This window comes from Rattus norvegicus, chromosome 7, assembly GCF_021556685.1.
Source record: "Rattus norvegicus strain SHRSP/BbbUtx chromosome 7, alternate assembly SHRSP_T2T, whole genome shotgun sequence".
NCBI classification, from domain to species: Eukaryota; Metazoa; Chordata; class Mammalia; order Rodentia; family Muridae; genus Rattus; species Rattus norvegicus.
Genome location: NC_141540.1, coordinates 60,041,517 through 60,185,695, shown reverse-complemented (window position 1 = coordinate 60,185,695; position 144,179 = coordinate 60,041,517). Strand labels below are relative to the sequence as shown.

The 144,179-nt window shown below is 39.9% G+C and overlaps 1 protein-coding gene, 3 long non-coding RNA genes and 1 other non-coding gene across 6 annotated transcripts in view; 2 read left to right on the top strand and 3 right to left on the bottom strand.

The window, feature by feature from the left end:
• Window positions 1-35,996: 35,996 nt before the first annotated feature.
• Window positions 35,997-76,739, bottom strand: LOC120093590 (uncharacterized). The gene is made up of 5 exons (XR_015624658.1): window positions 76,481-76,739; window positions 40,437-40,561; window positions 37,540-37,709; window positions 36,848-37,034; window positions 35,997-36,186 (listed from the first exon to the last, which is right to left on the bottom strand). It is a non-coding gene; the product is annotated as an uncharacterized LOC120093590 (long non-coding RNA).
• On the top strand, window positions 53,672-58,967 carry LOC102549403 (uncharacterized). Its single transcript, XR_015624659.1, has 4 exons — window positions 53,672-54,099; window positions 55,464-55,623; window positions 57,438-57,594; window positions 58,747-58,967. It is a non-coding gene; the product is annotated as an uncharacterized LOC102549403 (long non-coding RNA).
• A 31,956-nt stretch (window positions 76,740-108,695) lies between the features above and the next one.
• Window positions 108,696-127,279, bottom strand: LOC120093589 (uncharacterized). 2 transcript variants are annotated; one of them, XR_015624655.1, is made up of 3 exons: window positions 126,514-127,279; window positions 109,350-109,768; window positions 108,696-109,129 (listed from the first exon to the last, which is right to left on the bottom strand). It is a non-coding gene; the product is annotated as an uncharacterized LOC120093589 (long non-coding RNA). The 2 variants fall into 2 exon arrangements; XR_015624656.1 differs by having other exon boundaries at window positions 109,525-109,768; window positions 126,524-127,277.
• Window positions 113,745-113,823, bottom strand: Trnat-agu25 (transfer RNA threonine (anticodon AGU) 25). The gene has a single exon. It is a non-coding gene; the product is annotated as a tRNA-Thr (tRNA).
• Trhde (thyrotropin-releasing hormone degrading enzyme) overlaps window positions 126,524-144,179 on the top strand; it is a 404,767-nt gene continuing 387,111 nt past the window's right edge. The window contains 2 exon segments of the mRNA NM_001108991.2: window positions 126,524-128,256; window positions 140,669-140,942. Coding sequence (NP_001102461.1) covers window positions 127,352-128,256; window positions 140,669-140,942 — 1,179 coding nt within the window. The 5' untranslated portion in view covers window positions 126,524-127,351.

Sequence of the window (144,179 nt, the reverse complement as noted above, 5' to 3'; positions counted from 1 at the left end):
TACGTTATACCTTGAAAACTGATATCACAAAGTCTAATCAATTCAGGCCACTCAGTGGGATTTATCTAGAAAGGCATTCTGAACACACCCTGAAGGTGAAATGAATAGCCACACTAAAAACACCCCGAAGCACAGACTTGGAAACTATGGTCAATAATCACAAATTACAAACTTTTATGAAGAGCATCATGTGCTTTTACAAATCCTGTTCGTGTGGTACAGATTAAATGACATTCTTTTCCCCTTGTAAACATACGATTGCCTGATATCATGAAATGTTAACTTGCTTAGGCAATAGGTTTTGTGTGTGTGTGTGTGTGTGTGTGTGTGTGTGTGTGTGTGTGTGTGTGCTTAAAAAGTTATCATTCTAAATTGCATGGCTTCCTGAAACTTTAGGTTGTGACTGTGTTGTCCCAAAATGTGCAAAACGAGAAGCTGTCATTAGAGTCTGGGTATTTATGTCGTTTAACAATATTACTTGTAAGAGTAATGATCAAGCTTATGTAAAACAACAAAGTCATTTGGAATCATTTTCTAACCTAACTTCATATCATATTTGGCCATAGGGAATTAATAACCATGATCTTACTTGGTCCAGGGGAGAGAGGTCCCATAGCCTTGTTTGTAAAGACACCCCAAAGGTGCAGCTGAGAGACAAACCAGGTGCCACAATCAGGGAATTTCACATAAGAGAAAGGGCTTTAAAGTATTTTTTGCAGATCACTTTTAGAAAATGAGCAATTTGTATGATGTCAAGCACCATTAATTGAAACGTTTGTGCCTCTGTTTTGATAAATTCCCCTCACTGGCTTAATCCACCAAGTTTTCTGATTAAACAATCTTTGTTTCTAAGGTGCAAAGCACAGGGGGGGCATGTCTGTCTTGACTTAGTTTATCAGCATGGTGCTGAAAGTCACATATCGTGCGGCAGATTAGGAAATTTTGGTCCAAGCTATTGAATTACCAGACGTTACACTACAACCATAAATAATAATATTCATAATAACAATGATGATAACAGCATCAATAATAGCAAGACTAAAACTTAAAGATCTTAAAGAAATAACGACAACAAATATAATGGTTTAGAACTATAAAATCAGATCTAAAAAATTCTTGCCTCGTAGACCAGACATTTTATTCCCAAACTAATAAGATAAAGGGGCATAAACTGGTAAGTGTCCCACTAAATAGAAATATCTCAATAACAGAGGGGAGCAAAATTAGTGTAGCTTGTGGGCTTGATATAAACTTGATGAGAGACGGATGTGGAGGGATATCAGAGCTGAAGCAGTTCCACATCTGAATAAAGCAGCTTCAGAATGGCTAATGGGAATCTTACAGAATTAGAGAGTCCATCAGACTTGACATCAGTTAGGAAGTTATGCCTTCTGCTGCTTGCCATACATCAGGGCATTTCTAACTCTGATGAAAGCTATAATGTATCTGGCCAGTGCTGTTAAATTGACTCAAGAACAAATTTATCTGAATTGTGAAAGCACATAAAACTCTCTGTTCTGGGCAAGAGCTATCAAAATATCTATGTAAAATAAACAAAGAAATAATTGTGAGGCCACTTCTAAGAAATTGGCTACGGAGATAAATTCTACGGTGGAAGGTCTGTAGGAGCAAGCATGCCAAAGACTCTCAAATGCCACCAAAACAATATGGTCTTAAGAGACAAACCGGACAGATGGCACCAGGCAAATGTCACCTAGTGGAGGTCTGAGCAGGAGGTGGGTGATGTAATAAAAACAGCCTGCTCTCGGGAAACTTAGGCTCTGACTTACTGCAGACCCAGTGGCTGCAGGACAGATTGTGATAAATCAGAAGGCCACCCAACCTAATAAGACTTGAAAGCCAGTTGCATCCCTAAATAACAATAGTTTAGAAGTCACTAAATTTTGTATCAGTAATGTCTTGCCCGCTTTCTATAAGCTGTTGGCAACAGTTTTAGAAGATTTGTGTTATGAAATACATCTACAAAAGGGGCTTCAAGGATTTTTCAAATTACTGAAAGAAACAAATTTTTATTTTTACCTTCATATGTCACCTCCATTCTCAAAGAAGCCATTTCTAACTGTGTTCTGGACAGTGTTCCCTTGCTGTGGTCACAATTCACTGTGACTCTTTTGCTCTGACCCATGCCCTCAAATAATTATGTCCTTATATTGTTTTTGTAATAAAATAATTATTTCAAGGAAAGTATTTAGTCTAAGCCATTCTTATTTTCCATGCAGCAGTTAACACAATCTTGTACATATGTTAAGTATTTGTTAAATGAGTAAATGAATTGCTGCTTAATTTTCAAATAGTTAATAAATTAAGAAATATGATTGAGAACATTACAAGATTCCTCTAGTTATTTATAGGATGTAAAAAATATAATCTCTCCCTAACCTTTGTAGCTTTATCACACTTGTGAATTCCATGTATCACATGGTAGCCAATTAGTATAAATGTTATTAATTGCTATTATGTTTAATTAGGCAATATTAATTAAAGATGCTTAACTAATATTCATGCATATAGTCTGAAGTTTATCTGTTTATTAGTTCATTCTTCGTACACATGTATATGGACATTAAGTCATGTCCTTTAAAATATAAACTAATTGTGTTTTTAGTGCCTAGTTAAGGTTTTAAAACATTTCATGCTTTAAACACTTTAAGCCAAATGAAGCCTAAAGAAATGTTGGTCTGGCTTGCATGCTGTTTTCTTAGAATATTAAACAATTAGCAAAACTTTAATAGAAAGAGTATTCATAGTAAAAGGAAATGATTTTCTTTTGTTCTCTTAAAAATCACACTTGACAATAGTCCCCCCCAACCCCCCTTAGAATGACTCTGTTGGGTTGGAATAGCATAGGCTCCTAAAGACATAACTGGCTCCGGTTTTGAGTGGTCCTATAGGCCCTTTCCATTCCTCTATGTTCTTTATCTGGTCATTTTAAGCTGTTAAAATTATCCTTATTTTAAGGCTCTTTCCGAAACGGGATGTGACATCAGCTCCACCCATTCATTAAGTTCATTTACTTTGTTCTGAGTATCGGATGGATGAGACTCTTATTTCTTGGCTTTCCAAGAAGCTGAATGCAGCTGATCCTGAGTTACAGTCAGTAAGTGGGCTGGAAGTAATGCACACCCCTAATGTCTCCTCTGCCCACACTCCACACAGCCTTCTCCATTGTTTTTCTCCTCTTAGGGGCGGGCATGTGAGCCTGAGAACCACAAGGTAGATGGAGCCTGGGTCCTTAAAGGATCCTGATTTTATGAGAACTGCTCTACAGACTGTTATGTCTCATGAGTTTTATGCGAACAAGAAATACACAGCTCTGGTACAGCTATTTATTTGAGTTTGCTAATTGTGGCAGTTATCTGATCCTTAATAAAGAGGAGTGATAACAACCTGGTAATTGCTAGGGACAGTCCCATATGAAGGTATATGAGGTCCTTAACAAAAGTCAAATAGACAGGAAAGGCAATAGCTTCTCTTCCGGTGGTCCTATGCCTTGTGTTACCATTCAAAATCTGAATTCAGTCCAGTGCACAATTACAGTGCACAGTATTCAGGCCCTTCTTACAAAAAAAGAAAGGGGGTGGAGAAGAGCAATGTTAGGCCATTGACCTGAAAATGACTTCTACATTCAGACAGGAAGAATTATGGGTCAGACCTTTGAGGGATAACAACCCTATCCCTCACTTGATGCCCTATCTTTCTGCTGGAGGTGGGCTCTACAAGTTCCCTCTCCTCACTGTAGGGCATTTCATCTAGGGTACCTCCCCCTTTGAGTCCTGAGGGGCTCTCATTTCCCAGGTCTCTGTTACATTATAGAGCATCATTAAGAAATGCAGAAATGGAAATGGAGAAGAGCCTGAGGAAAAGAAGGTGCAGTGAAAGGCCTAAAGTGGGATCTAGCTCAAGGGGAGGCCCCAAGACCTGACACCATTACTAAAGCTATGGGGCATTCACAAAAAAGGGCCTATCACGACTGCCCTCCAAAAGACCCAACAAACAGCTTAAAGAGTGAGATGCAGATATGCACACCCAACCAGTGAACAGAAGCTGCTGACCCTTCTGGTTGAATTAGGGAAAAGCTGGAGGAAGTTAAGGAGGAGGGCAACCCTGTAGGAGGACCAGCAGTCTCAAATAACCTGGACCCTGAGATCTCTCAGACACTGGATCACCAACCAGGCAGCATACACCAGCTGAGATGAGGCCTCCAACACACATGTACAGCAGAGGACTTTCAGGTCTGGATTCAGTCAGAGAAGATGCACCTAACCCTCAAGAGACTGAAGGCCTCAGGAAGTTTAGAGGTCTGGTGGGGTGGGTGGGATGAGGACATCCTTGTGGACATGGGGGTGGGTGAGGAGGAGGTATGGGATATGGAATAGTTGAGGGTTGGACCAGGAGGGGAATAAAATCTGGAGTGTAAAAATAAATAAATTAATTAAAAAATGTCTTCTACTTAAAGAAGCCCCGTTGTTGGCACTAAAATTGCTTTCATCCCCAGGTGAATGGAATTATTTTTTAATCCCTAATTGCTAATTTTGTTGAAATTTTTTGAGAGAAAAATAAAACCCAATCTATATGTGAAGAAACATGAACTTAGAGGCATCTGATGCTGTATATATTTATCAGAAATAATAGTAGGTTGAGTCCCAGGGATCTATTTGGACCCTAACTATGGGTTCTTGGCCAGATTTACAGTACCAGGTACGCATTTCCTCTTGTAGAATGTGTCTTTTTTTTTTTTTTTATTAACGTGAGTATTTCTTATATACATTTCAAGTGTTATTCCCTTTCCCGATTTCCGGGCAAACATCCCCCTCCCCCCTACCCTTCCTTATGGGTGTTCCCCTCCCAACCCTCCCCCCATTGCCGCCCTCCCCCCATAGTCTAGTTCACTGGGGGTTCAGTCTTAGCAGGACCCAGGGCTTCCCCTTCCACTGGTGCTCTTACTAGGATATTCATTGCTACCTATGAGGTCAGAGTCCAGGGTCAGTCCATATATAGTCTTTAGGTAGTGGCTTAGTCCCTGGAAGCTCTGGTTGCTTGACATTGTTGTACTTTTGGGGTCTCGAGCCCCTTCAAGCTCTTCCAGTTCTTTCTCTGATTCCTTCAACGGGGGACCTATTCTCAGCTCAGTGGTTTGCTGCTGGCATTCGCCTCTGTATTTGCTGTATTCTGGCTGTGTCTCTCAGGAGCGATCTACATCCGGCTCCTGTCGGTCTGCACTTCTTTGCTTCATCCATCTTGTCCAATTGGGTGGCTGTATATGTATGGGCCACCTGTGGGGCAGGCTCTGAATGGGTGTTCCTTCAGTCTCTGTTTTAATCTTTGCCTCTCCCTTCCCAGCCAAGGGTATTCTTTTTCCTCATTTAAAGAAGGAGTGAAGCATTCACATTTTGATCATCCGTCTTGAGTTTCGTTTGTTCTAGGGATCTAGGGTAATTCAAGCATTTGGGCTAATAGCCACTTATCAATGAGTGCATACCATGTATGTCTTTCTGTGATTGGGTTAGCTCACTCAGGATGATATTTTCCAGTTCCAACCATTTGCCTACGAATTTCATAGACTCGTTGTTTTTGATAGCTGAGTAATATTCCATTGTGTAGATGTACCACATTTTCTGTATCCATTCCTCTGTTGAAGGGCATCTCGGTTCTTTCCATTTTCTGGCTATTATAAATAAGGCTGCGATGAACATAGTGGAGCACGTGTCTCTTTTATATGTTGAGGCATCTTTTGGGTATATGCCCAAGAGAGGTATAGCTGGATCCTCAGGCAGTTCAATGTCCAATTTTCTGAGGAACCTCCAGACTGATTTCCAGAATGGTTTTACCAGTCTGCAATCCCACCAACAATGGAGGAGTGTTCCTCTTTCTCCACATCCTCGCCAGCATCTGCTGTCACCTGAGTTTTTGATCTTAGCCATTCTCACTGGTGTGAGGTGAAATCTCAGGGTTGTTTTGATTTGCATTTCCCTTATGACTAAAGATGTTGAACATTTCTTTAGGTGTTTCTCAGCCATTCGGCATTCCTCAGCTGTGAATTCTTTGTTTAGCTCTGAACCCCATTTTTTAATAGGGTTATTTGTTTCCCTGCGGTCTAACTTCTTGAGTTCTTTGTATATTTTGGATATAAGGCCTCTATCTGTTGTAGGATTGGTAAAGATCTTTTCCCAATCTGTTGGTTGCCGTTTTGTCCTAACCACCGTGTCCTTTGCCTTACAGAAGCTTTGCAGTTTTATGAGATCCCATTTGTCGATTCTTGATCTTAGAGCATAAGCCATTGGTGTTTTGTTCAGGAAATTTTTTCCAGTGCCCATGTGTTCCAGATGCTTCCCTAGTTTTTCTTCTATTAGTTTGAGTGTGTCTGGTTTGATGTGGAGGTCCTTGATCCACTTGGACTTAAGCTTTGTACAGGGTGATAAGCATGGATCGATCTGCATTCTTCTACATGCTGCCCTCCAGTTGAACCAGCACCATTTGCTGAAAATGCTATCTTTTTTCCATTGGATGGTTTTGGCTCCTTTGTCAAAAATCAAGTGACCATAGGTGTGTGGGTTCATTTCTGGGTCTTCAATTCTATTCCATTGGTCTATCTGTCTGTCTCTGTACCAATACCATGCAGTTTTTATCACTATTGCTCTGTAATACTGCTTGAGTTCAGGGATAGTGATTCCCCCTGAAGTCCTTTTATTGTTGAGGATAGCTTTAGCTATCCTGGGTTTTTTGTTATTCCAGATGAATTTGCAAATTGTTCTGTCTAACTCTTTGAAGAATTGGATTGGTATTTTGATGGGGATTGCATTGAATCTGTAGATTGCTTTTGGTAAAATGGCCATTTTTACCATATTAATCCTGCCAATCCATGAGCATGGGAGATCTTTCCATCTTCTGAGGTCTTCTTCAATTTCTTTCCTCAGTGTCTTGAAGTTCTTATTGTACAGATCTTTTACTTGCTTGGTTAAAGTCACACCGAGGTACTTTATATTATTTGGGTCTATTATGAAGGGTGTCGTTTCCCTAATTTCTTTCTCGGCTTGTTTCTCTTTTGTATAGAGGAAGGCAACTGATTTATTTGAGTTAATTTTATACCCAGCCACTTTGCTGAAGTTGTTTATCAGCTTTAGTAGTTCTCTGGTGGAACTTTTGGGATCACTTAAATATACTATCATGTCATCTGCAAATAGTGATATTTTGACTTCTTCTTTTCCGATCTGTATCCCCTTGATCTCCTTTTGTTGTCTGATTGCTCTGGCTAGAACTTCAAGAACTATATTGAATAAGTAGGGAGAGAGTGGGCAGCCTTGTCTAGTCCCTGATTTTAGTGGGATTGCTTCGAGTTTCTCTCCATTTAGTTTAATGTTAGCAACTGGTTTGCTGTATATGGCTTTTACTATGTTTAGGTATGGGCCTTGAATTCCTATTCTTTCCAGGACTTTTATCATGAAGGGGTGTTGAATTTTGTCAAATGCTTTCTCAGCATCTAATGAAATGATTATGTGGTTTTGTTCTTTTAGTTTGTTTATATGATGGATCACGTTGATGGTTTTCCGTATATTAAACCATCCCTGCATGCCTGGGATGAAGCCTAGTTGATCATGGTGGATGATTGTTTTGATGTGCTCTTGAATTCGGTTTGCCAGAATTTTATTGAGTATTTTTGCGTCGATATTCATAAGGGAAATTGGTCTGAGGTTCTCTTTCTTTGTTGGGTCTTTGTGTGGTTTAGGTATAAGAGTAATTGTGGCTTCGTAGAAGGAATTCGGTAGTGCTCCATCTGTTTCTATTTTGTGGAATAGTTTGGATAATATTGGTATGAGTTCTTCTATGAAGGTTTGATAGAATTCTGCACTAAACCCGTCTGGACCTGGGCTCTTTTTGGTTGGGAGACCTTTAATGACTGCTTCTATTTCCTTAGGAGTTATGGGGTTTTTTAACTGGTTTATCTGTTCCTGATTTAACTTCTATACCTGGTATCTGTCTAGGAAATTGTCCATTTCCTGAAGATTTTCAAGTTTTGTTGAATATAGGTTTTTATAGTAAGGTCTGATGATTTTTTGAATTTCCTCTGAATCTGTAGTTATGTCTCCCTTTTCATTTCTGATTTTGTTAATTTGGACGCACTCTCTGTGTCCTCTCGTTAGTCTGGCTAAGGGTTTATCTATCTTGTTGATTTTCTCAAAGAACCAACTTTTGGTTCTGTTGATTCTTTCTATGGTCCTTTTTGTTTCTACTTGGTTGATTTCAGCTCTGAGTTTGATTATTTCCTGCCTTCTACTCCTCCTGGGTGTATTTGCTTCTTTTTGTTCTAGAGCTTTTAGGTGTGCTGTCAAGCTGCTGACATATGCTCTTTCCTGTTTCTTTCTGCAGGCACTCAGCGCTATAAGTTTTCCTCTTAGCACAGCTTTCATTGTGTCCCATAAGTTTGGGTTTGTTGTATCTTCGTTTTCATTAAATTCTAAAAAGTTTTTAATTTCTTTCTTTATTTCTTCCTTGACCAGGTTATCATTGAGTAGAGCATTGTTCAATTTCCACGTATATGTGGGCATTCTTCCCTTATTGTTATTGAAGACCAGTTTTAGGCCGTGGTGGTCCGATAGCACGCATGGGATTATTTCTATCTTTCTGTACCTGTTGAGGCCCGTTTTTTGACCAATTATATGGTCAATTTTCGAGAAAGTACCATGAGGAGCTGAGAAGAAGGTATATCCTTTTGCTTTAGGATAGAATGATCTATAAATATCCGTTAAGTCCATTTGGCTCATGGCTTCTCTTAGTCTGTCGACATCACTGTTTAATTTCTGTTTCCATGATCTGTCCATTGATGAGAGTGGGGTGTTGAAATCTCCCACTATTATTGTGTGAGGTGCAATGTGTGTTTTGAGCTTTAGTAAGGTTTCTTTACGAATGTAGGTGCCCTTGTATTTGGGGCATAGATATTTAGGATTGAGAGTTTATCTTGGTGGATTTTTCCTTTGATGAATATGAAGGGTCCTTCTTTATCTTTTTTGATGACTTTTAGTTGGAAATTGATTTTATTTGATATTAGAATGGCTGCTCCAGCTTGCTTCTTCTGACCATTTGCTTGGAAAGTTGTTTTCCAGCCTTTCACTCTGAGGTAGTGTCTGTCTTTGTGTCTGAGGTGTGTTTCCTGTAGGCAGCAGAATGCAGGGTCCTCGTTGCGTATCCAGTTTGTTAATCTATGTCTTTTTATTGGGGAGTTGAGGCCATTGATATTGAGAGATATTAAGGAATAGTGATTATTGCTTCCCGTTATATTCATATTTGGATGTGAGGTTATGTTTGTGTGCTTTCATTCTCTTTGTTTTGTTGCCAAGACGATTAGTTTCTTGCTTCTTCTAGGGTATAGCTTGCCTCCTTATGTTGGGCTTTACCATTTATTATCCTTTGTAGTGCTGGATTTGTAGAAAGATATTGTGTAAATTTGGTTTTGTCATGGAATATCTTGGTTTCTCCATCAATGTTAATTGAGAGTTTTGCTGGATACAGTATCATGGGCTGGCATTTGTGTTCTCTTAGGGTCTGTATGACATCAGTCCAGGATCTTCTGGCCTTCATAGTTGCTGGCGAGAAGTCTGGTGTGATTCTGATAGGTCTCCCTTTATATGTTACTTGACCTTTTTCCCTTACTGCTTTTAATATTCTTTCTTTATTTTGTGCGTTTGGTGTTTTGACAATTATGTGACAGGAGGTGTTTCTTTTCTGGTCCAATCTATTTGGAGTTCTGTAGGCTTCTTGTATGTCTATGGGTATCTCTTTTTTTAGGTTAGGGAAGTTTTCTTCTATGATTTTGTTGAAGATATTTACTGGTCCTTTGAGCTGGGAGTCTTCACTCTCTTCTATACCTATTATCCTTAGGTTTGATCTTCTCATTGAGTCCTGGATTTCCTGTATGTTTTGGACCAGTAGCTTTTTCCGCTTTACATTATCTTTGACAGTTGAGTCAATGATTTCTATGGAATCTTCTGCTCCTGAGATTCTCTCTTCCATCTCTTGTATTCTGTTGGTGAAGCTTGTATCTACAGCTCCTTGTCTCTTCTTTTGGTTTTCTATATCCAGGGTTGTTTCCATGTGTTCTTTCTTGATTGCTTCTATTTCCATTTTTAATTCCTTCAACTGTTTGATTGTGTTTTCCTGTAATTCTTTCAGGGATTTTTGTGTCTCCTCTCTATGGGCTTCTACTTGTTTATTTATGTTTTCCTGGAATTCTTTCAGGGATTTTTGTGTCTCCTCTCTATGGGCTTCTACTTGTTTATTTATGTTTTCCTGGAATTCTTTCAGGGATTTTTGTGTCTCCTCTCTATGGGCTTCTACTTGTTTATTTATGTTTTCCTCGAATTCTTTCAGGGATTTTTGCGATTCTTTCAGGCATTTTTGCGATTCCTGTCTGTAGGCTTCTACTTGTTCTCTAAGGGAGTTCTTCACGTCTTTCTTGAAGTCCTCCAGCATCATGATCAAAAATGATTTTGAAACTAGATCTTGCTTTTCTGGTGTGTTTGGATATTCCATGTTTGTTTTGATGGGAGAATTGGGCTCCGATGATGCCATGTAGTCTTGGTTTCTGTTGCTTGGGTTCCTGCGCTTGCCTCTCGCCATCAGATTATCTCTAGTGTTACTTTGTTCTGCTATTTCTGACAGTGGCTAGACTGTCCTATAAGCCTGTGTGTCAGGAGTGCTGTAGACCTGTTTTCCTCTCTTTCAGTCAGTTATGGGGACAGAGTGTTCTGCTTTCGGGCGTGTAGTTTTTCTTCTCTACAGGTCTTCAGCTGTTCCTGTGGGCCTGTGTCTTGAGTTCACCAGGCAGCTTTCTTGCAGCAGAAAATTTGGTCTTACCTGTGGTCCCGAGGCTCAAGTTCGCTCGTGGGGTGCTGCCCACGGGCTCTCTGCAGCGGCAGCAACCAGGAAGACCTGTGCCGCCGTTTCCGGGAGCTTCAGTGCACCAGGGTTCCAGATGGTCTTTGGCTTTTTCCTCTGGCGTCCGAGACGTGTGTGCAGAGAGCAGTCTCTTCTGGTTTCCCAGGCTTGTCTGCCTCTCTGAAGGTTCAGCTCTCCCTCCCATGGGATTTGGGTGCAGAGAACTGTTTATCTGGTCTGTTTCCCTCAGGTTCCAGAGGTGTCTCAGGCAGGGGTCCTGCCGCTCCTGGGCCCTCCCCCACGGGAGCCCAGAGGCCTTATACAGTTTCCTCTTGGGCCAGGGATGTGGGCAGGGGTGAGCAGTGTTGGTGGTCTCTTCCACTCTGCAGCCTCAGGAGTGCCCACCTGACCAGGCGGTTGGGTCTCTCTTTCACAGGGTCTGGGGGCAGAGAGCTGCTGCGGGCCGGGATCCGCGGGTGTGGGACTTCCGGTAAACACAGAACGTGCCCGGTCCTAGAGGAATTCTGCTTCCGTGTGTCCCAAGCTCACCAGGCAGCTTTCTTGCAGCAGAAAAGTTGGTCTTACCTGTGGTCCGCGGGCTCAAGTTCGCTCGTGGGGTGCTGCCCACGGGCTCTCTGCAGCGGCAGCAACCAGGAAGACCTGTGCCGCCGTTTCCGGGAGCTTTAGTGCACCAGGGTTCCAGATGGTCTTTGGCTTTTTCCTCTGGCGTCCGAGATGTGTGTGCAGAGAGCAGTCTCTTCTGGTTTCCCAGGCTTGTCTGCCTCTCTGAAGGTTCAGCTCTCCCTCCCACGGGATTTGGGTGCAGAGAACTGTTAGAATGTGTCTTAATCAGAAACTGTAACACTTGTGATACTATTGCCCACATGGACACATCTTGCCATATCAGTTACTATTGTAGTTCACAGGGTTCACAGCTGGGTATAAAACTATTGATGTTGCACCACCTTTCAGTACTATGAATGCTAACCAGCAGGGAGGAAGTTTTCTGATCATCTTGATTTCTCCGTGTCCTGTAATAAAGTGTTTGGTGTCTGTAGTGAAAGCATCTTATTCTGAAGTTTGGGTGGGTGACCAGGAGTACTGGTAATTGTACAAGTGACCTCTTTAAAGTCCCTTCCCCAGTCCCTTTCATGTAGGATTTTCTACTCTCAAATCGTTGGTGTGTTTTGAGCATCTCAGATTTAGGTTTAATCTTATCAGGAGCTACACAGGGTTGATAGTTTACTCTGTACACAGAGGAAAAAGTAAAATTCACCAGTTCTCACCCAGTAGTTATGGTAGTTGGTTCACTTAGTAATTTTATCTAAGAAACAAAGTATGAATGAAGATTTCACAAACGTTGAAGTATTCATCTCAAATGAATAAGGAATCCCACTTGACCTTGCTCATTGTAACTACAACAGAATTGGGGAGTAGAATTATTTGACTAATAATCTTTTGGCTGTTTTATAGCTTCTATAAATATATACATTACTACTGAAGTGACAAGTGTCTCTTCTTCCATGCAGAATCAGCTCTAATTAGATTGCACTAGATTTTAAATCTCATGGCAGGTAGAGGCAGGCTAGAGAGGGTGGTTGCCAGCTTATCTTACCAGTAAGTGACAGAAACAATTGTAGGCTTCGGCGGTCAAGACAGAAACAAGGCACAGGATCAACTCTGAAAAGGCTCACTGCCTCGGTGGAATAAGCCCTTTACAGATGCACGTGCCATCTGTCGTAAGTAGTCCACTAGCTGGAAACCAGAATTCCTCTACTCAGTGTAAGAAGTTCTCTATACTGAAGTAATTTTTTAAAAGTCACATAAGGACTAATTCTTAATGCTTTGAAAAGTGTTTGACTTTTATTATCTCACTTGACTTTTGTTCTCCTGATATGAGGCAGACACTGTTACTCCAGTGTAGAGACAACTAGAGCTTAGAATAAGCTGAAATCACTTGGTCAAGGTCATGCAGAATTAGTGAGGCTTCTTCAGGGGAACAATAGAACTCAGAGGATGGAATCCCTTTTGTCTGCCTCTCCCATTTTCCCTCTCCCCTTTATTATGCTTTTTAAAAATAATTTAAAACAGTTTAAATATATTTTGACCATATTATTACACTCCTCCAAGTCCTTCAAGATCCCCTTCTACTCAGCCAAATTTAAATATTTTGTTTTGTAGAAAACCTAACAAAAATCCAGTAAAACAACAAAACCCTCCAAACCCAAGAAAACAAAATAAAACAACACCCATACAGAACAAACAAAACAGGTCACCAAAAACTATAACCAAACAAAAAGCACACAAAAATCTGTAGAGTTCTTTATGAGTTGGTCAACAACTCCTGAACATGAGTCTTATTTTTCTTGATATACTCACTGTCATTAGATTGGGGAAAACTGGTTTTCCCTCTCCCATCAGGCATAAATTACAGTTTAGTTGCTAACCTTTACTCTAGTGGCTAGGAATTCATTCATTCACTCACTCATTCATTCATTCATTTATCATTCACTCTTTACTTTTGTTGAAATTAGATTCTTTTTTCAGATACTATATCTTGATTATGTTTCCCCCTTTATACCTCCCAGCTTCTCCCCACTTTCCTCCCATTCTTATCTACCCATTTTCTGTCTTCATTAGAAAAAGATAGGCTTCTGAGAGAGAGAGAGAACACCAAATATGGCAAAATAAATTATAATAAGATAAAATCCAAAACCATTACATCAAACTGGGCAAGACTACCCAACAGAAGGAGAAGAGTCTCAACAGCAGGCACAACAAACAGAGCCACACTCACGAGTCCTACAGACACACTGAGCTCAAAGCTATAATATATATGCAGAAGACTTGGTGCAGAACCATGTAGTCTCTGTGGTTGCTTCTTCAGTCTCTGTGAGTTCACATGAGTTTTGATTAGTGGATTCAGTGGGAATTGTTGTCAGCTATCTTTCATATCCTCTGACTCTAAGACTCTCTCTCTTCTTCTGTAGAGTTCCCTGGGATCTGAGGGGAAGAATTTAATGGAAATGTCCAATTTAGACTGTCTCTCTCTCTCTCTCTCTCTCTCTCTCTCTCTCTCTCTCTCTCTCCCTCTCTCTCTCTCTCTCTTTGCATTTCTGGCTATGGATTTCTGTATCTGTTTCCATCTGCTTCCTGAGGAAGCATTTCTGTTGGTGCCTGAATAAGGCACTAATCTACGACTATAGCACAATATCCTGAGGAGTCCTTATTTTTATCTTTCCATATGTTATAGGAATTGGCTTATGAAGACTGAGAAAAGTCGGCATCTGCTATTGGTAAACTGGAGACTCAGGAAAGCCAATGGTATGAGTTGGTCTAATGGAAGCTTGATAAGATGGCCGGTATGCATGAAAATGTGAACAACTGCCCATGTTTGAAGACAATCAGGAAAGCGGATATGAAAGAGGAGGAAAATATGGATGAATACTAGTAAATAGGTAGAGCCAGGGAGAGGAGGGAAGGAGAGAAACAGTAAAAATGAACAAATGAGTAAGATTCCCCTTTCTCTGTCCATTTCTTTGTAGGTTACTGAATTAAACAGTAATGGCTTCTGATAGCACTGTACATACAAACAGAAATTATGTTTCCCCAGCTATCTCTTAGTTAAGACGCTGGGACCACACAGTCGCCATCACAGGCCTCTTATGAAACACAGAACTAGCATTTATATCATAATTAAAATATGTAAAAAATGCTCTCACCTGCTATGGACTTTTTTGGTAGAAGAAATGTAACTAGTATTGTTTCTAAGAACTTAACTTCAAATGTAAATAGTAAAATTTAAAATAGTAAAAGGTAAAAATAGTTTAGGGACACATTATGCATAGAAAATCAAGGTTGTAATAGAAAGTAAATAATACAAAAAGAGGGATAATGAAGACAAACAGAATGAAATTGTGGCCAAGGAACAGATGTGCTAATGTTTGACGAACTTGATTAACAGTGATGGGTCCTGATACGGCCCTTCCAGAAAGCGAGGATATGCAGAAATTAGGCAGCAATGACTTACGTTGTTTATATGTGAGTCAGAAGAACTGGTAAGACAAACATGAAGATTGTGCAAATTAGAACTATTATGATTTGGAAGAAAAAGGTTCAGTAGTTGGTAGTTCAGCGTCTTGAGCAAATGTAGTTCATTATAGTCACATACAAATTCATTCTGCTGCACTGATGTTTGAATAAAACAGACTGCTTTTCAGTTCTTTTAAGAAGCCAAAACCATCATGAAAATAGATTCTTAAAACAACTGGCATCATAACAGAAGAGGAATTTCTTCTTCTCAGCCAGAGAGATGTTTTAGATTAAACCTTTTATCACTTATTTTCTCCATTTTTCCGTTGTAAACTAAGGCAAACCAGGGTAATAATAGTAAGCTTATGTGATTTCAAGAACAACTTAAACTATGCCGTTGGGGGAAGATGGGCCAGAAATAAAGACTGTTGGACATCATGTTGAGTTAGTGAGAATTCATGGGATCTGGCAGCTGGTGGTGTCTTAGTTCCTGAAAAGCTGTCCCGTGAAAGCAGCCCAACATGACAATATCATTTAATAAAACAAGAATTAGAATAACAAATCTTTACTTTTTAAACTGGAAAGACTAAAGCATATTGGGAAAGACTTTAGGAGGAGAGAACCAGGCCCACAGTTTACTTTGGTGTTCAAGTTGACAGTTGGCCCCACAGAACTTTAGACTCTTTCTTCATGGCCTTGGTATCTGCCCACTCAGCTCACACAAACTCAGCTTCCTTTGGCTGCATCACTGGCTGTGGTGGGTGTTCTTTCCTATTTAGATGCTCATCTCATGAAGGCCAAGAAAAAGACATCTTACAAACCAACCTATTTGTATCCCTACTCATTTCTCCTTTTCGGTAAAATGAGGGTTATGTAACCTTAGCTTTGTTAAACCTGGAATGCAAGGATAAAGGAATGAATAAATAATATAATATCTGTTTGTGTCTGGAATATCAGTGAGTCTTCTTTAGTGCAATGATTTCCAATGATTACTATAAAGAGATACAACCAGCTGCTTCTTACTTAGGGATAAATACCAGCTTAATACTACAACTTATTGTAGGGAATCCAAAACTCACATTCAAGAATGCACTTGGAGTTTTAATAGTATTTTAGATCTTAAAAGTAGGTGGTCCATCTTGAAAGAAGAATGGTGGACACTGAATTTTTCCTATTCTAAGACAGCATCCTCAGTGTGATATAGGGTCCCCAGCGTGGCACTCCATACCTGCAGTTCTGTTACTCACCACTCCAAAGGAAAGCACGGTCATTTATTTCAGTACTGACAGAGTAAAAAATGGCAAGATTTGGTAAACAGGTAGTGCAGATGCCCGAGAAACTCTACTAAAAATGTTGATTTAAAAACAGAAGAAAAATCTAATAAAAACCCAGGGTTAGTGACTCTGCTGAAGTTTCTGGAAACCAATAATTAATTTATAAAATGGAAGAGTAGTCTCTTCAAAGTTGTTCATTCAGAGGCATGAGTGGGCTTTTTTGGACCTTCTGGGATCTTCTTTGATCCATTTAATAAAGGAGTCATGGAGTTCCTAGGATTTAGTGGGGTCTAGTACAAAGGAAGTCACTGTAACTCTTCCACAATATTGTGGAAGGTTTTACAATTTAGATCCAGTCATGCTAGATGTATCCATTTCAGTTGGGGATTCTGTAAGTACTTTCTAGAAGATAACAAAAATCACACCACACAACAGACCTTATGCGCCAAATTTATTGGTGAAGGGGAAGGGCATTCAAAACAGCTGTCTTTGGTTAAAGATAGAAACAGCAGTAGACCAGGTGATGACTGGCTTAATACAGGAAATTTGCACACAGGGAAAATATGGTGACAGTGGCAATGGCAAAAACATGTCACATTGGCCAATAGGGATGACTGGGCTGTAGACACTGAATCATTGAAGGCAGAGGAAGAACTTGGTTCTGGAATGTGGACAGTTCTTAGTCGACTGACATCAATAATTTATTTTATGGTATTAAAAAGCCTGTGGTTGGGATTTCTTAGAGCACATGATTAATCCAAGACAGACAATTGATTACAGAATGTTTACTGAGATATGTTGGAGACTAGTTTATGTGGACCATTGCAGGAATACAATCAAGAGTCAACAACAGCTGTTGTAGTAGGGCTTCTGAGTCAAAAGCATCTTCCTCCAAGAGTTCCTGACCTGCACATGTCTATCTTGTATATAACTTCCGGGATATGGCAGTGGGAGACATTCCATGCATTTAAGTCCTCCTAAAGATATTATTTAATGTCTAATAACAATTTCCATGCTGGTTCAGTTAGCTAGAGGCTGGAAAGTCTATGTTAAGTTTCTAAAAGTGTGTGTGTGTGTGTGTGTGTGTGCGCGTGTGTGTGCGTGTGTCTTTGTTTATGCACATGAGTTCAAGTGTTCCAAAAGTTCAGAGAGGGCATTGATTCTTATTTCGTAGTTTGCTATAGTATCTTCAGGACAACATTCCCCCTCTTCCTCCTTTTCAACACTCATATAAAGCATGGTAGATAATCTAACTGATGTGACAGTCTGTCAAGTAATTACATATATGTTGGGTTTTTGGTCCACATACAGAAAGGAGAGAGCAGAGTACACGAACTATCTTATAGCTGTGTGTGGTCCTGTAACAGCTTGTGGTTATAAACCCCGTGAATTGAGTTCTGGAAACTGAACTGAGTTCCTTTGCAAGAATATTCTGTGGCCTTAACTATGGAGTTGTCTTTCCATCACTGATTCTGTGCCTTCTAATATGTGGACATTTAAAATGCTTGGACACCCTCTGGTTACATCCTGAAATATTTCATTGTTGTGTTAATATTGAGAAAAATTAAGAAATGTAGAAAGAGACCTGTAAAAATATTTGTTGATTATATAGCCATGCAGATAAGCCATTGAATAGTTTGTGGACTTAGGATAAGAATCTGTTCTCTAAAACGTGTTCATAAAAGTATTGGAAATGTCTTTGTAGTACTTTGTGAATCAAAGTGTGTGCTGCTGTAGTATAAATGTGCCTTTTTTTCTTTTTTTTCCAGAGCTGAGGACTGAACCCAGGGCCTTGCGCTTGTTAGGCAAGCACTCTACCACTGAGCTAAATCCCCAACCCCTAAATGTGCCTTAATAAAGCACATGACTCATAGCTGTTCATTATCTTTTTCTAATCAGTGACTGATATGCTCTCTAAGAACAGTATCCTCTCACTGAAGTTGAACGCCAGTGTAAACAGTGGTAAAGCTCTTGGCTGCAAAGTTGCTAAATGAAAGCTTTTCTGGGTTAGTCTTTTAAATAATGTTTTTCATTGAAAAGGAATTACATCACTTTTACCCTCCCTTTCTTCCCTCCAGCTCCTTCCCATACCCCTCTCAAATTGATAGCTTTTCTCTTTGAATATTTATAAACAAACTTTCTCTCTCTCTCTCTCTCTCTCTCTCTCTCTCTCTCTCTCTCTCTCCATTGAGTTTATTTATGTTGTTTGCGTGTATATTTTTTTCAAGGCTGATCACTCTGCATTGGACAACCAATAAGGGGCTCATCTTTTTTACAGCAGTCACTAGTTACCTGTAGTTCTTTGTGTAGCAGTGAGATCCCATACAATTGTCCCTCTTACACATAAATGTAGATTAAGCATTTGGGGTAAACAAAATCAGTAGTTTCTGGATCTCATCTTTTCCTCTTTCAAATGTCAGATTTGGTTGCTGTGAGATTAAAAGGGGACAATAGAGACCAAGTGCTTGATAAAAGCCTCATACATAGTAAGACCTCTTACTATCCTTGGGATGAGTCATCACGCTCAACAAGAAAACAGGTACAGATCCATTTGATTGTGACTCTTAGTGCTACCCATAAGTATTTAACAAGGTGGTCTTCTGAAAATGAGTCTGACATGAACATTATTATACAATTGTCAAGTAAGAAACTAATAATTGAATATTCAAGGTACTTTGCCTGGAAAAATTTGTGAATATCAAAATTGAGTAAATTTTGTTTTCCAGTGCTTAAAATTGAAAGCCACCCCATTTAAAACTTGTTTAGTAACAGTATACTTATTTTGGCATTTTTATGAATATATAGGAAATACAGGGCATGTTTTGTCTTTGTGGATATTTTGTGGCACCAAAAGCCTTGCAATAAATTCCATGTCCATTCGGATTAATATTCAGTGCATCAGAGTTCTGTATTTATCCAGCATGTTAGACACTTTCATTTCAACCACAGATTTTTTTCCAATTGAGGAAGCATTTGTTCACATCTGTAAATCCCTAACACTGTATTTATGTAAAATTACACTTCAGCATAATTGCCTATGTAATTAACATTCAGGAAGAAATTATTTATTCAGGAGCACATTTTACAATTCAATTTCAGTCTCTGACAAAGAGGCTTTTAAATGTTAATCTTATAACAGAAAATGGAGCAAACAGGGAAGGCTGTAGATTAATAAAGGAGGCAGCTCTTTACAGCATAGCATTTCCCCTCAGTGGGAACTACCTATTCTCCACCAGAGAGCCTAGACACGTTTCAAATCTCAACGGGGAGTGTGGGGTTGAATCCTGTATTATGTGTATGTTAGATTTTCACATCTGGTGGCCAAACACAAAAACAAAATGCTACCAATACATGTATTGTTGAAGTTATGAGTCAGTAAGAATAAATGCATCCTATGGTCAAGTGAAGAAAAAAAAAAAAACAACAAACGTTCGACACATGTGAGGTATATTTTCCAATCCTCAACTCTATGGAAAATTTTCTATTTTATATATTTAATTATTTTAAGTCTTATAAATAGGTTCCATAATTCTCCTACCAATTAGTTAGCAATCCTAGCAAAATATAGTCAAGGGTCTTGAGAAACACAAGGACTATTTATACCACATTCCAATTATTGTGGAGTTGATGAACAAATCAGGGAAGGAAAATGAGAAGTAGGATATCTCATAGGCTGCATGCGTTTTTTATAATCACAGAATATTGTTTTGAAATCTATTGAATATATTGATAATATATACTATGTACTATAGTATATACTTTTGAAATATATTGAATATATTGATAATAAATACTTGATAAACCACAAAGAGAAGCATAAGTTTTTAGGGGGAAGGTGTTTTCTTGTCAAATATACAATAGAAACAAAGTTTACTTTATAATTATTCTAGGGTATACACTAAAAATCCATGAGGATAATTCATGGATATTGTTGTGCATTGTGTCATTACCATATATGCATTAATAATATATGTATTAATGGGCAGTACTGCCACCTTGATCAGAGTCACCAGGACTGCACACCTGCACCATTCGAACGAGGGGAATATTTTCATTTGTTGCAGTTGCTGATGGACCAATAAACTGTCAGGAATAACCCTTCATTCTGTTCAAGGCCAGCTCTTCTTTAGAGGGTGAGGTGCCACTTCCTCCCACTCACCAATGAGTGCCACACTCCAGACAGTCCCTCTCTTTCTGGAGCCATCATTTTGCCTTCCTCTTCTTTAAATTATGTGCCCAAAACCTTCCTCCTGATATCACCTTATTCCTTTGTTATCTCTGACAGAGATTTGATAGAAGTAGCATGTTTAATAGTGTTACTTGGGTCTTCCATTATCTCTGGACCAATCTCAATCAAGTCAAGAGCCATTTCCTATTTTGACTGAAGCTACCTTTATCCAAGTTTACCAGTGACTTCTGTATTGTAAAATTCAGTAATCAGTCCTCATCCCTCCTTTTCTTAGAGCTTTGTCCAGCATTGGCACAAGCAATGAGCCTTTATTTCTAGAATTCTGTGTTTAGGAGGTTTCTGGATCTTAGCAGCTTCCCAGGATTCCCCACTGGCAGCTCTGTCAGGAGTTCCTTGCTGTCATTCATGGCTTGCCTTCTCACTTCTTCCCAGTCCTTGCTTGAATCACAGCTCCTTGAAGTTTTCTATTTTACCATGTTTAAGCTGGCCGTGCACCATGGTACGTTCCTCACTTAGTTATATGTCTACAGGAGCCAAAGCCACCCTGCCTGTTGGAATAATAACCAGAGATAATTGTGGCTATGTCCTCTATCCCAGAGCAGTGACTGGGGACTGTGGCACATGAACAAATTCCTAAAATGAGTCACCGGATATCACTTTTTTGGAAACATTTTAGTGACTCTCCACTGTACTTGTAACAGAATCAAAGATGCTCACCATGGCCTATGCCTCCCGTGCCAAATAACCCCTTCTTTTCTTTCTGATGTCTTGTTTTCCTGTCCTTTGTATTCTTATTGGAGATCCCAAAACATACAAGGTCTTCTCTGCCTCAGGGACATGGTTTTTCCCTTGTCCAGGAACATTGTTTCCACTCTTGCATATTGAGACGCTGCATATATCTTAGGCATAGGATTAACTATTTCTCAGAGACATATCTTTCTGACAATCATGTTTTCCTTTTATTCTCCACCACTATGGCCTATGATCATTTATGTCTATGAGTTTTTATTATATTTTGTTTTTTTAAATTAATTTGGCTCACGACATCTATAAATTCATAGTTTTAAAGAAAATAATCTTGGCCTATATATACATATGTTCAGTGATTATTAATGTCCATGAAGTTGTGTGACCTTCATCCCTAGTTCTGAAATATTTTAAGCCCCACAAAGAATCCCTTTAGTGACTAGCATTTAATATACATGGAATCCAACTCACAACATTTTCCATCTAACCTATTTTAAATGCTAAGGGTATGGTACTGGAACGTTATAGATCACCAAGTATACTGTTGGTTATCTATTCCTGGGGATTTCCTTGATATCTCAGGTGATAGGAGAGGGATTAGGAAAGAATGGAAACCCGGATACTGTTGGAACCTGGATAGGAAGCACACCATAAGACTGTAGTAAAGTACACTAAAGGTTATTTTCATTTTGTCACTGAAATGGAAATAACTGAAGAGAAAGAAGGAATGATACATCCCAATACAGCAACACAAAATAGCTGAAGATACAAGTCAGTTATACTGCTTGTACTCAATAGTGTCTTTAGTTCTATGGGGTGAGCAGGCAGTTGGTGTATCAGATAAAAATGCTTGCTACAAAGCCCGATGACTTGATCTCTATAACAGGGTCTCCATGAGAGAAAGAATTGACTCCTTACATCAACTTCTACATGTGTGTTGGGACATGTTTTCACACACGTAAAAACAGAGAGGGGGAGAGAGAGACAGAGACAGAGACAGAGAGATGAAGAGACAGAGAGGCAGAGAGAGACCGAGAGAGGCAGAGACAGAGGGACAGAGAGAGAGACACAGAGATTTTTAAAAGAAAATATTTCTAAGGAAAGGGAGAAGAAACAAAAGAATAGTCCATAATACCTTGGCTCAGATTTTGAAGCTAAATTTCCTGCTAATTAGCCAGCCTCTGTTAGACTCATCTAATTCCATGCACTAGTTCTAGTGTTAGAGGACTTGGAGACAGAAGGAAAGCTCGAGGATTCCCAAAGGCTGGCAAGCCCTTTTACGAGGTGGTTTACAGCACCAGTCACTTCCAGTGCTTGTAAATGGAGGAAAATAACGGATGCAGTGGAGCTTGTTGGGGTGGGAGTGAAGCATTCTGGGAAGGCAATGGTACACGCTGTGAGGAGGTGTGGCCCATTGATGCTCTCTTAGGGGAAGCAGCAAGTGCTTGCACTGTCTAGTCTTTGCCGTGCAACCTTACCATCTTCTGAAATGATTCCTAATGATATTCTGTTATACTCATATTGGTGCGTATCCCAACTGGTGTTAGAGAGGCTTCATCCACTAACCGATGGAAACAGATGCAGCAACTCACAGGCAAACACTAAGTGGTGCACAGGGGATCCCCCCAGGAAGAGGAGAAGGAAGGTTTGTAGAGCCAGAGGGCAGATCATGGTCCACAGAACCAACAAAGCAGGGTTTATTTTAAATTGCCTCCAACTTCATGGTAAATGTGGATCTTGAATATAATTACACTCTTCTTGGTCACTGGATACAATGACTCTCCTTGCTCTTTTTCTGTGATCCCTGGTTTTCTGATTCCCATGTAGGGAGTCCTGAGACTAGGGAAGGGGTTATGATGGCATTTACTCAATGGGTTTCTTAGAGAGTCTAATCACGCCATTGTTAGAATTATATAAAGCTATATAAATTTAGCATAGCCCTGGCATATGTAAGCTTTCAACAAATCTTCTTTTGATTATTTTTGCTTTTTTAGAAGAATAATTCACATAGTTTATGAGGTTAAACAGTTATTTCCCCATCTCTACCATAAAAAACTGTTTTTGCCATGCTTAATAAGCTTGGTTTTTGTGGGATGATGTCATTACACAGGTGAAGGCAGGTACAAGATAGTGGCTATTAGATATATTTTATGCTTTTAATTACAAAATGATAATAGTTGTACTCAGTTTATATTTGAGAGAAAAGTATTTTTTTAAAAATTAGATAAAAAGGGTGAAATGTGGGATGATGTCATTATGCAGGTGAAGGCAGGTACAAGATAGAACGAGGCCTGTCATTGGATGAGAAGGAAGGATGGGCGGGAGAAAAGTTTGAAGGAGATGGAGGAGACCGGGAGAGGAAGTCACGGAGAGAACATGGAGGCTGATGTAAAGATTCCACTCTGTATTTACAGGCTGTTATGAATATTCTTAAGGGATGGATGTGTATAGGGCTTTGTATGTTTAGGTGGGTAATTATATCTATCAATTTGATCAGAGGTTATTGTGTTGTGTGTTCTTTCTTGTGGCGATTTGAGTTTGGGAGAGTATGTGGCGGCTGGGACACTAAGCCGACACGGAATTGAGATGCCTATTCTGACATGGTGGCAGCCTGCTTTGGGAACTGGATGGGTAGAGAGATTGTTGCCAGGCTCAGAGAGAGGCCATCAGCAGTGTGATATGGGATGGAGCAAAGCGGGTGAGAGGGTTTGCTGACTGAGATTAAGATATCTATCAGATATCTTGGGGCACTGCGGTGCCGGACCTAGTGGGGGCTAAAAGACAGTTTTATTATTTATAATTTTATAGCAACAGGTTTTTAGCTTTCCTGCTTTTTAGTTAGAAATTTCTGCATCTTCTTCTACTCATCTCCAAGTCACTGTGTCTACTGTAGTTGTTAATAAGAATCCATCTATGCAAAGTCCTGGAACTGTTCTGCTGTGGGCATATTCTAGGCTTCCTTGAAGCCCTTTGATGCTTGAAGCCGCTCTCACCTCTGTTTTGGACTATTGTATCCAGTTCAACAATACTTACACGCAATTCTTGGAAAAATTAATTTGTGTGTTGCATTCATCCCCACACATGAATCAAGAGGCCCCTGACACTGAATGAAGGCGCTAGTTCCATATGATCCTAGGTAACAGGTAGTTTGGGGTCATCCAACCTGAGTGTTGGGACTTGAATTTGGGTCTTTGGCAAGGGCAGTCAGCGCTCTTAACTGCCGAGCCATCTCTCCAGCTCTCTGTTTGGTTGACTTATAACTAGTTTGTGAGAGTGAATTCAGCTGGATTTGTCAGTTTTATCTTTTAGAAATTTTTATTCTAGTAGAATAATTGTAATTATGAATTATGTATGTAACTGAATTTCTGAATTGGTACGCTATTTGCTTCTTTTCCACATTTCTTTTCTTTTTCTTTTTTCTTTTTTTGTCTTTAGCCTTTTGAGTTTCCTTATGTGATAACTTAAAGGAGGTGGTCTGATTTTCAAATTTAACGGCTATAGTAAAATTTTTAAGTTCTAACAATTTGGCTTAAATTTCTACTATTTCCTGTACTTTTTTTTAAAAACTATTTTTATTATAAATCCTGTTCTGTTATGAGTTTGTCTTTGTGTGTGAGGGAAAGAGGGAGAGAGAGAAGAGAGAGATACCTTATGAAAACAGTAAGGGAGTCTCTGTAAGTCATTTATTTTAGAAGTATAGAAAAGGCTGATTAGACCATGATTTTATACTAACAGGACATTGGAAGCTTTATGTACTCTGTTTTACTATTTCTAAAGGACGTCTTGGTGTTTTACTTATAGCTCAGCTGCAGTCAAATAAGCAAATCACCTCTTATGTCTGTGTTGCTGGGTGAAGGTTTAGTCCACCCTGTGTGTAGTGAATTGGGTCCAAAGCTACCAGAGGGCTGTAGCTTGGCGGAGGGCCAGAGATAAAATTGTTGTGTGTATCAAGCTAGGCTCGCCCCTCTTCCCTTCCCTTCCCCTCCCCAACTCTCCCCTTCTCTCATTTTTTTCTTCTTCCTCTTCCTCTCATCTAAAATTAGTTTAAAAAATATTACCTGCTCTCATTCCCACCCCTCCTTCTCAATCAAAGCACACACTGCCATCAATTCGTTTAGATTTGGAACAGGCATGTTTGGCACCTGAGTGTTTCACTTAAAATTTTTGTGTTTCATAATTCATTTGAAGAAAGTTAAATCACAGCCAGATATTTATTTATTTATTTATTTATTTATTTATTTATTTATTTTACAATTTATGATGGGAGGATTTCAGGTTATGGCTATGTGTGTATATATAATGTATAATATGTGTATATATATATAGTGTATATATAATGTATAATAGTGTGTATATATATATAGTGGTTATGCATATCATTGTAAGCTTAGAGCCATGGATTTGCTCTAGCATCTACTCTTCCTCTTGCTCAGACTTGATCAGTAGATTAAACGTGCCATCAGTGTTCAGAATCTTCGTGTTCTAGTTTTCCTTCTACCTAGTTTCCTTTTGGATCTCTACTCCAGTTTTATTTTTTGGCCGCTCATATCCTAACCTTTTGCTTCAGCTCTCACTCTGGATTCAGTGTAGCCTCATGTTTCCTCTGTATCGTCGATCTAACCCCCAGTTGCTGTCTGTGCTTTCTGCCCTTTCTCCGAAGCCATTTTCTCTTTTTCTTTTACGTATTTTCCTTGACTGATTACATCACCTCATGATGCCTCCCAGCTCTCTACTTCGGTCATCTTTCCTGAGTTCAACTTACCTTAATTGATTATTCAATGCTTCCGGGTGACATCTCAGAGGCGCCTCAAGCATATCCAAATCTAAACTCATTACTTGGCTCTCAGCTCTTCCTCATTCTGAAAGCTTTATTCTCAAGGCTGTCAAGTTCGACAGGAATAAGATTTGGCCTTTAATGTTGGAAGCTGTCTTAGAAAAAAGACTTTGACAACACCAGAATGTACTCTTTTAGGCATCAGAATTTGAAAGAGAATGAGAGTCAGTCTCTCTCTCTCTCTCTCTCTCTCTCTCTCTCTCTCTCTCTCTCTCTCTCTTTCTCCCCCTCCCTCCCTGCCCCACCCCTTCACCAGTGTTTTCACCACCAAGTTTAGTTTAGTTGAGTTGCTTGAATCTCCATCAGATCATGAAAAAGGCTTCTTTAAAATTTAAAGGCAAACTAGTCAGGACTAATTGGCACCACAAGCTTCATTCACATTGTACTTTTTTAAGTTGGAAGCTACCTAAGCTATGATGGACAGGAGTTTACAATGAAGACAAAAAATAATGTTCTATCCCAGTGAAATAGCTGTAAACTGTTACTAGTAATAGATGGGGTGTTATTGACCCTTAAAGGGATCTGTTTGATAAATGATCTGAGGATACAGCTCTGTGGTCTATGTTCCAGCCTCCCAGGTTGGTTGTCCTCCAGCCCCACAAACTTTTGACTCCTTTGGCTTTTTCTTCATGCTTCCTCATATCCTGTTTTACACTAAAACTTTATTTGCCATCCAAAACTCAGGTCAAATGCTGTCATCTCTCTGAAGCTATAATTCTCTGAATTATAATTAGTTATCTATTTTATGTTATCAAAGCACTCTCTTTTCATTTAAAGTTATTTTCTGCTGTAGCAATATATAATATACATAATTTTATATGTATATTATAATTTTATGTATGTATATATATATATATACATATATATAATCTACCCCTTTCAATGTTCTCCACTACACATTACAGTGTTAAGTATAGTCACACAAAGAGATGCCACGGTTATCGTGCATGACTGAAGCTGTATATCCACGAGAGAGCAACTCTCCATTCCTTTTTCTTCTCAGGTCCTGACAAATGCTATTCTACTGTCTGATTTTATTAGTGTCATTGTCTTTGCTACCATACAAAAAGTGAAATCGAACAGTGTTTGTCATTGCGTGGCTGGCTTATTTTACTTAGAATGACGTCTCCAGTTCCCTATGTTTTATAGGAATGCTGTGCTGACCTCCTCAAAAGATTGGGTGTTTCACTCAATTATACATCGTAATGCCATCCACTCACCCACAGTAGCATGGTTGCGGCTTTCACCATTTAACTTTTGAGAATAGTACTGCAGCCAACATGGTGTGTAAATATCTCTTTGAGGCTGTTTTCAAGGATTTGGAGCTATATTTAGTAAAGAGGTTGCTAAACCAGTCATGTAGTAATTTTAATTTTTGGAGTGAATCCCTCTTTTGTTTGTTTTCCAGAGTGGCTGCTCCATTTATAACTCCACCAGCACTGCATGCTTTCTGATTTTTTGATATCCTTGCCAGCAGTAATAATTTGCTATTTGTTGATGATGGGTGTGACTTATATATCAGTATGCCAAAAATAATAATTTAGTCTTGCCTTTTAGCTAGTTGTTTGCCTCTCTCTCTCTCTCTCTCTCTCTCTCTCTCTCTCTCTCTCTCTCCTCCTTTTGCTAACTAACCATGTTACAGGAATTGTCTAGTATCTAGCTCATAGTAGGTGCCCTTTGGCTCTTTATTATGTTAACTCCTGTTATAAGGTAAGCACCTGTCATAGTTTGAATAGGCATGGTCTCCATAGACTCATGTGGCACTCATCAGGACTGGCACTAGTAGGAGGTGTACCCTCGTTGGAGGCAGTATGTCACTGTCAGGGTGGCCTTTGAAGTCTTCTATGCTCAATCTACACGTAGACAGAATCTCCTTCTGCTGCCTTTGGATCAAAATGTAGAACTCGCAACTCCATCTCCAATACCGTGTTTGCATGAATGCTGCCATGTTTCCCAACACAATGATAATGGATTGAAATTGAAATTGAAAGCCAGCATCAGTGAGTGTTGTCTTTAATAAGAGTTGCCCTGGTCATGGTGTCTCTTCACAGCAGTGGAAATCCTAACTAAGACAATATCCCAAACCTGGTTTATTGGTCATATCTCTGCTACCAAGTTTGAAAAATTCTGATCTTTATGCGTTAGCCGCACACCATTATTCATGCTTTCATCTCATTTGGTTGCCTTCTTGTAATTCTTTCATCACTATTTCAAAACGAAATTTAAAAAAAACACGTAACTATATTGCCTTTTACATACTCACTTTCAATTTGAAATAAAGGGATGCCAGGCCAGGGGTTGGAGCTCAGCCATACAACTATTGGTGAGCCTTCTTTAGGCCCTGGATTCAAACCTCTCAACAAACCAAATAAATAAATAAATAAATAAATAAATAAATAAATAAATAAATAAATAAATAAATAGGAAAGTTAAATGCTTACTAGTACGTTTCCAAATAGAAAACATGTCTGTAAAACACTATTTTACATGTGATAAACTGAGCTGGACAATTGACAGCAGCTCATGGAGAGTAAAGAAACTTGCTGAAGGCAGTTGGGGCTACTTGATTTATTGAACAGAGCGGGATGGAAATAAGACTTCTCCTGTCTCAGTTAGTGATATACTCTGAGGTTCTCAGCATTTTCTATTACAGCTTGCTAAAGCAGGTCAATAAATCTCTACATTTTACTTGTGGTGATATTTTATCTTTCTCTTGGACATATGCTCATATTTGATCCTTTTGAGAATTTTTAAAAGCCTGTCTCCCTCGTAAGATTGCCTATTATAGCTGAAGACCGTGTACATCTAGAAAATGGGAAAAGGACAGCCAGGCTCTTACATAAGGTCCAGTCACATTAGCTTAGATCAAAAGTGCTTATTCTATTTTTCAGTCCTGTGCCACCTGATACTTGAATATGACTTTAGGCAAACCAAGAAAACATAAGCTCTCACAGACAATCAAAAGGCCACAGTTGAATTTCTTATGACTTGAGGGGCAAACTTAGGCAACGTGCATTGTAGGAGTACTTGTTTGGTCATAGTTGACTTAAAACACCTGAGTTAGGCCCTAAATACAAAGAATTAATTATTTCATTTGTTTCAGTAGAGTGGTTTAAGATAAGCCTACCTTCCTAGTGGTGGGTCCTTGACCAGAAGACTAACCTGGCTTCATTGGAAATAGCTCTGCCCCCAGGCCAGAGATTTTATTTTTCTTGATCAGAAGGGATTTTCTCTTAACAAGCCCTCATTACTACTCTAACACTGCCTCTCTAAAGATTCTAGAATCATTTAGGAACCAGGCCAGAGGGCAGAGCTCCTAAAGCACTTTTTTTTTGTCTCAGGAAAAGATGGAGTTGTCAAGAGTCCCAAGGATATGTCTGACTTCTAGTCAAGAAAGAGATTGGTTACTTTTCTGGAGGGAGGGGGTGTCTTTACCCTAAACTGCCCAGCCAACTTTTACCTCCTCTTCTTATCTCCCCTCCCTCCGAAGAGGTAACTCAACTGTCAGAATGGGATCCAGGTGATAACTGTGATGATTTTGGGATACCCAAATTTAGCCAGTGGGTCAATCTAAGATCCCAAGAATTGACATAAGAAGGAAATAATGAAGGGCAGCCAAAAATAAGAATTCAATATTTATGAACATAATTATAAAAGTAAAACCTCAACACAAAAACGGAGTCAAAATTATTCTGGTGAAATGTTTGTGCTACCCTTGTGAACAGAAGAATTCCAAAAAGAAGCTGTGCCTGGCTGTGAGCAAAAACTTCTGGAAGGAGTTTGTGTCAGTGGAGACTGATGGCAATTTCAGTACTGTTGAGAGATTGGAATTTTGTAAGTTTTTATCAGTGCAAATGCCTGTGTTTTGCTGTTTGTGGTTCTCACCTCCACAACAATAGAGCTTCAATTTTTTCCTGCTTCCTCTTGAGATCATACCTGTTTCTTTGTAGATACCTCAGGGGAGGCTGTCCTGAGATCTTTGGAAAGCCAATAATTTTTGTCTCTTTGCTGTCTATTCCTCAGGAGGCACAGAGGAGCACAGACCCTCATCGGTCTCTGGCCATTAAAATCCCTTCTGTTGCCCTTTCCCTTGTCCCATATTTTGTCACATGGGACATAAATGATCATCTCTGCCTAGATTCTGTAGCCCTAGCCTTGTTTACAGTTGCTGCGCTTATGGTTTTCCTGAGCATCTGTGATCCGAATAATTCCTGCCTTCCTGAATCTCCAAGCCAGCAACCTCTACCTTCCGGACACCCCCAGACTGACTTCTTTGTCTGCTGCTCATAACAGACCATCCTTTACAATTGTTCTGTTGGGGAGACTCACGATCTCAGTCCCACTGAGTCAATCTTCTGCTCTTAAAGCTGTGTCTTGATGTGAAAGGACAGACTTTCTGAGGATGAGGGACAGACTGTGGTGAATTCGACACAAAGTCTTTTGCCCTCACTTATCCTGGTAACAGGTGGCTCAGTCAGTTGGGGTCTTCTTGAGGACACTCTCTCAGGCCTCCCTCTGACCATATGCACTCCAGTCCAGATGGTGACATGATTCCCCAGAGGACTGAATCAACTAACAAGAGATGGCAGGGCTATGCTAATTTTGCCCAAGGTCTAATACAGGCATGAATTTTTTTTTTATTTTACTTTCTAATTTTGGAGAAAGGAACAAAGCTTATGTGAAAATCATGTTCACAATGTGGCTTTGAATTCTCTCACAGGAAGTCTAAAGTTTTGTGATTAAATTAGCATTCATAAATGCCAAGGCAAGAGAGAAAATTAATCTGTCTTTACTGGTGAAATAAAAAAAGAGTTGACTTTGGACCATTGGATGCAATAGGTTATTCTCTTCTATCTGATTTCCCTTCGCATTGCTATATTAAGAAAGGACCAAATGTATTTATTTTGCTAAGATATATTAGGTGAAGATTCACCTTGGTGAGACGTGGAGGTAAGTTACTTTTGCCAAAGGTTAAAGCAACCACTTTCCACTGTATTCAGGAACTAACTGACTTTCAAATAATTATGGCTTACAAAGACTGCATTTTTGCTCCATAATTATCTCAGCTTGCCCATGTGCTTTGTGGAGCACCTATGCAAGTATGGATTAAATCCTTCATGAGCTTTAAATCTTCATTGACACTGAGTTGTTAGTTAAGAAAGCCAGAATAAAAGTGTTCAAGATAGCAACACTCACTTGGGTAAATCTTTTATTTTCTTCTTTTTTTCTTTTTTCTTCTGAGACAGGGTCTAACTATGTAACCCTGGCTGGCCTGAAACTCACTCTGAAAACCAGGCTCCCCTCAAATTCACAGAACTCGATGTCCTAAATGTTAGATTAGAGGTGCGTAACACCATGTCTGTCAACCTGTCTGAGTCTTTAAAAAAACAATATGACTCTTCTAAAGACATTTATAATGTGTACAAAGGAAGGTTTTTCCAGGTATTGAAAACATGTTTATTATGTAAAATTTTAACTAGTATTTTAAATATAAATTTTGTAAAGTCTTTAACAATATCAATTATAAACTCTTAGGGTATATGTATCTTTAGCCTATGCTAAAAGTTTCTAAACATTCTTCTCAGTAGGCATGGCATAACATGACATAATTCTGAGGTGTCCCCTGTTTTTCCTGTGTTTGCCATGTGCCTCAACTATGTTCAGTATGTTACTTTAGAGATTGAGGAGGTGAAAAGATAAGAAAGAGTAGGAGAGGGAATGGTAGATCAAGACAGAAACATTATTACCCAAATAGGATTTAATATTTGTTTTAAAAGGTAATGTGTAGATTTTTGAGCTATAGTTTCACATAAGCCTTGTTTATGCTTGAAATCTGTGATGCTTCCAGCTCCTACTTGCTGGGGATGGGGATATGTACCACCCATCCAGTTAGGCTAATTTTTTTTTTGTGGGTCGTTTTGGGAATTGAACCTATGCCCTTGTGCACTGCAAAAGTGACCTGAACAGAGGCCAAGGATTGTCTTTTTAAAGAGGAAAATCATCACTCTTCTGTAAATATAAAGGCAAATATATGTTAACATTTTAACTCAAGAATGGGAGTCCACTGGCTAGAAAAGATCTAAACCTTTCAGAGATTTTTCTTCACTGTACAAAAATATGTTTTTGCTCGTGTGTTTGATACCGTTTGAAGTGCTGTGGGCAATAAACTTATTACTGTATCTCTTCTATATATTACAGAAAAGGACAAAGAAAGATAGAGAATACTCTAACAGAAAGTTGGCATCAGTTTTCTTGTCTCCCCTCCATCTCTTTTCTTTCCTTCTTTTGCTATTTCAAACTCACTCATACTTTTTCTGATACATGCATAATCTGTAAATACTATTGTAGTATATATTACACATATGAATGAATATACAATATATATTAATATGCCATATATCCACATATGTGTATAAGATATATTACACCCATATACATATGTAATATATATTTTCTATATACATGTAACATAATAGATCATATATATGATTCAATATATCATATACATATATAATATATGCATATTCACATATATCTATCTAATACACATATGGCAAAAAAGTCCCCCCATTCACTTAATGGGAAGTAGTGCTTCAGGTGAATTCCATGGACAAAGGAATCTTTTCCCCCCTCCTCATTCAAGAGACAACCTTGTTTGTGAGCCCAGGGACAGTTTCTCTTATTTTCTTCCAATTTCTCCTTTACCTCACATCTTATTATCTCTTCAAAATCTCGTCCTGCCCCCGGGGATCTAAGCCAGGAGAGGCACCACTTTCTCTGTGTTCTATCACAACAGCCTCTCATCCTGACTTTTGCTCTAAGAGAAGCTAAAGGCAGTAGGCATAAGCTTGTTGAAGTCATGCAGTTCACCACCCCAGGAAGCCTGAAACTCCACTTCAGAACCAACCCTGAGATCAGCCTTCTCCCAGGAAGCCTTTAGTAACACGTCCTAAGAATCTGATAGCAGTATAATCCAAAACCTCTTCTTAACCTTACCCTTCATGTCTCTCTTGATGTCTGCCCTCAAGCCTCGGCATCCTTAGGTCTTTGCCTCCAGCACTTTGCTTCTGTTGGCACCTGCCCGAAGGCACGACCATCCATAGGCCTTTGCCTCTGGGTTCTTTCCTTGTCTTTTCAACACCTTTCTTTATAAAAAAAAGGATCCTAGACTTTTATAAGATGATGTTTTTGAGTTTATAGTAACGTCTGCCCTAAATACTTTGACTGATAGCTATTTCAGTCACACTGAAACCATACTGGGAATGGAAGAGTAGGAGATTATGGTCCTAAAACAATTTAACTGTTGAAAATTGTGACCCCTTATTATGTCCAATGCAGAGTGGTCAGCCTTTCAACTACATACATACGAACAACAGAAATAGACTAACCACGTCATATTTATATATGTTTGTGCATATACATTCATACATATAAATAATAATAAATGAAAAAGAGATTATTACATTGAAGGGGGGCACAGGAGGGGTTTGAAATAGAGTAGTTGCAAAGAACTGTAGGAGGAAAGGGTGTCGGGAAAGTGGTGCAATCCCACTTCAATTAACATGTTTAAAAAAAACTGTGAAAAACGACCAGTGTCTAAAAATTGTCTCAAATATATAATAAATGGATATTTAAGATGCTGTGTGATAGTTCGACCATGAAGAGCACCTTAATGCTTTCATCCTAGGAAATGTGGCCAAGAAAGTGGACAGCCACTTCATCGAGATCCAGAAATACTTGTTCTCAGTGCAATGCATTCTCCTGCTAAACCATTTGGATTTCGACTGAGAATTTTAATTCTTTCAAGTAGGGAACATTCTCCTGGGCTGGGCTATGACTTTGAACTCTCAACGAGCTACAGATTACTAGTTTTGAAGAAAACTATGTATACTTCTTCAACATGGCAATAATTTTGGTTACAATTTTGCAATAATTGACATTGGTTTCCACCGTTTATTTTTAAAGAGATGCAACTGAAATTCAAAGAGAGTCTAACTTTTTCAAGGATGCGTTAGTAAGCGTCTCCCTCAGATGATAAATGCCCTCTGTGCTTAACGTCTCTTTCCACTTCGCATCGCATCTTGCTACACTGCTATGCTTGCTTCATTGCCGCGCCACGTGTGGGCCCCATAAATTTATAAAAACCGAAATGAATTGCCATTATATCCACACCACGATGTAAGATATAGTTTTTTTTTTTAATTTTTTGCAAGCCACCTGAAAAGACTGCCGTAAGAGTTGAATACACTAATGTTACCATGACAGAACTTAAACTGCAAGGACTATGCCATTGAGAGTTAGGACGAATTCCTGATTCATGTTGTTCCCTGACCCTTGAGGGAATGAGGCTTCATATCAATATTCTATTTAGGGCTGAGCACCACTGTCGTCTACATTATCTCCCTGCAAGGGTCAAGGTAACATGAAAAAGAGGCCTCAGAAAGACTCTAAGAGCAGTGACTCTCAACCCGTGGCCTGCTACTATCCGGGTCAAAAGATCCTTTCACAGGGGTTGTATGTCATATATCCTGTATACCAAATATTTACATTATAATTTACAACAGTAGCATAATTCTGAAGTAGCAATGGAAATAATTTTATGGTCGGGGTCACCACAGCCTGAGGAATTGTATTAATGGCTTGCAGCATTAGGAAGGAGGAGAACCACTGCTCAAAGAGCCAGATCGCTGTGAGGAGGATAGCCATGAAACTGTCTTCTGGATAAGAGATGGAAAGACATCACACACACGATATCACAGCAACTGTAGCTTCCTATTATGACCTGTACCAGATCAAACCAAACAATAGTTTAATAGGGAGTTAATTTTCTTCGTAGTTGTGGTCCCTGGTTGGTTCTCCTTGCTTCCGTGGATAGCACTCATATGCAGCATTAATTGACGTCAGTGTATTATAAATAACAAAATAAGAGGACATGAAGTTAGGAGAAGGATATGGAGGTAGTCTGGGAGGGGCTTAAAGGGGAGAAAAGGAGTAGAGATGATATATATATCATTTTAATATATTTATAAATATAAACATATTAAACATTTTAATATATATTTTTAAGAATAATACATTAAAATGTTCAAATTCAAAGGATAACAAGGAGAAGGAAAAGAGTAACAGATCTTTTAGTTCTCTTTGCTTAGTATATAAAGCCGGAAATTTGTTTGTTTAGATTAAGAAGGAACAAACAACCTGATAGGTTTTTTGGTAGTTTACAGGACACATACATAGCAAAGTGTCAGTGCATTTATTAATCTGGCTACTGTCTTGTGGAGAGGACACAGAGGCTTCCGGTTTCAGCGTCAGCTCTTTATAGAACGCTTCATTCTGAACACCGAAACACAACATATCCTAGAATGTAAAGGAAAACCATGAGTTGTCTTTGACCCTATTCCAGGATAATTTGACTAGAAATTAATAACTGTCAAGGTGAGATATGTTGCTGGCACTGAGGCAGACAGATGCTTCCTCCTCAGGTTAGTGTATGGACACCACATTTGCATCTGAAGATTAAGTTACTGGCTGGATTGAGGAAAAGGATTTTCATTTGCAAAACAATGATTGCTTTTTTCTGAAGTCAGGAATTCGTTTTTTTCTGGATGTTTTAAAGTGCTGTCTTCCTCAATTGCTTAGTAACAAGCAAGACTAATGATACGGTACCAGTGACTTCATAATAAAGTACTCTGGGCTTTACACTGGGACTGATCCTTTACAAAGCATTTGAAATGAAAGTACCCCAACTCTGTGATATCGAACAAACTCCCCCCCTCCAAGAAAAGAAAGCTTCTGGGCAGCAGGGGCACACGCCCTTAATCTTAGCACTGAGTCAGAGGCAGACGGATGGCTGTGAGTTTGAGATTTTGAGGCCAGCCTGGTCTACAGAATAAGTTTCAGGTCATCCAGGGCTACATAAAGAAACCCTGTCTTGGGGAAATGAAAAAACAAAACAAAACAAAACAAAACAAAACAAAACCAAAAACCAACCAAAAACAAACAAAACAAAACCCAATTACATATAGCATTTGCCTAATGTCAAAGGTATCAACATTAAGTATTTTATTTTTTGAAGGGGGATGTCCAAGCACACATGTTGAATCAGAGGGCAAATCAAGAGAGTTTATTCTTTTCTTCCACCATGTGTGTCCCTGAGTTCCAAGGCAGGCTGCCAGGGTTGGCAGAAATCACCTTTGCCCACTGAGACATCTCATAGGCCCCTGGATTTCCATTTTTGAAGATAAAAAATATAGGTGTTAAATTTCATGATCGAAATTTATATTTAACGATATCATTTTCTCCTTAATTAATCCTCACCATCCTACCTATAACCAAATATACATAGAGACACATACACATAGAGAGATACCATTCACACACACTACAAACACCACAGAAACATATATCACACACATAAACCACACAAACACATACACACATCACACACACAAACCACACAAACACACACAGCACAAACACAGCACAAACACACAAACACACAAACCACACAAACACATACACATCACAGATACAAACTGCACATACATACAGACATCACATATGCAAACCACACAAACACACACACAAACCACACAAATACACTCAGCACAAACACACCTCCCTCCACCCCCACACTGACACACACACACACACACACACACACACACACACACACACACAGTATTTGCAGTCTTTTGAGAAGAATTATGTGGGCTTTTTTTTTCTAACTTTTAATCCTACTCATACTATGAATGCATGCCTTCACAGTTTTAGGTGAGTCCCAAATGTGTGTTCTGCTTGTACCCCTAACTCTTAATGCACTGTGTACTTTTTACCAAACACTTCAACAGCAACTACTGGCTCATCGTCACCTGCTCTTACCCAGTCATCACAGTAGTGTAGTATGTTATCCAGCGCTAGGTTCTCAGTACCCACGGTGTTGGGGGCAACTTTGGGCTAAGGTAGCAGTTCTGCTTCACATTGTGTCCCTGGAGAGCACAGTGATAAGATAATCCTCAAGTCAAGCTTCTTAGTATCCCACTTCTGAGTATCGCACTTGGACGGGGCCCTGGAAAATTCAGTATAGATTTCGTGGGAAAGGGGGCATTGCAGACATTGGTGAGCTTGCATCTCAGCTCTTAGTATTAAATGACATTAGGAAGTTGGTTGGCTGACTTTTCTTTTGTAAAGTGCAGCTAGTAAAATGTCCTTCTGAGAGTGATATGCAGATCATGTTAGAGATACAAGGGTTCCAATGGTGTGCATTTCAATGATGTTAGTGGGCTCCTTGCTTTCCTGTAATTCAGAGAATGGGAGTAACTTGGAACACTATCTAGGTGGATATTCCAAGAGACATGTAGGGTGGAAATCCGGAACATGCGTGTTACTGCTAAAAGATTCCCTCTTTGTAATGCTTTACAACTCACTAGAGATTTCAATATGTTGCTTTGCTTTATTCTCATGAAATCTTTGTGGTAGGGCAGGGCCAGAAGTTTCTGAATGCATTACTTAGATGGCATTTAGTCCACGTGAGGAAATTGACAGTCATAGAAGGTGCAAGAGACCAACATTACCTCAGAGACAGGTCTGGAAACCAAGATTAAAGCTAGGCCTCTGTTTTCAATCCTGTGCTTATTGGGGAATTCTCTTAAAAAGGGGACTTGCTGGTTCTCTGAGGTCCGAGACACTCGTATCTACTTGAATCTTCATTTCCATTCCTTTGAAGAGTCTGTGAGACTTGTGTCTGAAATAGAAATGGATACCCTTTAGTGTACAACTGAAAAATATATTCTGGTGATATTTTTTGTATATATGGCAATTTATGCTGAATGATTTGTTGTGTCATTAAACCAAATCTCCTTTCCACATTTTCAATTTCCATTTACATTTCCTGTTAAGATTTTTATACCAGTCTCATCATCTAATGAATTGAATTTGCATTTATTTCACTTCAGTGAGGGTGAAAGAATTTTCTACTCTAAGTAATTTAACTGAATAAGTTTACAGAAATTGAATTCTGGTGTAATTCATTTTAATGGTACTGGCCATGCAAAGTAAACAGTAAAAAACAAGAGGATTTTTTCTTTCTTTTTTTTTAAAATTTATTTAATACTTAATAATAATTCTTTGGTTTCCGGGCAAACATCCCCCTCCCCCTTCCCCTTCCTTATGGGTGTTCCCCTCCCAACCCTCCCCCCATTGCCGCCCTCCCCCCAACAGTCTAGTTCACTGGGGGTTCAGTCTTAGCAGGACCCAGGGCTTCCCCTTCCTCTGGTGCTCTTACTAGGATATTCATTGCTACCTATGAGGTCAGAGTCCAGGGTCAGTCCATGTATAGTCTTTAGGTAGTGGCTTAGTCCCTGGAAGCTCTGGTTGCTTGGCATTGTTGTACATATGGGGTCTCGAGCCCCTTCAAGCTCTTCCAGTTCTTTCTCTGATTCCTTCAACGGGGGTCCTATTCTCAATTCAGTGGTTTGCTGCTGGCATTCGCCTCTGTATTTGCTGTATTCTGGCTGTGTCTCTCAGGAGCGATCTACATCCGGCTCCTGTCGGTCTGCACTTCTTTGCTTCATCCATCTTGTCTAATTGGGTGGCTGTATATGTATGGGCCACATGTGGGGAGGATTTTTTTTCTTTAACTTGTCATTGAGACAACTTTAAAGTATTGTAAATATTTTAAAGAGTAATAGTATGTATATTAAAAGTATAATTTAGATGAGAAATTATAGATTTTGGCTATTATTATATGTACCATAAATACTTTATAAGAATCTGTTAGTGTGATGTATCTTTCTATCTATCTATGTATCTATCTATCATCTATCTATCTATCTATCTATCTATCATTTATTTATCTTTGAGTATTGTTGTGCATATATTTGTGTATACACACATTACACAAAGTTGTATATATACATATATTATACTAACAGATTTTCTAAAAGTGTTCATACATATATATATGTATGTATACATATACATATACATAAAGCTTCATAGATATAAGGATATGCTTTAAAAATGAAGGTACAGGAAGGCATTCATATACACAGCATCTCCACTATTTTCTTCTAGGGAAATAGGCCTAGCCATGAACTTTGAGGATTGTATTTAGGTCCAGCTGGAGCCATGATGTAACACATTCCCCTCTAACCTCATTGATACCCAGTATCTCTCCTTCTAGCCTTTGGTTTCCTAAATTAGCATCCATGCACATCTTGGTTAGAGACTTTTCCCAGTGTCTTTGCTAATTAAATGGAAGGCAACATTTCCCAATGGCTGCTAATGGAGCCAAAGATCATTTACTCTATTTGGAAGAAGCCAATGGATGTCTGAGAAAGCACACAATTTCTTTGCATCTGCCAAGCTTTTATTTGGTCATCAATGTGTAAGATGTCAGCTAGTGGGTTTCTGTAGGAGGAAGTAAGCCTTCCTAATCTCTATGAAACCCAGAAATCGCTGCTCCACAGTTCCAATTTAAGGGCTGATTTTTATGCTAGGAAACCAGAGTGTATACATTTAAAGTAGTAAGATCTCTGCAGATTCAACAGAATACTAAATGAGACAGAAATGCTCTCACTGCACAACATAATGAATCAGAAACATGAGAAACATAAAAATTTTAAAAAACATAAGCCTAAATGTCAGGTTGCAGAACAACAAGAAGCCAATTTTTTTTTACTATGTTTGATGGAAAATGTTAAAGCAAAATATTGGGCTTTCCTTGTAGAAACCAAGAGTTAGACACACTCATTTTTCCCCTGTATATTATTAAAATAAACTTTAAAGTAAAGTTTTAAATTTTAATTCTTTGCTCTACAACAAAGAATTTATATATGATTGTGAACCATTAGATGCTCAGCTCATGTAGCAATGTCAATAGCTCTGGATTTTAGTCTCATTCTTAGGTCATTTAAGTAAATTTATAATGTTATTACAAAGCCGCTCAAATAAGCAAACTAATGTGAATTATAGATGAAATAGGGACAGGGAAAACTGGGAGCCACTTTGTATAAGATCATGATTTTATATCAATAAGATCTGAAAAGCAAGCAATGAAAATTTTTATCACTGTGGCTTTGGGATCAGGGATAAATCTGGTTAAATGAGCTTGATTAAAAAATAGCTCATGGCTCTAGATGATCAGTGCAGCTCAGCTACAGGAAATAGAAGTTTGGAATCATAACTGATACTCTTCTAGCACAAAATACAAACTATAAGGGCTTTTCTCAGATTATCGATTAATTCAACTTTTTACATTGTGATGATTTTAGGGGCATCTGTATTGGGGTTAGTAACCCCAGCCCTTGTGTACATTTCTGACAACTACCATAAAGAAATACTATCAGCCAGACGCATCAATAGAAATGTACTCCCTATCAGCTCTACTGGTAGATAATAATGAGACGTTTGCATGGTTAGTTCCCTCTGGAAGCTGTAAGGGAAAATTGCATGCTGGCTTCTCTTCTACCTTCTGGTGGCTTCCAGCAATTGTTATTGTTCCTTGGTTTATAGCCGCGTGGCTCTCTTCTTGCTTCTGTTTTCTTGAGACCCCTCACCTGTGTAAGCAAGCTTTTCACTGCTGAGACAAAAGGCCTAGAAAAACAGTTGAGAGGAGAAAGAGTTTATGTTGGCTCATTGTTTCTCCAGTTCCAGCCCATGTTAATCTAGCTCCCTTGCTTTTAGGTTTGTGGCAAAGCAGAATCTGAGGGTAGAACGCCATGATGGAGGGAAGGAAGCTCCTCCTCACATGGCAACCAGGAAACAGGAAGCCAGAGCTAGAACCCAGGGATGGGAGATTACACATAATGGACAGATTGTATTGTGCTTCCTACAAGTAGGTCCTATCTCATCAGCTATGAGTTTATTGATGGAATAATTGAATGGATGCACCTCTTGAGGGACTATTCGCATCTAACCTCAAATGCTCCACTTCTGTCCCCTTCCCCCCACCCCCAGAGGCTCATATCTGTTCTGGAATACAAATGTATTCAGTTTATCTCCAATTTCCACAGCCTTGACAGTACCAGCCTTAATTCAAAAGTACAAGGTCAAAATTTCCCTCTGACACTCAAGGAAATCTTTCAGCTAAGCAAAACTCAAAAGACAAATCAGATTTTGAGTACACAATGATACAGGATAGACATTTCAATTTTCAGTGAAACAGCTAAGGTGGTAGAGGGAAGGCTAGGATCAAAACCCAACAGAGCAAACATGAGATCACGTGGTTCTGTTATGTGACTGGGCTTGTGGTCATGTGTTATAAGCTCCAAGGGGGCTTGGCAAGTCCTTGTCTGGTGGCTATACAAGATGCATTCCACATGGTTTCATTCCTGGGTTGAGTCTGTCTGCTGTCTTTAGCTTTTCTTGACAAATGGTCCTTGTTAATAGATGTTCTTGACTTCTTAGATCTCTACTTTGAACTTCACTCACCTGCTTCGTGAATTACCTACCTTGTCAGGATTTTATGTGGAGAATCCGACTTCATCAAACATTTTCTGATCTCTCAGATGTGGACAACACTAAGGTCTGCCAACTGCCTGAGTAACTTGGATCATGACTGTGTTGGCCTTTGCATTTGTACCTCAATGGCTGGCTAACCATCAGGAAAACACATTAGTAGGCATGCATAGGCAATCAGGGTACCCCAGTGTTCTCTTAAAATAAAGTAGCCTTTCGAATAAGTTAAAACATTTACAACCCTAAACCTGTTGTGGATGAGGTCCAGCCAATTCCTGAGAGACGCACCAGGAATCTTCCCTATTAATTTTGTGTGACATATTCTGCATTATGGCAACACCAAATATCTTTAGTAACTTCATTTTCCTTAGCCCTAAATTTAATCATAAGTTTATTTTGCAAAAAGTGCAAGTTCGTCAAATATGTTTCTTTATTCCTGCTTCTTGTAATCAATCTTATTAAAAAAACAGTTATTAATCCTGTACCACAGCTAGGATGTTATGCTGCCTTGAAATTTCTTCCCCTGTATTAATTAGATTTGCCCTTTTGAAGCCCAGCCTTATAGTCTCAGTGCACGGACGAAATCCCTGCAAAGGTAAGTTATTTGTAAGAACGTAGTATGGTTGCCTCTAGTCTGGTTCTTAGGGGATTCCTCGCTCCCATCTGTGATTCCTGGAGCTTAGTCATTAGTGTGCACATTCCTATCAGTGTTCTGTTCTACTGAGCTTGCACTGAAATGTCTGTTAAGCTCGGTTTACTGGTCTCTAGGCTCTCTCTAGCCCGCTTCTCTAAACTTTTCCAAATTCCTCCCATAAGTCACTTCCAAGGCTTCTGAACCACATGGTCAAGTAGAATAACTAACATCCAAGTCTCTCTACTCCTAGTAGCAAAATCTGTGTTGGTCGGGGTTCTGTATGTATGTGCGTATATTATGAAAGAGCTTACACCATCTAAGGCTGTATCTTCACACAGTGAATATCTATAGGCTGAAGGGCCAGATCCATCTGTAGCCCTTCCACTGCTCGGAATAAGAAGATGGAAACCTCAGAACAAGGAGGAGCGATGATTCAGCCCCAGTAGGAGGCTGGAGGCTTAGGGGTGTTCCAGAGAGTAGCTGGGGTTGGGCCACACTGTGAAGCTGAAGAATCGGAGTCTGGCACTGTTTCTGTTTTTGTTGTGTTGTGTTTGTGCCAAATTGCTAATGGTATTGCAACCCAACAAGGAAAATATTAAAAAGATTAATCTAAAAAATAATTTTTCAAATATTCAATTCTTCTGACTATACAAAGACTTTCTCCGCTATCCATGAGAAACAGAGGTTTGACCTGAAATAGTTCATGCAACCAGGACATGCAGCAATAGTCCTATCATGTGGACTCCAAAGCTGAGTGCGTGGCAGAAATCACCGGTAACAACCACAGGAAGAAATACACTCATTTGGAGAGCAGTTGAACTTTCACATGCCCAGACCTTCCTCCTTTGCTTTTGCCCACAGGTACTGGTAGACTCTTGGATAGTGTTTCTCACATTTAAGAATGTTATTTTTCAGCTGCAGGTGCTGTCCCACATGCCAATCATGTCTAGTAACACCCTCACGGACATGTAAGTGATCTTTATGAGTCTCTTTGGTATCTTTTTCAACAAGTTGACAATCAAGATTCCCACTGGTCTCCCTCTTCACTGTCTTGAATGAATATACCTAAAATACAGTGACTTCATCTTGGTATCTTTAGCCAAATCATATGCAAAAAATCCTTTCCCAAATTAGCTCATGTTCACAAATGCTGGGGCTGAAGAATGGGGCATATTGTTTTTGTGAAGCCAGTAGTCAACCCACTACACTGCTGTGTGTCCTAGTTGCATGAATTCTTGCAGACCCAACTTTTGTTTCCCATGGGTAGCAAAGAAAGTCTTCATATAGTCAGAAGAAGTAAATATTAGGAAGATGATCTGTCACTCACACAACACCCAGAGGGAGCCAGGCTCCCAGGTGCTCTGAAATACCAAGGATCACAGGAGAGGTCACAACATCTACACCAACACCCAGAGGAACTGGGTCCCCCAGGATCCAGGGATGCAGGATGCAGGATGCAGGATTCACTCTTACAACTCCCAGAGGCAGCCTGACTCCCATGTGCTCTGAAATGCCCAGGATCATAGGATCACAGAGAAAGCTCAATTCCCAGGAGATCAGATACAATCAGGAATAGTGGAGCTCTGACACTCAAGATCACAGTTAAGGTCACAGCATCTTTTCCAACACCCAGAATAACTGGGACCCCCACAGTAACCAGGCTAACACAAACCCCTCAGCCAGCCAGAGACATAGGTTCCTTCCAGTTTGCACCAGTGCCCAGAGCAAACCCAGGGCTCTGGCTGCCCACTCGGTACTTCTAAAACACCCTGAGAAAGCTTGACTCCCAGGAGCTCTGAAACACCCAGGATCTCAGGATCATAGGATCCCAGAATCACAGGATGACAGAGACAGCTGCAGTCTAAGGAGTTCTGACACAATCAAGATCTTAGGAGGGATAGGCTCCAGTCAAAGACAGCAAGGGCAGGGAGCCCTAGAAATAACCAGATGTCAAGAGGCAAGTAAAAGAACATAAACAACAGAAACCAAGGCTACTTGGCATCATCAGAACCCAGTTCTCCCACCACAGCAAGTCCTGGATACCCCATCACACCAAAAAAACAAGATTTGGATTTAAGATCACACTTCATGATGATGATAGAGGACTTTAGGAAGGACATAAATAACTCCCTTAAAGAAATACAGGAGAACACAGGTAAACAAGTAGAAGCCCTTAAAGAGGAAACACAAAAAGTCATTTGAAAATTACAGAAAAACACAAACAAACACCCAGGATCTAAAAATGGAAATAGAACCAATAAAGAAATCACAAAGGGAGACAACCCTGGAGATAGAAAACCTAGGAAAGAGGTCAGGAGTCAGAGATGCAAGCATCACCAACGATATAAGAGATAGAAGAGAGAACCTCAGGGGCAAAAGATACCATAGGAAACATTTACAGAACAGTCAAAGAAAATGCAAAATGCAAAAAGCTCCTAGCCCAAAAAATACAGGAAATCCAGGACACAATGAGAAGATCAAACCTAAGGATAATACTTATAGAAAAATTATAGAAGAAAACTTCCTTAACCTAAAGAAAGAGATGCCCATGAACATACAAGAAGCCTACAGAACTACAAATAGATTGGAGAGAAATTCCTCCCGTCACATAACAGTTAAAACACCAAATGTGCAAAACAAAGAAAGAATATTAAAAGCAGTAAGGGAAAAAGGTCAAGTAACATATAAAGACAGACATATTAGAATTACACCAGACTTCTCACCAGAGACTATGAAAGCCAGAAGATCCTGGGCAGATGTCATACAGACCCTAAGAGAACACAAATGCCAGCCCAGGCTACTGTATCCAGCAAAACTCTCAATTAACATAGATGGAGAAACCAAGATATTCCATGACAAAACCAAATTTAGACATCTTCCCACAAATCCAGCCCTACAAAAGATAATAGAAAACTCCAACACAAGGAGGGAAACTACACCCTAGAAAAAGTAAGAAAGCAATCTTTCAACAAACCTAAAATAAGATAGCCACACAAACATAATTCCACCTCTAACAGCAAAAATAACAGGAAGCAACAGTCACTTTTCCTTAATACTTCTCAACATCAATGGACTCAATCCCCGAATAAAAAGACAGACTAACAGACTGGACATGTAAACAGGACCCAGCGTTTGGCTTGGAATATTTTTTATCATCCTTTCACTCCATTCACATCCATTCACAGCCAATCATTGGACTGAGAATGGGGTCTCCAATGGAGGAGTTAGAGAAAGGACTGATGGAGCTGAAAAAGTTTGCAACCCCCAGGAAGAACAACAATATCAACCAACCAGACTCCCCAGAGCTCCCAGGGACTAAACCACCCAACCAAAGAGTACACATGGAGGGACTCATGGCTCCAGCCACAGATGTAGCAGAGGATGACCTTATTGGACATCAAAGGGAGGAGAGGCCCTTGGTCCTGGGAAGGATTGATGACCCAGTGTAGGGGAATGTCAGGGTGGGGAGGCGGGATTGGGTGGGTGGGGGAGCACCCTCATAGAAGCAGGGGGAGTAGGGATGGGATAGGGGGTTTCTAGAGGAAACAGGGAAAGGGGATAACATTTGAAAAGTTAAAAAATAAAATAGCCAGACATATCATGCCAGGCTACCATAGTCCCACAAGAAGAGGTTTATTGGGGTGAGGTGGGGAAGAGAAGAAAGAGAAAGAAGGAGAAGTAGGGGGAGGTGTCGTGACTTTGCCTTTTATCTGGTTTGTGAGGTAATCACATGCACCACTGTGCACAGGTGAGGCGCACAGGTGAGGCGCACAGGTGAGGCGCACAGGTGAGGCGGTTGCCGTGGCAACAGACACAAGTGGGTCCTTGTTGCTTAGGGATGACATCATCACTGGATTCAGAGGCTGACTGTAAACTACTTCTGATGCCAACAGACACAACAGGACTAGGTGGGACTATTGCTGTGACGAAGCCCGAGCAAAATAACAAAACGGAAACAGAAACAAAGCAAACAAAAGTGACTGCCTTGACCAGCATCTGTAGACCATGCCCGGCACTGCTAGAGGCCAGCTCAGAACTGCTGTTTTCATGCAGTCAAACTGACGGATTTCAATCTCATGGCTTCCCTGTTAGTACACCGTCCCACTTCTACCTTGACATTGAGTTGATGCATTCGGTGTGGGCCTGCTGAGATGCTCTACCTGATGTTGAAAATATCAACAGGACACAACAGGGTGGTCAGTCGATTAACTTAGGACAGGTGATGGGGACAGTGTTCCTTGAGCAGGAGGCTGCAGAGAGGAAAGGCATATCATGGGGTATATTCTTCAGCAAACCTCTTCCAAGCCTCTGGTTTCCAGACACTTCCTTTCTCAGTTTTAAATGTTGTTAGGGAGTTTTTCTTCTTGAAGATTTTGCCTGAGCATTCCCCTTCATGTAGAAAACCTCACAAAGACATCCATGACCCAAACGTAGTGTCTAATGTTATTGCTGGGACCCTTGGCGGGTATACCACAAAGGAAGTTCCTGAAGACAGAGTAGGGTACAGGGGAAGTTCTTTTCTCATGTTAATGTCTCTGACCTCTGTTCTTAGTGTGACATTATCTGCCTCATTCTGGTCTTCTTTCTACTCAGTCCAGGATATTCACTGGTTCCTCTGTCCAACTTTCCGGCCTGCACTATTTTCATATTCTGGAATCTTGCCCACGCTTCAAACTCCCGTGGAAAGGTAACTCCTCTCTCTCACTTAGAGATCATTTAATGATTTCTACTAGTGATATTTCATTTACATTTGTTTGATGCTGTTTAATCAGGAGATATAATACAATACTCTATATTATTGAAACCCTAAGTTTCTATATCAGTTTCACTGTATGTATTTTTTTTCCTGGCACTATTGTGGGGGTGGTCGTGGTGGTGGTGACCGAGGACAGAGCCTAGTAAATGCTCGGTAAGTGTGCTAGCACCAAGCTAGCGAACAAGCTGCTAGCTGTGCTCTAATCTGTTGCCCTGTTTTGGCTTTTAGCTTGACTTCTCCTTGAGTGTGGCTTGCTGCTGGATGTTCTGCTCCTTAGACATGCATGTGTCAGAGATAGCTCAGTAGAGTTTGCAAAACCCCTTATATTTTTATCTTTGGTGTTCATGACCCTTGCGTTTTTATAGAAAGTATATTGACTATCCTTGATATATCGTGAAAAAAATTCCAAGTTATTGGTAGATTTGATTTTTAGGTAAGTCAGATACTAGCAGTTGAATTTTCTAAGTAACAGATTTTAAAAAAAATATTACTGGTAGGTTTTGTAACTTGTAATTGGGCGTTTAGTTGTGACTGGATTGTTCTTGTGACAGGCTGTTATTCTTTACAGTTCTGGAGAACAGGAAGTGCAAAATCCAGGCACTGACTTCCGGCTCACTGTGGCCATTTTGTCTGCTCTGACATAGTAGCAGACAATGAAAGTCAGTTATAAAGACCCCATTAACAAGGATGGAGTGCTTCAGCCTAATCCCTTCTTACAGTTTTGGCTCTATTTTAATGCATATCAGTGCATGTTAAGTATACAAAATAATGAGTTTCACTGTGATACTTGAGACACACATATACTGTGATTTGATCAAATTAGCCACTGTTACCTACTATTGTTCCCTTTCCCACTTCCTAAACGTCTTCAGGTTTTAGATCTCCCACCTTTGGGCTAGATTCCATCTATGAGAAAAGACATGCAACATTTTTATGTCTGAAACAGGTTACTTTGCTTAACACAACAATCTGCAATTGTATCCATTCTTTTTCTTTCTGGCACATGATTCGATTTCACTGTTTTTAAGCCTGAATAACCGTTTTGTGTTTTCTCATGTTCTTCATTCATTGGCTGATGGACAACTGGGTTGGTCCCGTAACGTGGATATTTTGAGAAGTGCTATAGAAGTTTGGGTCTTCGGGGTTCTCCATTGTCAGTCATTTTTGTTTCCTTTCCAGCATTTGGTCAGGAGTGAGATAGCTGGATCTCCATGGGATATTTTTTGTATGGTTCTCCTTGAAGCTTTACTGTGAAAGTGGCTTATAGGTAAGGCCATCTCTACAAATGCTTTACCTGTATTTTATTTTTAAAATTTATGACCATTGATTATTTTGTTTCTGAAGCTTTTAGCCAATAGAACAAAACAGGCCTGTGAAATGAGGCATAAAAATGATATGATAGACAGCAAAATTATAATTATTTGCAGAAGATATGATTGTTTACTTGGAAACAAAACAATCTATCCAGTTTATTTGTGAAAATAAGTTGAAGAGCTATTACTAACCGGGAGTTCTGCAAGGTAAAGATAAATAAACAATATTTCTGCAATGTGCCTTTTGGGGAAGAAAGTGGTGTGTGTGTGTGTGTGTGTGTGTGTGTGTGTGTGTGTGTGTGTACGAGTGCATGTGCGTGTGTGTGTGAGTATACGTATGTGTGAGTGTGCGTGTGTGTACGTGTGTGCGTGTGTGTGATCTAATAGCACTAGGGACAGAAATAGAATATGCTTGAGAATAAGTTTGCCAAGGAATTCCCAGAGTTATATAAAGAAATAAAATGAAAAATTACTGAAAAAACATGGCAGAAGTTTAAATATGCACAAAAACCATGTATCAAGCTTCTGGAGACACCTTAATAGTTTAAAATAAGGTAATAATTATAAGAAAAGCTCAAATAAAAGTCCGGTGTTTATTTTTTGGCATCAACAAATCTAAAATTCATATAGGAGACAAGAGGCCCACTATTGAAGAAGGGAATTCTATAAAAATGTATCACACGGCAATATATAAAATGATGCAGTAGAGGTGTGAGGATAGGGCTTTATATAGGTATTGTGTAGGAATAGTGGATCTACGTCTATACCAAGATAGACAGAGGGAAGTGTTCAGAAATAGACCAAAGAATAGAGAATCATTAACAGGGCACTATTGTTGAATGGACAAGCAAAGGGTTGATTATTTTATAAATGGTAGTAGGATGAGATTTTTTTTAAAAAAGATGGTTACCAGAACACCATATGTTATATTTTCTACTGTTAGTGGCAAAACCCCCAGTTCCTATTTTATTATCTCTCTCTGTGAATCAGGAATTTGTGAGGGAGCCCAGATGGTTGGGTCTGGCTAACACTCTCTCAAGCAGTTGCAGTCAAATGCTGGTGGCTGTAGCTGAGACTGCAGGACACCAGAGCATCTGGCTCTGTTCTGCAGGATCCCTGAACATCTTTATTGGGTTCCTCCCATAGGTTGCTTAGGGCTTCCTCCCACCATGGGGTCCTCGGTGAGTCACATTTCTTATGTGACCACTGAAAACTTCAAAAGCCAATATTTCAGCCAGCAAAACAGAAGTTAAGATGCCTCCTATTCCTGAGCTTTCGACATAGGATCATTTCTGTCACGTGCAGAAATACATCCCCCCCAGATAGATAAGGTAAGGGGTGCCGGCCCATTTTGCATATGAGAGCACTGTCATCATCAAGAGGTGAATATGGAAGGGGAGAAACCATTTGGCTGACTCTCCTTTCTTCTGCTTAACAATAACAGAGACTAGGTAACATACAAGACACTTTGTTTTGGCTGAAGGTTATGAAAGCTGAAAAGTTCAAGGTTGGGCAACCGTGAAGGTGATGAAGGCATCATGCTGCTTAATATGCCAGAAATGAGAGGGCAAGTAGGAGTATGAATAGAGTGAAAGTACAAATGGGGTGGGCGCGGGAGTTTTCTAAGGGCTCACTCTCAGGATGCACACTAATCCTTTCCAAAGGCAGAACCCTCACAATACAACAGCTCTTTTTTTTTTTTTTTTTTTTTATTAACTTGAGTATTTCTTATATACATTTCGAGTGTTATTCCCTTTCCCGGTATCCGGGCAAACATCCCCCTCCCCCCTACCCTTCCTTATGGGTGTTCCCCTCCCAACCCTCTCCCCATTGCTGCCCTCCCCCCACCAGTCTAGTTCACTGGGGGTTCAGTCTTAGCAGGACCCAGGGCTTCCCCTTCCACTGGTGCTCTTACTAGGCTATTCATTGCTACCTATGAGGTCAGAGTCCAGGGTCAGTCCATGTATAGTCTTTAGGTAGTGGCTTAGTCCCTGGAAGCTCTGGTTGCTTGGCATTGTTGTACATATGGGGTCTCGAGCCCCTTCAAGCTCTTCCAGTTCTTTCTCTGATTCCTTCAACGGGGGTCCTATTCTCAGTTCAGTGGTTTGCTGCTGGCATTCGCCTCTATATTTGCTGTATTCTGGCTGTGTCTCTCAGGAGCGATCTACATCCGGCTCCTGTCGGTCTGCACTTCTTTGCTTCATCCATCTTGTCTAATTGGGTGGCTGTATATGTATGGGCCACATGTGGGGCAGGCTCTGAATGGGTGTTCCTTCAGTCTCTGTTTTAATCTTTGCCTCTCCCTTCCCTGCCAAGGGTATTCTTGTTCCCCTTTTAAAGAAGGAGTGAAGCATTCACATTTTGATCATCCGTCTTGAGTTTCGTTTGTTCTAGGGATCTAGGGTAATTCAAGCATTTGGGCTAATAGCCACTCATCAATGAGTGCATACCATGTATGTCTTTCTGTGATTGGGTTAGCTCACTCAGGATGATATTTTCCAGTTCCAACCATTTGCCTACGAATTTCATAAACTCGTTGTTTTTGATAGCTGAGTAATATTCCATTGTGTAGATGTACCACATTTTCTGTATCCATTCCTCTGTTGAAGGGCATCTGGGTTCTTTCCAGTTTCTGGCTATTATAAATAAGGCTGCGATGAACATAGTGGAGCACGTGTCTCTTTTATATGTTGAGGCATCTTTTGGGTATATGCCCAAGAGAGGTATAGCTGGATCCTCAGGCAGTTCAATGTCCAATTTTCTGAGGAACCTCCAGACTGATTTCCAGAATGGTTTTACCAGTCTGCAATCCCACCAACAATGGAGGAGTGTTCCTCTTTCTCCACATCCTCGCCAGCATCTGCTGTCACCTGAGTTTTTGATCTTAGCCAATCGCACTGGTGTGAGGTGAAATCTCAGGGTTGTTTTGATTTGCATTTCCCTTATGACTAAAGATGTTGAACATTTCTTTAGGTGTTTCTCAGCCATTCGGCATTCCTCAGCTGTGAATTCTTTGTTTAGCTCTGAACCCCATTTTTTAATAGGGTTATTTGTTTCCCTGCGGTCTAACTTCTTGAGTTCTTTGTATATTTTGGATATAAGGCCTCTATCTGTTGTAGGATTGGTAAAGATCTTTTCCCAATCTGTTGGTTGCCGTTTTGTCCTAACCACAGTGTCCTTTGCCTTACAGAAGCTTTGCAGTTTTATGAGATCCCATTTGTCGATTCTTGATCTTAGAGCATAAGCCATTGGTGTTTTGTTCAGGAAATTTTTTCCAGTGCCCATGTGTTCCAGATGCTTCCCTAGTTTTTCTTCTATTAGTTTGAGTGTGTCTGGTTTGATGTGGAGGTCCTTGATCCACTTGGACTTAAGCTTAATACAACAGCTCTTAAAGGGCCAACTACCTTTTACACTGGCCCGTTGAACCTCAACGTGAGTTTTGGCAGGCACAAACCACACCTGGGCAGTATGATTCTAGCCATCTTTGGGAATGGTCCCACTTGCAATTGAGGTTTGTCTTCTCACATGAATTAATATCATTAAGATATTCAGATAGGAGACCATCTCCAAGACGATTCTAAATCCTGTCAAGTTAGACACAGGTTTTTCTTTTCTTTCTTTCTTTCTTTTTTTCTGGATGAATGGTTCTTAAAGTCAAATTACAGACCTATAACATAATAGAACCATCAAAACTTAGGACCACAGATGTAGAACCACTAAAATGCTACGAAAGTGGCTATCTACTGAGAAAAAAAGAGAAGCTGGCGTATTTTCTTGCAGGCACTCCATATCCATGTGAGTGACCTTTGGCTCTGTCATTCTCCCCATTCTTATTTGATCATACGAGTCCTATTTGCCTCCTTCTTTAAAATGGCCAAATGGATACAGAGAGATAATGAAATATCACACACAAACACATGTTAACCTGACAACCCAAGTGATTTTTAAAAGGATAAAATTCTCCATAAAATAACAAAGAAAATCAATGAAGTTTAAAATAAAGTATTATATAATAAAATTGAATAAACAAGTGCTTATCGATGATTAGATTAGAGTACATAAAGAAAAAGATGCTCTATGTAGCAGAGGATGGCATTGTCCAGCATCTATAGGAGGAGAAGCCCTGGTCCTATGAAGGCTCCTTTCCCCAATATAGGGTAATGCCAGGGGGCTGAGGTGGGAGTGAGTGGGTGGGAGTGGGAGCATCTTCATAGAAGCAGGGGGAGGGGAAGGAGTATGGGCCAAGGAGGAAAGGGGATAACATTTGAAATGTAAATACATAAAATATCCAAGAAAAATAAAATTAATAGATGCTCACAGTACCTAGTGAAAAAGAAATTCTTAGATTTCAGGTGAATGAGGTCAACACTATTCTGTATATAAGACAGGAAATTAAAGTCAAGGTAAAAATGGGCCCTACATAAAATTAGCGAATGATAAATGGTAATTGCCTGATGAGGGTGTAAATGATCAGAGTAAAAGGACGAGGCTTACCCGAGCGGGGAAAACACACCGCTGAAAACCACAAATTGTCAATGTGGAAAACTCGAAGCATTAGCAAACAAGTTTCAGCAGTCAGCATAATATGAAAATAATGTCCCATGTCACAGGCTGGGCAAGTGGTATGAACACGTCTGTTTGGAAATGCTTACTGAATGTCAAAACATGGACCTGCTATCTGAAGTCTTACGAAGGTGCAAGCATTAGGGCTGCAGCAACTCTTTGTGAACAGGATAGTTGGGTACCAATGGGGAGCTGGCCCATTTTCATCCAATGCCTGCGCATGCCCAGTGTCCACATACCGAGCAAGAAAACCCCTCACGTTGTCTAAAATACTATCCATGTGCCCCGCTCTTATGGACAACAGCACATTTAATTTTGGCATTTAAAAAAATATTAAACTAGACCATGCATTCCAGTGAGAAGAGCTCCTGCCGGGTCAGCATATCATTAGCTTTCCTCGAAACTTAATACTGCTTATTCTACAAACGTAATACCGAAAACACTGTACCAGCATCCTTTAATATAAACTCATAGGATATATTTATTTCTGGATCGCTATTGGAAATTCTACTTTTTCTGAGTGCTACAATTAGTCATGTCTCTCGTATTTTTTTCTTTGTTCTGGACTCGTGAAGTGTAGATTCTGATTTTTGACCTGTGTTCAGCTAGTTGATGAAAAAGCACAGAACGCTTTGTGTGTGTTCCCGTCACGATCCGTAAATTCTAGCCTCTCCCCTCACTCGTTCTTTATTAGTAAATGTAGAAAGGAAAAATGTTTTTAAAATAATTTTCCCCCCAATGGTACAACAGGTTACTTAGCAGTTAGATGTTATAGGCCGAAAGCGTGGTATAGGTGTCTCATAGGTTTCTCTAAAAATGCATTCTGCCATTCCCCTCACCCAACCCTGAGTTGATTGAAAATAAAAGGATCCTTCTGTAAAGCCAGGGATTCTGGAGACGGAAAGTCACTCCCAAGCCCTGGGCCTTTGCGGATGACGTATAACCAAGAGAGGATGATGGGAATGGAACCGGGAATGATGGGTATGCGAGGACAGCAAGCCTCATGGTTCAAGCTGCTCTCACATGCCATAATCTCTCGAGATCTCCACACCCATCGTCAGCATCTAATTCCTTCTCTTCTTATCTGACCTCATCTCTGGAGCAGTGTGATCTGTGTTACCGACTGACTGGATTCTGGCAACTTAAACATGTGTATTTCAAATGGAATTTGGCTCTAACATGATCGGTCTACGTTATGCTCAGTGTAATTGTAGGGAAGAGATTACCCTTTAGATACAGTAACGTGTCCTGTGTCTTTTGAAAATGGATCCCTAGAAGAGTATGGCGTCCTCCTACTTTCCATGGTTTGCCATTGTAAGATACTTACGTAACGACAAATAATAGGATTTCTCGAATGAGTTTATAGGAAGCGGCTTTATACTTGGGAGTGGTGGAGACTTGTATTCCTGTAAGTTGTCTAAAATATTAAAGTGACGTTTGAACATTAGCAGTGGTTTCATCTTCTAGCAGGCTGATTGTATATTGTATATTTTAAAATACTTTTTGATTCTTTGTGAATTTCATGCACCCCAATCCCACTCATCTCCCTGTTCCTTTGTATCTGCCCTTCACCATTATAACTCCCCCCCCAAAAAAAAACCCCAAACAAACAAAAAAGCATCTTTCTGTAGAAGCTGCAGTGTGTCACAGTATGTCACATCATATACCCTTTTGGGGATACATCTGTACTTCAAATGTTAGTTGCAATGAATCGTTGGTCTTGTTTGAGGCCTCTGGCTTCTGCTGCACTATCAATACCAGATCCTCACTGGAACTCCTCTCAAATCCTCCTGTTGTTGCTCTGGGTCATGAGTATCCTGCAGCTTTGGTCCTGTAGGGCTAGTCCCTTCACATGCTCTAGCAGTTCATAGACTGGGGAGATGTTGGGGTTGGCAAATTCAAAGCCCTGGATATGGACCTAAGTAGAAGCTGAATTAGTCAGTGCACCAGCTCTCTGGCACCCACAGCACCATGGCCAGGTCTACTGTGCTGTCCAGGAGAGGTACAGGCCACTCACTGAGTGTTGCAGCCAGGGAGGGATGCAGGCAGCAAGAGATGAGGGATTGGGGCTCAAGCCTTTGGGGCAGGCTCACCTGGTACCTACCACGAGGGTCAGCTCACCAGGTGAGGCAAATTATATATTTTAATCCTTGTCTTTCTCTTGAAATATCCTTATTTCATTCAGCATGTTTTAATTTGACTTTCAATGATTATAACAAAATACCTTTTGATAACTGTCTTATTTATTATAACTGGCACAAGTAACTTTTGGATGGCTTTGACGTTTGCAGTACAACTTTGAATTGAAATGAAGTCACTCTCCTACATGTGAAGCTCCAAGGAATCCAGTTGCATGTACGGCAGAGAAACTTCTTTGTGGCAAATAGTAATCTAAACAGTATGGTGTTTGTCATACAAAAAATGATGCAATTGACCAACTGTCAGGAAATGGTCTCTGAACATTTTTCTGGTGATCATGCTGAATTACTTTGTTGACTATCATTAGAGATACAGTTTTGTAGAGTTATTTTCCTCTCTGAAGTCAATTGGCCCAGATAAAAAATTCTGGTGTAACATTAGCCTCAAAAAGATTAAAACTGAAACATTATTGCCAACAAGGCAGGAGCCACCTTAGAGTGTATTTTAGAAAAACTGGAGACGTTTTGATGCTCTTCCTGTGAGGGAGTGGGCATGGCAGGTATCTGATGGGACAGAGACTCCTAAGTAGCATTGCCAGGTGAATTGTTACATACAAGACTCTATTTGTTACAGGTGAGAGTCCATTGATGCAGGATACCATCTGTTTCCTATGTAACATTAATTCATGTCAGCTTTTCTGGAGTCAAGCAAAAGCCAATGGGAAGAGAAGAAAGGAAAAGAAAAGGCACAAGCAATGAGACCACTCAACATAAGTTCTGAATTCATTCAAAAGGTTGGTCGGTCCATCGGTTGGTCTGTCTGTCTGTCTGTCTGTCTGTCTGTCTGTCTGTCTGTCTGTCTGTCTGTCTGTCTGCCTATCTATCTATCTATCTATCTATCTATCTATCTATCTATCTATCTATCTATCTATCTCTCTCTCAATCATCTACTTAATCTTTTAGCCTAGTTTAGAAAACAGAAAGATTCCTATAAAAGGCTAGTTATTAGCTGCTTAATACAATGACATATGGAAATGTAACTGTATTGTTTCTTTCTTTCCATTTAAGAAATACCATTCTTCTTGGAAGATAGAAGGTTAGTTATTGAGTTACTAAGGAAACAAGGGAATATGCTAGGATAATGGTGGCATAGAACTTGTGAGAGTAACCAACCAGTGTCTGTTTTGCCCTAGGAGGGGTGAGGGAATGAATTGGGGGGAATAGAGAAAGGGAAAATCTATTTTCAATTAAAAAAAAACCAAAAAATTACCAAAACCAGAAACCGAAACCAAATTGGTTACTTTTGTGGCCCAGAAGTTTGAAGCCTGGTATTCTTATTGCATAATACATTCTTTCTTCTTCTACATCTATCTGTTTCTCTGTCTCTCTGTGTCTGTGTCTGTGTCTGCGTCTGTATCTCTGTCTCTCTGTCTCTGTCTCTGTCTCTCTGTCTCTGTCTCTCTCTCTCTCTCTCACTCTCTCTCTCTGTGGTTCTGGACAGTAAGTCTAGGACATTTCATTACATCTGCTAAGAAAGCCCTACTACTGAGAAATTTCCCTTGAATACTTTAAGGTAGATCATGAAAAAAGGCCAGGAAAAGAAAGGTAGATTGTCCTTAGCCCTCTACCAGGTACTGCGGTGTAACTTTTCTATTCCCTCCCCAGTTCCCGAATAGTGACACGGAGGTTTATATTTATTTAATAGCTTTTGGCCTTAAGCTAGGCTTGTTTACAACTAGACCCTGTCTCAGTTATCCTGTTCACAGCAATCTAAGTTCTGCCACATGGCTGGTTGCTTCTCAGTTTCATATGTCTGAGTTCCCCTGGCGAAATCTCCCTGCCTCTTTCCCAGAGTTCCCTCCTTTCTCTGGAAGTTCCACCTCGCTGTTCTGCCGTTCGCTATAGGCCATGGGCTTTTTATTGTGACCTATTAGAAGGCAGGTAAGGAAGGACAGGGATACATCTACCCACAGTGCATATAAACACTGTCCCTACACTGCAGAAATGAAGAGTTGATGGTGTAGGTACCAGAAGTTTGATGTTGTTTTGCAATTTGGACAGCATGGTATCAGCACAAAGTAGTTCCTTAGAGGCATCATGGATCCTAAATGGTTTGTGTACAGCTGTCGAGCAATGCTGTGTACTAAAGGCTGTTTTATGGAGACTGCTGATGAAACGGATGCATTGATAGGAATCTAGGAAGTCAGTGATGGCTGAGATGGGCACCACAACTATGGCCAGCATCTCTCCTTGATGTCTTAGGATTTTGTGACCTTAAGGACCTTCCTAAAGTTCTAACATCAGAAAGGAGTCATTGAAAAGACTTCCCTGACTGACCACAGTAAGTGAGAAGTGCAGTAGACAGAATTTGAAGCAATGAGGAATAGCTACTTTTCCTTCCTTTCTTCCTCCCTCCCTCCCTCCTTCCTTCCTTCTTTCCTTCTGCCCTCCTGGTTTCTTTCTTTTCTCTTTCTTTCTTTCTTTCTTTCTTTCTTTCTTTCTTTCTTTCTTTCTTTCTTTCTTTCTTTCTTTCTTCTTCCTTTTATCCTCCTCCTCCTCTTCTGGCATAAGGAGAAACTGAACACATCTACATTTTCCTTTCTTGCAGATTCTAAAGAAAGTATTTACTCTGCTGTTTCCAGTCTCATTCATCTTTAACTCCTCTGTATCGAAAAACGTGGACTTATTACTTTGATTTTGTGAAGACTTATTAAAATAGGGCCAATTAACTTAACTGCAGTATACCTGAGCTGACAAATATATTGGTAAGTATGTTTTATTAATACAACAAAATTTTACTTTTGATTAGTAGAGATTTGAGTCATGGTCTTTAGCTCATCATACAAAATAAACAAATTGGATCCCTCCTTGCTAACTTGTGAATTTCCAGAGGCTGGCTAATAATTATTTGACTTACTGTCATGGAGTGTTCTAAAGTGACACATCAAATCATCCCTTAAATAGGCTAGAGCTAGCCTAATTGAATGTGTCATGGAGTTAGTATAAAGTATTTAAAAGTACTCAAAATGAGTGACAGACAAGCATAACCTCTGAAGGAATTGGCACATGACTCAGAATTACAGATTTTTCTTATGATTCTATTAGAGAGTAATTAACTGAAAAGATAAGAATGGTACCCAAGATTAATGACAATGTCGATAAGCTATTTGAACTTCAGCTAAAAATGAATACATGGAGCACAGCGATTAAGCACATTTGGTTTAAATAAAGCACCTTCGGCGGCTGGGAAGATTGCCCACTGAGTTTATGTTCCTACTGGGAAATATTTCTTGGGATTGGAGTAACCAAGGCATCTCAAAAACAATGGGAACAATAAAGAAGTTAAAAATACTTTATAAAGAAAGCAGGCCTCCTGGCCATTATCATCTTAGGCTCTTAGTGAAGTAACAGAGTGGAAATTAAGAGAAAAGGCATCATGCGTGCATGAAGAACACAGTGAGAAGCTGCTGATGAGTTTACAGGGAACAGAGCCCGTTAGGCATCTGCCCTTGCATTCCTCTGAGCACGGTGAGAAGTGGGTGGAGGGAATTTGGTGGATGTAATATATCTGGACTTCACTAAATCATTTCTTTTATGCCTTGTAGAAGCTTACTTAACATTTTAATTAAAACTGGTTTAACTATTTATACTGGCAATCGTCCTGAAATAGCTGATACATTTTAGAAAGGGGAAGATGAGAGTCCGTCACTACATAGGAGCTGAGTGAGTGAGAGGAAGGAGAAAAACTGAATGGGCACTGGGCCATAGCTGGTCTCCTGAGGCCAAAGGACCTTGGATATGAGATGTTAGAGCACAGTTGGCGCTCAAACATTAAGGCTTAGAATTGATCTTAAGAATAATGCAAAGCAGAGTTTATTTTGCATGCTTTTGTCATGCTAACAGCATCTCCTCTGCAGCCAGAGACTACCTTTCCTGATTGCAAAAATCCTGATTTGGTCCTGGAGAAAAACCTTAAGTTATTGGAAGATGTTATTAAAAAGAAATAAACCCTTGGTTCAGTGAATGTTATTAAACAACAACACGACGACAACAACAACAGCAACAATAACAACAAAAACTTCCAGTTAAAAGAACTTGTGGAAATAAAATTCTACTTCTGTAGAAAACATTGCCTTAGATGCCATCTACGTTTTGGTCATTAATGCTGGTCTCTGTTTCCTTGTCACCATTAACTTGGCCATTAACCTAGTGCTTTCATATATTTTATCATCTTTATTACCTCTGTTATGACAAGGAAGGCAATGGTTGTAACCGTTGCTTCTATTTATTTCCTACACCAATGGGTTGGCATCTAGACCTGATCCTGTTATAACCGATAATCTGTTTTGCAAAACAAGTTTTGTAATTTATCAGTTCCGTCATATCCAGTTTGCGATAGAGAAATCCTTACGTTAAGTACAGGCTGTAGACAGGGTGGTATTGTTTAGCTGCACGCCCCAAATGTATTTCATCCAGGGCAAATGGCTACAGTCTGCAATGGTTGACATTATATGATTAGATCTTATAATTCTGTAGCATGCCATTTTTTTTCCGACAAATCCCGTACCTTTCTCCTCAGATTCTTCCAGAGTGGTTGCTCGCAAAGTATCTCAGGGCTTCCTCACAGCAAGGGCAGGCATTTTCTCTATTCTCCTTAATGCTTAACTCTAGCTCTTCAGCAAGCACACTTAAAAGGTTTGGCCGTATCTTATAAAATTCCGAAGTTCGGAAACCAGAAAATATGGTAGTAGAGTGTAGTCTTTGCCCCTTAGTAACACAAAATTCTTTTGTTTTTGTGGTGTCTGCTCTCATTTATCTGCATGCACATGTGTGAAGACCAGAGGTCAACTCTGGGCACTGTTCCTCAGGAGCCATCCACCTTGTCTTATTCGGCAGTGCGTCTTTCGGGCACTTGAGGCTTGCTTATGAGGAAAGGCAGGCTAACCAATGAGCCCTAGGCATCCACTTGTTCCAGCCTCCCCAATGCTAGAGTTACAAATCCACCCCAGTGCCCAACTCTGTATGCAGGTTTTGGAGAATCACACTCAGGTGATGCTGGTGTTACAGTAAGTACTTTAGAGACAGAGCCATCTTTCCAGTTCCCAAAATTGCAAAATGAGCCAATGTTCTGTTTTCGACATACTAAGTAATAACTGAAATTGACATTATTTAATGTTAGTTGTTATGTTAAATATGAATTAACATAAGGTTCAAAAGCAAAGAGGATAATAGAAATGGTAGCATCATTTTGAGAATTTGGACATTCATTAGCATTTGGAATTTAAAATCCATTATTCTGTAGAATGAATTTACACATGGGGAAGAATTTTAGCTGATTAATAGCTCAAACTTGTGTATTATAAGCTCTGGTTTCACATTTTGTTTTTTGGTGTGTGTATGTGTGTGTGTTTCTCGCACTCTTTCTTTTCTTTCTTTCTTTTTTTTTTTTTATTAACTTGAGTATTTCTTATATACATTTCGAGTGTTATTCCCTTTCCCGGTATCCGGGCAAACATCCCCCTCCCCCCTACCCTTCCTTATGGGTGTTCCCCTCCCAACCCTCTCCCCATTGCTGCCCTCCCCCCACCAGTCTAGTTCACTGGGGGTTCAGTCTTAGCAGGACCCAGGGCTTCCCCTTCCACTGGTGCTCTTGCTAGGATATTCATTGCTACCTATGAGGTCAGAGTCCAGGGTCAGTCCATGTATAGTCTTTAGGTAGTGGCTTAGTCCCTGGAAGCTCTGGTTGCTTGGCATTGTTGTACATATGGGGTCTCGAGCCCCTTCAAGCTCTTCCAGTTCTTTCTCTGATTCCTTCAACGGGGGTCCTATTCTCAGTTCAGTGGTTTGCTGCTGGCATTCGCCTCTATATTTGCTGTATTCTGGCTGTGTCTCTCAGGAGCGATCTACATCCGGCTCCTGTCGGTCTGCACTTCTTTGTTTCATCCATCTTGTCTAATTGGGTGGCTGTATATGTATGGGCCACATGTGGGGCAGGCTCTGAATGGGTGTTCCTTCAGTCTCTGTTTTAATCTTTGCCTCTCTATTCCCTGCCAAGGGTATTCTTGTACCCCTTTTAAAGAAGGAGCGAAGCATTCACATTTTGATCATCCGTCTTGAGTTTCATTTGTTCTAGGCATCTAGGGTAATTCAAGCATTTGGGCTAATAGCCACTTATCAATGAGTGCATACCATATATGTCTTTCTGTGATTGGGTTAGCTCACTCAGGATGATGTTTTCCAGTTCCAACCATTTGCCTACGAATTTCATAAACTCGTTGTTTTTGATAGCTGAGTAATATTCCATTGTGTAGATGTACCACATTTTCTGTATCCATTCCTCTGTTGAAGGGCATCTGGGTTCTTTCCAGCTTCTGGCTATTATAAATAAGGCTGCAATGAACATAGTGGAGCACGTGTCTTTTTTATATGTTGGGGCATCTTTTGGGTATATGCCCAAGAGAGGTATAGCTGGATCCTCAGACAGTTCAATGTCCAATTTTCTGAGGATCCTCCAGACTGATTTCCAGAATGGTTGTACCAGTTTTCAATCCCACCAACAATGGAGGAGTGTTCCTCTTTCTCCACATCCTCGCCAGCATCTGCTGTCACCTGAGTTTTTGATCTTAGCCATTCTCACTGGTGTGAGGTGAAATCTCAGGGTTGTTTTGATTTGCATTTCCCTTATGACTAAAGATGTTGAACATTTCTTTAGGTATTTCTCAGCCATTCGGCATTCCTCAGCTGTGTATTCTTTGTTTAGCTCTGAACCCCATTTTTTAATAGGGTTATTTGTTTCCCTGCGGTCTAACTTCTTGAGTTCTTTATATATTTTGGATATAAGGCCTCTATCTACTGTAGGATTGGTAAAGATCTTTTCCCAATCTGTTGGTTGCCGTTTTGTCCTAACCACAGTGTCCTTTGCCTTACAGAAGCTTTGCAGTTTTATGAGATCCCATTTGTCGATTCTTGATCTTAGAGCATAGCCATTGGTGTTTTGTTCAGGAAATTTTTTCCAGTGCCCATGTGTTCCAGATGCTTCCCTAGTTTTTCTTCTATTAGTTTGAGTGTGTCTGGTTTGATGTGGAGGTCCTTGATCCACTTGGACTTAAGCTTTGTACAGGGTGATAAGCATGGATCGATCTGCATTCTTCTACATGTTGACCTCCAGTTGAACCAGCACCATTTGCTGAAAATGCTATCTTTTTTCCATTGGATGGTTTTGGCTCCTTTGTCAAAAATCAAGTGACTATAGGTGTGTGGGTTCATTTCTGGGTCTTCAATTCTTTTCCATTGGTCTATCTGTCTGTCTCTGTACCAATACCATGCAGTTTTTATCACTATTGCTCTGTAATACTGCTTGAGTTCAGGGATAGTGATTCCCCCTGAAGTCCTTTTATTGTTGAGGATAGCTTTAGCTATCCTGGGTTTTGTTATTCCAGATGAATTTGCAAGTTGTTCTGTCTAACTCTTTGAAGAATTGGATTGGAATTTTGATGGGGATTGTATTGAATCTGTAGATTGCTTTTGGTAAAATGGCCATTTTTACTATATTAATCCTGCCAATCCATGAGCATGGGAGATCTTTCCATCTTCTGAGGTCTTCTTCAATTTCCTTCTTCAGTGTCTTGAAGTTCTTATTGTACAGATCTTTTACTTGCTTTGTTAAAGTCACACCGAGGTACTTTATATTATTTGGGTCTATTATGAAGGGTGTCGTTTCCCTAATTTCTTTCTCGGCTTGTTTCTCTTTTGTATAGAGGAAGGCAACTGATTTATTTGAGTTAATTTTATACCCAGCCACTTTGCTGAAGTTGTTTATCAGCTTTAGTAGTTCTCTGGTGGAACTTTTGGGATCACTTAAATATACTATCATATCATCTGCAAATAGTGATATTTTTACTTCTTCTTTTCCGATCTGTATCCCCTTGACCTCCTTTTGTTGTCTGATTGCTCTGGCTAGAACTTCAAGAACTATATTGAATAAGTAGGGAGAGAGTGGGCAGCCTTGTCTAGTCCCTGATTTTAGTGGGATTGCTTCAAGTTTCTCTCCATTTAGTTTAATGTTAGCAACTGGTTTGCTGTATATGGCTTTTACTATGTTTAGGTATGGGCCTTGAATTCCTATTCTTTCCAGGACTTTTATCATGAAGGGGTGTTGAATTTTGTCAAATGCTTTCTCAGCATCTAATGAAATGATCATGTGGTTTTGTTCTTTCAGTTTGTTTATATAATGGATCACATTGATGGTTTTCCGTATATTAAACCATCCCTGCATGCCTGGGATGAAGCCTACTTGGTCATGGTGGATGATTGTTTTGATGTGCTCTAGGATTCGGTTTGCCAGAATTTTATTGAGTATTTTTGCGTCGATATTCATAAGGGAAATTGGTCTGAAGTTCTCTTTCTTTGTTGGGTCTTTGTGTGGTTTAGGTATAAGAGTAATTGTGGCTTCGTAGAAGGTATTCAGTAGTGATCATCTGTTTCAATTTTGTGGAATAGTTTGGATAATATTGGTATGAGGTCTTCTATGAAGGTCTGATAGAATTCTGCACTAAACCCGTCTGGACCTGGGCTCTTTTTGGTTTGGAGACCTTTAATGACTGCTTCTGTTTCCTTAGGAGTTATGGGGTTGTTTAACTGGTTTATCTGTTCCTGATTTAACTTCGGTATCTGGTATCTGTCTAGGAAATTGTCCATTTCCTGAAGATTTTCAAGTTTTGTTGAATATAGGTTTTTATAGTAAGATCTGATGATTTTTTTGAATTTCCTCTGAATCTGTTGTTATGTCTCCCTTTTCATTTCTGATTTTGTTAATTTGGACGCACTCTCTGTGTCCTCTCGTTAGTCTGGCTAAGGGTTTATCCATCTTGTTGATTTTCTCAAAGAACCAACTTTTGGTTCTGTTGATTCTTTGTATGGTCCTTTTTGTTTCTACTTGTTTGATTTCTGCTCTGAGTTTGATTATTTCCTGCCTTCTACTCCTCCTGGGTGTATTTGCTTCTTTTTGTTCTAGAGCTTTTAGGTGTGCTGTCAAGCTGCTGACATATGCTCTTTCCTGTTTCTTTCTGCAGGCACTCAGCGCTATGAGTTTTCCTCTTAGCACAGCTTTCATTGTGTCCCATAAGTTTGGGTATGTTGTACCTTCATTTTCATTAAATTCTAAAAAGTTTTTAATTTCTTTCTTTATTTCTTCCTTGACCAGGTTATCATTGAGTAGAGCATTGTTCAATTTCCAAGTATATGTGGGCATTCTTCCTTGATTGTTATTGAAGACCAGTTTTAGGCTGTGGTGGTCCGATAGCACGCATGGGATTATTTCTATCTTTCTGTACCTGTTGAGGCCCGTTTTTTGACCAATTATATGGTCAATTTTGGAGAAAGTACCATGAGGAGCTTAGAAAAAGGTATATCCTTTTGCTTTAGGATGGTATGTTCTATCAATATCCGTTAAGTCCATTTGGCTCATGACTTCTCTTAGTCTGTCGACATCACTGTTTAATTTCTGTTTCCATGATCTGTCCATTGATGAGAGTGGGGTGTTGAAATCTCCCACTATTATTGTGTGAGTGCAATGTGTGTTTTGAGCTTTAGTAAGGTTTCTTTTACATATGTAGGTGCCCTTGTATTTGGGGCATAGATATTTAGGATTGAGAGTTCATCTTGGTGGATTTTTCCTTTGATGAATATGAAGTGTCCTTCCTTATCTTTTTTGATGATTTTTAGTTGAAAATTGATTTTATTTGATATTAGAATGTTTACTCCAGCTTGCTTCTTCTGACCATTTGCTTGGAAAATTGTTTTCCAGCCTTTCACTCTGAGGTAATGTCTGTCTTTGTCTCTGAGGTGTGTTTCCTGTAGGCAGCAGAATGCAGGCTCTTCGTTGCGTATCCAGTTTGTTAATCTATGTCTTTTTATTGGGGAGTTGAGGCCATTGATGTTGAGAGATATTAAGGAATAGTGATTATTGCTTCCCGTTATTTTTGCTTCATATTTGGATGTGAGGTTATGTTTGTGTGCTTTCATTCTCTTTGTTTTGTTTCCAAGATGATTAGTTTCTTGCTTCTTCTAGGGTATAGCTTGCCTCCTTATGTTGGGCTTTACCATTTATTATCCTTTGTAGTGCTGGATTTGTAGAAAGATATTGTGTAAATTTGGTTTTGTCATGGAATATCTTGGTTTCTCCATCTATGTTAATTGAGAGTTTTGCAGGATACAGTAACCTGGGCTGGCATTTGTGTTCTCTTAGGGTCTGTATGACATCAGTCCAGGATCTTCTGGCCTTCATAGTTTCTGTCGAGAAGTCTGGTGTGATTCTGATAGGTCTCCCTTTATATGTTACTTGACCTTTTTCCCTTACTGCTTTTAATATTCTTTCTTTATTTTGTGCGTTTGGTGTTTTGACTATTATGTGACGGGAGGTGTTTCTTTTCTTGTCCAATCTATTTGGAGTTCTGTAGGCTTCTTGTATGCCTATGGGTATCTCTTTTTTTAGGTTAGGGAAGTTTTCTTCTATGATTTTGTTGAAGATATTTACTGGTCCTTTGAGCTGGGAGTCTTCACTCTCTTCTATACCTATTATCCTTAGGTTTGATCTTCTCATTGAGTCCTGGATTTCCTGTATGTTTTGGACCAGTAGCTTTTTCTGCTTTACATTATCTTTGACAGTTGAGTCAATGATTTCTATGGAATCTTCTGCTCCTGAGATTCTCTCTTCCATCTCTTGTATTCTGTTGGTGAAGCTTGTATCTACAGCTCCTTGTCTCTTCTTTTGGTTTTCTATATCCAGGGTTGTTTCCATGTGTTCTTTCTTGATTGCTTCTATTTCCATTTTTAATTCCTTCAACTGTTTGATTTTGTTTTCCTGGAATTCTTTCAGGGATTTTTGTGATTCTTTCAGGGATTTTTGCGATTCCTCTCTGTAGGCTTCTACTTGTTTATTAATGTTTTCCTGTGTTTACCTAAGGGAGTTCTTCACGTCTTTCTTGAAGTCCTCCAGCATCATGATCAAATATGATTTTGAAACTAGATCTTGCTTTTCTGGTGTGTTTGTATATTCCATGTTTGTTTTGGTGGGAGAATTAGGCTCCAATGATGCCATGTAGTCTTGGTTTCTGTTGCTTGGGTTCCTGCGCTTGCCTCTCGCCATCAGATTGTCTCTAGTGTTACTTTGTTCTGCTATTTCTGACAGTGGCTAGACTGTCCTATAAGCCTGTGTGTCAGGAGTGCTGTAGACCTGTTTTCCTCTCTTTCAGTCAGTTATGGGGACAGAGTGTTCTGCTTTCGTGCGTGTAGTTTTTCCTCTCTACAGGTCTTCAGCTGTTCCTGTGGGCCTGTGTCTTGAGTTCACCAGGCAGCTTTCTTGCAGCAGAAAAGTTGGTCTTACCTGTGGTCCCGAGGCTCAAGTTTGCTCGCGGGGTGCTGCCCACGGGTTCTCTGCGGCGGCAGCAACCAGGAAGACCTGTGCCGTCCCTTCCGGGAGCTTCAGTGCACCAGGGTTCCAGATGGCCTTTGGTGTTTTCCTCTGGCGTCCGAGATGTATGTACAGAGAGCAGTCTCTTCTGGTTTCCCAGGCTTGTCTGCCTCTCTGACTCTTTTCTTTCTCTTTTTGTTTTTATTGTTTTGTTGTTGCTTACCTTGTTATTTTCTAAGGAGAGTAAGAGATGAAAGGAGGGTGAGGAGGATCTGGGAGAAGATGAGAGTAGAAACTATGATTAAAACACTGGATGGAATGGAAAAATCATTTTTAAGGAATGGGGGGAAAAGGAGCCTAGACTTTGTTATGCAAAACAAACAAAAGTATGTAAAACTATATACTATTTGACAAGGAAGAACAAGACTGAAAATTGAAAGGAAGAATATCAACAAATATGTAAACATTCAAAAGGGACGTCTAAAACTTCTTTCAGTATTGTAATGGTTACAAAATTTGATATCGGGCTTTGTTTCTATTTGAATCATGTATCCTGTCAATTTTCAAATTGACTGCAAAATGCATTATGCTGTTTACTGTTTTTCTCAAGAAAGCCCCCCATCCCACCGATTTGTACAAAACTATAAGTTTGATGAGGAAGTATTTTTTTTTGAGACAGAATTCTATGTCCCATGAATTCAGACTTGAAATACAGTTGGGGATAGGCTTGAATTTGTGATTTTCCTGACTCCACCTCCAAAGTGCTGGGATTGCAGGCATTCATTACTTTGCCTGGCTTTGATGAGAATTCTCTTAGAGAAGGGTCTCTTGTAGGTGACTTATTACATCCCAGCCAGATTTAAAGGTAGTCCATGAAGTCCTTTTTTAAAAGCTTCTTCTGTCTACTGTCTCAAAACCAGACAGCAGATTTTCTTAGAGTCCAAACAATGTATGAAATTAGAACATCCAAGAAAGCCAGACCATTATGGTCGGTAGGCAGTTATTTCTGTCAGTACTACACGTTCTTGAGCTGTAGGCTTCTGGAAAGTATGTTTCTAATTGGATTTGGTTATGTCTTTGCCAGGGAGTATGGCTGCCTCTGCAAACAGTTGGTTACTCATGCTAGGCCACGTAGGGATATAAAGAAAGGGTCCCAGACAAAGCAAAGAAAAAGCAAGGGTAAACACTGTGTGGTATTTTTTATTTTACAAGAGAATGGACAGGTACATACATTGATGAGTGGGCTCTGAATTGGATTTTGTGAATAATGTCAGCAGGTCCTCAGTTCACAGAGGGGGATCCCCTAGCCCACTACATGGCCCTAGGATAATGAGCTGAGAAAATGGCCCTAGGACAATGAGAGCTTGGAAAAGCTCTTCAGGTAGAAGAAATCAGCTTTGAGTGTGTGCAGGGCTGTTGGTTCTTCATTTGCATATGAAAGTGGGTGCTTTGTTTTTCTAAGGCCTGGTTAGACCTGGGAAGGACAGACTCTTTCCAGTCAGTGAGGTCCCTATAACAAAGTACCAAGAACATAAAAACACCAGAAATACTGGTGGGGAAAGAAGCTGGGTGGTGAGAAATGAAGACCTGACCTCAGATCTGTCTTAGAATTGGCATTCCAGGCAGGCTGAGATCTCTGGTCTTGGCTTTGGCTGTATCCCTATCCAAGCTACTATTTCTAGATCTCCCCTGGGTTTCCCCCTTAGTTCCTTTGTGCTTTAAATCCCTAATAACAACAAACTACCTCACTCCCCTGCCACACAACATCCTTCTTATAGTTGAGCCCTCCCCACAGAGTCCCTCTGCTGACATTACCTCATATTCTTGAACATTCCTTTCTCACTCAACATTTGTCTCATTTCTCTTTTCTTCTTTTTTGACTATTTGTTTTCATGAGATATAGTTTGATCATGGTTTTCCATTATTCTAACTCCTCCCAGACTCTTCCTACCTTCTTACCTACTCAACTTTGATTTTCCTTCTGTCCCCTCTCAACACACACACACACACACACACACACACACACACACACACACACACACACAAAACCTAAATATCCAACACCAATCAGCCAAAAATCCCCAGCAAAATAAAATAAAACACCCACAAAAACAAAAACAAACAAACAAACAATACTTGGAATTTGGTAGGTGTTGGCTTACTTAACTCTTGGGCATGGGCCTTACCCTGGAGTGTGGTTAATATAACTAATGACACTCTGTTGTAGAGAACTGATTATTTTTCTGCCTTTGCTAGCAGGTATCAATTGCATACAGCTTCTTGATTAGGTCTAGGAGCCTGTGTCTCTGTCCCTCTGTTAATGCAGGCCTCATATAAGAGTTCATATCTGTATTAGTATTGCTGTGTCCAGAAGACAAGGTTTCTTGGGAGTCACCCAGTCCATTTGGCTCCTACTGCTCTTCTAAATATATTCTTGAGCCTTGATGGCAGAGGTTTGATGAAGACATCACTTAGGACTAAGTGCTCTAAAGTTACTCACTGTCCAGTTGTTTGTCTCTATGTTAACTCCCATCCACCACAAGAAGAAGCTTCTCTGACAAGGGTTTATAGAGGCACTGCTCTATGTGTATGGCCATAAGTCATTAAGAGTCATTTTATTGCTAGGTTTTGTTAGCAGGATAATAGTAGCAGGTTTTACCCTTGGCCCATACTCTGTCTGAGGTGCTTGGCCACTTTAGCCTTGTCATATATGGTTTTGCCTCTCCCACATCTCTTGGAATTGGGACTTAAATCCAATTTTTAAAAAGTGGTTGGCTATCCTTTTTCCTGTGGCCTCTTTAACATAATTAGATCATATGCTTTATAAAGAGAAAGGGGCTTTACTCTCTTGTTCACTACCGCATCTATTCGATCTTGAGCAACTTCTACTAAGTACACAAAATATCTGTGCAATGAATGAGGGGGAAAGAAGTATTCAACAATCAGCTTAAAACTATGTTCTGTTTTCCATCACTCTGTTGTTCACAAAACCTTTGACAGTGACACTTGGTGGCAATGAACCATTTGTGGCGCCCAATTGGGGATGAAATGGTGCTGAGAGACAGCTATAGCCGGAAGGGAAAACTACTGTTAAGGATCAAGAATTAGGCAAGAGCAGGAAGTCCAAGTGACATTAAAAAATGAGAGGGTTCCAGGATAGGAGGCAATTCTTTGTTAGTTCTCCAAAGAATTCAGAGGAGTTTGAATTTTTCCCTATGTATGTGGTATGGGGAAGCAAATAATTTTGTCTGAAAGTTCAAAGGAAATAGTAGCTTAAAATGCTAGAAGACTAGGGAAATATGGGGGGGGGAGTGACATTGTTGAAGTGCTTCAAATAAGTGACAGAAACACTAGAAAACTTGAGCAACAAGAAGGAAATCTGACTCTCTGTTTCTAAGGTTAAGACTCCATCACAAATATGGATGTATGCGCCTAGTCTTATTGTAACTGGTTATGCCAAGCTCGGTTGATATTGCTGGGAGGCCTGCCTGCTCATTTCTGAAGGGAAAGGGAGGATGCCGTGGATATGGGAGAGAGTGGAGGTATACGGGGTGCTTAGAGGAGAGGAGGGAGAGGAAACTGAGGTTGGGATGTAATATATATGTGAGAAGAATAAAATAAAGAGTCCATCACAGAAGAAAGGAAACGGGATCAAGTCTGTTGAGGAGTGAGGAGATATGGCCACTACTTGCACTGCTCTTGGTTTTTAATTAATGATTCTGTCTGTGTTCTGATAAATAGGAAACACGTAACGTCAGCATAATGCAGTACACTCTGTGAGTCAGCAGTGCAAAATTATGCACAACAACACACCGACTTTGCATAAATAAAGACACCGCTAGAGTCTCTAAGTGCAGGCAAATGTAACTTATTTTGCGCATCTTCAAGATTCCATTTTGGAGATAGCTTTTTCCCCCCCTTCTAGTTAATGCAATATTTGCTTTGTTTGCCACCTGCTTTTTTCAATAACTTGCTTGTAGCTGATAATAAAAGAAATGAATAGCATCCTCAGTGTTGGCTCGAGTCTCTCGCTCTGTTACAAATAGCAAGAACTCCTGGTACATAATAATAGTAGACCATCGCTCTAGACTGAAGCTAATTCATTGGTTTTGTTTGTGGTGGGGCAAATCTGCTTCAAGACCCCACAAGGCAAGGAAACACGGAATTTTATGTAAAGCTTGTTGATTAGGTACAATGTATTTTAAACATAGTTTAGCAAAACTGGATAAAAGAAATTTTTTTCTATAGGTGACACAGAGACAATATTTAAATCTTGACTAAGCCCTGTAATTTTTATGTTCACAGCTTTGTTGAAAGATGTTATCTTCCCCACAGCATCGTGTTATCAGGGATGGGAACCTTAAATCAACAGCTGTTACACCTCCAGCAAGTTATGAATTTTCCCTGATTTATAGCAATCATTCTTGTTATTTCTTTCCTAGTCAAGCAGAGAAATTAAGGTTATTTTCATGTAGCACTGCTGCTTAAGAATTCACATGATTTTCATCTATTGCCTTTAAATTAAATTGCTGTTGGATGTGATTGAGGGCTCATTTTATTAATAACAGAAATGCTGTTAGTAAATAGAAAGAAGAGGCAGCATTATTTACATAAAATAAAACACAAACATAGTAACACAGACATAATAACAGAATAATTTGTATGACTTGTGTTTTGTATTACATAGATAAGGTAAAAATAAAAGCTCAGGAGATTCATGAGAACAGAGGAGAGAAATTCTGGTGTTTTATTTTGTTGGCTTTAGGTATCCTTTTTTTTTGTATTTTGTTTTTAGGTTTACTCTGTATATCCCTGGTTCTCCTGGAACTCACTGTGTAGACCAGACTGACTTTGAACTCAGAGATCTGCCTGCTTCTGCTTCCTGAGTGCTGGGATTAAAGACATGTGCCACTACCTCCTGGCATTTATTTGCTTTAGGTATTCTTGTTCTTTTTTTTAAAATAGCTTTTATTAAGTAGAAAAGGTGATATTTTGGTGAATTTGTGTAAACAATACATTCAAGTTAAAAATTTAGTTTTATTTAACAGGGTAAAAGTGACCATGGATTTTCTAAAATTGTCAAAATGAAGAACAAGTGACATTCACTAAATATGAACATGTATCCTCAAAGACACTCGCTATAATCCTGGTAGCTATAGATTCAAGAACTCTGGCGGCATCTGTGAAATCCAGCACTGGGCAGAGGCTTACATAGCACAGCAAAAATGAAGACCCCTGTGATGCCACTCATTCAGAGTCTTCAGATGCATGCAGAATCCTTTTCGTTTCCTTTTTTTTTCTTTTATTGGGTATTTTTTCATTTACATTTCAAATGTTATTTCCTTTTCTGGTTGGTTTCCTGGACATAAACCCCCTATCTCATCCCCTCCCCTTCTTCTATAAGGGTGTTCCCCTCCCTATCCACTCCCCCTTCCCACCCTGACATTCCCATACACTGGGGGCCCAACCTTGGCAGGACCAAGGGCCTCTCCTTCCATTGGTGCCCAACAAGGCCATTCTCTGCTACATATGCAGCTGGAGCCATGGGTCAGTCCATGTATAGTCGTTGGGTAGTGGTTAGTCCCTGGGAGCTCTGGTTGGTTGGCATTGTTGTTCTTATGGGGTTGCAAAACCCTTCAGCTCTTTTAATCCTTTCTCTAATTCCTCTAATGGAGGTCCTGTTCTCAGTTCAGTGGTTTGCTGCTAGCATTTGCCTCTGTATGTGTCATGCTCTGGCTGTATCTCTCAGGAGACATCTGTATCGGGCTCCTGTCAGCATGCACTTCTTGACTTCATCAATCTTATCTAGTTTTGGTGGCTGTATATGTATGGGACAGTATGTAGAATCTTAAACATGATGTAGCATAGCCTCAAAAGGGTATGGCTCCAACCTCATGCCTGGTATTGGGGTTTTTGTTAGTGCAGCTCTCTTGTAGGACCACTGTAGCCTAGGTAGGAAAAGTGTCTAAATTATATACATATATGTAGGTATATATTTCTGTATATGTATATAGTTTAAATATATATATGTATATGTACATGTATATGATGTTTATATGTATGATGTATATGTATATGATGTGTATATATATATATATATATACATATATATGTATATACATAGACATCCAAAACATAGGCTATTGTTGTTGCCTTTCATTGTCTCCCAGCGGTGGAAGGTAAGTTCATACTGCTAAGGACAGCATGCACTTTGGACACAAAACCCACAAGTTCTAAGCTGGATCTGACTTGAAATCCTCCTTCCTAAATACTGGCTTCATGGCACCAAAAGGTACCATGCACACTCTTCCAGTGGAGGAAAGTAACTAGTAACCCTACCCATCTAAAAGACCTATAAACTATATTGTCCAGCATGGCACAATAGCTCTAAGACTGTAGGCACATATAACCTTAACTATAACCCTCAGCACTGTAATTGGAGGTCTTCTCAACAAGAGGAAAATCACGACTAGTACTGGAAACCTCGCCAACTACTCTGGGCTACTGAAGTCATGGATCTCTGAGAACCTACAACCAACACTTCACTAAAATCTGTTTTATTCCCATTATATTCTAAATGTTTTCTTTATACCAACAGAGAAAAATGTAGCTCTCACTCCTTATCAAAGAAATTATTATTATTATTATTATTATTATTATTATTATTATTTGTACAGCAGATGGAGACCATTGCAGGAAACTACAGGTGATCAAAATTCTGGAATGGAGTGGTGCCCAGTACATGATATGTATGTACGTATGTATATATGTATGTATGATCTATCTATCTATCTATCTATCTATCTATCTATCTATCTATCTATCTATCTATCATCTATCACAAGTCCTGACTCCTGAACCTAAGCCTCAGGAAACATCGCAGAAGAAAAACAGAAAGATCCTAAGAGCCAGAGAAAGAACAGGAAGTCTGCTTGAAGGCATCTCTTAGGAATGTAAGCAAAGCTACATCCAGGAAGTCTCATCAACATGGCTGCCTACATGGTATCTGAACAAAGGCAGCACCAACATGAACACAGAAGGGGGATACATAACAGGGCTCCAAACTTAGACATAAACTATAGGCAAATAAGAAATGCTGAGAGTAGGAGAAATAATCTGCCTCAAGGAAGGGACCCCAGTTTATTATGTAATAGTAAGTAGTCAGCCCTGAAATCATATCCGTACAAGAACTATTATGTGGACTGAGCAGACTGTATTTGTATATTTAGGAACACATCCTCCTCCTCCACCACTACCACCACCACTACCACCACATCCACCACCACCACCACCACCACCACCACCACCAACAACAACAACAACAGCAAGAAAAAGAGGCCATGAATTTGAAAGAGCAATGGGTTACATGGAGAGAGAAAAGGAAAGGGATAAATAGCGTAATTATCTTTTAATTATAAAAAATAAATATCTTTTAAAATCACCTGGATTTGCTCCTTCGAAGGAGAAAAGACCAGGGAGCACCATTTGAAGGAAAAGGCCTAAAAGGCAATGCTTACATCACACTTATCTTAATATGATTAAGATATATTAGTGACAGCCGCATCAGCACGTGCTAACAACCATTCTCTAGTGTTTATCGGTTATTAAATTTAATTAGCTTCAATGACTCTTCAAGCCTGTATGTGATATCTTTGCTTTACAACCCAAACCAGTTATACTCACTCAGGCAATTAGCAAATGACAGACAGGTAGTAGATATTTGAACTAGGCAGTATGTGTTTAGAGTCTTCTTTGGCTCTGCCTGCATAGCTATAAAAACTTTGTCTACACATGGGGCCATCCGGGCTGTGCTTACTGTTAGAAATGTAATGCAGTTCAGTTCAATAAAGATCTCTGCCCTAGAAAAACAAGACCAAACACAAATGTCTAGCATAAGCTCTGACTTCACAGTGGCTTTTCTCTGGAACCAAGCAGTGAAGTTCTCAATAGAGGTTTTTAACTGACTTGTCACTGGGCAAAGCAAATTGGACCCTACACAACACATGCTGCTATGCACAAGCTTCCGGTCTTTTGGGGCATGATCCTTAGTGTGCTGTTGTGGGAAGTGAGGGGGTTCCTGGTGAGAAGTCCAGGTGTCATTTGGAGAGTGGCACTGCCAACTTGTGGGAAGACTTTGCTAGAAGAGTGAACCTGACCCCTGATATCTGGAACATCCTCCGACTTCCTGTGATGAGCTATGATCTCTTCCTTCTTTGTGGGTCTGCTGCTGTGACACTTCCTACTATGAGATACTCGCCATAGCTGAGGCATACTGACGCACCCTGAAATCTTCAGAACTGTTAATTACATCTCCATATGTTTTGTTATAGTAAAGGAAAAGAGAATCATGCCATAGGAGGCACACAACATCAGTAGGTGTGGCCATCTCATGGTTGGAGGAAGAAGTTAGGGAATATATCCTGAGCAATCAAAGTGTCATTTCTAAGTCTCTAGTGATCATTATAAAAAAAAAAAAAAAAGCAAAGACAAGTGAGAATTTTCTTTATCTTTTTTTCCTTTGTTTTTGTTTTTCCCGACAAGGTTTCCATGTATAGCTCTGGATTTCCTGAAATTCACTCTGTAGACCAGGTTGGCCTCAAAGTCACAGAGATCACCTGTCTCTGCCTCCTGAGCGCTGGGATCAAAGGTGTGCATCACTGACTGGCTGAGGATTTTCAAAGCAGACAGAACTGGCTAGTTCACATAATGAAAAATGACCTAGGTTTGTTTGGAATGCAAATAGTCCTTTCTTATTGGTGCACATTCATTATACACTGTCCTGGGGCTCGGAGGACATTTCCACTCAAGTACACAATAGACACTGATCACCTTGTTCCTTCTTACTCATCTCCTTTATTAGCTCCGCCCTGGATTCCCGTAGAGCCTTGGTCCCCTCCGACAGATGCCCTTCTACATTCATGCTATACACACCATTTCATGAAAAAATCTACGATCCACAAGTAGGAGAAGACATACAATACTTGTCTTTCAAAGCACGACTTATTTTGTTTAATATGATAATCTCTGATTGTATCAATTTTCTTGCAAAGAACACAATTTAGCTCTTCTTTACAGCCGAATAAATGAAATATAAGTGATTTTAGGTGATTTCTTATAAGTGCCTCTTAGAACCATAAGGAAAACAATCATAAAATTTAAGATACGTCTCCCAAATGGCTTAAGACAATCACTTTTAACCAATCTCCTGCTGTTTAGAAACGCTTACTGCAATAGTTAATAATTGCAGAAAGAGATTCCCTTTGTTTCTGCTGAATAAACCATGTGCCTATGACCTTTCCATCACTATCAGCCGGATAATGTGGGGGTCTTCGTTGATGCTCTCTACCTTTCTTCATCCAGGAGACGCTTTCAGTTGAACCCATATCTCACTGGCAGGCTAGTCTAGATAACCAGCGTACTCTGGGTATCTCTAGTCTCTGCCTCCCTATGAACTACAAACAGGCTGTCCACCACTCACATGTAGGCACTTACTTATTCCAAATAAGACTTACATTGGTTCTGGGGGTCCAATTAGATCTTCATGTTTGCTGCATGTGGAGAGACCACTTTTAGCACTGAGCCGTGTCTTTGGTTCAATTTATAATTTTTACATGACAAGAAGTTTCAAGTTTTCCCTTACTTTATCGGACTTTAATTTTGAGTCATGCAAACTAGATTTAGGAGCAGGGAATGCGTATTAGGGAAGGTAACTCTAGCTGCTGGAGTGTGGAGAGCCTTAACTCTCAGTAGTTTTGCATGACAGAAATCTATTAACATTTCTCACATTCATGGAATCTGGTCAACATTCTTCATATCTATTCATGGACATGACTAGATCCAAGTATATCCTTCTGCTACTTTCTATAGGTCCTCAGGGACTTCTTCATCCCAGTAACAGATGCAGAGTGAAGGTGGGAGCTGGAAACAACCAAAATTTTATAGACTGAGTCAAGAAGTGGCGCTTACTGCTCCCTTGCATTCTATTGGCTGTAACTGTCACGTGGGAAAGAGGCGGGGACGGAAACCGACTCAGAAACAAAGGCTCAAGGAAAACTCATTGACCGTCTTTGTCACGGATGGCAAAAGAACTTTAGGAAAAAAAGTAAGGCATTCAAGGAAATATAAAACCACACATGGAAAATTGAGCTTGTGTTTTGTCTAGAGAAGGATAGCCCAGCTGGGAAGATACGACTTTTAGTTTATTTCTAAAGATGACGATAAAAAAAAAAAAAAAGACAAACCTTGGCCTGAAGTCACATACTTGATCCTCAAATGTCAGCTTTGGAGATGTTTGAGATCATCAGTCCATGTGGTATAGGAAGCATCTATGTTGACTCCTTCGTGTATTTCAACCCGCAGAGATGATCTTGGAGGGTGACAGATGTAACTTGTACTGGCGTTGATTTGTACAAATAAAAATGAGTCGTTTTAAAAGCTGGTTTATGATGCTGTGGGTTTCTCAGGGCCACCAAGAAGAGACACTTGTCATCACCATTATTACTGTTTTAAACAAAAATACACTTCTTTTATTTGTGGTTTCAGAAAAGTCAAACTTTCCAAAATTCATGTCTAACCACCACTATGAGCCACGACCAGCTAAAACTTTCCATCGCTACTTAGCTCATTCCTTTCTCCTTTGCTCTTTGTACATTCTTTAATATACAATTACTCAGAAAAGACAGACGATGGAAGAGTAAATCAATTCTTCTGTAGTGCCCAATAGAATCCAATTTAGAGACCGAGTTGCAGCTATCCCAAGAAAATAAGTATTCAATTAAAGGTGTTATTCGTGGCATGACTCACCGACTGCTAATATGATTGTTAGAAGGTTTGCTGCAATGAAGAGAAGTTCAATTACGTTGCATAAAAATTACTGTTAAATGTAAAATTGATACTCCTTGCCTTTTCATTTGTCAGAGCTTGAATCACAGCTGTCAGCTTTCAATCATTGTTTATGTCAGATGTGTTATTAACTGATGGGAGCCAGGTATTCCTTGTTCTCTGTAAGATGCTCAGAATAGCTGCTTTTTGTATCTAGCATTTTGACAAGTATTTGTGTGTGTGTGTGTGTGTGTGTGTGTGTGTGTGTGTGTGTGTGTGTGCGTGTGTGTGTGTATGTGTGTGTGTGCAAACCATATTATGTCACAGCATAAATCAATGCTTCAGGCCTAGCAGGCATGGATTGCTAAAAGGGAGATAAAATATTCTAGGTCCCTTTAAAGTGAAATTCCCACAAAACAAAAGGAAACAGCCTCCCCCAAACATTTTATTATTTAGCACCCAAAACATTTTGGTTCCACTTCTGTTTCCCTTACATAAGTTATCCACTTTAGCTGAGAATATGGATGAACCATTTTTGTGTCAATAACATAATTGTAGTGACAGCTCCATGAGACTTTTCACTTTAACTGATTTTAGTTTCGCGAGAGTGACTGTCTTGTACCTTAGCAAAAGCAATCTTTTTGCAATGTCTTCACAACTGATAGGGTTTCCTGGAATTATAGATTATTTGTTTGGCTCTGATGGCTCTTAGAAATGTTTATTTTTATGTCTCTATTATTTTTCTCTTTGGAGTACTATCAGTTGATAGGGTAGAATGTTCTTCGGAGTTAAAGCAGCTGTTGTCTCAATATTCCTATTTTTCAAGCTGGAATAGCGTAGTGACATCATCGTGGGTAAAAAGAAGGGAATAAATCAGCTCGTGAGATTTTATCATTCACTTGCATGGTGAAAAACAAATGCAGCTGTCATATCCTAACATTCACCAATGATAAAGGGAAGATATATACCATTATTTCACGTAGCAATAGAGAGGAAAAGACCATCTATGGCTAAGGAATGTATAGCATTGTAATAATCTGTCTTATTAAAACAAAGTAAATTGGTTACTGAGTGGGAAAATTGCAAAGAATTTTTCAAAATGTTGAATCAGAGACTGGATGTGTGGAAAAATACACATTTGAAGTGAACAATGTTTTTCTGGGAGGGTAAACAAATCTTTTCAACATATTGTAGCATTGTGTGCATTTTGTATATGTGTATATCTATAAACATACATTATCTATATCATGTATATACATACACATATGATATGTTTGGCAATTTTCTGTTTTTCTTTTCTTAGCACCTCTTCTTTTAGGTAAAGAATATGTAATTTATTTTGAGGACTACACTTCTCATCTCCTTTCATGTGGGAAAGAACCATGATTCTAACCATATTGATTACTGGGGACAGGTAAGGTGAGGTGGATTTTAGTATGCTATGCGTGGCTTCAGGTGATGGGCTATGGTACTGAGAGTGAAATACACAAGTTACCTATCTTTGGTGGTGTGACAGAATATGGGAAATAAAGCACAGTGAAAATAAAGTAATGGAGCACAGCTGGAGATAGGACGCACTATCAGGACAGCGAACAGCGAACGTGATTCGGAGAAGGAAGGTACCCGTGCTGGGCTCGGTTCCGCTTTTACAACTTGGAATTCAGAGTCCAGACTCCTCCATAAGGGAAGAGATTGGACAGACTTGATGCAGACAAGGCAGTGAGCCCAGAGTAGGCTGGTCATATAATTTTGCATCCAAAGTGAGACGCCATAAGCACTGTGATATTTTGGGATAGCAGGCATGAATGAAGATTCTTTAAGGCAAATCAAAACGAATGGTCAATCTCTATGTGAAATGCTCCAGTAGAGGAGTTAGTGCACGGGCCCTAGACAGCAGTGCACCTTGCTGACGCAATCAGGCAACGCCACGGTGGGCAGAACCAGTGAGCCGGACTATGTGGGAGGCTGACAAGAGTGTCAATCCTTTCACCAGAGGAGCTGTAGGCTATGAGGAGGACTTTGACTCGGAATGAATGGGGAGTCATGGGAAGGTTTTTATCGAAAGGGGGCATGATTTGAAAGGGTAATGAGGGGTGTTGGTCTAGGAAAGGAACAGGGATTTCCTGCGGAGGATTATTGTAAGTGTAGGTGATAAAAGACTGGAGTGGCTTAGAGCAGTAAGGAGAGCCAGAGACAGGGATGAATTTTCACACGGCATGTGAGAGAAGAGGACTAAGAATGACTCAATGATTTCCTGCAATGTTAAAGATCCTAGTCTGAGCAGGTCTTCTGGGGAAGCAATGAATTAACTATAGGATGTGAGAACATGGTTGTAGGGATGAGGAGTCTATAGAATATATGATTTCAAGTAAAACTGAGGTCTTGTGAGCAGTGAGAGAGACGAAGTTGAGGACCGGATGTCTGAGGGCCTGGCATCTGAGGTTGGTAACTCTTATCTAGGAAAAAGAAATGAGGCTTGTCTGTCAGGACCAAAAGGTCCAGACCATCTATTCTCACCTTGATCACTACAATAAGCCGAAGCAGAGACCGTAACGGTTCGCCTTTCCTGGGCTCTCCAGATGTGTTCTTTAAATAATTAAGCACAGACTTTTGCTATATTTTTCTGCATCTGATGTAATGCCTTCCATCTCCCAAAAGTTTCTGCAGCGCTCTGGGGGTGTTCGTAATTGCTGCTCCTAAACTCTCCGTGTTCTGTTAAAGCTGCCTCATTTAGACCTTCTGTTTCTTAACGTTTTTCTTTACCTTTTTTTTGTCACTTAAAAATTGACTTATTTGTTCTCTTTTACTTCAAAAATAATATGTGTGAATTGCAGACTATTCAGGGAGTACATATGTACTGCAAGATGAAAATCTTGCAGCAAAAATATAAACTGCTTATATTTCAGGGTACGTCATGCTCACCACGCGTCTACACGATGCTTAATAAAATGAAATTACATTGTACATTTTGTTCTGGTGATTCACCATTTCCCTCATTTAAGGTCATCTGGAAAGAGTAATGGAGGCACAATAACAGGAAGATTTCTCCACGTTCTGTCTGTCATCTGTTAACCTTATACCATCTGCCCTTAGCAGAGGGCTTGCTGCTCCTTCTTTGTTTCTGCTAGCTAAAAAAAAAAATCCATTTTGAGGCAACACTATTTTTGGTACATCTCAATTCAGTCTAGAAGTTCAGCCATTACCATAGTTGTTGGCAGGTCTAAGCAATGCACTGGCATTCACACATCCTTTATTTCATGCTCACGTGATCATTTCTGGTTGCATACTGAATACCCATTCTCCCTTCTTCCTCAAAAGCTTCCTTTTAGGGTTAATAACTCTTGTCTGCTCCAGGAAGCTGCAACCCATGTACCTAAGAAATTCTACTTATGTCCTTCCTTCCTTGCCTGTTTGCTTGCTTCCTTTCTTTATTTAACGTGGGTAGTATACATGCATATGTATATGCATATGTGTGTTTGCATGTGTGGAAGCACGTGTGCACATGACTGTGCGTTCATGTAAAGGCCCAGTGCTGATGTCAGTAGTCTCTGCTCTCCACCTTATTCACTGAGGCACGACCTCTCAGCTGAACCCGTGACTCACTAATAAGGCCAGACTAACTAGTTCAGGGGCTCTCTTTTTCTCCATTTTCTGGATAAATTGAAATTATTGTCAGGCTGCCCCATCCACCCAGCACGTGGGTTCTGGAGAACAAACTCTAGTTTGTATTTCTGCAGTGAATGCTTTAAAAACTGAGCAGGTTCCCCAGCCCCACTGTGCTTTTTTTCTCTTTTTCTCTTTTTAACAATGAATGTGCAATGGAAACTTAAGAATACAGAGTTTCAGGTATTGTAACACTGTATTGATGTATCTTACCACCAGCTACAAAGGGCTTCACTGTGCTCCCTTTGGCAGTTAAACTTTCCCTCTTCCCCCTACCCTATGGAAATCACAGATCTGGCCTCTAATTTCTGTCATTTCTACTAGCTTTTTGAACGTGACATGAGAATACAGCTCTACAGCACTTAACCTTTTTCAGATAGCTTTCTTTGACCAAGTATAGTGCTTTTGAAGTTTCTCCAAGTTGGGTCTATCAATGCTGCTTTATAATTTCATTTTAAATATGTGCCAACATTTGCTTCAATAGTTTTTTTTTTTTTTTAAATTCAGCAGGTCAGGGGTATCTTGGTTTTTGGTTCTTCTTAATTGGGTATGTGGGGAGAGATTTTGAATAGAGCTGAAGTAAACATCTGTATACAAGTTTTGTGTCAATATTTCCAAAGGGCAAATGCTCATATTGAAAATAAGTGTTTTTCATGAAACTCAAGACGGATGATCAAAATGGGAATGCTTCACTCCTTCTTTAAAAGGGGAACAAGAATACCCTTGGCAGGGAATAGAGAGGCAAAGATTAAAACAGAGACTGAAGGAACACCCATTCAGAGCCTGCCCCACATGTGGCCCATACATATACAGCCATCCAATTAGACAAGATGGATGAAGCAGGGAAGTGCAGGCAGACTGGAGCCGGATGTGGATCTCTCCTGAGAGACACAGCCAGAATACAGCAAATACATAGGTGAGTGCCAGCAGCACACCACTGAACTGAGAACGGGTCCCCCGTTGAAGGAATCAGAGAAAGAACTGGAAGAGCTCGAAGGGGCTCAAGACCCCATATGAACAACAATGCCAACCAACCAGAGCTTCCAGGGACTAAGCCACTACCTAAAGACTATACATGGACTGACCCTGGACTCTGACCTCATAGGTAGAAATGAATAGCCTAGTAAGAGCACCAGTGGAAGGGGAAGCCCTGGGTCCTGCTAAGACTGAACCCCCAGTGAACTAGACTGTTGGGGGGAGGGCGGTAATGGGGGGAGGATGGGGAGGGGAACACCCATAGAGAAGGGGAGGGGGAGGGGTTAGGGGGATGTTGGCCCGGAAACCGGGGCAGGGACTAACATTCGAAATGTAAATAAGAAATACTCAAGTTAATAAAATAAAAAAAGAAAATAAGTGTTTTTTTTTAAATTAAAGGAAACTGCTAATAACTTAGAGTTGCTGCCTTGCTTACAGAAGTATCTGTGTTTTTGTCATACTTACTGTATTTTCAAGCTTTATCCTTTCTGCCTTCTCATAGTCATGCTGTGATTTAATGTTTTTGTCTTTACTTCTCTAGTGGCCGAACAGACTTCATGTACTTATTTATTTCACACACATCCTTTCTGATAACACACTTGTTCAAACACTTTGCTTATTTTTAAAATGCACTATTTTATGGTTGAGTTATAACTCTTCTTTGTATATTATATATATATATATATATATATATATATATATATATATATATAAGTCCTTTGTGAGGTGTACAGCTTAAAAATAACTTCTTTCAGTGTGCACACTGCACTTTTATTATTTGATTTTTCCGGAGAACAATTTAATTGATAGTGTAATTAGTTAATTTTTTTCTTCTTGTAGGTTTTGCCTATGATGTCATATCTAAGAAAACGTGGCCTCATCTTAGGATGTGTAGAATTATTTTTCAGTCCAGCTATACACTGGCTTTGTAGAGCTTCTTTCTCTTGAGCACCGTTTCTCTTCCCAGCTCTTGGTTCTCTGTAACCCTGTTTTATGGCCCTCTTCCTGGAAAGCTGGACTGTCACTTACCCTATTCTGCCAGGAGTTCTACTCTAGGGTCCAGCACCAGGAGAACACAATAAGGACAATTTCTGTGTGGCTTCTTGGGATGACGGATCCTCTGATAGAGAGGAATGGTCCTTACCCTCAATTTTTGGTGCCTCTGGACTTCTGTTTCTGTGACTCTTGTTTGGACAGTCCTTTCCTGCCCTTTGCATGTGTGGTATGAGACTTTTCTCAGACATATTTATCCTCATCAATTTCTATAGTTGATTCTTGGGCTTCACGGAAACCAAGATGAAGAAAACCTGAGCAGTGGGCAATGTTCTTCACACTGTCGCCTGAGGGTTGATTTGTGTCTCAGCTTCTTTTCTAGATTTTCCCATTGCTATATTGCTATTTGCTTTTCCTTCCTTCCCTCCCTCCTTCCTTCCTTCTTTTACTTTGCTTTATTTTTCATTTATGTATTTTTAAATTTAAGACATTTATTTTTTGAATTTAAAAATATCTACATTGCTTTCTTCCATTCCCTTTCCTTCTTCCAACTCATATCGTCCTTCTCCCTACCTCTCTTAATGGCTCTCATGCAAATTTCTAACCTCCTTTGTTCCTTATCTGTCTGTCTATCTATCTATCTATCTATCTATCTATCTATCTATCTATCTATCTATCTATCATCCATCTATCTTATATCTATTATCTATGTATATCTATGTATCACCTATTTATCTCTGTCTGTCTATCTATCTATCTATCTATCTATCTATCATCTATCTGTTACTTATTCATAAATATATAAATAAAACCTGCTGAGTCTGTTCAGTGTTGCTTGCATGTACATGATTTCGGGGCTGATCATTTGCTATTGCATAACCAGTTGGATCCTCATCACTGGGAAAGATTCTCCATCTCTCAGAATATTTTGGTGGCCTGCAGTTGTTTTGTCTTGGAGTGGAGCCATCCCATGTTAGCATGTGAAATAGCATTGTCCTATTCAGGTTTTGTGTAAACAGCACTGTTGAGATGTCCTGGGTAGAGCTTCCCAGCCATTTCTAGGAGTCATTTAAGAGCTATCAAGTAGACACTTGAATTTAATTCAATGAAGTTTTTTCCAAATAGTAATACCGCATCAGTGGGAGGGACAGGATGCCAAGTGCCAATTGCTATCACCCAGAACTGAGATACCAAGTCTTGTGCTGACATGGATAGGATTGGGATTAGCATTAATGTCAGCTCTGGCTATTGAGCTAAGAAAGGAGGCCTGCAGGAGCTGCTGCTGCAGTTTTCTCATAAGAAGAGACACACATCCTGATGCTCTCTTTCTCCTTTGGGTTGCTCTTGCATCAAAGTGTGACAGCTGGGATTGCAGCTGCCCAGACACCAGCCTCGGGATAAAGGCGACACACAGATGGCATTAAAGAACCCTGTCCTTTGATGACATGATTGAGTCTGCTCTATTTCAGTGGTCGATCCCTGCTTTCTCCTTTAAACCAGTTTGCAGTTTGGTGTTTGATGCTTCTACTTGCTCTATCTTAAAGAGCAACACTCTTTCTTTTATTTTTTGCACAAGTCTTTCCTTTGAATCTGAACTTCAGAGAGTTCTTTCTACTGGAATCTCTTTCGGGGACACCTGTGCTATGCCCGAGGAGCCACCGGTAGTATGGCTTACAGTAAACTTAAAACATTGCTATTCTAAACTGAAATGTATACAATATGAAAAATATATACCTGGCTGAGAAGATTTAGCTAAGATAGAGGTAAATATGTTTGTTTACTGTTTTTATATTTATTAAATGCTGAGACAACATTTTAGATGTATTGGTTAATAACTATTATATTAAATAAAATTAGTTTCTTATAACTTTCTTATAAAAATGTGGTTAAAAACTTTCAATTGACGCATGAAGCTCACATTATACTTTCACTGAGCAGCACTGGTTTTTATAACTTTCCCTTTCTATGTCCATTGGAATTGCACTGTTGGATTTGTTTTTGGACTTTCTCAGCCACCTCTCATGCTCAGTTTTATAGCGCAGTGATGATATTTTTTCCCCTTTGAAATTATAGGTATCTCTTTCTAGTGCTGAATGGCTTAAAGCACGGCAGATTGAATAGTCAGCCCTGAAAACAGACATACAATTAATGATATACAGACTGTGCAGGATGTGTTTATAAATGTATATATTTTTAAATTCATTTATATGTATATGTATATATATGTGTAGCAACAATTAATAAAAGAAGAGGCCATGAAAATGAAAGACAGTAAGAAGGAGAATAAGGAGGATTTGGAGAGAGGAGAGCAAAGGAATTAATTATATAACCATAATCTCAAAAGTAAAAAAAATTTAAAAAATGTAGAAAACAGCATGGCTGAATATAAGCCCAGACTTAGTGTAAACATTGTTCAAGCCCATCTTTAGAGAATCTGCTGAGGTAAGTGAAATGCAGGAGTCTGTGTTTTTTCTCACGTATTCAATGATCAGGTGTGTAGGACATGCGTGAAGGAGAATACTACTCTTCTTACACATATCTCTGTCCATAGGGAAGACACAGTTCTCTATCCCTACATCTGCTGCTTGTGGTTCCATGTGAGACTCTGCTAATCATCTCTGAATTTGGCTCTATTATATCCATTGTGTACAGACTGGGGCAGAGTTACTGAGGCTGTGACCTTATCAACATCCTTCTTCTGACTTAGTCATGTGACACACTGGACACTTAATATCATTTTACGCTATCCTGAATCTTCCATAATAGTAATCTTCAAATGAGGGCACAAATAACTCTGGAAGTAAACTGTCCTTTTGTGTTAGGTAATTATTTTAAATACAAGAGTGTATTGTAAGTGATACATGTACTGGCACCCCAAATTCACCTCCTAATGGTGGTCTTCTTGTGTAGTTAATGTCCACTGGCCTTCCATCATAGATTAAAAAAATAATTATCCATGACTAAGAACTAATTGGAAAAAAGATACACTTTTGTTTCAATAAGAAATGAATTCCTCCCCGTAGATAAGGGCACAGGAGCAGCAGGTCCCCTGTGCCTGAGACACCACCTGAATCTGAAGGAACTGACCAGATAAACAGTTCTCTGCACCCAAATCCTGTGGGAGGGAGAGCTAAACCTTCAGAGAGGCAGACACGCCTGGGAAACCAGAAGAGACTACACTCTGCCCACATTACTGATTCCAGAGGAAAACACCAAACGCCATCTGGAACCCTGGTGCACGGAAGCTCCTGGAAAGGGCGGCGTAGGTCCTCCTGGTTGCTGCCCCCGCGGATAGCTCATAAGCAACACCCCACGAGCAAACTTGAGCCTCAGGATCACAGGTAAGACCAACTTTTCTGCTCCAAGAGACCTGACTGGTGGCCTCAGGACACACAGGGGCAAAATTCCTCTAGGACCGGACACTTCCTGTTTTTAGTGGGATTCCCAACCTCGCAGATCCCTGCCCGCAGCAGCTCACTGCTCCCAAACCCCATGGGAGAGAGAGCTCACCACCCGGACAGGTTGGCACTCCTGAGACTGCAGAGTGGAAGAGACCACCAACATTGCCCACCCCTGCCGACATCCCTGGCCCAAGAGGAAACTGTATACGGCCTCTGGGTTCCCGTAGATAAGGGCACAGGAGCAGCAGGTCCCCTGGGTCTGAGACACCGCCGGAACCTGAAGGGACCGACCAGATAAACAGCTCTCTGCACCCAAATCCCGTGGGAGGGAGAGCTAAACCTTCAGAGAGGCAGACACGCGTGGGAAACCAGAAGAGACTACACTCTGCCCACATTACTGATTCCAGAGGAAAACACAAAATGCCATCTGGAACCCTGGTGCACCGAAGCTCCTAGAAAGGCAACGCAGGTCCTCCTGGTTGCTGCCCTCACGGAGAGCTCATAAGCAACACCCCACAAGCAAACGTGAGCCTTGGGACCACAGGTAAGATCAAACTTCCTGCTCCAAGCGACCTGACTGGTGAACTCAGGACACAGGCCCACAGGAAGAGCTGAGGACCTGTAGATAGGAAAAACTACACGCCCCAAAGCAGAACACTCTGTTCCCATAACTGGCTGAAAGAAAACAGGAAAACAGGTCTACAGTACTCCTGATACACAGGCTCATAGGACAGTCTAGCCACTGTCAGAAATAGCAGAACAAAGTAACACTAGAGATAATCTGATGGCGAGAGGCAAGCGCAGGAACCCAAGCAACAGAAACCAAGACTACATGGCATCATTGGAGCCCAATTCTCCCACCAAAGCAAACACGGAATATCCAAACACACCAGCAAAGCAAGATCTAGATTCAAAATCATATTTGATCATGATGCTGGAGGACTTCAAGAAAGACATGAAGAACTCCCTTAGAGAAACGCAGGAAAACATAAATAAACAAGTAGAAGCCTACAGAGAGGAATCACAAAAATCCCTGAAAGAATTCCAGGAAAACACAATCAAACAGTTGAAGGAATTAAAAATGGAAATAGAAGCAATCAAGAAAGAACACATGGAAACAACCCTGGATATAGAACACCAAAGGAAGAGACAAGGAACCGTAGATACAAACATCACCAACAGAATACAAGAGATAGAAGAGAGAAACTCAGGAGCAGAAGATTCCATAGAAATCATCGACTCAACTGTCAAAGATAATGTGAAGCGGAAAAAACTACTGGTCCAAAACATACAGGAAATACAGGACTCAATGAGAAGATCAAACCTAAGGATAATAGGTATAGAAAAGAGTGAAGACTCCCAGCTCAAAGGACCAGTAAATATCTTCAACAAAATCATAGAAGAAAACTTCCCTAACCTAAAGAAAGAGATACCCATAAGCATACAAGAAGCCTACAGAACTCCAAATAGATTGGATCAGAAAAGAAACACCTCCCGTCACATAGTAGTCAAAATACCAAATGCACAAAATAAAGAAAGAATCTTAAAAGCAGTAAGGGAAAAATGTCCAGTAACATATAAAGGCAGATCTATCAGAATCACACCAGACTTTTCGCCAGAGACTATGAAAGCCAGAAGATCCTGGACAGATGTCATACAGACCCTAAGAGAACACAAATGCCAGCCTAGGTTACTGTATCCTGCAAAACTCTCAATTAACATAGATGGAGAAACCAAGATATTCCATGACAAAACCAAATTTACACAATATCTTTCTACAAATCCAGCGCTACAAAGGATAATAAATGGTAAAGCCCAACATAAGGAGGCAAGCTATATCCTAGAAGAAGCAAGAAACTAATCGTCTTGGCAACAAAACAAAGAGCAGAAAAGCACACAAACATAACCTCATATCCACATATGAATATAACAGGAAGCAATAATCACTATTCCTTAATATCTCTCAATATCAATGGTCTCAACTCCCCAATAAAAAGACATAGATTAACAAACTGGATATGCAATGAGGATCCTGCATACACCTCAGAGACAAAGACAGACACTACCTCAGAGTGAAAGGCTGGAAAACAAATTTCCAAGCAAATGGTCGGAAGAAGCAAGCTGGAGTAGCCATTCTAATATCAAATAAAATCAATTTTCAACTAAAAGTCATCAAAAAAGATAAGGAAGTACACTTCATATTCATCAAAGGAAAATTCCACCAAGATGAACTCTCAATCCTAAATATCTATGCCCCAAATACAAGGGCACTTACATACGTAAAAGAAACCTTACTAAAGCTCAAAACACACATTGCACCTCATACAATAATAGTGGGAGATTTCAACACCCCACTCTCATCAATGGACAGATCATGGAAACAGAAATTAAACAGAGACGTAGACAGACTAAGAGAAGTCATGAACCAAATGGACTTAACAGATATTTATAGAACATTCTATCCTAAAGCAAAAGGATATACCTTCTTCTCAGCTCCTCATGGTACTTTCTCTAAAATTGACCATATAATTGGTCAAAAAATGGGCCTCAAAGGTAGAGAAAGATAGAAATAATCCCATGTGTGCTATCAGACCACCATGGCCTAAAGCTGGTCTTCAATAACAATAAGGGAAGAACGCCCACATATACATGGAAGTTGAACAATGCTCTACTCAACGATAACCTGGTCAAGGAAGAAATAAAGAAAGAAATTAAAGACTTTTTAGAATTTAATGAAAATGAAGGTACAACATACCCAAACTTATGGGACGCAATGAAAGCTGTGCTAAGAGGAAAACTCATAGTTCTGAGTGCCTGCAGAAAGAAACAGGAAAGAGCATATGTCAGCAGCTTGACAGCACACCTAAAAGCTCTAGAACAAAAAGAAGCACATACACCCAGGAGGAGTAGAAGGCAGGAAATAATCAAACTCAGAGCTGAAATCAACCAAGTAGAAACAAAAAGGACCATAGAAAGAATCAACAGAACCAAAAGTTGGTTCTTTGAGAAAATCAACAAGATAGATAAACCCTTAGCCAGACTAACGAGAGGACACAGAGAGTGTATCCAAATTAACAAAATCAGAAATGAAAGGGAGACATAACTACAGATTCAGAGGAAATTCAAAAAATCATCAGATCTTACTATAAAAGCCTATATTCAACAAAACTTGAAAATCTGCAGGACATGGACTATTTCCTAGACAGATACCAGGTACTGAAGTTAAATCAGGAAGAGATAAACCAGTTAAACAACCCCATACCTCCTAAGGAAATAGAAGCAGTCATTAAAAGTCTCCCAACCAAAAAGAGCCCAGGTCCAGATGGGTTTAGTGCAGAATTCTATCAGACCTTCATAGAAGACCTCATACCAATATTATCCAAACTATTCCACATAATTGAAACAGATGGAGCACTACCGAATTCCTTCTATGAAGCCACAATTACTCTTATACCTAAACCACACAAAGACCCAACAAAGAAAGAGAACTTCAGACCAATTTCCCTTATGAATATCGACGCAAAAATACTCAATAAAATTCTGGCAAACCGAATCCAAGAGCACATCAAAACAATCATCCACTATGATCAAGTAGGCTTCATACAGAACAATAGTGATAAAAACTGCACAGTATTGGTACAGAGACAGACAGATAGACCAATGGAACAGAATTGAAAACCCAGAAATGAACCCACATACCTATGGGCACTTGATTTGTGACAAAGGAGCCAAAACCATTCAATGGTAAAAAGATAGCATTTTCAGCAAATCGTGCTGGTTCAACTGGAGGTCAACATGTAGAAGAATGCAGATTGGTCCATGCTTATCACCCTGTACAAAGCTTAAGTCCAAGTGGATCAAGGACCTCCACATCAAACCAGATACACTCAAACTAATAGAAGAAAAACTAGGGCAGCATCTCGAACACATGGGCACTGGAAAAAATTTCCTGAACAAAACACCAATGGCTTATGCTCTAAGATCAAGAATCGACAAATGGGATCTCATAAAACTGCAAAGCTTTTGTAAGGCAAAGGACACTGTGTTAGGACAAAACGGCAACCACCAGATTGGGAAAAGATTTTTACCAATCCTACAACAGATAGAGGGCTTATATCCAAAATATACAAAGAACTCAAGAAGTTAGACCACAGGGAGACAAATAACTCTATTAAAAATGGGATTCAGAGCTAAACAAAGAATTCACAGCTGAGGAATGCCGAATGGCTGAGAAACACCTAAAGAAATGTTCAACATCTTTAGTCATAAGGGAAATGCAAATCAAAACAACCCTGAGATTTCACCTCACACCAGTGAGAATGGCTAAGATCAAAAACTCAGGTGACAGCAAATGCTGGCGAGGATGCGGAGAAAGAGGAACACTCCTCCATTGTTGGTGGGATTGCAGACTGGTACAACCATTCTGGAAATCAATCTGGAGGTTCCTCAGAAAATTGGACATTGAACTACCTGAGGATCCAGCTATACCTCTCTTGGGCATATACCCAAAAGATGCCCCAACATATAAAAAAGACACGTGCTCCACTATGTTCATAGCAGCCTTATTTATAATAGCCAGAAGCTGGAAAGAACCCAGATGCCCTTCAACAGAGGAATGGATACAGAAAATGTGGTACATCTACACAATGGAATATTACTCAGCTATCAAAAACAACGAGTTTATGAAATTCGTAGGCAAATGGTTGGAACTGGAAAATATCATCCTGAGTGAGCTAACCCAATCACAGAAAGACATACATGGTATGCACTCATTGATAAGTGGCTATTAGCCCAAATGCTTGAATTACCCTAGATCCCTAGAACAAACGAAACTCAAGACGGATGATCAAAATGTGAATGCTTCACTCCTTCTTTAAATGAGGAAAAAGAATACCCTTGGCAGGGAAGGGAGAGGCAAAGATTAAAACAGAGACTGAAGGAACACCCATTCAGAGCCTGCCCCACATGTGGCCCATACATATACAGCCACCCAATTAGACAAGATGGATGAAGCAAAGAAGTGCAGACCGACAGGAGCCGGATGTAGATCGCTCCTGAGAGACACAGCCAGAATACAGCAAATACAGAGGCGAATGCCAGCAGCAAACCACTGAACTGAGAATAGGACCCCCGTTGAAGGAATCAGAGAAAGAACTGGAAGAGCTTGAAGGGGCTCGAGACCCCATATGTACAACAATGCCAAGCAACCAGAGCTTCCAGGGACTAAGCCACTACCTAAAGACTATATATGGACTGACCCTGGACTCTGACCTCATAGGTAGCAATGAATATCCTAGTAAGAGCACCAGTGGAAGGGGAAGCCCTGGGTCCTGCTAAGACTGAACCCCCAGTGAACTAGACTATGCGGGGAGGGTGGCAATGGGGGGAGGGTTGGGAGGGGAACACCCATAAGGAAGGGGAGGGGGGAGGAGGATGTTTGTCCGGAAACCGGGAAAGGGAATAACACTTGAAATGTATATAAGAAATACTCAAGTTAATAAAAAAAAAAGAAATACCCAAGTTAATAAAGAAAAAATTCATACTTGGTAAATAACAGAAAACTTAAAGCTATAAGCAAAGCAATTCATTTCAACTAGTAAGTACTCAGTGAAAACAGTTTGAAATTTTTAGTATGTTTACAACTTTAAAATAAAAATTTCTGTATCTTGATAAATGATTCTTACAGATATAAAATAAAAATTTTTATTTAAAAAAAAATAAAAAAAATAAAAATGTATATCATACCCTTAAAAAAAAAAAAAAAAAAAAAAAAAAGAGCTTGACCACACACCTGAAAGCTCTAGAAAAAAAAGAAGCAAATATACCCAAGGGGAGTAAATACAGGAAATAATCAAAGTCAGAGCTGAAATCAACCAAGTAGAAGCAAAAAGAACCATACAAAGAATCAACAAAACCAGGAGCTGGTTCTCTGAGAAAATCAACAAGACAAACCCTTAGTCAGACTAGCCAGAGGAGACAGAGACAATATCCAAATTAACAAAATTAGAAACGAAAAGGGAGACATAGTGAGAGAAACTGAGGAAATTCATAATTTTATTAGATCCTACTACAAAAGCCTATACTCAACAAAACTGGTAAATCTGTATAAAATGGACAATTTTCTAGACAGACAACAGGTACCAAAGTTAAATCAGGATCAGATAAACCATCTAAGCAGTCTCATAACCCCTAAAAAAATAGAAGCAGTCATTAAAAGTGCCCAATCCCCCCTCCCCCCAAAAAAGCTCAGGACCAGAAGCTATTACTGCAGAATTCTATCAGACCTTCAAAGAAGACCTAATACTAATACTCTTCAAACTATTTCCCAAAACAGAAACAGAAGGAACATTAACCAATTTGTTCTATTCATCCACAATTATGCTTATACCTAAAACACATAAAAACTCTACAAAGAAAAAGAACTTCAGACCAATTTCCCCTATGAATATTGATGCAAAAATACTCATTAAAATTCTCCCAAACTGAATCCAAGAACACATCAAAATGATCACCATGATCAAGTAGGATTCATCCCAGGTATGCAGGGATGGTTCAACATATTGAAATTCATCAATGTAATCCACTATATAAACAAACCCAAAATAAAAAAAATGATCATTTCAGTAGATGCTGAGAAAGCATTTGACAAAATTCAATACCCCTTCATGTTAAAAGTCTTGGAAAGATCAGGAATTCAAGGCTCATACCTAAACATGATAAAAGCAATATACAGCAAACTAGTAGCCAACATCAAACTAAATAAAAACTTGAAGTAATCCCACTAAAATCAGGAACTAGACAAGGCTGCCCATTCTCTCCCTACCTATTCAATATAGTACTTGAAATCCTAGACAGACCAATTAGACAGCAAAAAGAGGTCGAAGGGATACAAATTGGAAAGAAGTCAAAATATCACTATTTGCAGATGATATGATAGTATATTTAAGTGACCTGAAAAATTCCACTAGAGAATGCCTACAGCTGATAAATAACTTCAGCAAAGTGGTTGGATATAAAATTAACTCAAACCAATCAGTACTCAAAGAATAAACAGACTGAGAAAAAAATTAGGGAAACAATACCATTCACAATAGTCACAAATACCTTGGCGTGACTATAACCAAACAAGTGAAAGATATGTATAGCAAGAATTCCAAGTCAATTAAGAAAAGAAATCCAAGATCTCAGAAGATGGAAAGCTCTCCCATGCTCATGGATTTATAGTAAAAATGGCCATATTGCCAAAAACAATCAACAGATTCAATTCAATCCCCATCAAAATTCCCACTCAATTCTCCATAGGGTTAGAAGGAGCAATTTGCAAATTCATTTGGAATAACAAAAACACAAGATAGCAAAAACTATTCTCAATAATAAAAGACTGGGAAAATCACCATCCTTGACCTCAAGCTGTATTACAGAGTAATAGTGATAAAAATTGCATGGTATTGGTACAGGGGCAGGCAGATAGATCAATGGAATAGAATCGAAGATCCAGAAATAAATTTGCACACCTATGGTCATTTGATCTTTGACAAAGGAGCTAAAACCAACCAGTAGAATAAAAACAGCATTTGAAACAAATGGTGCTGGTTCAACTGGAGGTCAGCAGGTAGAAGAAAGGATAACGACCCATTCTTATCTCCTTGTACAAATCTCACGTCCAAGTGGATCAAGGACCTTTACATAAAACCAGATACACTGAAACTAATAGAAAAGCAGTGGGAGAGAGCCTTGAACACATAGGTACAGGGGAAAATTTCCTGAACAAAACAACAATGATTTATGCTATAAGATCAAAAATCAACAAATGGAACCTCATAAAGCTGCAACACTTCTGTAAGGCAAAGGGCACTGTCAACAGGACAAAATGGTAACCAACAGATTGGGAAAAGGTCTTTAACAATCCTACATCTGATAGAGGGCTAATACCTAACATATACAAAGAACTCAAGAAGTTAGATTCCAGAGAAGCAAATAAACCTATTAAAAAATGGGTACCGAGATAAACAAAGAATCCTCTTCTGAGGAATATCGAATGGCTGAGAAACACCTAAACAAATGTTCAAAATCCGTAGTCATCAGGGAAGTGCCAAACAAAGCAACCTTGAGCTTGCACCTCACACCAGTCAGAACAGCTAAGATCAAAAACTCAGGTGACAGCAGATGCTGGTCAGGATGTGGGGAAAGAGGAACACCTCTCCGTTGTTGGTGAGATTGCAGACTGGTACAACCACTCTGGAAATCAGTCTGGCAGTTCCTCAGAAAATTGAACATAGTGATGCCTGAGCACCCAGGTATACCCTCCTGGGCATACACCCAAAAGATGCTCCAGCAAATAACAAGACACATTCTGTACTATGTTCATAGCAGCCTTATTTATCATAAGCAGAAGCTGGAGAAAACCTAGATGTCCCTCAACAGAGGAATGGATACAGAAAATGTGGTACATCTACACAATGGAGTAATACTCAGCTATTAAAAACAATGACTTCGCAAAATTCTTAGGCAAATGGATGATGCCATAAATTATCTTCCTGAGTGAGGTAACCCAGTCACAAAAGAACACACATGGTATGCACTCACTGATAAGTGGATATTAGCCCAAAAGTTTGGAAGACCTAAGAAAAAATTCGTAGATCATATGAAGCTCAAGAAAAAGGAAGACCAAAATGTGGATGCTTCAGTCCTTCTAAGAAATAGGAACAAAGTACTCATGGGAGGAAATACAGGAACAAAGAGTAGAGCAGGCCCTGAAGGAAAGGCCATGCAGAGACGGCCTCACCTGGGGATCCTCCAGCCCATATATATATATATATATATATATATATATATATATATATATATATGTATATATACACATACATATATATATACATATATATATGTGTGTGTGTGTGTGTGTGTGTATGTATATATACAGCCACCAAACCTTCCTTCGCACATGCGCGTGCGCGCGTGCACACACACACACACACACACACACACACACAAATAAAAGTTGCTTATTTTTAAAAAAAAGTTCAATATTTTGTGGCTGCATGTATCAGTTATGTGATATAAATTCACCACATTTATGGTTTAGAAATCAAAACTCCATCCTTTGATACTTCCCCCTCCGTCCCTCCCTCCCTCCCCCTGCGTTTTTGTTGCCTCTGTCTCTCTGCTGCTCTACCAGTTCCTGCATATTACTTTCCCTTCCAAATGTCAACCACCAATTTTCAGAGGAAAAGCAAACAAACAAATAAATTAAAGCCCTTCACTCTCCCCCAGTCCTACAAGGCTCAAGTTTTTCAATTATTTTCCTCGGACTTCGGTACTTCTAGAATTTTTCCCAAGTCCCAACTGTAGTCACATTTCGGTCTTTGATTCCAACCAACAGTAAGAGTATATTGGTTTTTTAAAAAGGTCTATTTTGATTCATGGGTATGTTAAGCATAAATGGGTTATTTAATATATATATATATACAATATATATTAAATATATAATTAAATATATAATGTATATGGTTATATATATAGTCTCTTAATTATATTTCCCTACTCAAGAAGTTCTTACAAAATGTTTTGTTATATTTAAATACATATACAAAATGTCTATTTGTTTGATGTAATTTATGCAACAGGGAACAAAGTAGATAATCTCGTGTTCCATCTCATTATTGCTAACTGCCACAAAGTACAAAATACCACTAGCTTTACTTATGTTGCTGGCCATGTCATATTTAGTCTTGTTTATGTCCTGGCCACAATGGTTTTCAGTACTTAATCTCATTGTTACCAACCATTATGGGACGAAAACACTTGCTATATTTTTCTGCTCCTGGTTTATTATTTCTCAAAGAGGGATCCTGTAAATGAGATTTCTTGGTCAATGAATAAATTTTTTAAGTTTTTATTCATAGTATCTGCCAATATGCATTGTGCATTCTGATAAAAATAGGAGAAATCTTTGTTTCCTTGTGCCTACATAAAAACGCAAACAATCACGTTTGTCTATTAAGCAGGTTGATGATTTCTTGTGAATTTGCTACCTCTGACCTCCAGGACGCTGTGGTAAGCCCTTAGTTGAGTTGAACCAAGGCTGAACGACTTTCCTCACTGTAGGTTGCTTTCATCTTCTTAGTGTTATTTGGATATGCTTTTTGGATTCCCCTCGAACTCCTAAAACCATGATTCCAGTTTTCTTTTGGATCATTTTCCCCTTCCTATGTCCTGATAAGCCAAGTAGTGAGGCCTTCTTGAGGTTGGTTTGCCTTCACCTTCTGCTGCTGATTTGTTTAACACAAGTAGCTGTGCGTTGCTTCTGGCAAGAACAAAAGATGGAGACATCCCCAAAGGCTGACGAATAATAACCATCTCACCTTTGATTCAACTTGCTTTGGCTGAGTTTCTAACTCTGTTATCTCATACTGGGAAAAGTTATTCTCTTTTTCATATGAAGGTTGTGCTTTTGAAACTTTTCTCATCAAATTGTAAAGCAGGGGAGAATGAATTTGTAAATAATGATTTGTTTTTCCTCATTCCGAACCTTTGAGTAAAATTAAAGGTGCGGGAATATTGTTTTCATAGTCGGGTTCTTTATTCTCTGGCGGAGGATATCCTGTTTAAGAGCTCTGCCTCAAATTAGGTGAAAATAAGATCGTGCTTTACTTAATTCAATTTTAGAAGATGTAACAGTTCCTGTTTAAAAATTCTGCCTATAGTTATGTGGGGATTGGAAGTTGAGGTTTTTCAATGTACATTTCAGTAACAGGTCCCAGGGACCTCTGATGGTCAATCGACCCAGTTTGAACAGACTGCTTATTAAACAAAACAAAACAAAACAAAACAAAAAAAACCCACTTCATCTGTCTGAACAGAGGAATCATGGTATTCTTAAGTTTTATAGACTCTGACTCAACCAGTTTGAGGTACATCTGAGCATTAATCCATACCCACAAGCAAAAACTATTCTATTTTAACAAGTAGCCAGAGTTCAAAATCCTTGCTGTGGAACACAGTGTAATATTTTTTTTTGTCGATCCAGAGTCTATTTTAGGATTGTCCTAAATTATTGTGAAAACAATAAGTCTCATAATATTAGTCTATACTGTGTAGAACAGAGTTCTTTTATGTGAAGACTGAGCCAGATCAATTTCAACAACATCTTCATTATAATTACAGACATGGGAATGATGTTTTAGAACTTAATTTTCAATAGGTTTAGAACATCAGTGTTACTATTGTTTTATCTATATGTCTATCATTCTATACACCATGTATTACCTGCCTACCTATTTACCATCTATCTGTCTCTGTCTTTTTATACACACACACACACACACACACACACACACACACACACACACACACACTTGTCCTGACCTCATCGTAGCTTTTTAAATATCTCCAAACTACCAATGACTCAGCTACTCATGGACAAGTAAATAAACATCTATTTATATCTGTATCTATATCAATCTATATCTATATTTATGTGATGTGATAAGTGGCTTGATAATATAAGTAATTACTAATGAAACTCTATAGGTACATTTAAAAGCAGTATGTTGAGTCAAAGAAGTTAGACACACACAAATAATATTCCTTTTACATCTGCATTAAAGTGAAAATTATAGAATGGTCAGACTCAACAGTGATAGAAAATAAACAATGGTCTTCTGACTCTGGGAGCCAGGGAAAGTGACCCAGGGTACTTCTGGGTAAGACTAGTGTGTTCTATGCCAGATGATGTCCACATAGAGGTTAATTTACTTGCACAATATTCCTCAACTTAAGCACATTATTACAGGTTACAGGAATTTTTGTTTTTTGATCTGAGTCTGGCAGTTGAGAATGTACAATGTCAGTTCTGGCAGAATGTTATGAAAAGCAGTTGAGATCGTGGTGCAATAACCCAGGTCTGGGAGACAGATAATCTGGTTTTGAGGAAAACCCTTCTCATTACAATTTTATTAAAGTTGCAAGGTGCTAAAAGATGTTTTTCTGTCATGCGAAAGGTCAGGGAGTGGTTAGGAATTGGGTAAAAGGAAAACTTACTGCATATGATCAGAAAACAACTTACAAAGACAAAACAAAAATCTCCCCTCGGAGCTATAAAGACTCTAGCAGGTGCTTGAAGAGTGTTTGGAACTAAACTGCTTTGAAAGGCGAACCAGGGGCTCCTCATCTGAGACTCCAGAGTGGGTCTGAAGAGTTTTTTCCTCTAGGTTAGAAAAAGACTGGAGGTGGTCTCAAGGATGCATGTGAAAAGGAAAAGTGGGAGCTCATGCTTGTGCTTCTTTGATTTTTGTCAAACGATCTGTAGCTCTTAATATAATTCAGATGTATAATTTATACAGCTATACAGTTGATGTATATGATTTTTTTATTGTATAACTTCCCTGTTCAAAGCACAGGATTGCTTAAATTATTTGAGATCTCCCATAGGAAGACATTGCTTGTCTCTGTCTTACATAGTCAAGCTTTTGTTTAGAGACAGTTGAGACTCACACGCATTTAGAAGAAATAATATAGAAAGATCTTGTATAAATAACTGTAGCTGGGTTTTCTATAATATTACCATCCTACATAACAACTATATAACACTTTGATTATGTTTACTAGAGTTCTCCAGTTTCACATACAGTTATATGAATGTTTGAATGCATTTAAGTGTTAGTGATATATATATACATATATATACATATATATTCATCTTATTGCCTGCATATTCACATGACCACTGACAGGGTCAAGATACAGATTGATTCTATCACTACAAGGCCCTACTATGTCTGGTATTTACTCCTTCTTTCCTTTCACACATCTGGATCTGCATGTTGACTTAATACAGAACTGTATTTCGTCACACAGTCAATGGACTCACCATAGGTTGAGGAACCATTCGCTCACTGCAGGATACCTAGATTACTTCTGCTTGTAGGCTACTATGAATAATACCACTGAACATTACTTTTGATGTTTTATGTAAACATAAATTTACATTTCTCTGGAGTAAGTGCTGGAGTTAGAATCGATGGGTCGTACTGTAAACCTATGCTTGGTTTGTTTGTTCCCTTATTTATTTACTCATTAGAAACAAAACCATTGGCACATTTTCATCCTGGATTCATCAGTTTACATTCTCCCAGCACTGTTGTGAGCGCTTAACATTCCCTTGTTGGCGTTTGGTGTCCTTGAGGTAGAAACTTCTAGTTCCTTTAGAAAGTTAGTTAGGTCAAATTATGTGTTTCTGGGGCACAAAGGTGAAAGGATGTCTTGCTACAGCAGACACATGAAAGAACCTGTGATGAAGGAGTCTATGACCCCACAGACAGCGGGAGATGAGCACTCAGCATTGGTTTGGTTTGCTCCGCCTTGCTATTCTTCGCTAACCACATGCATATATTGGTTCGCCTCACATAGCGTTGTTGATTCCTACTAGTGGTGATGCCAGAGAGAAACTCACCAAGGAACTACTAGTGAGGTTTCTGCAGCTTCTTACTGCTTCCGTCACATTGCCTCAGGCCGGTTGGCTACTCTTGCGGTTTCTTCAAGATTGAGCTGCAGTTGCTGGTTTGGGCTTGGTGTCTGCCTTCCAAGAGGACTGGATTGTAGATGCCAGTTCATGTGTGGCGTCTGCCTGCCTAGAGGACTGGTCTACAGTAGCTGAGTCATATTTGGTGTTTGCTACAGGACTGAACTGCTAAGAAAAAATATCGAGCTCACTCCCCAAAGAACTACTGCTCTACAGGTCCACTTCCCCCATATCCTAATCACTTTGCCCTTTCACTACCTCTGGTGGGTGGTGGGCTAGAAGAGAGGTATGTCCTCACTGACCTGCCTCCATTCCGATATGATTACAGTGGTAGTTTATTTTGTATTTCCTCAACTGCTCATCCAAAGGAGACGCTTCCGTTTTTAATTGTTTATGTGTGTAACATGTTTGGCCATGCATTTGCTTATGTAATTTTTCTAACGGGATCATCTCTCTCTTTTTTTTAAACTATTAAGTATCAAGAAATTTTAGTTATTCTAGATACTAGCCTGTCATCAAATTCATAGCTTGCAACAATTTTCTTACATCTTGAAACTAGCTTCTAAACTTTTCTTAAGTAGGATATTTTGCAGGATGGAAGTTCTTAATCTTTGTAAGGACCTCTTTATGTTCTATTTCCAACTTAGCGTAGCACATTTCATTTTAATTAAAATTTTAGGTTTGTGGACAAAGCAATGATTTTCATCATCACACCTACATATACATGTGCCACGATATAGTTTATTTCTTACTCATCACCCTCTCCTACCTGACTCCCACGTGGTCATTTTTCTTCTCTTGCTGGTTCTTTCATTTTGCAGTTAATCCACTCTTCTGCTCTCTTATTACACTCATTGCATGCCCTTCTCTAATGCCTGCCTCATACAAAGTTTCTCTTCCTCTCTTGTAGTTCCCTTTCTAGCTTCATCTCTCTCACACACAATAGACATGTGTGCACGCATGCACGCACACACACACACACACAGAAACATACACATAGAGACACAAACACACATGCACACACACACACAGGCACACACTCAATTTTAAGAGGAAATATGCATAATTTGTCCTTGTGAGCTTGATTTATTTTTGCTTAACAGTATGCTTTTGCTATAATGGGCAAAATCTCTTTGCTTAGTTGTAGATCTGAATATTTTCTTTTTGTTTTCTAAAAATTGTGTCTTTACGTTTATGACCATGATTGCTTTTAGTGATTCTTTCCCTGTAAGATGTTAGATTAATGTCAATGTTCTTTTTTCTGTTTTCATTTTGCTTATGAATATCCACTATTCTGTCATTTGTTGAAAAAGTTATTCCTAACTCTATTTAATTACTTTTGCACTTTTGTTGAAAAAGATTTACTAGAAAGCAACCAGTTCGAAATATTTGTGTGGGTTTATTTATAAGTTTTCTACTCTGTTCAATGATCTTTGTGTCTCTGCGTTTATCTATACCAAACTACCAGTTGCTGTTACACACACACACGTGTGTGTGTGTGTGTGTGTGTGTGTGTGTGTGTGTGTGTGTGTGTGTTTTCAGTGTTATATTCTGCAGGGTAACCAAAGGCACTGAAAACAACCTGTAATTGGGAATCAATGGTGTCTGATTGGCCAGAATGGTACTGGGGTTCTGCTGTACTTTCATCACAGAACATAAAAAAATCAAGCTTCTCTTACACGAAAACTACTGACTAGCTTTCCCAGTGTTAAGTGGTGCTCTATGGGCTACCACAAGGAAAAGGTCTCTCCCAGAGGTGAATCCTGTGAACTAGGACAAGGACTCACTTGATAAGGCCTGCCCAATGGTGCAATGTTGCCATAAACATTATGCAAACAATGAACTACTTTCTGATTGGGCCTAAAGCTTATTCCACGAGATAGAAGCCATTCATACTGTTACCAGGGCCAAGAAATGCAACACCGTAATCCTCATAAGTGGACACCACTCTAAAACGACTCCTAATGACTTACTGCTACACCCATAAATGACAGCATCTCTCACCCACTCTCAGAGAAAGTTCTTTGCAGTGAATGGCAATTCACAGAGTTCCTCAACTGGTCAGAGTGCAGATAATAAGAGGGTGTGAAGGGCTCAGCTCTAAATGGATGTACATATCGCACCTCTCTGTATGAGGCTCAAAAATATGTGTGGAACAGGGGCGAAAAGGTTGTAACAGCAGAAGTGGTGGATAACATCAAGGAAAGAGTGTTTCCTGGATACGAGGCGCACATGCAGGTGTCAACTCACAGTAATCGTGATGACATGCGCACTTACAAGCTCAAGCCAGACAAAGATCTCAGTATGGAGTTGAGGGTGGGTGGGTCAGGAAATCACATCACCAACCAAAGAGCAATTGGCATTTGATGGCTGCTGCTCACTTTCTTTAGTGATGGGAGCCTGGCAGGTGCAGCATACTTAAGGGCAGGCTTCACTCCCAAGAACAGTTGGGCAGCGCAAATTGAACTTGATGAACTTTTAGAAATGGAGAAAATCCTAAGTTGGGGGGGGTAGGGAGATGGGGGTTGATAGGGTGGGTTGGGAGGAATTGGGGCTTGAATATGATCAAACTTTGTTGTATGGAATTCTCAAAAAAATTAATAAAATGTTATTTAAAATGTGATTTATGTTAAGACAAAAATGAGGAAAAATCATAGCAGTTACATAGCCTCTCTTACTCTTTTTCCTTTTGAGTTCTAGTTTGTATTTTTGATCTGTCTTTTGGACTAGCTTGCTAATTCTTCAAGAAAAATTCCGCATAAGTTTTGATAGGAATTGCTTTAATCCTGTAAAGTGACTGGAGGAGGATTGAAATCTTTGCTATGTGAGGTCTTCAAACCTATAAATATGGTACTTCTGTTTGGTTTCTCATCACTGATTTCTCTCAACAGAATTTATGGTTTTCAGCATTTGCGTAGTGTATAAGCTTTGTAAACATATATGTAAGCATGTCATTTCCCACGGATTGATCGTAAATGTGTTTTAATTTTGATTTCTATATGTTTACTGTTAATATATAGAAATGCTCTTCCATTTAAAAGCACAAAATTCAATCCTCGGCATGCAAAAAAAAAAAAAAAACTGAGCATGTCACATATACCTGTAGTTATGACACTAAGAAGGTAGAGGCAGGAGGGACTGAAGTTCAAGGTTACCCTAGGTTAGATCAGAATACATCTGTCTGTCTGTCTGTGTGTCTGTCTATCATCTATCTATTATTTGTCTGTCTGTCTTTCTGTCTACCTACCTACCTACCTGCCTACCTATTTACCGATTCTCTATGAGATTGATTTTTTTTGTACTTATTTTGTATCCTGTGACCATATTAAAATCTCTTTTTACATTTTGTATGTTTAGAATCTGTGAGATTCTCCAATACAGAATCATGTCTCTTAAAAATAGGAACAGTTTTATCTCTTCCTCTGATTCAACACACACACACACACACACGTGCACACACACACACACACACACACACACACACACACACACACACACACACTTCTTTTCCTTGCCTTATTTCAGTGGTTAGAACTTTGAGTACTATGTTGAAGAGTTGGAGTGGGGAACTGAATTTTTTATTATTCTCTATATTAGGGTAAATTATTCTCAAATTTGCCATTAGTGTTATCTCAAAAACAAAATGTTAAGTACCTGATACATATCTTTATTTTCTGAGTTATGCCATATTGAAAACTAGAATACTAGCTCTATAACATGTGCATTTATTAAATGATTAATGTAAAAGCATTTTCTGTATAAATGTATGCAATTACCAAAAAATAAATAAAAATAAAGGACCTTAAAAATGGAATGATAGCTGTAGTCTTTTACACAATGGCTTTTGTAAAAGAGCAATTTAGCTGTTCAGAAATCCATAGTGGAAAACACTCTTTTCTCACATACCAGTTTTTTCCCATGAACTCAAGTTCTGCTTTGCAATCAGCAACTCCTGCCAGAGTGGCCTCCTTGTTATAAATGATTAATATAATTTGTAGTTTTATGAGAACCATTTGTAAAATTTAGATAGTTGTTTGTTACTAACTTTCAGGGAAGTTTAATTATATATGAGTACTAAACTTTATTAAATGTCCTGTATTCATTAATGGGGATGTCTGTTTTCTTTAGCCTGAGAGTTCTCCCTCTTCAGTCCATGAACTGGGGGCCTATGGTAACAAACTGCTGTGAAAATGGAGGGAGTCTTAGTGGAAAGCCAAGTGCCAGTCATAGAGGACTTTGAGAAAATAAAGTTTAAAGGAGTGAGTTTATAATACTATAGTAATTCTCCTGTGCACATTAAGACATGGTGGTAGTCAGTAGTACCAATAGGAATTATCATTAAAGGAAAGCACAGAAAATATTACATGTACACTTGAGTTATGGAACAAAGAAGAAAATATTGTTTATGGAAATACAAAAGGCTCTGCATTTTAGAACTCACTGTACTTTGTGTGTAGTGACCTCATTTTAAATCTAACAATAAGCAATGATTCTTCATTAACTTTACTAGGATGCATAATCCACTCATTACTCTTTGTTTTCCTTCTCTCTTGCTTTGTTTTGAGATTATAGCATAATTATATCACTTCCCCTTTGTCCTCCTTCCAAGATTTCACCTATTCCTCTCTTTGCTCTCTTTCAAATTCATAACCTCTTTTAAAAGTATTTTTTACACACACACACACACACACACACACACACACACACACACACACACTCCTCTGTGTGTATACACACAGCACTGCTCTGTCTGTATAATGTTATTTATGTGTGTGTTTTCAGAGTTGACCATGTGATCACTACTTGGCATGCTTTTCCCTGGGGAAGACCATTTCTCCCACTCATTGTCTTACCTTCCAATCTTTCATATCCTTACTTTTTCTATCTGTAAATGTTTATTTGGTCCATCTAAACCATTGATCCTCCTGAAAGTCTTGCATCTCCTTTGAGGTTCTTCTACTGCATTAATCACTTCAACCCCATTAAATTCAACTCCAGCTCTTCTCGGCCTACAGTTACTTGGAAGATGGAGCTAGACAAAAGTTAATTCTGAGCCTTAATGTTGTATGGACACCTAGGCTTAATGATCTTAAGGTCCAATATTTTCATATTCTATTTCCTTTTATCCATCTAATTATACCATTACAATGTATTTCTCCCTTTCCCTCAAATACTCAAAAAATTTCTCTAAAGTTTACTCAGTTGAGGGCTTTGCCTCTTAATTCACCAAGAAAGTGTAGGCAACAGTCTACAAGTGTTAATAATCCTCCAGTAGCATAGATCCTCACTTAACTACATTCCTACTGGTTCCTATGGATCAATCGTCCATCTTCAGAACAAGATCCACCCTTTAGATCCGGTGCCTATAATTTCAGACCTATTCTAGGCTGAAGAATCACCAGGGCTTGAGTCCTGAGGCACTAATCGTGTTCATATGTTGTAGAAATTGAGTTTATTCCTCAGAGATAGGCAGCAAAGAACAAAAGAGACCTAGATTCATTGTACCTGGCTACCAAAGTTCAGGGAAGTGTCAGCAGCCTGATGAAATCTCTCAGTCACATCTGTTGCTTGTGTCACAGTTGAAGGACCTGGAAGGCAGATTGTGCTGTTATAAACCTACAGGCAATGTGGTTCACTGAGTGGTACTTTGAAGGGCATCTTTGTGGCTTGCTGCATATATATATATATATATATATATATATATATATATATATATATATATATGCAGGTGAGGGCAGGCACAAGGTAAGGCAGGAGCCAATGATTGGCCAGTGAAAAGAAAAGGCGGGCTGAGAATTTTAGAGATTCTCTCTAAAGAGAGTATGGAGAGGAGAAGGAAGGAAGATGGAGAAAGAGAAGGACGACCCAGATCCATGTGGCTTTAAATAGCCACAGGTAGCCATGAATATCTTATAAAGGATGGATAATTACAGGACAATTTGTCTTACCTACATGGGCAGTTTATATCAATATCAGTTGGCTCTGAGTTTTGGGGGGTGAGAATTTACTGTGAGAATATAAATCTGATTGATAAATCACAAGCCTCTAGAGTTTTGATTTTAATGGGTTACTGAGAATTGTGATCATAACCACAGGGGGCAGATGGCTGGGAATGTGAGTAGAATCTGTAGGAAGAGAGCTGTGAGATTGGTGGTCTCTACATGGGGCTAGCCATGGAGGCTGCAAGACTGCTGGGGCCAGAGAATAGTTGGAGCTAACATGGGATGGTACATCCTTTTCTATTATTTAATGCAATACATCTTGTTTCCCTAGGAGACAAGAATGAACTCTAGGCCATCTTCACAGAGGAGGAAAGGGTCAAAGCTGGGGCTCCCAAAACAAGTAATTTCCATTAAGTACCGCAGAATCCTTAAAAATGCTCAATAGTTCCTCTGTACATTAATAGATCCGACAGAATTATGTTGACCATTTTGAACTGAATTAAAAAAATAAATATGTATATATCTTTTGTCTGCATGGATATCTGCACCACATGTATGCCTGATATTCATGCAGGTCAGAAGAGGGCATCAAATATCAGCTCCTCTGGCCTTGGAGGAAAGGATGGTCTTAAGCTACCATGTGGGTGGTGGGAATCAAACCCAGGTGCTCTGCAAAAGCAGCCGATGCTCTTAAGTGATGAGACATCCCTTCCCCCAACCCCTCCGTGATCTTAGAAATTTATATTCACAGGGTTGGAGAGATGGGTCAGAGGTTAAGAGCACTGGCTGCTCTTCCAGAAGCTCTGAGTTCAATTCCCAGCAACCACATGGTGGTGCACCACCGTGTATAATGGGATCTGATGCCCTCTTCTGACATACAGGTATACTGGAGTGCACTAAAGTCTGAGGGGAAAAAATCTCAGAAACTGAACCACCAACCAAAGAACACACGTGGGCTGGAATCAGACCCCTGGCACATATGCTGCAGGTGTACAGCTCAATCTTCATGCGGGCCCCTCAACACCTGGAATGAAGGCTCTCCCTAAAGTTGTAGCCTCACTGTGATATCCATTCTCCAACAGGACTGTGTTCTCTAGCCTCAGTGGGAGAGGATCTGCCTAAGCTGGCAGAGGTTTGATGCACTAGACTTGGGGATATCCAGGAGAACCCAGCCTTCCGAGGAGAAAGGAGAGGGTGTTAGTGAGGAGGGCAGAAGGAGGGACAGCACTTGGGATGTAAATAAACAAACAAACAAATTAATTAATTAACTATATAAATAAAAATTACAGGAATATACTCACCATACAGTATATACTTCTATGACAATATCTTTGTATAACACAGAGGTATGTGAGTAAATATATACAATGAACTTTTAAAGGAAATAAAACAGTAAGTTGTTGAAATTTTAAAAGGAAAGAAAAGGACTGCTCTCAAGAAAAGCGAGAAGAGCCATGGGCCCAAGATTAGCTGAAGAGCTACTCCACAAGGAATATCAACTCCATCCTTTCAACTACTCAGCGCAAACATCCTGGTATTAATCCTGAGACTTTCACGTACACATGTTTAATCCTTCCGTAAAATGAGATCACTTCTCAGCATCCCCACCTCCCTGGGCTACCATTTCCCTTCACAAATCTCTTGTATAGATAATTTCATTATCTCAAATCTCTTCTTTCACTTTTCAATTGCATTTGTGCAGCATCTAAGGTGAAGACGCTGTGTGCCATGCTCCTGTACACCAGAGGACAACTTGCACGAGTTGGTGATCTTCTTCTCCTATGTGGCCCTAAGAACTGAACTTAGATCATCAGCTTTGACAGTGGGCTCCTTTACCCACTGCGCCATCTAACTGTCCCTCCACTATCCACTTTCTTTCTAGGTTTTGTCTTCTAATGGATCCTCATCCAAAAGTTTCTGAAACTTAGGACATAGTATCTCGGTCCACAGTTTAAAATGTTCCAGTGGTTTTCTTCCATTCTAAATAAAAATAAAACGGTTTAGAATGGCCTATGAAGAGGCTGCAACCCTCCCACCCCCAATTTAACTACCTATCATTTTTCTACACTACTTCACTTTTCTCTCACCCTGACTCACTCTACTCTGGCTACAGAGGTCTACTTCTGTTTTTCAGACACCAACCACACGGTTATATCAGGGCCGTTGCTCCCTTCTCTCCCTCAATGGTCTCCACAAGCATCATTTTATAAAGTTATTTGTTCAAATGTGACACTTACCCTTACCCAATTATTATGTTTCATATTGTAACCCCTGTTCCTTGGTTCAGCATTCCCTGGATCTGATTTCTTTACTTTACATCAATGTGTCTTTGGTATTATTTAACCAATAATTCCCACAGGTCACGAACTTGATCGAATGTTTTGTTTAGCCTGCCAATGGCAATAACTTGTACCAACTGTTGCTTCGTGAATATTTGATAAACACATGTATGAGTAAATGCACAAAAAAGCTGAGGTGACCATTTTAGTACACACTTCAGGAAAGGAACCTGGTATTCGAATACTTGCATTTATAGATATGATGGAAAGAGATCACGTGCGTAGAATGATGTCATTAGGCAACAAGGCAAATCCAGCCTATCATTGGATGAGAAGGAAGGGTGGGCGGGGAAAAGTCTAGGAAGGAGAAAGGAGGAGGTGGAGCGAGTAGATCAAGATGGAGTCTATGGAGGGGAGGAGGATGGTTCGGATTTAGGTGAACTTGATCAATTTTGTCTTGTCTAGGTGGGCGGTTTATATCTTTATCAATTGGCAGTGAATTTATTGTGTGAATGAATTGTGGATTGAGAATTTAACATATAAATCTAATTGCTAAATTACAAGTTTCTGGAACTTTGATTTACTGGGTTAAAAAGGACCGTGTGAGAAAGAAATGGCTAAGAGGCGGTTGGAGCATGCAGATCTGGTTCTGGTGCCCGGGTGGAGTGAGAACGCACAGGGCCCGCAAAACAAGGTGTGTGTGTGTGTGTGTGTGTGTGTGTGTGTGTGCCAGGCGTGATAACTACCACCTAGGGGATGGTGCAGAGAGGGAGGCTAAAAGAGAGACAGTCGGGAGTGGGCGGCTTGCAGACTGAGTAGCAAAGTAGCAGCTGGAGCAAGCGGATCCGGCTCACGGGAACTGATAGCAAATGATCTTTTTTATTTTTTTATTTTTTTTTTTTTACCGCAACACATGTGAGTTGGGAAACATATTCCGGATCCTTTCTGGGAAAACTGTGGTCTGTTGAAAGGTGTAGAGCAGACTCTGAGACAGAACACTTGGAGTCCTCGTCAGAGAAGAGGCATGAATTACTGAAAGCAGCTTCACTGCAGGAACTGTATCATCTGCTGTGCTTGAATATGGTGCCATGTGGAACAATCGCCGTGTTGTACAGATGGGCTGCAGCGATTCACTCTTGAGCATGACAGACTTGGAGGAAACGGCAGTGCAAACGGTGGTTCTCTTAAAGGTGCACGTGACACTGCCTAGTTGCACTCCCTCCATTCTTTTGACCATTATCTTTGTTACTGTCGTCATTGCCCTTGTCCTGGTCACCATCCTATTGGAGTGACACTGAGGGGAAAACCGAAGACTATTTAGTATATTTACCAGGTTTTTAAAAAGCCACATTTAAACAACAACAACAACAACAACAACAACAACAACAACAACAACAACAAAGTAAACTACATCGTCAAATCCGAGGCAGGGCCATTGTTTCTCAGACATGTCTATCGGGATTGTTGCTTAGGATTTAAGATAATTGTTCGGTGTAGAGTTCTTTCTAGTTTACCTGTCATTGCCAGAGAAAGGTAGCTACTCTAATTGTAGAGAAGGCAATCTGAATTTAGATTTTTTGAAGCTTCATTGCCTTTAACGATGTCTCTGTGTGGCGCACTGTTCCTACTCCTCTATGCAAAAGAAGACGGGTTAGAAGACAGAGACGTTTTTCAAAGTCAGATGCTCACATCCTGGCTTCCCTCCTTTCCAGGCTTCAAGTGAGGCATTTAAATCTTGAGACCAGGAAAAGAACGATTGCTGGAGGCCCATTAGTACCTCCACTTCAGGAGCAGTTTAAGCGTTTAGTCCAGAGAACGGAGGCCAATAGTGATCAAGACACACCAGACAGAGGAGACCGCTGAATGGATGATGAAGGGCGGTAGGCAGGGAACTCCTTCCTTCCTCTGTCTCAGGAAGTGCTGCTTTAGTTATCTGTCATGGAAGGAGCAGAGTACGGGAAGACAGTTTACGTTTTGAATACGTTCTCATGGTAGGGTAGATGGTGCTCCCGAAAAATGAAATAAGGAGAGAAAGGAGAGGAAAGAAAAGAAATGTAAATAAAAAATAAAACACTTGCTGTATACGATGTCAAACTACAGTGTTTATAATGTTTAAAATGGGCACATGGGCTATATAGAAGCACAAGGGCGAACAGCGATTCGATGTCTATAGGATATCAGGGGGATGGATCTACTCTCCCATATGTTTTTTATTAGTTCTTTGAGAATTTTGTTTGTTTTCTCTCTCTCTCTCTCTCTCTCTCTCTCTCTCTCTCTCTCTCTCTCTCTCTCCCTCTCCCTCTCCCTCTCCCTCTCCCTCTCCCTCTCCCTCTCCTCTCTCTCTCTCTCTCTCTCTCTCTCTCTCTCTCTCTCTCTGTGAGTGTTTCAGTCACATTCTCTTTTCCCCTCTCCTCCCAGATCGACTCTGCCATGTGATTGATTGGCACCCTGTAATTAGTTTATCTTACCTTCCACAGTTAATGATATCCTTACTAATTCCAGTGAGTGTTCCTTTGCCTGCTTGACTAACCTTGGACATTGGGAGCTTTAGAAAGTAATAACGAACACAAAATTGACATTTTTGAAATGCTTCGCTTTCAAATAGTTTTCAGACTTAGGGAAAGTTGTATGAGCAGGTGCCCTCCTCCTGGAGATAGTACTCAAGTTGCTGCCTGTGCTTCTAATGAAATTCCCTTATGGCAAAAAAGGTCCACAGTTGTCCTTGGTGGCATTCTTATAGCGATGCACAACTTACCACTTTCCTAACTACAGAGGGCAACAGCAGCTGAGCGTGCTTGGCTTGAGTCCCTTGACCTCATTCTGACCCCACTCCTGTAGGTGACATTTTCTTTCTCTAATTCTATGTAGTCTGAAGAACTCACCTGAGTAAATGTGCCCCTCATTCATTCTACGAGTAATGATTGTTTAAAAAAAAAAACACAAAGGACGCCAACTCAGCACCACACATTGGCTTCCCACCTTCCTTCACTCTGGTACACACCATACAATTTCACTTAGCTTGTATGACGATGATTTGAAAGGTCACTCATTTCACTGAAATTTCCATTATCAGGTTGTTTCTCCTGATTGCATTTTTCTGGGGGGATCTAGATGTTGGAGAACTGATGTGGAATTCTGTCTGTCCATCACTTGGCCTATAATGCTCTTTGGTTTTTTCCTTACTCCAAGTGTTAGCTATGATCTCTTGATTCAGATGGCGTCTGTTATGTGTCTCCATTATAAACTTAAAACTTTCTTTTGATCAGTAATTAATAAAAATATTTGTGTTATAATTTGAGAGTTCAAATTCTAATTTCCAATTTCACTAAGCCAGTACTTTTAGAATCTTTGATATCTCGCCCGAATTTATTGTCATTACTGAAGAACCAGACTTTTCTGATTTCTGTTTATTTATTTACTACGAGCAGGAATTCATATTCCTATTCCTATTCAGCACTTCCTATTCATTACATGGTTTATTAACCTCTAATCTTATTATTTCTTCTTCATTTTGTGGGTGTATGTAGATGTACATGAACATTTGTGTGTACAGGCACAGGTGAACATGTATGTGGCCATGTGTGGGGACTGGAAGACCACTTTACGTGTTTGTTTTGTTCTTTTGTTTTTGGTTTTCTTTTAGTTTTGTTGTTGGTGGTGTTGTGTTGCGATAGAGTCTCTCATACCGTCCTGGGCTTCACTAATTATACTGGTTAGGTTAGACTGGCTGGTCAGCAAGCCCGAGGGATCCTCATGTCTCTGTCTTTCTCACGCTGAGATTACAAGCAGGTGCCAGCTCATCTGGTGTTTGGTATCATTCTGGGATTGAACTCGGGTCTTCAGGCTTGTGTAGTTTTCCTGACTGATATGTCTCTGACCCTTCACTATAAACTGCGATGCTCAAGTTGTTTCCAGTTTTATTGCTGGGAGTTTTTTCAAGAAACTTTCATGTACCTCTTGTCAGGTTCTCATTATCTTTAGACAACATTCATACTCTTATTGCCACATGGATGTTTAAAGCTCCCTTTGTCCTTGTTCACTGTTGGAAGCTCTGCAGTGCTTCGGTTTCCTCTGGTGGAGAGATACTTAGAAACCAAGACTTGGGCAGCAAGTCTGATCACTGCTGCTTAGTATCATTGTTGCTGGTTGTCCCAATATATATATATATATATATACATATATATATACATATATATATATACATATATATATACATATATATATATACATATATATATACATATATATACATATATGCTTACCCACAGAGGTCCAGACTTATTTGCATGTTATACATTTGTCTGTGTATGCATATAAAGAAACAAATACCTACAGATATGTTGCTCAGTGTACAGTGGGGTCATTTCTTGATACATTCACTGTAAGTTGATAATAAATTAAACATGCATTTCTATTCTTCAGCAACCAAACAGTCTTAGCCCAGCCCTCTGATAGGGCATCAACTGTCTTCTCTCGTAGTGTGTCTGTATGGGAACTTCAGCTCACTGCTGCTGTTTAGTATCACAAATGTGCCATGAACTGCATAGTGTTAGTCTGAGAAGAAGAATGGAGCTAGACAAGTGATTTCTATCGATGTGCATTATTGCTTTGGTAGCTCTATAAAGTTGAAAAAATTAAGTGGAATCTTAGTAATCTATCTATTAATGATTTCTTTACCTATTATCAATCACTCTATCATCTATCTGTCATCTATCTCTTTATCTATTTTTAAACACTTATTATCCATCTATCATTTATCTATTGATCTATCATCCATTATCTCTTATCAGTCACCTATCATCTGTCTATTTTCTATCTCATCTCTTTATCTCTTATCAGTCACCTCTGACCTATCTATCATCTGTCTGCCTGTCTATTTATCTATCTACCTATCTATGTATTATCTATTATCTATCATCTATCTCATCTCTTTATCTCTTATCAATCACCCATCTATCATCTACCTCTTTATCTTTAACCAGTTATCTATGTATCATCTATCTACTATCTCTCATCTATCTATTTATATCTACCTATAATTTTATTAATCACCTATCATGTATCTATATCATCTTTTTAATCTCTTATTAATCACCTTTTATTTTCTATCTTTCATATGTGTCATCTATTTTTCATATGTTTTTCATCTGTTATTTATATATCAATCATATGTCTGTGATCTATCATCTCTCCATTTATCATATCTCTATCAATACTTTTATTTACTCTTCCAGTTCTATAGGGTTCCTATGAGCCCACACCTTTCCAGATTTGAACCTTTTCCAGAACAAAATACTGGATCCCAACATGTACCAGTTGTCATCTTGCATAGCTTCTAACTCACTTGGGAGCCTTGCTTGTCAGCCTTGTCTCCATGGGCTATGACGGAGAATAAGGCAGGGATGTCTATCATGTTCAAACTGAACTGTGTATGCTGACTTGCTTTGTAGGCTTCATATAGGCACAGACATCGAAAGGAATGTTATTAAAACAGAAAAGCCACATTGTGTGAGGATTTTATTTATTCAACTTCAGCTAAAAATATAGAAAAATATCATCTCTGCTGTAGCCTCTTTATACCTGTCTGTGTATACACATTGCTGTGTGAAAAGGAATACACAAATTTGTGATTTACTGCATTTTTTTTTGTGAGCATATATTTTAGGGCGGATTTGACCATATGTGCTGCTGCTTTTATACACGCACATCAGAATCCAACATTCTGTGAAGTATGTCACTAGGGAATGGTTTACATTGTCTCAACATACAGTCAAATTAACCCCCTTGAAAAATACATTATTTTGGTTTCCAGAATTGAAAATTTAAGGATCAGACATGAATTCTTAGTCTATTGTTTTATTTAAGGAGAAATGATATAATTTTTTTATCTGCTTATATCTTTTTTTTTTTTTCGGAGCTGGGGACCGAACCCAGGGCCTTGCGCTTACTAGGCAAACGCTCTACCACTGAGCTAAATCCCCAACCGAAGTCTGCGTCTTGACAAATAAAAAATAACATTTTGCTAGCAATTAGCAGGAGCCAAGAACATGCTTACAAAATATATAGAGTCTGAATGTGCTGGACCAGGAGGAAGACAAAAGGCTTAGATAAGAGAAGAAAAAACCAAATGTCAAATAAATTGAATGGAGTGGTAATCTAATCCATTCGATTTGGAGGAAGGACTTGATACAGACCTCCTTCTGTTTCTATGGGGGATGCTTTTAATTCTGGGACCAATGATATACGCTGTGTACGCATATGTTGACTCAAGCATTCTTAATATAAAATGCTCAAAATATAATGTGCTCATATATAAATGCAACATTTGCATACAACCTCTGAATATCCTTTCACATATTTGAAACCATCTGAAGATTACTTATGGTAGTTAGTGTGATAGAAGTCCCTAGATAGTTTCTAACACTGTGTTTTATAGGAAATATTGACATGAGGAAGCCTATGTATTCGATATAGACAGATGCATTTTGCCTTCAGTTGTTTTGAGTCACCAAGGCTGAATCTGTCTGTGACAGCCTATGTATAGAGAAGGCTTGTATATGTATATACCAGACTTGCTTCTTTTATGCACGCATGCTCTCGTCCTGAAGGAGCTTTTACCGTAAACACAAGAGCCACACCAACAGTTACAGTCCAGACCGACTCTAAAGGCTCAGTCTAGATTTGTCATTTCTGATGGCTGATGCTAAATTACATTCTATAAGGTTTATATCAGTTCAGCGAACTGGAAAGAAATGTCTACATGCAATTTTAAAGCCCCTTTCCAATAGTGTCTCACATATTTGAAAGGGACAATTTAGGACATTTTTTTAGGTAAAAATTAGATCTACTTGGGGTATTTTTCATTATTACCCTTCCTCTCTTGCGGTTGTTAAATAACCAAGAATGAGGTGGATGCTAATTCTCTGAAAAGAAGCTGGAGTGTTTTTTTCTCATTAGAGTTTTCTAGGTATTGATGGCCCAGTACTGGAGTCTCGGGGCATGGAGAGCAGTAAGTGCCATTTGTTTGTGTATCTGTTTGGCACTTATTAACTGTAGAAGTTTGGCGCTGCTGTGGGGTGAGTAATAATTCCTTAGAATCATGGAGGATCATCTGAAGCTCACACAGTCAGATGCTCATTTCATAACAAACTTCTCAGTAGATTACCAGGCTAGCAGGAAAAGACTTTGAGAAACATTATCCATTGCTTTTAAATAATAAAGCCTTACCCTCAGATGGAAAGCTATTGGCCATTGTTAACCTCTGGGAGAAAAAAAGAGTCGGTTTTCTTAAGTGTGATGGAGCAAAATGGATGTGATCAAAACACACTGTGTGAAATTCCCAAAGAAGTGTTAAAATATGTATAAAAATGCCAAGTAGAGGGACCCCTATGGATGAGTCATGGGAAGGACTGAAGGAGCTGAAGGGGATGGCAACCCCATAGGAAGAACAACATTATCAACAAATCCAGACCCCTTAGAGCTCCCAGGGACTGAGCCACCAACCAAAGAGCATACATGGGCTGGTCTGTGGCCCCCTTGGCACGTGTGTAGCAGAGGACTGCTTGTCTAGCCTCTAATCATGTAGAAACTTGATGCCCCAGGGAAGGGGGCTGGTGAATATGAGGTAGGGGTGAGTGGGTGGGTGAGTGGGAGAGCAGCCTCTCAGACTCCAAGGGGAGGAGAGATGGGGTGAAGAAGTTGGGGAGGAGTGACCAGGAGAGGGGCAACATTTGGACTGTATATAAAAACATTTATATGTATAAAAAAGAAAAACTTTATGTTAAAACATGAAAAAATTCAATAACTGTTTATAAAAGGAAAGAGATAAGCAAAGAAAGCCATAAGATTTACACTTTGTAGTGTGCTGGCTTGGGGAAAGAGTTGCTTTCTCTTGATAGTTAGACCCTTTGGTATTCGTGAGCTAATACTTAGTGAAGGTCCTGTTTCCCAGACTCTCGTAGCTACTGACAGACTTTCAGCCCATAAAGTTCTAAGCCAATGGCTTCTAGGGAAGCAGTGAGCCCTCTTGATAATCTCTGTGCTGCCTTCACTGGTGCTTTGAAATATTAATGAGAGCCACGTGGCTAATACAGAACGGTGTTCGGTTTTGGAACTGATTACTTGTATCTTGGAAATATCAACGTGCCTTTTCACGGTGCTATGGTTGGAATTGCTATTTTTCAAACTTTTCATTTCTTTAGGCTTGGTATTGTGTATCCCTTTACCTTGGACTCTTGGAAAAGAAGTGAAGAATCCTACGTTTCTGGAAAAAATTTAATGAAGTAGTTCATAACTGGAAACCCAGGCTTGGTCCTCTTTGGAGGTGCAGAAACAGACAGGAGGAGAAATTCGGGAATTCTGAAGCTCCCTAATTAAAGGCAGGACAAACAAGCAGAGACCGATGTAGTATGACTGCGGTCCAGACCACAACTCACTCTCTATTTTAATGTAATTCCACTCACCTAGCTAATACATACAAGGTGTTTCGGCAGCATTAACTTTTGAGCCGTAGGCAACCCGATATGAGGGCTCATTCTGCTCAATTCATAACATGGATTATGTTTTATAATATTGCTAAGACTTGATTATTTATACTTCCTGGAAGACGTAGCCGCTGCAACCGAAGGTTTAAAAGAGAATTGCTACAGAACACTGAACGTTAAACAGGGAACTACTATAGGTAAATCTCACCAAAATAAAGAAAAGATCCTATAATTGTGGTGCTAGAGTATCAATTTGGATGATTATCATCGGCTCTTTAATTTGACCAGTCCTGGCAAGGTCTAAAAAGGAGAGGGTGGCACGAGGAATTGCTCATGCATTTTGTTACAGTTCAGGGTAGACAGAGACTGATAAAACCCTTATGTAAACATAGGAAGCCCACATCTCCATTTTCATCTCCTTGTGTCTGTGTCTTCATAGATAGGTATAGATAAATAGGTCACACACATCCCCGTATATGACCTGATGATCATAGGAAGTGGTTATCAGCAATCATGTTAACCTCTGGACATACATTGACACAAAAAGCATCATTTGCTTTAAATGGGTTTGATTTTCTGTCTAGAAGACAAAATAGAACACAGGTAGCCATTCCTTACTGAGTTTACCTAGTTGAATGTTAGAACTTCTGAATATGAATCAATATTCATTACCTCCTAACATTGGAGGATTAAAGGAATAAATGGCCCTTAGAAACTGAAAATGAAATCCACAAGAAATGTCAAGAAAATATCTGATGCAGTCTCAGTTTCAAGAAGAACCGGAAGGCAAGCGTATAAGCCGTCGGACATTAAAGGAGAAGGCTGTGGCTAGCTAATGTGACCCAATTAATTTGGATCTGCTTAATTTAAATCAGTAACGGAGTAAGATAGAACGCAGTTCTGCTTCTTGGAACTTATTTCAAAGTCCTCATGGATGATAAGAATGTTATGAAAGTACAGAGATGAAATTTGTCATTGGATTAAGGCACTGCATCAGATGGTCATATCTCTTATTTGTCTTGACTGTGGCTGCTATTCCTCCAGCTGTGCACAGGAACAAGGAATTTTCTAGAGAAGACTATACAAAAGTTTACCCAGTTTGTGGTGAAAGAACACATACTTTTATTATTAAGGCTGAAATTGAAGCACAAGAGAATAATTGACAACATGTGGTCCTTAGGCGAGAGAGTGTCCCTTTGCTGATATATTTGTTTAGATGAAATTCCAAGCGACAGAACCTGTCCAGTGGTGGACATCGGAAGGTAGAATGGAGGAAGACAGATTCGTTGTTGCCATTTCAGGAAATCCATTGCTTTGTTTTTGGACCAAATTCCTGAGAGACTACGTTTGTCAGAACGTCAGGGAGAGATTCAAATATCCAAAGACTTCAAGATTAACGATTAAAATACCTTTCCCTGAGTTGGAAGTAACAACCTATCACTTACTGAGATAAAACATAAACGACCTCCATGTTAAAAATGACCAGGGAGTGAAATTCTGAGGGTTTGGCAGTATGACAAGTAGAATTTGACTATTTCTATAATCTGATTTTAGTAACTCTGTAAACATATTTAACTTCTTGTTGTTACTTATGCCTTAGCCACATAGATAACATTTAGATGATTGGTCAGTCTGCAACCTTGTGGCCATGCCTAGGAAAAATTACTTTCTGAATAATATGTTACAACCTTCAACTCTTAAAGTAGGGCAAGAGTTCAAATGCAAATATTTAGCTACTCAGGGTGTCAAGGTGACTGCTTTACATACTAGTTCCTCTTGTCCTCAAATGACTTCATCAATGCAATTTCAAAACGTGTTTCTCTACCACACACCACGCACCCATAGACACACATACAGACTTAGCTATAAAGACAGAATGTTCGGGTAGAACCATTCCTGTTTGTCTCACTAGATAAAAGATTATTATAGCATCTCTAATACATAGAGGATGTTAGGGAGCCTAACATCTTCCCTGTGTTTCTCAATTAAAAAAGACATCACCGCACACTCTCCTGCCTCTTTTCTTATTCTCTTTATAACTGGAGCATAATTTCAGAAGAAATCGAGTAAGGTAACTCAATGTAAATTCATTCAATCTGATGCCAGAAGTAAGTGCATACTGACTGAGTCAGATATGGGAGCTTTTAGAAAACAGGATTAGGCAGCACTTCAGAACCCCTATAATCAATTCCTATAGGCCACCATTGTAGAAATGATGATCACGAGTTAAGAAAAAACATTTTATCTTTCTTATGGAAAAAAAATCACCAGGTAGAGCTTGCCACTTATGCTATCCTAGATAAGTTTGATGATTATCCTGTAAATGAACATCGATTTTTTGTGTGTGTAGACTCCAATATTTTCAATCTCTGAGAAATTATTCTGGTGTCTTGAATGGATGATTGCAGAGTTGTGGCAAATATCTTTCAGTGAAGTGGCTGTTTCTTTTAGGGGAAAAAGGGGAGGGGGTTGGATAGTTTCACATCATTTACTATGATATTTTCTAATACTAGATTTAATACAGCAGAAAGATAGATAGATGGATAGATAGGGACCAGACTCCAAACTGAAGCCTCTCTTGTAAATATGTTACTATCTAACCCACAAGGTGGCACTAAAGAAAAAAGTGACAGAAATGAAAATCCCAGGCAAAGTTACTCACTAGATCAATTCTGCATTCTATTCTATTAAGAGAATTCATCCTATTTGGTGAGGTGATCATCCACATTTTAATATGGTAACAGCCCCAAATGTCTGCTGTCCGGTTACTTGTTTTCCCAGACTGATGTGGAGTGGAAAGTTTCTTTCAGTTCCAGAGACTGTCATTTTATCTTGTTTATTCATTTTTTTTAAATCACAAGATAAAATACAATAGGATAAGATAAAACGAAAATGAACACATCGGAAACTGGACCGAACCATCAGAAGGAGCAGAGCTGAGGGAAAAGCACAAGCGTCAGAAGCGCACTCATTCGCAAACTCCGGAACTGCATGAAAACACGAAGCTGGAAGCAGTAACAGCCAGGTAGAGGACATGGAGCAGCCACGTGGAGGACATGGAGCAGGCCTGTTCAGGGCATGTGAGTTCATGAGAGCACTGATCATGTAGGTTAGGAGGACCTTGTTTCCTTGGTCCTCCATCCTCTCCGGCTCTTACCATATTTCCACTTCCTGTTCTCCGGGATTCCCCGAGCTCTGAGGGGAGGGATTTGATGGAGACATCCCACGTAAGACTGAGTGTTTCAGGGTCAGAACTGGTTGATGCTCTATGTGTAGTTATTTTGAGCGAAGTTTTACTTTATTTCCTTTCCCCCAGGCACAGACTTCATACCTACTGTTTGGTCATAAACCACTTCTGGTTCTCTCTTCACCCCCATCTTGTACAGCGCTTAGTGTATTAAGTTTTTAAAAAGACCCAGCATATTTAACTTTAAAGAATTTCTAATAGATTGCTGTATTCGGGCTTTTGATATATATATATATATATATATATATATATATATATATATATATATATATATATCATTATAACATAGAATGATGTTTTAAATGTGTGTGTGTGTGTGTGTATGTGTGTGTGTGTGTGTGTGTGTGTGTCTGCATGATGTATATGGATGGGCATGTATGGCATGTCCGTGGAGGTCAGAGGAAAATGTTGTAGAATCAGTCTCACTTTTTCCCTCTGTGTGAGTCCCAGGGACCATTCTAAGACCAGCAGACATTCACAGCAAGCCCCTCTGTTTGAAAAACTGTCGCTTTTGTACTAGATAATGTTTCGTTGTTATTGTTGTTGTCTTGTTTTATTTTTAATGGCCAAGAAAAAGGTGTGTTAGTAAAAGTTCAGCAGTTTGACTTTCAAGAGTAACTCCTGACCCTGGGATTGGAAGGTACAGAGATGCTCTTCCTCTAACTTCAAAGCACGAGAGCATCTCTGAGCCTGGGTGAGGGCGTGGAATGTATGCTGTCAGAAGAGACTGCACAGAGAAAGAAAAGAACGCTATCACACTGGCAGAGTGTTCATAGGTAATTCTAAAATTAAAAAGAGGAGAATCATTACAGTCTTAGTGCCATGGGATGGGCAAGCCTGGGTGATTTCTTGCTTGTGTCTTTGAAGAGGAAATGATGGACCAGGAAAGAATGCTGTTCTTCATTTCATGATAAAAAGATACACAGGCTAACAATTGGAAGTATGTATCATAAAGAAATTCAGTGAGGTTTGAAAGTTAAGCAATATTAATTTTCACCACTATTACATTTGCTCACATGCACATACTCGAGTGTGTGCACACACATATACACACACATATTGAATCTTTGACCAGAATAGTAATTCTCCAAACCTATATACCATAGATTGTTATTAAAAGTATGAAGTCACTGTAGTTCAAATTTAGCTTCAAAGACTCAAACGCAGGTATGTAAGTCAAATACCAGTGGTATTTACATATGGAGATTAAATATGGAGAAAACCTAGATCACATTCTGAGATCAGATTCTAACTTCTCTTTATCAACCCATTTACAATGATCATTTGTACTAAAATATAAGGCATTTGCCTTGCTTAAAGAGCTATATTGCTAAACATTTATATACCATGTAAGGGACAATCTGTGATCCAGAAATATTTAAAGGGATAAATAGGATGTTTTATTAAATGAAAGATAGGGGATTAAAGTATTTAAAAGCTGCAAGAGTGGAATAGAAGAAAAGGGTGGAAGAATGAGTGAGGATGTTTTATACCTTTGTGTGACTTTACATTATTACCTGTAGGAGGGTGTCTTTGAGGTGGATTTCTTCATAGTTTAAAGAAGTCAGACACCATTTAAACCACACGATTTTGAGTTGTAATATAACTCCAGGCACGCTCTCTCTCTCTCTCTCTCTCTATATATATATATATATATATATATATATATATATATATGCATATATATACGTGTGTGTGTATGTGTATATATATAGTATATTATGTATATATGAATGATGCATTCAAATGTCAAGATTCCTAAGATATAGACTGCTTATTTTGTATGAAAACAAATTCTAGTCAACTCTTCGAATCATATCCTCAACATAGGATGGATAATACTGTACTTTCCCCTCCTATTTTTCTCGTTGCTTCATAAAAGTGATTTCTTTTCTCAGGGTTCCATTGTATTTTAATTTATCCACATCATTTCATTCAGCAAACACTCTGATAACATTAAGTCATATGCAGAAACTGTCGCTTGGATCAGAGTAGAGTCCAAGGTGAGCTGGCTCCATTCTCAGGATCTCAACTATTGGTCCTAACACTGACCTCATCATTTATGTAACGAATGTCAGTTACACAGCTCGGTAGTTTACGCTGAGCTTATCTTGAAGGGAATGGCATGCCACAATCTTTAATGTTCAGGAGACAGAGGGACACTGCTTGGCTTTGAATTCCAACTGTGCCATTTACTAATTAACTGACTCTGCCCTCAGATGTTTAGCTGGTTTGAGCCTCAGTTTTCCTAATGGAAGAGGCAATAACACTGCTTATATGGTGGGCATTTTCATGACTCCATGAGCTAAAACAAGACACTTAGAGGAACAGTGGCGAGAAGCTGCTATTATTATTATTATTATTATTATTATTATTATTATTATTGCTTTCCCTCTCATATGCATCTAAAAGCAAGCATCTGAGAAACTTACATTTTTGGTGACTACTATTTTCATAAATTCACTATCCCATTTTTTTTCAAGTACTGGACAAAAGTCGAACAGAAAAATCTCCAGGAAGTTAACCGGTTAATTTCTGTCTGTAGACTTTGGTCTATATTATATTTGCGGCTTTCATAAATACACCATAAACATTTCTGTGATACATACTTTGCTTTTTATGGAGCCTTCTTATAGAGATCGCAAACCGAAGGGCCCAGAGTGAACACTGAAGAGTTTAAACCTAGCAGTAGAAACCCCCACAGAAAGACAGAACTTTCTTGAATACTTTGTGCTCTCCACTCTGCATGTAACACTGAATGCTGTTACAGGGAATTTTTTTACCATAGATTTCAGCAATCCTTCTTCTATTTTCCATCTAGAGAGGCTCATTTTGTACAGAGACTTATTCAGTTTTCCCTTCAGCACGGCTGCATGACTTCCTTAGGACTTGCAATATGTGCCAATGTACTGGTACATTAGATGTTTTATTAAAAAAAAACTTTAGCAGCTTTCAGGTGGTTTAAAAAGACATATTCAGATTCACGGGACCCTTCTATTCAGGCTGATGTCTCAAAAGTTGGACAGCCCACAGTTAAATCAAGGTATTAATTTTGTTTGGAAAACTGGAAGCTCCATTCCTTAAAGGTTCTGTCTTTTACCTTCAAGATCATGAGGAAGGTTCTGATAGAAAAGGTGACCCATTTTGGATGAAACTCTTCAGAGAAGACTCAGGGTAAATGTCATAAAACATTTAAACTTGTGGAATACAGAACTACCAGTAACTGTGATGTAGTATGGGTTCGCACAACTGGAGATGCTCATCCAATCAGCCCCATTTTGTATTTCAAAAGGCTGTTTTTCTGTTGCCACATGGGGGCGCCACTTCAGCTGGGGAGCAGAGTCTTCTGCCTTGCAGGGGTCTTTAGTTGTGTGTGGTCCTCAGAAACATATTCCTGCCCTAACCAGTCTTCTTGACAGCCAGAGGAGCAGCTGCTTTACTGTCTCCTGTGCACTAACTAGCCCGAACAGTTTTTATACTGTCATTTTCCTCCTTAAATTTTTAAATTGTATTTTATTTTGTGTGTGTGTGTGTGTGTTTGTGTATGCATGTGTGTGTTCATGTGCATGTGAACATGTGTGTGCATGTGTGTGGAGGCCAGAGGTGTTGTTCTTCAAACATGGTTCCCCTTTTATTTTATTTTGATAATTGTCTCTCATTGCCCAAGGACTTGCCATGTAGGGTAGACTGAATAGCCAGAGAGGCCCTGAACTCCCTCACCTCTGCTTCCTCCATATTGTAATTACAAGTCTATGCTACTATGCCCAACTGCAATAGGTCCTGGGGAATCCAACTTAGGTCTCTGTGTTTGCAAAGTAGGCACAATACTCACTGAGCTTGTCTCCCAAGCTCAAACTGTTTGTCCTTTATGGAGAAGATTAAAAACCTCTTGAGAACATGAGGAAATTAGCTCCTGAGAGCTGAAAGGTACCTCCTGGAACCTTTTGATATTAACACATCAAGAAACTGAGTTGATTAAGTGGGATAGGATAATAAAAGGTTGGGAAGGTTGAGTGGGGACCTTTGCTCTTTCTTCTGAGCTAAGCAGCTTCTGGACACGAAGAAGCTAACCGCACTTTCAGAGACTGAGTATGCAAGGACACTCAAGTTTTGCTTGTACATACAAATCAGTGTGGGGAGAAAAGGCAGTTCAAGTTTAAACGACAGAAGAGTAAAGACCATCATTGCTCCATGGAAGACAGTTCATTTTGATTATCAACAAGATCAAAGTGCAGATTGGATTAAAATCAACTTCTGGTGGGCTTCATGAATTTTAAACACTCAGCTTATATTCATTTTTACAAGTCCCCAGATCCAAAATATGAACACGATTTTAATGACATTTATTAGTTAAAGAAAAAAATCAGCATGAAGTTCTCGCAACAAAATGGTTCTTGCTAAGTGTCAGACACAGAGAAGGTGTCTCCCTTGTGAAGAACACTGCATGATTACAGCACCATAGTAACCAAACCTCTTTCTAATCAAGGGGCTTAATGCTAATGACAACTTTTAAACCAAGCATTTGTGGTTAATTCCTTCAATATTCCTCTTAGGTCCACAACCTGAAACTTTGCTTCTTCTCTATTGTTTTTGGTTTGCAGTCGGGTGAACATTTTCTTGGAGGATAATATAAAAATTTATTCCACCAATGCTTTTTTTCTCAGGTTCTTTACACTTTCAGAAATTTCAAAAGGAAAAAAAATCACTGTTCTATTAACAGGAGAGAAACAAATATTTACTTGATCTTTGATACTCAGTTTATTGGGTAAAACCACACTAAGTGGGGATCAATAAGCTAATAAGTTATGCCCACTTTATGTTAATAAACTTGAATTTGCTTCATTTATGTCTCAAAAACAATCCATTTGTTAATTCAGTCAGGAGAAACATTGCTAATCAAGTGATTTTTTTTTTTAATTGCAAAGGGTTTAAGTGTTACCTAGCAGTGATTTTCACAAGTAAACGGGAAGTAAGGGCCTTGTAGTCTTCATGACTAACATCATATTAGAGACAGAAAGCCTCAGAGGCTCCTTAGAGGACTGTTTCTTCATTAAACAGTGGTGCTTAGACTCTCAGGACTCATTCTAGAAGCTGCTAGTAATCTCTGTCCCTTAGGCCAGGATTCCTGAATGTCTAGATTAGAGCCCTGAAGTACTGAAGAATATGGTGGACTCGTTTAGGCCCAGGTGCTCTTTTGGCTGGCTAACTCGTATTTTCTAATTTTGGGGAAAACAATTTAACCCCTTAGCTCTCAACTCCTAAAACACACATAACTGGGTCCATATGAAAAGGCAAGAACAAAGACGCTTAAAAAACAGAGCAGAAAAAGTAACTAGAACAGAATGTGGCATTTCCCCTGGTCTGTTGCTGGCGGCCCACATACAACGTGCTTAAAAATACCCACCCTGGTACCTATTTTCATCATCATTTATGATGATGCAAGTGGACATTTAGAAAACATGGTGTTGAGCAAGGACTCCATCTAGGGATAAAGGGAAAAGAACTTCGGCAAGCAAGGCTCCCAGTTTAAAGTTCATGTTGTGTAATTGGACTCTTCTTATTGGCCAGGTTTTAACAATATTGTTTAAAGCCTGTTTTTTTTCAGTATGCCAAAGTTAATACCCCCCCCCTCCCACCTCTCTCTCTCTCTGGAAAATAACGATGGCTGTGAATTCTTTTTTTTTTTTTTTTTTTTTTTTTGGTTCTTTTTTTCGGAGCTGGGGACCGAGGCCGTGAATTCTTAAATGCAGTCTGGATTTAAAGAAACAGAAGAAACATGTAAAGAGACATTTCTTTCTTTCCTTTTTTTTTTAATCGACTGGACCAGTCATTAACTCTTTGACTGTTGCCTCCAAGGTGGCTGTCTTTCTCAAGCGTTGTTACCACTCTCTTGGCACATTTTGAAGTTTTGATAGCATGCCCCTCTACTCTAATCAAGAACTCCAACAAACTTCTGAGAGTCCAAGGGCAGCCAGCAGGCTATGCACTGCGCTTTGATGATCCTTGCTGTTAGCATCCATTGGGGTTCAGAACTGTTATAATGGAGTTTAAACACTGTCCATGATGAGGCAGGGGAGTTACAAAAAGTGATTGTGGCTAGGTGAAGGAAGAGGCTGACCAGTCACGTGATGTGTTGATATGCTGGCTGTCCTACTAAAACCCAAAGTCATGTGGCCTCCACCCCCAGTTTTCCTTCCACTCGCTTTTGAATGTTGTATTATAGACAGCGTGTTTTAATCCTTCCTCTAATCTAAAAATAAAATGTGTCCTATGGGGAATTGCTCTCCTGTCTTTAGTAGACTCTCCTGGTTCACTGCTAGCCATTATTCCAGACTGCACACCTGGCTACACTACACCAGTATAATATATGCAGTCAGGCTTTGGAGAATTTATTTCAATTTACATACAATCCTCCAAATCCTCTGGTGAGCTTGATGTGTGATCTGACACTGTCTCCGCAAGCAGGCTCTGCCTTTGCTCTTGATGCTAATAGCCCAAGGCTCCAGCGGTCCCTCTGGGGAACCGCAGTAGGGCTAAGGAGTCAGAAAAGGGGTGACTGCAGGCTTGTTGCGCTGAAGATTTACAGTATACTCTTGCAGGCAGCTCAGCAACCCCCTCTGTGGCTGTGGGTGTCTGGTGTGACAGAGCGGAGAAAAGCTCTCTAATCTCCCAGAGCCTGCCTCTGCCGCTAAACCTCTCCCCTCCCTCCTGCCTTCCCTTCCTCCTCGCTCGCTCGCTCCCCCTCTCTCCTTTCCGTTTCTCCGGGAGTTTCAGTCCCTGAATGCAGCTGGAGTATCCTTGGCAATCTAAACCCGAAGCCCGTGTACACACACACATACACGCACACGCGCGCACACACGCGCACACACATGCACACGCGCTGGCACACACGCACTGCACTTCAGTTCTCCCCCCCCCGCCCCCCGGGGACACGGCTCAGGCTCAGACCTTCATCTACCTGAAGTGGACGCCCGGGCCGGACACTTCTTCACTTGTCTTCTCTGGAGGGCAGAGCAATATCGGAACGCGGAAGGCTTGCTGCCCAGTCCGCAACCTCACGCCTTTTACCGCCACCACTGCTTAAAGTGTCCAGTGTGGAGAAGGCTTCTTCAGGACCGATGCTCCGCGGCCGTGGGACTTCCTCCGGCTAGCTTACTCCCGTCCTTTCCTTGGTCCTCTGCTCCATCCTCTGCTCTCCCACAGCGAGGTGGAAGGCACCAGCGCCTTCCGGGCTGCCGCCGCCGCCGCAACTGTTTTTGCGACCACATCCCACCCAGAAGACCGAAAGCTGCTGGAGTGCGGGGAGCTGGGTGAAGCCCTAACTTGCCCCCCTGTTCAGTCGCTCTCCCCAGCGCTCTCTGTCCTCCTGGCCGAGCCGCTGAGAGAGCTGCCGCCGCTAGCCTGGAAGAGTGCGGCGCCCGGGAGGACACGCGAGCCGCAGGCGCACAGGGGCGGGGGCGGCGTGTGCCCGGGCGCCCGGTGCTAGCCCGACGAGTAGCGCGCACCCGGCGAGCGACACGCTCCCCAAGTTGGGCGCGTCCCAGAGCTGGTTGCCCCGCTATCCGCAGCTGGTGTCTGGAGAGAGGCGGGGCTGATGGGGGTCGTCTCGGTCGTCACTAGCCTCCAGAGTCTGTCTTAAGAGAATCTGAGCTGGCCTTCCTAAGGTCCCAGCCGGCGTCGCGCCCTCCGCCCGCGTGCGGTCTCTGATGACTGCGCTGGAGGTGGCCCGGGTGGCCCGCCCGCTAGGGGTGTCGGAGGGGGCGGGGGAAGAGGAGGAGGCGGTGTGATGGCCCTGGACGGCGAGAGGGGGGAGCAAGAGGAGGAGAAGAAAAAGAAGAAGAAGAAAAAGAAGAGGAAGAAGAAGGAGGAGGAGGGGGCCGAGAAGAGCAGTTCACCGTTTGCGGCCACCATGGGAGAAGACGACGCCGCGCTCCGGGCAAGCGGCAGGGGGCTCTCGGACCCGTGGGCTGACTCGGTGGGAGTGAGACCCCGCACCACGGAGCGCCACATCGCAGTGCACAAGAGGCTTGTGCTGGCTTTTGCCGTGTCCATCGTGGCACTGCTGGCTGTCACCATGCTGGCCGTACTGCTCAGCCTGCGGTTCGACGAGTGTGGAGCGAGCGCGGCGATGCCGGGCACCGACGGTGGCCTCGGAGGCTTCCCTGAGCGTGGTGGCAACAGCAGCTACCCAGGATCTGCCCGGCGCAACCACCACGCGGGTGAGGAATCCTCGCAGCGTGAGATCGGCGAGGTGGGCACCGCGGGGACCCCGTCTGCCCATCCGCCGTCGGAGGAAGAGCAGGAGCAGTGGCAGCCCTGGACTCAGCTGCGCCTATCCGGCCACCTTAAGCCGCTGCACTACAATTTGATGCTCACCGCCTTCATGGAGAACTTCACCTTCTCTGGGGAGGTCAACGTGGAGATCGCGTGCCAGAACGCCACCCGCTACGTGGTACTGCACGCCTCCCGGGTGGCGGTGGAGAAGGTGCAAGTAGCGGAAGACCGGGCGTTCGGGGCTGTCCCGGTAGCAGGCTTTTTCCTCTACCCACAAACGCAGGTCTTGGTGGTGGTGCTGAATAGAACCCTGGATGCGCAGAGGCACTACAATCTGAAGATTATCTACAATGCCCTGATAGAGAACGAGCTTTTGGGCTTCTTCCGCAGCTCCTACGTGATCCACGGGGAGAGAAGGTATGGATGGAGGCGGTGCCCTGCGCTGCCCCACCCCGCCAGGCGACTCGCACTGCTGAGCGAGCGCCGGCGACCTCCGGGACCCAGCTGGCTTCCAATATCCAGGAGCCCAGGGTTAGGGGAAGGAAGCCAAGAGGAGGTGGGATGGTCCTCTCCAACTGTAGGGGTCCCCCTGATGCCTGGCCTCTCACCATTACCAAGTCCACAAACTCAGCAGTACCAAAAGATGAAAATTTCCTTTCCTTTAGGTTGGACCGTGCGCCTCTTGACTTACAGTGCAGCCATCTGGGCTTTTGCTTATTTCCCTAAAGGTTTCAGTTCATAAATGATAACAAACGCAGAAAAGAACTTCCCAGGTTACAGTGGAGGGAAATAGTTGATAACCAAAGAGCAGGTAACAGAGTAACCCAGCTACCAGGTCAAGATAGACACACCCTCTTCCCCTTGACAAGCCCACCTCCCTTGACTGTGGGAGATTCAGAACCTGCCCAGCCAAGCTTTGGCTTTGTAAAGTTATCCCAAATAGCAAGCTGAGATTTTGAGCACAAAGTGAACTTGCAGGGTAAGGCGGGGCAAGGACTAGGGGCTGGAGCGGCACTTGCCATGATCAAAATCAGAGAGGGACCTCTGAGGCACTTTGATCTCTCCTGAGAGTTCCTGGCTCCATTTGATTCCTCTGCTGCTGGCAACAGAAATGACTACACCCAGAAGGGAAGGCAAACTTGTAGTTAGTCTCCAACGCCTTTGCTGAGTTAGATTTGGGCTACATTCTCTTAGGGTTTTTTTTTTTTTTTTTGAGAGACTGGGGCTTCAGAATCAACAGTTCTTGTGTCCCTATAGTCACAGTTCTCACGGTTGTGAAAGTTTGAGGAAAGGGTCGAAGCTAATGATTCTTGCTCATGATTGACAGGTGCTTCTAGTGCTGATTGCTCGCCTGTCTCTGGTGAACTAAGTTCTACTTGATCCCGATGGGGTTCATGCAGCCGTCAGCATTCTGTATCACAGGTGGGAAAATAGAAGCCCCAGAAAGTCATTTGGCTTAGATCACAAAGTGAGACCCAGATAATTTGGCCCCAGAGCTCATATTTTAAATTCTGTATTAGTGATAATAATAGTACTACCCTTCCATTATAAGATTGATCAATATGGTCTTGGAAAGCATGTCACCCAAAGCCAAGACTGCCCTGGAGTGCTTCAAAGTCCTGTGGTACTAAGCTTTTACATACGGGGGTTGAATGAATGGATGGGTGAATCTTGTTTTCACTGCATTTAAAATAACTTCAAATAATTAAATGACTACAGAGCAGACAAACAACCAGATTGAACTCACAAATGAAAGCATCACCTATAGGTAGGACAGTGATTAGTAAGAGGCAGAGCCTCTGTTTTCCTTCACCGAGTCTAGTCTCTTAACAGCCGAGGAGGCTCAAAGCAGCCCAGGGCACTCAAGGTCAACAGGCTGTCCTCAGAGAATGGGAACTTGAACTTTGGTTTGCCCAGCCCTGCACCAGAGCTCATGGTACTTAGAGACTCTCAGAAACTGTTATTGTGGTAGAGGCTGGGAAGATCTCACCACAGTGTGGAAGTGTACAAAAGTTTTATTATTTATGGGGTGCTGTGAAGTCACCCCATGTAACCCCTCCATATTTTGGTAGTGTGATAGGTACAGCTTCCTGTGAGCTAATACATAAATTCCTGATCCCTTAATACCCAAGATCTGGTATGGATCATTTAAACCCTTTGCCACCACTTCTAACACAGATTACAGGTTAAGAATATTTTTAAGCCTCCAATTATATAAAATATGCAGAAAGTCACAGGGGGCAGATGTGCATGCTATGCTTGGAGACAGGTTCTTCACGTCTATGTCAGTCCAGCGGGTTGCACATCATCACCAATAAATCTTACTGTGGGGAGAAAGATACTCCCTCTCAAAGTCTGGTTTTTTTTTTTTCCTTAAGCCATGCCAAGATGTATTTGGCAGAAGTCAGCTTGTTTTGGTCAGTGCTTTCAAATTAAGAGGACTCTAAAAGCGACCAGATGTTTCCGCTTGCCCTGTAACGGATTTCTTGTGCCCACAGTTTATGTTTGTATTCAGAAGTTCTCCTTCAGCTTTCCCTAGAGATGTAAATACTCTGGCTGGAAGTTAAACGTGATGATGCACACGTGCTGTCCAAAAGGAATGCAGGATTCGGCGTTTGCAAAATCTCAGGGCAGATTTATTTCTAAATACAATCTTAGAGAAAGTTTTTGTCTTCCAACCCCAATAGCAAAGTGAATGGTATGACTTATCGACTGTTATGTCTGGAGTAGGATAGGGCAAAATTAATATTCTTATTAAATTTGACAAGTATACCAATAATTTCAAAGTATATCAACCTTAAATACATTAACTTTTGTTGTTCCTGTTATTATAGCTACTTGGAAGATTTCAATTGATGCTGACCAATATTATGGACTTAGCCGAGGATAGCCTTTTGTTGATAATGATTTTGTCCTAAAAATTCAACATCTGTTGGCATTTGAAAATTCATTTTCTGAAAGGACACAGATATGAACTCAGAATTTTCATTTGACAAATGATTATATGTCTTGATCTTTAGTTAATCATCATTTTTTTGCAGATTTAATTATAGGATGATTTTTGTAATGAAAACAAACACTTAATCTGCCAGCAGAAGTTACACTGAGTTACTTGAAATGCTTCAAAGCCACACCACAGCTTCCTTTACTTTGGCTAGCCCTGTGGGAGCATAGCTACTTACTAACTGATCATTCTTAGTTTTGTTTCATTTCTCAGAGACCCTACGAGAGAACTGTCCTTTTCACTGGTTTTCTTGAGAAAGAGTCTCATGCCTGGATTGCAGCTCATGAGCTGCCTGCCTTAGACTACCCAGTGGTGGATTTCTGGGTGTGTACTAACCTATCCAAGGGGAGATTAGACTGTGTGCTGTACTATATCCTTTGACCCCCCAGAAGTTTTTGTCCTCTACTACATTCTAGAGAGTGCCCAAGTCTGTACTACAGGGAAGACTATGTTTCCCCACACAAGTAGACAAACTTCTCAGTGAAGCCCAAGGTTCCTTAATCACAGACAAATCTCCCATACTTATTTAGTCAGTTGGCTCGGAGAAAGCCCGTCATTTGTTGAACACTGGAAATAGCAAGGTATCCCAAAATTAAGATGTTTATACACATACAAGAAATTATCACCTTTAGTCAGAACACATGGTTTTTTTCCCAAGTGCATGTGCAACAGGCAGATAAAAGGGATGTGTATTTATGCCATCGTCTCTTACAGGAGAATACACTTGCTTAGAATTAGGCAAAATGTTCATTTACCTGAAGTAATTGCTGCTTTTGGGTAGCCAGATGGTGTGCACACCCATGTTCAAAGTAGGGTACCTTAATTTAGATCCAGATGGTCCGAGTGAAGGCAGAAATTTACCCAAAGTAAATGAACATTTTATTCACTTTTGAAAAGGAGACTATTTTTCTTTGACAAACTTTGATTGGGTCTATAATATGCCAAAGTGACAGAAGACAGAATAAAAATAGACATTCTCCTTCTGTAAAGGATTGTTTAGAGAGAAGCCATGATCTCTGAAAAAGTGAAAAAAAAAGTAATTATTGTGGTTCTCAAAGAGAAATGGGGGCCATTTATTTTGCCAAAATCTGTAGGATGCAACATATTTTCTTTATTGGTGGGCATATACTCCTTTGTGGTTTTATTGTACACAGTTAGATGCTTTGTATATTTATATTAACAACTAATTATGATATTAGTGCATGCTAGAAAACTGAGCATGTTGTTTTGATGTTGAAGAAGCCTCTGTCCTTCAACTCACTTTGGTGAGTTTCTCATAACTAAGTGGGGGTATAGATGACCCCTTCTCCTTCTCTAGAAGGTTATAAACTGAAAAATGGAGAGAAAAATCTATCTGTCTGTCTGTCTGTCTATCTATTTACCTATCTATCATCTATCTATCTATCTATCTATCTATCTATCTATCTATCTATCTATCTATCTATCTATCCTATCTATTCCTGTCAGACACACATAGCCATTTGGTTAAACTGAATCCAGGTTTAACCAAATTTTGTTCATAATTCAAAGTGCTCTCCATAAGGCAACAACAACAACAGCAGCAGCAACAACAACAACAACAACAGCAACGTCCTAGTCGGTAAATAATCATTCATTCTTATAGAAAAAGTCTCGCATCCAGTCTGTATTTTTGTTTATTTATTTATTTATTTTGGTAATACCATCTCATTTGAATACCTTGATTTGTGGGAGAGTGCCTGGTTCCTTTGAAAAAGTTAAATTAGTAAATTAGTTGGGATTTGGTTTTTGTTGATTCAGCGCAGCTTGGGACAGATCCTATCTGTTGAGGATCTCTCTCAAATGAGAGTAGATCTGTTATTGACTCCTCCAGTAGTTACTTGGTTCATACAATGTATTGTTTCTTTTAACCAACTTTTACTAATTTATGTGTGTGTGTGTGTGTGTGTGTGTGTGTGTGTGTGTGTGTGTGTGTGTGTGTACGGCACAGGACTCAGCGCTTCAAGTCTGGTTTCAAAGAGTAATACAAAATCAGTAAGAGACAGCAATTCACTTTTAAAACTTCAATGTGCCACCCTCTGTAACTGGGCCATTCCTCCTTGTCCTTACGTTTACACCACCCCAGCAGCAACGACCCTCATTCGTTCCTCCCAGCATAGCCACTGCTGCCGTCCTCACTCTCAGCCCCATGTCATTATTATTCTCTTCATTTCTTATATGATCTTGCCTGTTTTTATTTTATCTTATTTTTGTTAGTTTTTCAAGGCTCTCACCATCTCGGTTTCCAGCACTGGAGAGTCTGGGAAAATTCAAGGATGAAAAATTACTCCTTTCTCTCCTTGCTTATCCAAACAGTCTCACAAGATTCATGAACAGGCACAGATGGATGATGATGGCCGGAACGTAGAAGTAGTGAGGGGCTGGGTGGGGTGCAGGGACTGGGTGGGGTGCAGGGGCTGTGGGGTACAGGGGCCAGGCTTCCTGCCCTCTCCACCTCTAGGCCTTGGTGTGCCTGAAAAGTCCTGACTTGGGGAGGCTCCATTGTCAATGTGCAGGAAGGGTGTGCCTGAGTCTACCTAGTGTGCACTACGCCCAGGATAATACTTTACTGTAACGGTCTAGACCTTTTCTTATGAAAAGGGAACAAATAAACAAACATCAGTCAGAGGAATTGAAAAAGTATCATTTTAATATTAATATTATTATTATTATTTGATATTGTTGTTCTGCTGTGGAGAAAGAGTGTGTGTGTGTGTGTGTGTGTGTGTGTGTGTGTGTGTGTGTGTGCCTGTCTGTCTGTCTGTCTGTCTGTTTAGTAAAGTTACTCTCTTCAAGCAGGGGCTCCTCAACCTGCCTACTTGACTTGGTGTCCTACCTCTGCTATTGATCCCTTCTTTGACCTCGGGTAGTTTCCCATTGTTTTTTGTTTGGGGTCCTCCTCTGGAAACTGTGGATAAAGAAACCGTTTAATAGAGTTGTTGCAACAAGTGTGTGGACGCTGGAAGTCATGTCTGACAGTTTGTAAGAACTGTGGATAGTAAACGTTATTGAACCATTTTCATGTTCAGCAATCTGCTATGCAGGCTGGTACCCAGGACTGATGGTTTTCCTTTGGGGTTTTTCCACCCTGTGGGTATTCGGGGGTAAAGGTCACAGTGAAAGAATGGCCACGGTGTTCTTTCCTCTGCCTGCTGTTTGCTTTGTAACCCAAGCAGAGTTCAAGGAGGCAACATGATGAGGAAGAATCGAAGCCTTGCCCCAATAGGAGAAGAGTGACAAGAAAAACTGTAGTAGTGTTTCATGGAGATGACAGAAACCCAGGCTGAGATCAAATCTTGTGATCTAGAGAGGACCAAGGGGGCAAAACGATTGTTTAACAGAAGAAAAGCAAAACTCTTTCTTTATGGCGCGGCAGCCAGCCAGCAGCCACCAAGCACAGAAGTCTCAGTGCAGTGCCATTATAGGAAGCAGACAAATGCTAACTATCGAGCACTGGGTCTCAGGCTTACGTATTGCTCCCAAGACTTCGTGTGGCTTTTGACAGTAGCAGTGGTTTATGGCACTCACACAGTGCTTTGCCTCTTTCCAATCTACAACTGAGTGAATCTCAGACACTAACTTTATTTATTCTTATAAAAACCTATTCTGAGGACTTGGCCAAGGAATCTTAGTGCATTGTAGTACTCTTCATCAATGCCAACCCAGTACTCAGTACTCGATTTTGATAAGAGTATTTAGTACTACATAAACGGGAAAGCAATTACGAGTATTATGCTCTGTTTTTATAACACGAATTATTCACATATGCACCACTTCCTACATACATATTGCTGGCATTATTGCATTATGTTTTTAGTTTACTGAAATGGTTATTTAAAAAATAGACTACACGCTTGCTCAGAGCATTGAATATTCAGCAGGAGTGCTTCCCTTCCGAAGTGGCAGAGGTTTAATGACTCATTGAAGTACATAAAAACACACAGTCTAAACAAAGACCCATTTTGGCTTAAAATGTTTTGTCATTGAGTAACAATTTGCATTTTGATTAACAACCTAAACTTGAAATGGTACTCGTGCAACTTTTGTGACCTTGTCAGTTGGCGGACTCTCAAAGGGCACGTGAGGCTTCTAAGACCAGGTGACAGAGCAGTCACAGTGGTGAGCGGTGACTGACTTGGGTTGGCGGCTTTTGTGACTGACCTTGAACTCTTGTGACACTGGAATGCAGTAGCGGTTGCTATAGAAATGACTGTTGGGGGGCTGGAGAGAAGGCTTAGTGGTTAAGAGCACTGTCTGCTGTTCCAGGGGACCGGGGTTCAATTCCTAGCACCCACATAGCAGCTCACTGTAACTCCTGTTCTCTGACACCCTCCTGAAGGCATACCAGTGGGCAAGCATCTATTCACATGAGGTTTAAAAAGTGAATAAATCTTAAAAATATCCTTTCCCTGCATGATATGTGCTGAGCACATAGATGAGGCCCGAATGACAACCTTGCAACTGTGCGCTGTCGTCGTGCGTGGAGTTCTCTGGGTTGTGTTGGATTGTAATTGAAAAGTCATGAATCAATCTTCATGCTAAGTGTTATGCAAATGCTAGCGTTCTCTGCATATTTTACCTTTATGAAAAAGGCAAACCGAAAATAATGGAGCAGAAACTGTTTTGTATCACATACTGTAATTTGTTGGCAATATCAACCAACGTTAATGCATTGCCTCTGCTAAATGTTATTATAATGACTTGACACAAGTAGCTTGCCTGGCGAACTTCCGCAGGAATAAGAAATCAATTCTTTGTACCCTTCGAAGGCAACGCAGAGATCTGAGCCCTCCCTCTTATGTCAAAATGTCAAATAGACAAATTGTTGAGAAAAATCAAATAATTTGTTTTAGATAGCCGAGAATTAAAATACATGCATGCTGCTTACATTTTTCTAGTTATGCTAAAGTGATATTCTTGGAATGACACTTCTAGACTGTCTCTTTGGGGAGTGGCATTTTTTATGCTAATAAGCAGATTCATTAAAAGATAAAAATGACATTTTTTTAAAAAAATGGAGATCGAGAGGAAAATAGACAATGAGACACTTGTCCTTGTCTTCTTTTCTTTTGTTTTTCTTTTTGCTCTTTTTATGTGAGTACACGTTTGTGTGTGTATGTCTCTGTGTCTATGTGTATGTAAGTGTGTAGGTGTGTGTGTGTGTGTGTGTGCGTGTGTGTATGAGTACAATGTGTGTGTCTCCTACCCATGCTGTTTTTAAAAGTGGTTTTATATGTTAATTAATTTCTTGTGTTTCTCATGCTTGGCATTCTGCCACTACCTCAAACTCACCTCAAATTAACTCAGGGACCAAAAATCATTATTTTCTTTTCTAAACCAACCCTTTCTAGAAAGCCCCTTTGATGTTTTAAATGACAGAGAGCAAGAAGTCTCCTTTTCCCCCAATTGAAGATGATCATGAAATGTACACAGTGGAGATGAAATTATGTTTCTAAAAATCCTACAGGTACTGCTCTCGGTTGAGGGCGTCTGTCTGAAACTGGTCCTGACTGTCAGAGAAGAGAAATATCAGGGTGAGGTCAGTGAGAGGTAGACACTGAAGCTCGATAGGACCAGAGCCTGAAGAACAGTAGCAGCTCCACATACGTGTCGAACTCTTTCTAAAAGGACTTTTTTTGTGTTCACTATGGTCCGCTTACGATCCATTCACTTCTGATCTTTAAACTTCATCCAAGTTCTCAGGACAATCCTCATGCTCCTTTACCCAGAAAGACTTGGAGTAATTGGGGCTTTTCGTTCCCAGCTGAGGTCTCTTTACTCCAGAGAAAAGCGTCAGTGTTCAGAGCTTTGATCCTCTGAACCCAGGACAGAAGATTCCACTGGCTGTAGTGGGAAGGCAAATAAAATGCCTGTAATGTCAAGGCCAAGAAGACCTGTCTAAGAAAATACAACTTCATATGTTTTCCTTGTTTGCCTTAGGTTTCGGTGTAATACCTGTTTAAGTTTGTATTTAGATATAGTGTCATGGTTGACGCTCCTTACAGAAAAAATAAAAGCCATATATATTTCTCTTTTTTCTCCCAAACTTTGAATTGATTGAGAGGAGCAAACACTTTGGAGACCATGCACCATCTATTTACTGGCAGTGAAATTTATTGTTTTTTAAAAAGAAAAATCCATTATTTGGGGACTTTTTATTTCTAGTTCTCTAGTTATGAGATCTTGAATATAGAAAAGACTTTAAATGCAACCCAGCCTAGCTGGCTTTCTTTACCAAGGGACCTCTTTTGATTTTCCTAAATACTGAATTAAAATTCAATCGCAAGCATCCTCAGGTGCCAGACTGTGAAATTGGTATTTCCTCATTTAGACATTATCAGAATATATGGTGGCCCTCTTTGCATAGATATATTCTGTGTGTATGAATTCATTAAGAATATTAATTACAGGAAAAAGCTGCTGGATGATCTTGATAGCTCTTTTCAACCCTGACTTAAAGGGCTACCACCCCTATCAATATTTACCAAGTAAGGCAAAAAAAGGCTGCACAACGTGTTTCCTGTGCATAAATATCTGTATTATTAATTTTGTATGGGCTAAGATGTACTTAGATCTTTACGTTTAATAAATTCCTACCCTTTATTTACTTAATGCCAAAGACATCTTTTACTTTTTAATGAAAAGTGGATACATTTTCATTATAGTGTCTTTGATGATGCATTCTTACAGATTTGTTTTTCTGTTACTCTCAGTTTTCCTTCTCCTTCTCCCTCCCTCCCTCCCCCTCCCTCCATCCCCCCTCCCTCCCCCTCCCTCCCTCCATCCCTCTGTCTCTCTGTGTATGTGTCTGCACTTGTACACACACATTTAATTTGATTATAAAGACTTTACGAACAAATGACTGTGTCTTCTTAAAAATAATCCAAGTACCCAGTACAGTGAGACGTTTCACACAGAAGAATACATCTATTTATTCAAAGATTGAAACTGAAGTTCTCAGATACTTGAGTGCAAAAAGGAAGTATTTCTTCTCACATATGCAATTCTACCGTATCTTTGAAATAGCCCCAGGAGAGAAAAACTAAGCCCTGTAGTTTTTTTTTCTTTTTAATTAATAAGCTGGAAGATAAGATTTTCAAGCACTATGTGATATAAAGTGTGGGAAGTGAGTGCATTTTAACATAAAGGTGCTGGCATGACATCGTGCAGAACTGTATTACCATCAGCAGAACATACCCAGAAAGGAGTTATGATCCACCTACATTTTCAAAGGATATTCATAATTACCTAGAGTTGAATTCAACCACTTTATAAGATAAAAATTAATTTTATTTGCTTTTAGAATGTATTTAGTTTTTATTTAGATAGAGACTATGTGAATTCTAGGCCTAGCTTTGGTATAATTGCCTGTGTGTCTATGGGTGTACATTTTTATTTTAGCAATTTATAGGAGTGGAATAATTTATTTCTAATATTTCTTCCACCTTTAATCCTTTGTTTGTATGAAGATTTATAACTAAAACTTCTTTCCCACATATTATTGCATTTTATCATTTTGGCAGTTTAGTGAGAAAGGCCAAGAAAACAATATTTTCTTTTTTACTAATGGGAAAATAAGTCTGGGCAGTTAAATGACTTAGCCAGGTCTGGTATGTGGAAGCCTAGTGCTATTTGAAAGAAACTTTCAACCCTTCCTAAACAATCAATTTAAAAAACCCTTCCTTTAGCTTTATTTCAAAAGTGAAACTTTAAGATGTATAAATGGTAGTAAGTTTGGACTCCATACTTTTAAAAACGGTGTGAATATTTACACCTCATGGTTTTCCCTGAGATAGCCAGTAAGATCTGATAGCTATGGCAACATATAGAGATTGGATAGTAAGTCAAACTCAGGATGCTCTCAAGTAGTGACGGCCAACATCTTCCTGTATTACATGCAGAGACTCAGCTGTAAAGCCACGTTTGAGTTCTATAGGAAAGAATATCATGCAATATTGGCCACATATACTCTGAGCTATAGGGTAGGGCATGGTGATGATCTACTTAGAGAAGAAAGAACCTTTGAACGAAAAATCTTGAGAACTTATTAATGTCTTATGAAGTGTCTCATGCTGACGTGCGTTACAGAAAATCTCATAGCCAAACTCTTCAGCTTTTATTATGTTATTTCTTAATTATAGGAATGTTCCTAAGGTACTTAAGTGTCTTCCATTTGTAACTGTAGACTATGAAAGCATGTTGAAGTGTCCTCTAATTAGTTTTAAGGAAATACAGCCGTATCAGAAAACTTGTATGTATTTGATGTATATGTGCTTGTCTTTACATATTTATGTTATATACATGTGTGTATGTATGTATGTATTATGTATGTATCATAATAGTTTGCCATGACATACGAGGAACACATTCTTTTTTTATTGGATTTTTTAATTTACATTTCAAATATTATTCCCTTTCCCAGTTTCCCATTCATAACACCCTATGCCATCCCCCCTCACCCTTCTTCTATGAGGGTGTTCCCCGCCCCCAACTACCCACACCTTCTTTCCTCCTTGTCTTGACATTCCCCTACACTGGGAGGTCCAGCTTTGGCAGGTCCAAGGGCTTCTCCTTCCACTGGTGCCCAACAAGGCCTTCCTCTGCTACATATGCAGCTGGAGCCATGGGTCTGTCCATGCGTACTCTTTGGGTAGTGGTTTAGGAGGAACACATTCTAAGACCCTCAGTGAATGCCTGAAGTCATAGCTAGTCCTGAGCACTATATATACTATATTTGTTCCAGTGTGTACACATCTATGATAAAATTTAATTTCTATGTTAGAAATACTAAGAGATTAACAGCTAGCCATAAAATAAAGCATTCCAATACAATACTGTAATAAAAAGTGTATAAATATGGTCTCACCTTACCACAGATCTCAAATTCCATCATGCCAGAGTAATTTTTCTGGACTTCAGCTGATGTGGGTAACATAAACTCACCCCCCCCCGCCCCAGAAAGAAAACTGACAAAACAAACCAAGCAAACAAGACAAATCCATGTATAAGATGAACCATTCTTCTAAAAGTCATCAGTCTCCAGACTGTGCATTTTAACTGTAAATCACGGAGGTAAGGAAGGGTGAAGGTCTTGTGAGCCCGTGATGGCTGCCCTTTGCCTGCCTGCTGTAGCTCTTCACAGCGATGGGGATTTACACCCTTTTATCCCCCCATTTGAGCTTTAAAATACTTTTGAAGTTAGACTTGAGCATTTCTTTATTTGGAGGAAGTTTTTAGAATCATTAAAATTGGCATGGGTAAAAGAAATTTTGGAGCCAGAATCCACACCAAGATTTAATGGTTTTCAAAGCCATTTATTTTGCCATAGGTGGATCTCATGATTTCAATTTTTAGGGTATGGATATTTCCCAGTGAGAGCCTGCAAGCATTCCCTGCCATTTGAGGACAGCATTTAGATCTCAGTTTTATTATCTGTATATGCTGCATGCCCTAGGCTTCAGGGAGGAATGTGATATACACAATAACAGAGCCATTATTCCTCAGTGTTTGCCAATGTGCCTGCGAGTTGTTTCTCTGTAGAGTGTAGTTGTTTCATCCAACAAGTACGGCTCGGGTTTATCCAGTTTACTTTAACAGAGACAAAAACTTCCCTAAAGAACCTTTATTTTTAGGGCAGTACATTATACATTTTTTATGTTATTCACAAATGAAAGCACAATTCAGAAAAATGTATATTTTCAGATTAATCAAAATATGCCATGCGAGGTATGCAATGGGGGCCATTTCTTGAATGGAAGCAATACATGTAACTGGTATGTCATCTTCTCCTTTTTGTTTCTCTTCCAGATTCCTCGGTGTTACTCAGTTTTCACCTACACATGCCAGGAAGGCATTTCCATGTTTTGATGAACCAATCTACAAGGCCACTTTCAAAATCAGCATCAAACATCAAGCAACCTATTTGTCTCTCTCCAACATGCCCGTGGAAACATCTGTGTTTGAGGAAGATGGATGGGTAACAGATCACTTTTCACAGACCCCTCTCATGTCCACATATTATTTAGCCTGGGCGATTTGCAACTTCACATACAGAGAAACTACTACCAAGAGTGGGGTTGTAGTAAGTATTTTCAGCCTAATGATGTTTGCATAATGTACACCCTGTAAAGTAACCTGATTTCTAGGATAAGAGGCATTGCTCGTAGTGTCTTCACACCTGACAAACCAAAGTCTTTAGCTATCGGAGGTTAAATGTAATCCTCGTTTCCAAGTTAAACAGGAACTATTTCCCCACCCCGCTAACACTCTATTTTCTATTCCTCTACCCATCCTTATCCCCTGTTTTCCTGGGTGCATTTTCTGGGTATGCCTAAAACAATTCTTGCCTTTTCAAGAATTGATTCCTATTGCTTCTTTCTATTAATGATTTCTCGCGAATGTATAGAAAACGTGACAAATGATACAATGGACTCCACATGCTTAGTAGCCATATCTGAGGAGGAAGAAAATCATATATAACAGAATTAAAGTCCCTGAACATTAATTCTCGACCTCACTGCCTTGCCCTCTCCATGAGGAACCCACTTGGTATTTGTCCTTTCCATGAAAATTTTTGTTCAGTTCTTATATGTCTTAGTTAGGGTTTCTATTATTGTGAAGGGATGCCATGACTATGGAAACTCTTAATAAGGAAAATATTCAGTTGGGGCCGGCTTACAGTTTCAGAGGTTTAGTCCATTATTGTCTTTGTGGGAAGCATGGCAGCATGCAGGCAGACCTGGTGCTGGAGAAGGAGCCAAGAGTTCTACATCTGGATCAATAGTCAACAGGTAGTGACACTGGGTCTGGCTTGAACATTTGAAACCTCAATCCCATCCCCTGTGACACACTTCCTCCAACAAGGCCACACCTCTTTTTTTCATTTTTATTAAATTGGGTATTTCTTATTTACATTTCTAATGTTATTCCCTTTCCCAGCTTCCTGTTCATCAGCCCACTAACCCTCCCCCTCCCCTTCTATATGAGTGTTCCCTTCCCACCCACCCCCCACTACCACCTCCCATCACCACCCCCCCAACAATCCCCTACACTGGGGGTCCATAGTGCCACTTGCTAGGAGCCCAAGGGGGCTATTTTCCTTCAAACCACCACATTGTATATGCTTACATTTGCTTATAATACTTAGCATATTTTAAAAATCCAAGAAACTTTAGTATAGCTGTTAACCTACATTGTGTGCTTATTTCATTTACTCTTCGTAGGTAATGTGAGGTACTGCAGGGATTGTCTGCACTAAATTTATGACAAATATTCAGTGGCTTACTTTGCTGCCCTCTTTAGTGACATCAGCATGTTCTAAGCATGTTCCTACTGCGCTGTGCCATGAAAGACTAAGCCATTGTGAATGAACAATTTCTTTCTCACTTCAATTTCTTTCACAATAGCTATGCATCTATTTTAAATTTCACATCAATTATAAAAGCACTGTGTTTCTCCTTTTCCCACAAGAGTAGTTGGGTTTAAATAGAGTGAATAAACTTTCCAGGGTTAAAAAAACCCACAAGTCAAATCTCTTAGTTTGTCCTTAAGGTTTAGGCTTTCTCTCCTGTATCCAGGGACTCTTTTACCATTTGACCTGTGTGCCTTTGAGAGAATTCACCTTGCAGTCTTCTCCATCACATAGCTCCTACATTCCATTTTCCTTGAACACAACACGATAAGTGAATAGAAAGTTATGTTTTTAATCTGTAGAGATTCATAGCTCTATAATAACCTAAATTTTGAAAAATAGTTTTGGCTACAGAATTTTTCCTCACTGTTCCTTTTAATTGAAAATCACTGTGGAGCCTGCTTTAAAAAAGTAAAATCTGCTTGCATACAAAATTAATGCCATTATAGAAAAACTACAGCGTGAATTCATCTGTGTAATCATTAAAATAATACCCTTAATGCTGAGTGTAGAGGCCTAGCCGGCATGTTAGTCTTTCGGACTTACAATAATTTGAAATGTTGAATTCCTCTGATGCTTGTTGGTTTCTGCTACGGACACTTCAAGGCTGTATTCCTTGGACCACAGGAAAGGACACAAAGGAACATGAACACATCTCATCTCCTTATGTGTCTTCAAAAGTTGATGACTGACTCTCGGTGGCTTAGCTAGCATAAAGTACCCTAGAAGTGCTTCTGCCTAGTATGTTTTCTTTAGAGGACCTTAAAAGTATCCTCAACCCCACATAACCATGTGTGCTGCTGTGATCCCTTTGTAAAACCACTCAAGGTTTTTAGATGTGACTTTGTATTCTTAAGAATCTCTAAGTTGTCAGTAAACACTTTTTACACTTACACTTCGTAATTTTAATGTGGAAAAGATAAAGCATTGGTAGCAGAGAACGTTGTAAAGTTCAGCTGAAAGAAAAATTCAGACTGTATAATCTAAAAATACCACAATCAGTAAAAAGAAAAACAGAACGGCCATAGGGAGCCCTTGTTTATCAACTGTGGAAATACAGTTTGAAACTCCACTCTCTTTTTCTGTCACCCCTTTGAAATCCAATCTGTTTTTCTTCTCACTGACTTTCCCCTTTATTACTGCAGGGCATGTGGGAATGGCATTTCTCAACCCTTAGCATCTGGAACGAGAAGAGATTTCGCTCTAGCATCTTGGTTGTGGGATGGTCTGGGGAGGTCCAGGTGGTCATATCCACTGAGAAGCTGCAGCAGTTTTGTTTGAGCTGTGAGGAAGGAAATTGAGAAGCAGATTAATAACAAGGAGCTGACTCTCACAGTGGCCTGGATTCGAATACTACAGCAAGCCTCGTCACCATCATCATCTGCATTGAAAACTGCCTAAACTTTGTATAACACTGGTTGAAATAATTACAAACAGGAATCTAAGATGCCCCCCTCTTGTATGGGGGTTGCCAATGCAAATTAGATATTTAATCCTAGTCTCCAAATGCATTGCGTTTATCCATTTCTAAAACAGCTTAACATTTTTTTTCTAAATAGTAGTTAATGTTTTCGAATTGAGAGGTTGCACATAAAATAACTTCTGGCTTCTCTTGAAGAATTGAAAGATCTTATAACATTTGACTCACATCTGTTTTCTGTAGTACTTGGTCATTCCTTTTCTTCTCCAACAGACATTTATGGGCCAGATATCAGATACTGTTGTACACTGTGGTCATCCTGCAGAAAATAGTAAAACCCTAGTTGCTTCTAGGGATCTTGTGTTCTAATGAGAAGCAGCAGCATTCACACATGTAGCATGTATGGTGGTGATTGACGCCTAAATTAGGCGATTAGCAGTCAATTTACATTTGCCATTTATTTCTCTTGGCAACAGTCTTCAGATCAG